The 144,179-nt window shown below is 40.1% G+C and overlaps 1 long non-coding RNA gene and 1 other non-coding gene across 2 annotated transcripts; both read left to right on the forward strand.

Annotated features, from left to right (window-relative positions):
- The first annotated feature begins 2,052 nt into the window (after positions 1-2,052).
- Positions 2,053-97,609, forward strand: LOC138825008 (uncharacterized). Its single transcript, XR_011371274.1, has 3 exons — positions 2,053-2,118; positions 6,875-7,041; positions 96,265-97,609. It is a non-coding gene; the product is annotated as an uncharacterized lncRNA (long non-coding RNA).
- LOC138825011 (U6 spliceosomal RNA) lies at positions 69,508-69,614 on the forward strand. The gene has a single exon (XR_011371277.1). It is a non-coding gene; the product is annotated as a U6 spliceosomal RNA (small nuclear RNA).
- Positions 97,610-144,179: the final 46,570 nt, after the last annotated feature.

The raw sequence follows: 144,179 nt of genomic DNA on the forward strand, positions 1-144,179 counted from the left end.
ATTCCCTAACTAGTGCTTCACCTGCTAAAGTGAATAAATGATTGAGAGCCTCTTGTTTACCTTAAGGAAATCTAAATTCCTGATCTGTGCCAGGCCACAACAGATGCCATCCCACATGCCCCCATTTCATTTTATGTTAGACATCTCCTGCCACACTGTGGGAACCAAATCACTGGTGAGCAGTTGTGCATGTATGTACACACATTCTCACTAAGGCATGGACATAGTGTCAGATTTGACTGGTTGTATACTATATATTATAGTACCAAAGTGAAAGAAGACTTGGAGATTCCTTGACTACGAGCTGTCCTGTTTTGCTATTTAGCTGTGTCCTGTATAGCCCAGGGTTGTGGGATTCGAAGTGGGCATGCGTCCACCTTCCACAACCAGTGCTCCTCCTCCTACAGGGAGAGCATACCCAAAACCCTGTTCTTTCCCTCTTGGACTAACATCTTGCAGGTCCTTCTCTGAAGACCGAGGTGACAGTGCCATTCCAGATGCCCTAGTTTCTATGCAAATAGGACCACTCTCCCTTTGTGGTAACTGAATATTTGTGTGGGGTTGAGTGAGTATATCATTGTGCTTGTGTATACACCAGTTTGTGGAACACAAGGACCTGTGGCAAGATTTTCCCACTTGGGTGCTGATGCCAGCCCAAGGGAAGAAAAGCATAGAGAGTAGGTCTTTCATGTCTCCCTTGCAGAGTATGGCCTGTGCTGCTTGGGATTACCGGGCTGGAGTTTGGCATGGTGCTGCACTTTCTAACCAGGGCTTATCCTGTTACAGGGAAGCCATACAAGGCGGCCAGTTTTTCTTCACTTTGGGACCTCTGGCTTCCTGGTATGAGTCAGCCCATGTGCAGCTATATGTGCCTATGTCCTTCTCAGTAAGTGGTTCCACTCCCGGTTGGAACTGTGGGAATCCAGTTGTGATATGTGTTGTGCATGTGTGTATACACATTCACAGGAGGGCACAAATGTGGTGCCATAGTGGCCTTGTTGTGCAATATATTGGATCCAGAAGAAGGGAAGCCATAGCTTGTCCTTTTTCCTTAGCTGGCTAATTTCAGTGTAGCCTTGGGAGGCCTTCAATTCAAAGTGATTCCATTCCCTCCTCTGTCCTGTGAAAATGAAATAATGGGTCAGGGATTTTGTGCATGTGTATACACATGTTCCCATGAAAGCACTTAACCTATTTTTAAATTAGATAGGTCCTAGGTGTTTTTGGACCCAAGAGAAAAAGGATGGGGTTGGAGACTGTAAAACATCCCTTTCACAGGCCTGTGGAGCTGGGCTTATATGCCTGGGACTTGGGGTGCTGCCTACCTTCCTAAATGTGCTTACTCCTGCTAAAGAGAGGTCGTGCCTGGTAGCTTGCTCTTCACCATGTGGACTACTGTCTTGCTGGTCCCTTCTGATAGGCCTATGCGCCAGTACACACTTTCATAAGAGGGCACATACATGATGCCAGATAGGCCTGATTGTGGGCATATTGGGCCTGGTCCTGTGTCCATACCCCTGTAATTCCTTTGTAGCCTGGGGTTATTAACTTGGATCTGGGTATGTTGCTACCTCCCTAACTAGTCGTTTACCTGGTACAGTGACTTCATAGTGAGGACCTCTTCTTGTTCATGTAAAGGAACTCTTTATTCATGATTTGTCAGCCTCAGAGACAGTGCCATCTGAGATATATCCATTTTCATGTAAAGATTGCTCCTACCCTGCCATTCTATGGGAACCCATTCATGGAATGTGGACACATGATTGTGTCTATGTGGTGCCAGTTGGACTAAGGGTGGGCTCTAGCGGGCAGAAGAGATGGCACATTGGAGCTTGGAGTATGTCCACCACCCTTCCCAACTATAGCCTATATACTGGGATTATGAGCCCTGAGCAGGGGATACTGTTGCTCACCCCATCCAGTGCTTCCCCTTCCACAAACAGGTCATGCCCAGTAGCCTGTTTTTCTTAATCTTGCAAACCTCTAGCTTCATGATTTGTGTTGTCCTAGATGCAGGTACCATTTGCAGATGACCCCAATTCAAAGGAAGCTGTTCCTCTCCTGCCCTTGCCCTGTGGGAACTGAATTGCAAAACAAAAAAGAAAACATTACGAACTAGTAAGTAGTGGGGTACTTGAAGTTATTTCACAAATGAGGGTCCTTATTAAGGCTTCTTACCCCCTTTTTTCTTCCTTGAAAAATTTTCCAGTGTACTAAAAATCATCACAAATACTTATGACAGTGCATATTAATTGTGATGTACTTCATATTATGTATGAAAATTTTCTTCATGAATTTTAGTCAGTGGTGTTTGATAACTTTTACTCCTCTATATGCAGTTTGCATAATGATAAAGTTGGTATCAATATCCACATATATTCTTATATAATCCTTATCCAATCATTTGGTATTGTCCAGTATATTTTTAACTTTTCCCTAGTCTGACAAGTGTGATATCTCTTTATTGTTCCTGATAGAATATTTTTCATAAATCTTGCCACATCACATATGCCTTTTCTTGTGAATTGCATGCTCAGATATTTTATTCAATATCATGTATCCTATCTGTCATCTTCTTGATTGAAATGTTCCTTTGTTGAATACATACTATTTAAATGTCTTCAGCCTTAAGAGAGGATGTTTATATTTTTCTTGATATTACTTACTCAACCAAAGGTGTTGCTGTAATGTAAACTTATTGATATTTTCCGACCTTTGTATTCATTTCCTTGGGGAAAATCTCCATTCTTAAAATGTACTCTTATTTCATTCTTAAAGCTTTTAAGTGTTGCTTTCTACCTTTGCCTCTTTGTTTTTAGGAATTGTTTGCTACGGCTTTAAGTTAAGGTCTATTTTGTATCTTATTCCATATAAATAGATAGCTCATCCAAATAGCTATTTGTTGAATAGTCTAATGTCAAATCTCAGGATTCTACATGGGCTTGTACTCAATTCTCTACCCTGTGTAATTCTTTTTCTTCAGCTGTAATACCAGATTGTCTTGATTACTAGGCTTTAGTATAACAAATCCTCATTTTGAGTTATGGTGTGTCCCCAAAATTGTTCTTTCATATTCTTTGTGTCTTTTGATCTTTACAAATCCTTCCCCTCCTCTGTTAGCGGGGACCAAACACCGAGTCTCTTGCATTTAAGGCAAGCACTCTACCACTCAGCAACTCACCTCATAACTTTGAGGAACAACAGTCACTGGGTCCAGGTGAGGTTTGGGGAAGTTTCCCTCTATCAGTAGAAACTCTTGACTTAGGGTCCTTGGTCACAGAATAAAAATTTGCAGAGTAGTCACCATGGTAAGAAAACTTGGCAATACTTTATTGAGTTAGCAAGCAAACAAACAGATAAGCAGATAAACAGGAAGACAGAGGCACACTCAGAGTGTGAGTGCTCTTAACAGTAGGCGCAAAGAGCTCTTTGACATCAGTGGCATTTATATAATAAAAGCAAGTCCTGTCATAAAGCCATATATATAGGTGTTTATCTTTGCTCTTAATCACTCTGGGGTTATACCATCTGAGTTCTTGGTTATTTGGTGATTCAGTCTTTAGTGTATTTCTTTTTTTGGGGGGGAGGGTCCAGTCATGGGGCCTGAACTCTGGGCCTGGGCACTGTCCCTCAGCTCTTCAGCTCAAGGCTAGTGTTCTACCACTTGAGCCCCAGCGCCACTTCTGGCTTTTTTCTTTTTTCTTATGTGGTGCTGAGGAATCGAACCCAGGGCCTCATGCATGCAAGGCAAGTACTCTAACACTGAGCCACCTTCACAGCCCCTTTAGTGAATTTCTTACAGGAAAGAATGCATATATTTTTGCCATAGAACAGATGCTCATCCTTAAGATGATGAATGCATCCTGAGTTAGAAGCAAAGAAGATAGTGCATGTATTATTCTAGATGTATTATTTCTATCAGAGTTCCTAGATGTCATTTTCCAGGTCTCATTTTTTCTAAGCTATGCAGCCTGAAACTATAAAAAGTCCTGATAAGACTTCTCATAAAATTCCATTCAATTTATAGATTGATTTGATAGAAAACAATACATTCTTTAGATATTGAGTATTCCCATGAATGATTTTTTTTTGGAGGTCCGGTCATGGGGCCTAAACTCTGGGCCTGGGCACTGTCCCTCAGCTCTTCAGCTCAAGGCTAGTGCTCTGCCACTTGAGCCACAGCGCCACTTCTGGCTTTTTTCTTTTTGCTTATGTGATGTTGGGGAATCGAACCCAGGGCCTCAAGCATGCAAGACAAGCACTCTACCACTGAGCCACCTTCTCAGCCCCCCATGCATGATTTTGACATGGCTGTATTTTGCTGTTTTTCAGTTATTTTTTAATGATTAATGTTTGTTACATAGTATTATATATCTTTTGTATGATATGCTTCTTTGTGTGTTTTTGTTTGTGTGGTTTGGTTTGAACAACGTGGGGAATTGAACTGGTGTATGGGAGGAAAGCATTCTACCACCTAAGCCACAATATAGCCATGTTAGTAACTATTGAAGCTACTTAAAATAATCATCCATCTTATAATTTGTTATTTTTACCTTTTTTTCATCCTGGGGAACTGAGTATAGGAGTCTGTGTGTGTGTGTGTGTGTATGCACATGCATGCATATAAGTGTATATGTGCCAATACTGGGGCTTGAATCCTCTTAACTTTTTCCAGCCAAGGTTAGCATTTACCATTTGAGCATGTATACACCTTCAGTGTGGCTTTTCTGGTTAAATCCTACTCAGGAGGATACACATGGCAGTTCAAAGCCAGCCTGGGCAGAAAAGTCCAGTAGTCCTAAGAACTACTTTGAAAAACTACTATGAAAAACCTGGAAGTGGTACTATAGCTCAAAAATAGTGCTCAAGCTTTGAATTGAAGCCCTCAATCCTTAGGGCCAGCACATACAAAAATTAATGAACTTTGAATTGTATAACCATGATGTATTTACACGATGATCTACAGATCTCAGCCTCTCAAGTAGGTAGCATTGTAGGTGTGATCCTGTAGTAATAATAAGTCATTTATTATTGTTACTAATGGATATATTTTAAAGACATAAGTGTATGCTAGTGGCTCAAGTCTATAATCCTAGCCAGTCAAGAGGCTGAAGTTTAAGAATCTCTGTTCAAAGCTGACCCAAGGGAGAAAAATCTATGTGTCTTATCTCCAATTAACAACCAAAAAGTTGGAAACACAGCTGTAGCTTTAGTGGCATAGTAGTAACCTTAAGCAAAAATGCTTAGGGACAGTGCCCAGACCCAGAGTTCAAGTCCCAGAATCAGCCCCCAAAATTAAAATAAATAGAACACAGAATAACTCCAGGTATGGCTAGTGATAGTATGCGTAGTTTGCATGAAATTCTGAATTTGATTGCCACCAGCAAGAAAAATACACAAACCAAGAAAAAATGTTTCCAAAGTCAGAGGGAATTTTTTACTGATCCTTACTAACAGACAATTTTTTTCTTACACAATTTCATTTAGAAAGTTAGCCCAAGGCAGGTGCTAGTGGCTTGGCTCATGCCTGTAATACTAACTACTCAGGAACTTGAGAATTGAGGATAGTGGTTCTTGAGACTCTTCAATAAGCTACTCAAAAATAACTGGAAGTGGCCTTATGGCTCAAGTGATAGAGAGCTAGCCTTGAGCTCAAAGAAGCACAGGTACAGGGGCCAGGCCCAAAGTTCAAGCTTCATGGACAACAAAAATAAAAATAAAAAGCCAAACAATAACTCCAGTAGAAGAGAAATGATTATGCAATGGCTACTTTAGCAAGAATGCATTTCTCAGTTTAAAATGAGGTTTCACTTTGTATAACCTTATAAATATAAGATAATTAAATTTCAAGTAATTATTTAACTTCACTATCCACTAAGCAGCAACAAAAATGATCCTTATCAGAAAAAACAATGTTGGAGGAATATCAGTACCAAATTTCAAACTCTACTACAAAGCCATAGTAATCAAAACAGGTGGTTACTGGCGCAAAAACAGACCTCAGGACCAATGGAATAGAATTGAAAACCCAGAAATGAACCCATCTAATCTTCGATAAGGGAACTCAAAAATAGAATTGAAGAAAGACAACCTCTTCAGTAAATAGTGCTGGCAAAGCTGGTTAACTACTTGTGGAAAACTAAAGCTAAATCCTTATATATCACCCAGCACCAGAATCAACTCCAAATGGACCAAAGACCTCAGAGTCAAAGCAGACACCCTGAAAACATTACAGGACAGAATAGGAGAAACCCTGGGTTTCCTTAGTGTATGCCAAAATTTTCTTAATAGATATCCAGAAACACAATAAATCAAAGAAAGTTTGTTCAAATATGCTTTCATGAAATTGCAGAGTTTCTCCATGGCAAAGGACATAGCTAGCAAAATCAATAGAAAGCCCAGGGATTGGGAGAAGATCTTCACTAGCCATACAATGGACAAGGGTCTCATATCTAAAATAATAGTTTCATTTCATTTAAGTGTTTTTTTTCTCAGTGGTGGGGCTTGAACTCAGAGCCTGGCCACTGGCCCTGGCCCTTTGTGTTCTCGAGGCTGGTGCTTTACCTCTTCAACCACAGCACCACTTCTAAGGAAGAAATGCTTCTGGGGGCTGGGCACTATAGTCTCACCTCTCTAATCCTACTCAGAAGGCTGCTATCTGAAGACTGAATTTGAAAGCACACAATTATCTCCATTTAGCCATCAAAACTGTGGTAATATAGCCTTAGCTCAAGGGATTGAACACCAATCTTGACAGAAAAAAACTAGAGGATAGTACCCAGGCCCTGAGTTCAAGTTCTCATACAAGCACAAAAAAAAAAGAAAACAGCGAGGTCGAGTAATAATGGAGCTTCCTGTTTTCATACCTTTCCAGGACTGCATGGAGGAAATAATCCTGTTATGTGAAAAGAAGTCCCCATTGAAGCAAATGAGTGAATAGTGGAAAATCTTCAGCAGCAACACAAAAGCTTTCAAGGTGGATGACAGGCATAGCAAAGTTAATGAGTGTTAGTAACATGTCTTTGATGTCCTTGTATTAAGGTAAGAAATGACTTGAAATTGCTTCCTACTTCTAAGCTTACTTCACTGAGCGAGGAACCTAAGCATGCCTTTCTTCTACAGTAATCTGGAATCTTTATAAACTTGCAGATTAAAGTTTGATGCTTAAAAAGAATACTTATAATTTGTGCATTAAAAGAGATTGATTATTAGTAAAAAGTTATTATGCATTAGGTTAGTATTGTTTTTTTAGTACTTGGGATTAAAAGCAGAGCCTCTGTTAGAGAAGTTCTGCACCTGTTTCTTTGAGACTGAATCTTCCTGTGTGTGTTACCCAGGATGTCCTTCAACTCCTGGGCTTGAATGATCCTCCCACCAAAAGTGACCAGCCATTGGTAGGATGAGGTATATGATCAGCTATTGCAGGGGACTGAGCTAAGGTTCAATGCTAATACTTGGTGTAGGTCTCAGGAGCGTGAGTAAACCAGATGTTCCATTTTGGAAATAGCGTTCCTGAATTTGAATTCCAATCCCAATAATCTAGACTATTGTCCTAAAGAAGGAGGTGTTAACATTGACTTAGATGGCTTGTAAGGAGAGTATCTTTCATGAAGCTGGAAGTGAGCCTAACAGTGGTCTGCTAAACAGAAATTCTGGACTAAGGAAAATGAGGCTAAGGATGGGAGGAATTTGCCACATTATGTTAACTCTCAACAAGAGAATGGATAAGGGATATCATTCCTTTTCCCTGCAAAGTCTTGAAGGTGATTTGGCCTTCAAGATGGGCTATTTTTAAGCCCATGGATTGGGAGAAGATAAACTAGCCATACAATGGACAAGGGTCTCATATCTAAAATATACTTGGAACTCAAAAAATTAAATCCCCCAACAACAAATCATCAAAGAAACAACTGCACAAGAAATAAGTGGGCTAAAGACTTAAAGAGAAACTTCTCTGAAGAGGAAAGAAGGATGGCCAATAGACACATGAAGAAATGCTCAACATTCCTCTCCATAAAAGAAATGCAAATCAAAGCAACACTTAGATACCACCTCACTCCAGTTAGAATGGCTAAAATCACGAACTCTAATAACAACAGATGCTGGAGGGGATGTGGACAGAAGGGAATCTTACTGCATTGTTGGTGGGAATGTAAACTTGTTCAACCACTTTGGCAAGTAGTATGGAGGTTCCTCAAAAGACTCCACATAGAGCTCCCCTATGACCCAGCAATCCCACTTTTGGGCATTTACCCAAATGTATACAAACAAGACCACACTAAAGTTACCAGCATGACTATGTTTATTGCAATATTATTTACTATAGCTAAGATATGGAACCAAGCCCGATGCCCCTCAGTAGATGAATGGATCAAGAAAATGTGGTATATATACACACACACACACACACACACACAATGGAATTCTATGCCTCCATCAGAAAGAATGGCATTGCCCCCATTTGTTAGGAAATGGAAAGGCTTGGAAAAAATTATATTAAGTGAAGTAATCCAGGCCCAGAGAAAAATAGGTCCCATGGCTTCCCTTATTTGCAATATCTAGTATATGTCTGAGTTAAGCAGTAAACGTCAGATAAGGTGATGTTAGGGAAATGAAACCTAAAATATATATTCAAATGTTTTTTTTTTCTTTCATGCGATTGTTTCTAACATTTATAAGATTATTTCTTTGTTGCTATGTATGTCCCTTCCCCAAAGTATAACCCCTGCTTTCACTGTATTTGATGTCAGTATAATTTGTGGAGGGGAAGGGGAAAAACAAATCGTTTAAATAGGGATACAGGTGGACCCATTGCAACAATGAGATGTACAAGTGTTTTGTCGAAAACGAACTTTACAACTTTGTTGGGGGGGCAGGGGGATTTGGTGGAGGGGGCGGGGAAGATGAGAAGGAATGGGAAGGTTAAACAGAGGAGGAGGTTACAATGCTTGATAAGAAATGTACTTATTATCTTGTCCATGTTATTGTAACCCCTCTGTACAGTATTTTCACAATAAAAAAAAACTAATTAAAAAATGGGCTATTTTGACACAAGCGATAGAATGGATTATATGAATTCTCTGGTCTTTCTAACCAGGATACAGGGGGACTCAAAAGGTAGAGAGCAAACTGCAAAAAACCATGTCTCTGCTAGCAGGCTTCCAAATTCACTGTATCCTTAAAATTTGAAACAAATTAGTTAGAACAGAAATCTTTTTTTTACATGTCTCCAATCTAAATGTTTCTTCCTTGGGTTTAGAACACTTCATAAACAAGCAAGAGCTAAGATAACACTGTATGACTCTCTCTTCCCCCAGAATTGCAGTTCTGCAGTGCTAGAACAAAGACTGTGTGTGAGGAAGGGACTGGACATATGTGTTTCTTGGATGAGAAAACTAGAGCTGATAAATTGCAGAGAACAGAGCAGATGTCATTCCTTTTCTTCCTTTCCTTGGGTAAGACTGATTCAACCATGATGCAAGATGCTGAACCAATGAATGAAGAGGGCATGCTGTGTAGGAGGAGGGGTTGCCCATGCCCAGGTGCAGCTGGGAACTTGGAGCTATTGATTCAACCTAAGGAATGTTTTTTTTTCATAAATATTAAGTCCCATTTCAGACTTCAGCACTGTCTGTGGCTGCTGTTCTGGTCTGTTTGTGTCTTGCTCTTTGGCTTTTTCCTTTGGTTACAATAGAAACTGCAGATGAAATGGAGAGTGTTGAGTGTGAGCTCAGCCATTGGGGATTAGTGATGGACTTTCCAGGCATGGGCATGCCTGTGGGATTGGAGTCTGCCTTTGACAAGCAGGGCACAGAGCGGGTTGTGCTGAGTAGAAAATGGAAAAGTCCTCTGATGAGAAAAATGCTCCAGAGAGACAATTAGCTCTAAAATGTATTGTTAACCTTCATGTCCCCAAAAAATGCTGGGGGATATTGGAGTAAATGGTTATTTTACTATAGAGATGGTGAACCTTCTGAAAAGATAAAATGGTTTAGGTCTGGGTGTAATGTTTTAAGCAATTGACAGCTACTCACAAGTTTGACTATTGATTTATTTCCATACTGATTGTTACTTTTGAGTATCTCTATTTTCCTTAGTAATTTTTTTTTCATATTGCCCACATTGGAATAGGTATTTTTTTTAACTTGTACTATTATTTCTTTGATTTCATGGTACATTATACATAAGGAAAACAGGGCAGAGGTAAATTAATTTCTTAGGCATGACTATGAATTAATTTCAATAATATGCATTGAGTATTTAAATTCTTCAACATACAATGTATGATCTAGGCTCAGTAGTTTATTCTAGAGGGAGTTTACCTTCATGAGCTAAGACAAAAGACAACTTTATGTTTTGCATCTCTATGCATAATTCCTGTAAAAAGAACTGTCTTTGAAGACTGGAAGGGTATGATTCTTATTTTGATTGGTTTCATAGAAAAATATCTCTACAGGTTGAGAGCCTTCACTTTACATCTAGAAGTTTTCTTGTTCTGTTTATTAGACCTGGAATTCAGCTTCAGGAAACCTTACTTCTTTTATGGGGAGGCAGTCAGTGTTATTTGTTATGATAATTTGTGTGTATTTGTATTTATATATGTGTTTAAATGCATGTACATACATATATATGCATATATGCATAAGTACATACATATGTATGTGTATGTATATATTAAAAATTTAGCTCAGAGTCCCTGGGTAAAGCCCTGGGAAGGGCAGAGAATGGAGCCACATAAAGAAACTACTTAGGTGTTGATGTGATGCAGTTTATGCCAACAGGCTGGTTTCTGAATCATTTTTCTTGTTTCTTTCTGGTAATTCAGGATGTACATGTTTCTAAGAGCAATATTAACAAGGCCTGTCTAGCATGGAGTTTGGTGAACTTGGCCATTGGGCACATACTTTCTGACCTGGGAAAGGTGACATTTGGGTTAGTTTCTACAGAGTATAGAATAATACAATTGGCATAATTTTGAAAGTTCTTTGGGGAGTTGTAATTGAGAGCTACATTTTGATTGACATTCATCTGGGACTGATATTCATCAGCCTCCAGATAGAACTTGGGACATAAAACAGATTAAGTCCTGACTGGATGAAACTCTGTAATCTCCAGGTGATTGTTCTCTTTTCCTCTGCCTTCCCTTTTAACATCTGAAGGGATCTTCAGTACTGTATATGGAGATGAGGTTAAAAAGGAGCATGGCTGCAAAAGTTCTCCCATGTGTTCTGTTCTTCACTTCTTATCTTTTAATATAACATAATAATCCCTTCTATGGAAAGAGAATCTAGCAGTCTTGAGTGCCCATCACTTACTCATCCAATGGGTACTTAGGAAGTACCTCCTGTGTTGTATTCTGATGTCTGCTTTTTAAGGGTATAGCTTTAAGAAATACGACATATCCTGACTTACCTTTGAATACTCAGACTGTACACCACCTGAAATAGAGAAATGTTTTTAATCTCTTCTTCAGTAGTACCCATTTCTTAGTACTGTGGACAAGGATTAAGGAATTTGGTAGCATGGAAAGCACAATAGGCACATGTCGTCTGCAGTTAGATGTTTGCTTATTTCTATTTAAGTAATGTTAAGAATTATATGACATATAGAATGTGGAAAAATTTAAAGAATGGTTTAATAATAGAAAATTTAAAACAGATTGACTGTCCTTCCTACAAAATACTTGAGAAAGGAGATATTTTGAATTTCAGATATTGGAACATTTGCATATATGTGATAAGGTAACTTCGTGCTGGGATTAATTCTAAACATAAAATGCATTCATTACTTATATACCTAGACTGAAGATAACTTTATATACTTTTAGTGTGCCTTGATGTTTTTTGTTTTCATTTCGTTTTGTGTTGTACCTGAGGCTTGATCTAAGGAACTGAGCACTTACCTTGAGCTTTTTGCTCAAGGCTAGTGCTCTACTACTTGACACACAGCTCCATGTCTACATTTTTGTGGTTAATTGGGGATCAGAATCTCAGAGACTTTTCTACCTACACTGGCTCTGAACTGTAGACATCCTTATATCTCAGCTAGCATTACAGGCATGAGCCCATAGCAGCGTGCTCCTATTTTGATGGCCACAGTCACAGGAAGCCCAATGTGGAATCTTCTCACTTGAGACAGCATCACAACACAAGATCCTCAGATTAGAGATGCTCAGCCTACATCTTACTTCTTAACCCCATTGGTTTGTCTGTAGCATTCCATTTTGAATACCACAGTTCTGAAGAAGTCCATAAAAGCATTTCTCCTCCTTCTCAGGGAGGTATTCCTGGGGTTTAGATCTTTTTAAACTCAAGTTATTTTGTTGTTTGTTAGCTTAGCTTCCTGATGCAAACTTATGCCCCCAACCCCTACCCTTTGAAATAAGAAAGTGGGTTAGGGTAAAGTAGAGACAGGTGTTTATAATGGCTTTTGTGCTGTCATTCTGAAAGGTAGGGGAGGGAAGGTGTAAGATTTTTGGGAAGGTCACAGAACATCAGCACTGGAACCCACCAATGGGAAGTCCTCATGACCAAGCCTCTTCTCCAATCAGAGCCCTCCAGGAAGGCAACCCTTTCCAGTTGTTTGGAAACTTTCTTGTCTCTGGGCAGTCACAAGGACAAAATGTTGGTGTGAGGAAGATGGAGCTCTACAGCTGTAGGAACCAAGTAGGCAAGTTAGTTGGAGGCATTGATTCTCATGACCCCATCTGAAGTCTTACGTGCCATGAGTGTGCATATGCCTGCATGTATTCCCTCTGGGGGAAATAAGAGGGACTCCCCTTTCTCCATGTCAGGGCAAAGGCCTGATGCCCAGCTGCCAGACTCAGGTGAAGGTTTGCAGGAAGTGCGATTATTCTCCCCTGTTAATTCTATAGGACAATGCCCAGAGACTCTCTTTGTGTGTCTAAGGAAGCTCACCTGTGCCTTGCTTACTCTTTGCAACCTCTGATCACTGGAGCTACTTCACATTTGTTGACAAGGTTTAATTCTTCCTGCTTACTGACTTAAAATTACCTCTAATTGTCTGTGTTCGTATGAAATTCTGTAAAGTTAACTTTCTTCTCTTTGTCTGAAGATCTACTTTTAGGTCTGTATGCTGTAAATCAGCATGTGATATGTCAACAGACTTTGTCCATACCCACATATTGTGGTCCACTTTCTGCCTATTGATCATGCGTTCCCAGGTCTCACTGAGGAATTGGCAGCAATTTGGGTTACATCTGTTTCCAGAACCAGACTTGCATCCCTTACTCCCTTTTTAATAAATCATGCAATGGCTTTGAAGGCAATGTGTTTGCAATAAGAATTGTTTGCAGAATGTTTGCCCTTCAAACTGATCATGGCCACATGCCCTGGCCATTGTCTATTGGCCATTGTCTATTGACCATTGACATTGGTCATTGTCCCAAATGTCCTTAATATGTTAAGTTTCCCACAGTTCCCCCTCAGTACCCAGCTAAGGAAGGTAATCCCATTACCACCATATTCTAACAATGAGATCAAACAAGCCAGGATTCAAAGCCAGGCCCTCACCACCAGCCTGCATGCCTTGCTCTAAGGGCATACACTTCGCTATTAAGAATAAACACTCGGTGTTTTCTTGTGAGCTGGGGTTCATAGCTATAATCTTAGCTGCTCAGAAAGCTGAGATGTGAGGGATCATGGTTCAAATTCAGCCAAAGTAGTGTGATTTGTTTCCCTTTTTTGTAGGTGGTTGTATTTTCCCACCTCCTGAGCAGATGTCAGGGACTGCATGAGACACCCAATTTGTGGCAGAGCAACCAGTCCCAGGACAGCACCAGTGAAACAGATAGTGGGAACACCACACTTTTAGTTGTGACAGGATAGCAGTTGCTCTGTTTTTGCATTTGGCATAATTATCTTGTGTCTAGAGCAAAGGAAGCATCATGATCTTGAAATATCACAAGTTAGTCTAAGCTGGTTCTGTTGAGTTGGTCTGCTTTTCCTGTAGCCATTCCCTTAAGTGTTTGGCAGGGCACCTGAAATGCTAGAATGACTGGGCATCTGTGTGTGGAGTCCTCAGAGACTGTCGTGTATACATGGTCTCTGGTGGCCTCAACACATGGCAGCTCATAACTGCAGCAGCTCAAAGGTGGCAGTGACTAGACCTTCTTCAGACTTAAGCCATAATTCTGTGGCTTGCCCTCAGATGAGACAAGTGAGGCCCATCTAATTCAAGAAGAGGGCCAGTGCCTGTGTGCTTGACTGGAAGCCACCAGTCAGACAGAAGCTGGGGGGTCCTTCAGAAGCTGAGGCTACTTCCAGTCACTGTTGGAGGCAGCGATTGGATGAGAAAGGTACCAAGGGCCTTCAAGAAGGTTCTGAGGAATTCTATTCGTGGATTTCACATCTGTTGAACCAATAACGTATGGGGGACAGAGCATTCCAAGGCAGAGCCCCCTCCTGTGCTACCATATGGCCTGGAAAATGGGATGCTATCCTGTCACATTGGTGCCAGTGAACAGCAGGCTCCTGTCAGATCCAACCTATGGTGCGATTTGCAACTGTTCTTCCCTAAGTGCGTTCTCTGGAGACCTCACTCTTCCGCTTGTGTGGTGGTGTCATTCAGCAAGAGTATCTCAAAGTAAGTGTCTGCACCTGCAGGGAAGTTAGGGTTATCTTGCCTTGGCTCCTGAAAGAAAGGCCTTGATATCCTTCACCATCAGGAGAGGTCCCTTTCCAGACCCCTGAGGAACTTTGGGCTGTGCAGTGGCTTCCATTGATTCATGTCCAATCCTTCCCATGTCGCTCAGACCTCAAATGGTTTCAGAGAAGGTGTCACCATATTAGGGGGTGTAGTGACTATTTGCCTATCAAGCCTGTAGAGAAGGAGATTCCAACTCAGTATGTGCACACAGGATTGTGAATCCAATGGTCACTACACTTGTCACATTGAATTGTCTGTTTGGAGGGACTGTTTTGAGTCTTCCCTGAGCACAGTCTTTCACCAGATACAAAGCATGTATCTGTTGTTGATTTCACGGTTTTGACTGCTATTTCACAATGATTCAGTGTAGCTTCCCTCCACAAAGCCAGGAAGCTGTCACGTTGTTATGTAAGTGAATGACCAAACCAGGCTCATGGTTTCATAGATGAGTTTGCCAGGTATTTGGTGAGAACGATTTCAGGTTCTCAGGTGAGGTGGATTCTATATGTCATGATGCAGATAGGGTTTGGGAAATGGGGTACTTGACATGCAGATTTTATTGAGAGTTGCTTAGAGATGGACTGTGAGAAAGTGAAGGGGCGCAGGGTCAGAGCAGTCACTATTGGGCAAATCATGAACATAGATGTGATGGGAATGTGTGTAGCCAGCCTAATGTGGGGTGGTTGTTAGACATTCAAAATGCATAATACCCCTTAGCTGGCTAAGTATTTTAAAGTTAGAAGCACAGGATTTTATGTTTTGGGAGAAAATTGTAACACATGTATTGAACTTTTTAAAAACCAAATTTAGGCTCTTAATTTTGTTTTTAATAAAAATTTCATCCCAGCTACAGGGAAGGGCTAAAATCAGGAGCATTGACCTTTCAGGATAGCATGGGGAGAAAAATTGAAAAGCTGAGGATGGTGGCATGCATCTGTCATCCAAGTGTGGCATGACATGCAAGTAAGAGGATCCCAGAATGTCTGGTCTTGGCATAAAGCATCACACAAAGGGATGTGGCATGGCTACAGTGGTAGAGCACTTGATTATCAAGAATGAAACACTGAGTCAGATGCCAATAATGCCAAAAGTACACAAATTAAGAGAATGAATCTAAATAAACCCCTCATGCCCACTGAATGGCCTTCATGAAATTCAAGGCCACCATTTCCTTCATCATTAGTGATTTTTGAAACACCACATGGGAATATTGGAAGGGCTGTCTGGGTTTTCCTGCTTCCTCTGCTGAGAAACCTGTCCATATGTTTTTAGATTTTAAGAACTACTATGAATTCTTTTTTTTTTGGTATTCATGTAAGGGGTAGGTTTATTCAAGATGGCACCAGGCCACCTTGGCCTTCCACAAGGCTGGGAAAGGCCTGGGAAAGGCCTGGGAAAGAGTTGGGAAAGAGCTGGGAAAGAGAACTGGGAAAGAGAGAGCTGGGAAAGAGAGAGAGTTGGGAAAGAGAGCATCTGGGCCTGGGTTAGGCCTTATCTGGGGTATGGGTGGAGAAAGGTGTGGCCACATCAAATTCAGATGTGACCTCAGTGGATGCAGATGTGACCTCTTCCAGGCGTTCCAGGCACCTAGGTAATGCAGGTACTCAGTGGAGACTTTGCTCTCCATCCAGGAGCAGACCTTACATTCCAGTCTTTTAATAATCATGAAATGGGGCACGGATTCTCTCTGGCTACTTCCTGCTGAACAGGGGCATTGACATTAGGGATAAAAGTCTGAAATTTGGTCCCCTCCCAGAGAAGGCAGTGAGCAGCTGCTGTCCCTTGGTGGTGTGAGTCCTTAGATGAACTCTGGAGAGGTCTCATGAGGCATTGAAGGGCTGGAAAAAAATACTAGAGAGCAAATAAATGGCAAGAGGAAGGACTGAAAATGTTGGTTGAAATGTCTCTAGCTACTTATGATATCTGGCAACTAGGTAGAGGATAAGTCAAGTGACAAAGACAAGAATATAAATTCCTGTTCAGTTAATAGGTAGACAGGTATAGACATTGGATGGGCAGGCTTCTTACTTCTATTGACCTCCCAACTGTGGTTAATTTTGAAAGGGCAGGCACAAAGTAGCTGTTTGACAACATCTCCTCTTACACCTATCCATGGTCCCTTGTTCCCCAGACTGGCTGAGTCTAGGTGCTCGTTGCTGGGATGGTTGTCCCAGTTGGTATTCAAGGAGGTTTGAACTCAAGGCCTGGGCACTATCCCTGAGCACTTCTACTCAAGGCTAGTGCTCTATCACATTGAGTTAAAGTACCATTTCCAGTGTTTGGCTGGTTAGAGATAAGAGTCTTGAGCCATGCTTCCAACCTGGCTCTTTTCAGGTTAGTTGGGAGATGGAGTCTTAGGGATTTTTCAGCCCAGGCTGCCTTTGAACTGCAATCTTTGCCACAAAGGCCCTTTATTATTTCCAATAAATCAACAAGGAGATCAAATAGAATAGAGAATAGAGCTTACCTGGTCCTTATCAAGAATTGACCAACAAATATTCTGCAATGACTAAACTTGTTAGATGTGATGAAAATTTTAGCACAGATAGGCCCAGTATTTTAAAACCACGTAGTTAGTAGTAGAATACACAACATAAAACAAAAAAGGCAAAACTCAAAACCTGAATTTTTTTTAATTGTGAAAATACTGTACAGAGGGGTTACAATTACGTGGGCAAGATACCGAGTACATTTCCTATCAAGCATTAACAACAGTGTGTAGACATCTTTGGTAACAAAGCACATCAGATGGTTGGGCCTCACTTACCAGGGCCTGAAAAAGAGCAACTTGTTAGCAAGATACCTTAGAATAGATGGATGGAGTAGTAAGCTTGGTGGAAGTTGAAGGGTCAGATCGGGCCAAACCCTTAACCCACCATGTGTGGCTTCCCCACTTCCCCAAGAGCCCTCTAGAGAAAAAAGGCCAAGTCCCAAAACCAAGCATCCTAGGCTTCAGAGGTGAGTGGCCTTTTTCAGCTAAAGGCTGTAGGAGCTCTCTGGCATGGTGCCATGTCTGGACAGAGACTGAGCAACTGAGAATTGTAGAGAGTAGTTTCACTCACCAGAGTAGAGAAGTGGTGTGGACGTGGATGTGAAGGCCAGCAATGGTATCGGTGTGATGTGTCCACAGCAGACAGACCAATTCGCAAAAGGCCATCAGAACTGTGGGTATTCCTCAGAGCAAAAAGGGAAAAACTAGCAAAAAAAGAAAAAAAGAGGAAAAAAACAGAGAGGAATCCCACCTATCCTGACTTTAAGCCCTTTATCCGAGTCACGACACCATTTATGTTAGATTTTTAAAAAGAGGTAGCTGAGTAAGAAGAGCACCACGCACTTGGTATTCAGGTAAGGGGTAGGTTTAGTCATTGTTCTGGCTGGCACCAGGCCATCTTGGCCCTCCACGCGGCTGGGAAAGGCCGGGAAAGACCTGGGAAAGAGCTGGGAAAGAGAACTGAGAAAGATCGCTGGGAAAGAGAGCTGGAAAAGAGAGAGAGCTGGGAAAGAGAGAGCTGGGAAAGACAGAGAGTTGGGAAAGAGAGAGCTGGAAAAGAGAGAGTTGGAAAAGTACTATGAATTCTTGAATCATTTCTAGGAAGAGGGATTATGGGAAAGTTTGCAGGTATCAGGTCTTTGTTATGGTAGGCGTGAGGTTTCTACACAGCAAACATAGAGCCTCCATGATTTAAGGAGCCTTTCATTGGGTCTGGTACTCTTTAATTCTGTTGAAATACTTTCCCTTTTTCCTCTTGAAAAATAAGTTCCAAAATAGAGTTTATTTTAACTTCCATCACTAAAAGTTCTTCCTTTTACTCTATGGGCAGTTCACACATGACCAAAATATAAACCAGCTGGTTTTACTGCATCATATACCTTTGCTATGTATCAAATTTTTCATCCTAATCCTCAAATCATGTAATAATTTGCCTATTTATGACTGAATTGTAGTTCCTTTATTAATAAAAGCTACTGGGAAAGGATTGTGTATTTAGTTGATGAATAGACCTACATTTTATTTCCCTGAGATACTGTAGCAGAGTATTAAAAGGAATGTAATATATATATATATATTTGGGGGGGTCCCATCGAGGGGCCTGAACCTGGGCCTGAGCACTGTCCCTCAGCTCTTCAGCTCAAAGCTTGTGCTCTACCACTTGAGCCACAGCACCACTTCCAGCTTTTTTATTTTTGCTTATGGGATCCTGAGGAATCTAACCCAGGGCCTGCAAGGCAAGCGCTCTACCACTGAGCCATCTTCCCAGCCTGGTATATAATATTTTATTGATAAGTCTATCCCTTAAAATGAATATATTTTGGGGCTGGGAAGGTGGCTCAGTGGTAGAGCACTTGCCTTGCATGCCTGAGGCCATGGGTTTGATTCCTCAGCACCATATAAGCAAAAAGAAAAAAGCCAGAAGTGGCGCTGTGGCTCAAGTGGTAGAGCACCAGCCTTGAGCTGAAGAGCTGAGGGACAGTGCCTAGGCCCAGAGTTCAGGCCCCACGACGGGACCCCCCTCAAAAAAAGTAATATATTTTAGGATGTCATTATTTTAATGTGAATTATGTAAATGTTGATAATATGCTGTTGGTTATACATTTAGTTTTCAAGAGTTTCACTTAATTGCTTTTTTTGCCCACATATAGTACAAGTCTATTTGCAATTGTTTTTTAATGGCACTAATAGTATAGTTTATATAGAGAAAATAGAGTTATTTTAGGACCCTATGATTGGTTATAGTATTAATAACTTGAATAATAATAATAATAATATAATAATAATAATAATAATTTGAAGTATCAATATTTCTCACCAATTACTGACTCTTAATGAGGTTGCGTGTGGAGTTTTGGAGTGCAAATGAGATGGTGGATGTATAGAGTTGTAAGGAAGTGTTTAGGGACCATTAAAAGGCATTGGGTGACCCCAAAGTGTAGGTCCCTGGTCTTCTGTGAGTAACTAGCTCTAGGAAGGTCTCAGGAGAGATCTGCATTGCTCCTGATATGCATACCCCTGGCCCACCTAGATATGTCCTTTCTGGAGGCCTGGCTCTCTTGTGACTTTATCTATGAAGCACCCAGCCCTCATGGGGGATTTGATATTTCAGTAGCTCTTAAAGCCTAGGCAGAATAGAAGACAGAGCTAACCTCTCCCAGTTCCCAGGTCTTGCTTTGAATGGATGGATGGAGAATAGGGGAGACATGAAGCTGTAGGTCAAGCAGGAGTGGCTCAGGTCATGTGCCAGAATCCCAGATGTTCCTTGTAATTGTAGAAGACTCCTATAGCTTCTACAGTGCAGTGCAGGGCAATGAATATTGGCATTGAAGGCAGGGACAACATCAGGTACCAGATGTGTCTCCTTTAAACATGTCCAGGCCTCAGCCTGCATTTCCTCCTCTGAGAAATTGGGATGGTTTTCTTTCCTGATGGTCTTGCTTTGTGTCTATGAGATCCACTTGGAAGTCTTGCTGAGAAGGTGATGCTGTGATTCCCTCATCTGGGCAAGGAAGGCAGGAGGAAGAGAAGAGAGTGTGAGAAACAGAATCCTTCTCTAAGCTTGTCCTAAGGAGGTCTGTCTATGTGGTAGATAGTGCTTCCAATCTGGCTTTGTGTCAGAGCCTCTGCTACCTGCCTCTGGCTTTACTGGATGGCACCCTTGGCTGCAGAGAGTATGGGCTCGGCTTGAATGTTCCTTGTCTCTTGTGTGTTGGTATACTAACCCGGCATCCTGATTGACGGCTGAGAACCCTATCTCACTTGGGGGTAAACTTATCTCCAAGAAGCTCCAGACCAGTCACCCCTCTGGGCATTTGATTTACTAGGGAACTAAAGCCTGAGCATAGCATGCACACAGCTGCTGCATTAGGGTGCCTGACAAACTCATCAGCCCTTTAGTGCTCATTTGTGCATACTTGTTGATGTGGTGCCTGGAGCCTACAAGTCCAGCTTCCTTGTTACCCTGGAGCATTGAGGACTTCAGAGTGAGTACTCAGTGAGTACCTAATGGCGCCCAGTACAGAACTGCTCTGTGTACTCACAGTAGTAGACATAGTGCTCAATTACTGTAGGTGATTCATAAGTGAGTTAAGAGGGCACATGGAAGAAGGATTGGTTAGCTTGAGTTCATACCAAAAATAGATGAGAAATATTTAGGTCTTCACAGGAAGGTGATATTGATTCTGAATATTGGGGGATGAGATATTCTTTGGTGGTCTCTGGGAAGAGTCTGAGGCCCTGGCAAGCTGTGCACTATTCTATTTGGTTCCTTGGTGCCAAATTGCCTGTCTAATACTAAATGGTTCCTGTTAGCTCCAATCAGATCCTATTATACTAGTGCAATTTGAGTTCCAGCATCAAAAGCTCCTTGTTCAGTTAGCCGAGCTCTTTGAGTTAGTTAGTAAATCTGTCTTTTGTGTGAAGCCTGCATGCTTGTTGTGGAAGAAAGTGCTGAAACATCAAATTATTTATGAAGCCTGTTTTCTTTGCTTACTCATAAAGGGATATATAGCAGTTTTGGAGCCACAGTATTGGCCGGAAAGGAGGAACAATGGCTCATTGTCTTCTCTAGTTCTGAAGGATCACTGTTCCCATGGGGCTCTAAAACAGAGCTAGCTGTGGGTGTGATGGGTTTAATCAAAACTGCTACAAAGACTTTACAAATAGGGCACAAACTCTTGAGAGTGTTTGCATAGATATGAGTCTTTTTTGTATTCATATAAGTAAATCAGTAGTACATTCCTCAGAATAAATACAATTTGTGCATTGTAGAAAATGTGTGTAATAGAGATAAAGCATGATGAAAAACTAATTCCAGGGGTTCCGGGAAGATGGCGGAGGAGAAGCTGGAATCTGAACAAGCTCTCGCATAGAAAGCAGTTTTAGAGTTCCAGTGAACAGGAATAAGCCAGAGAATCACACCAAGTGTGCCATCACAGGACAGAGAGTTAGACAAGAGAGGGGAAGCCAAGGAAACACATCAGCTGCCGCTGCGGCGGCAGGGTCGCGGCGGCGACCACCTCAGCGGGGTCATACCTGAGACACAGAGAGTCCGGGACGAAGGAGCCAGACGCAGCGGACGAGCGGATTCTACTCAACACCAACAAGAACCAACAAGGAGCGGACATCTTCATCCTGCTGTTTGCAGACCAGAGACGACCAGGATCCAAGACTCGGCGTGAGTACAAGCCCGACGTCCTCACTCCTTCTCAGGGAGCAGAGGAAGGAAGGCCACCCCTCCCCCCCCAGCACCGGTGATCTCCATCTTGGATACCGACAAAGCTCGGAGGAGCTGCTAGCTCCAGCTCAGGCCTTGGAATAAAACGAGTCATTTAGCAGGTCACAAGAACTTAACGGCGAAGTGACCTGCCAGACTCAGCTCCATCGAGGGAAAAGTCACCCAGCTCAGGCGCCAGCCATTGGAGTGCCTTGCCTCACTGGGTAACCAGAGCCAGAGGCTGCCCCTCCCTCTAGCAGTCTCAACAATCAATTGAAAAACAGAAACCCTGAGAATGGCTCCAGGCTGGGCGCTGTGAGCTTTATCACAAAATAGCCCCAGGAAAAAGCTACTGTTTGTTGAAAGGCCTCAACTCTACCCAGAACCTAGCCTCATCACCACATCCCCCTCTTTTGTGATTATCAAAGCAGATCACCCTCCCAGAAAACTAACCTGGGAGGGGGATCTCAAAATCTTGGGTAAAGCAGAGCATTATTCTGCCTCTTCCAACCAACCGAATTAAGAAACCAATCAAGCCACAGGACCTCAAGCTGACCAGAGACTCCAACAAGAGACTGGTTACAGACAAAAGAGAGATACAGGATTCTTCCCACTCCTCCCCCCCCAAAAAAAAAATCAAAAGACTTTTTTTTCTTTTTTTTTCTTCTTCTTCTTTTCTTTTTTTTGCTTGTTTTTTGTTTTTTGTTATCTTATATATATATATATATATATATATATATATATATAAAAATTCTTTTCCCTTCTAAAACTTTTATTAATCTTTAATTTTTGCCTCTTCTGAAAAAATAATTGTTTTCCAGTAACTTCTTTTTTCTCATCTTATAATTTTTATTTTAGGAATATGTGAATGAGCGTTTTCCTTTCTTTTCTTGTCTTCTTTCTCTTTTTCTTTCTTTCTTAATTATCTTTTTGTTTTTTGTCTAGCTCTACTGAACTTCTGATCTTTTCTTCTCCCTTTCCCTTCCTTAAAGTTTTTCACATCTCCTCTATGTCCCTCCCTTTCTCTGAACATATTCACATTCCTCTCTAAATAGACGGTCTTTTAACCTCTATAATAACATTAATTTTTACGTTTCTATTTTTTTTCTGGTCTCTCTTCATTCCCCTTTCCGTCTCTTCTTTTTCTCTCTCTCTCTACTTGCATCCTACCCAACCCATTTCCTGCATTGTGATTAGGACATAGTTAACTCTCCCTGTGCCTCCCCACACCAATCTATTCCTATTTTTTACCCACATCTCTCCTTAATCCTAATAATTTCTGGTTTTCCAAATTCTTTTCTGTGGTTCGAAGTCCTTTAACATATAGTTGTTTGATGTTGAATAGATGAATCTGTTGAACTAGATTGTATCTGTAGACTATTGACTGTACAAACGCAAACTTTGGTTGATGGTTGCCTTAAGATAGTGTTCTAGCACAAAACTGGTGCAATCTTCATCTCAAATGGGCCGAGTAAGCCGGAAAACACAAGAAAAATGGCAAATTCGGGTATCTCAATTCCCAATCTTGATAATCAGGGATTAGAACAGATAAAGAATAATCCAGAGGAGAGTTCCCAAATAGCTCTACAAACACTAATAGCAAACATGATAAATGAGAAGTTTGACAATGTACAAAGGACTCTGTATGAGCGTGATAGGGAGAGAGAGGAGACATCCCAGAAGTTTATACAGGAATATCACAAGCGTGAGGAAGCTACTCAAAAACTGATACAGGATTTGCGTGAACAACTTGAGAATACTCAAAGAGAAAGGGAGGAATGGCATGAGCAGGCAGAGAACACTCAAAGAGAACTGCAGGAATCCCACAGATGGGAGGAAGCTAATCAAAGAGTAATTCAGGAATTGAGAGACCAGGTAGAGAATACACAAAGATCACTAAAGGCATTCATGGAATCCATTAACAAAGAGCTGAAGGAAGTCAGGGAGACCACAAAGGGAATGCTGAATGGAACCCAACAGAAGGAATGGGAGTCCAAAGAAACCATAACCAATCAACTAAGTGATTTGAGAGCAAACACTGAACACCAAATTAAGGAAGTAAAGAAATTCATACAAGACCTAAAACAGAGCTTCAACAAAGAACTTGAAGCCATCAAAGCTGACCAATTAGAAGGAAAAGAGATAAAAAACAAAGTAGAGAGTCTTGACAGCAGGTTAGACCATGCAGAAGATCGAATCTCAGGGATTGAAGACAGCCTAGATATTACAGAGAAAGAACATACAACCATCCAAGACAAGTCCAAGAAATATGATAGGTCTATCCAACACCTGGAAGACACCATCAGAAGGCCCAATCTAAGGATAATGGGTGTAGAGGAGCACCTAGAAACAGAAGTTAATGGTCTAGGAAATTTGTTTAACAGGATCCTAGCAAAGAACTTCCCAAACATACAAAAAGATAGGACTATTCAGATACAAGAAGCTTTTAGAACCCGAAATAGACCAGACCAGAATAGGACATCCCACCGTCACATTATAATCCACACAGGATCAACCCAGACCAAGGAAAAGATCCTTAAAGCTGTCAAGGAGAAAAGGGTAATCACCTATAAAGGGAAACCAATTAGAATTACCTCAGATTTCTCAGCAGAGACAATCAAAGCAAGAAGAGCCTGGAATGAGGTATGCCATGCCCTAAAAACAAACAACTATCAACCAAGAACACTGTACCCAGCTAAACTCTCCTTCATAACTGAAGGCCAAATAAAAACCTTCCATAGCAAAGAAAAATTGAAACAATACATCTCCACCAAACCAGCCCTACAAAAGATTCTTAAAGATGTCCTACACATAGAAAACCAACAAGACCCCAACAAAGGCCAAGAAACTGCACCAAAAATGAGAATCCAAGAACCTTAGGAAGAACCCAGTTTTCACAGCCCCCAAGAAGGTGGATAACATGGCAGGAACTCCCAAATACCTCTCAGTCCTATCTCTTAATGTTAACGGACTGAACTCTCCAATTAAGCGACATAGACTGTCTAGTTGGATTAAAAAACAAGACCCTTCTATCTGCTGCCTGCAGGAGTCACATCTTGCCCGTAAAAACAAACACATTTTCAATGTTAAAGGCTGGAACAAAATCTACCAAGCAAACGGCCCTCATAAACAGGCGGGAGTTGCAATCCTAATATCAGATAAAATAGACTTCAAATTAAAATTCGTGAGAAGAGATAAAGAAGGTCGCTACATACTAATTAAAGGATCTCTCCTTCAGGAGGATATTACAATTCTAAATATCTATTCGCCAAACAATGGAGCACCCAAATTTATCAAAGAAACACTACTTTCCCTCAAATCCCATATAGATCCAAAGACATTAATTGTTGGGGATTTTAACACACCACTCTCCCCACTAGATAGATCAACTCGGCAAAAACTCAACAGAGAAACCGCAGATCTAAACAGCTGCATAGATCAACTAGACTTAACAGACATTTACCGAACATTTCACCCAGCAGCATCAGAATACACGTTCTTCTCAGCAGCACATGGAACGTTTTCTAAAATAGACCACATTTTAGGCCACAAAGCAAACTTGTCTAAATTCAGAAACATTGAAGTTATACCTTGCATTCTCTCTGACCACAAGGGAATAAAATTAGAACTCAACACCAAAAGCCACCAAAGAAAGTCCGGTATCACATGGAGGCTGAACAGCACACTGCTGAATCATGAGTGGGTCATGGAAGAGATTAGAAAGGAAATTCAAATGTTCATGCTATTCAACAAAAATGAACACACAAATTACCAGCTCCTCTGGGACACAGCAAAGGCAGTACTCAGAGGCAAGTTTATAGCTCTGAGCTCCTACATCAACAAATTGGAGAGATCTGAAACTAACAATTTAATGACACATCTAAACCTCCTTGAAAAAGAGCAGCAAGATAAACCCCAATCCAGTAGACGGAAAGAAATAATCAAAATTAAATCAGAATTAAATGAATTAGAATCCAAAAAAACTATAGAAAGAATCAACAAAACAAAGAGTTGGTTCTTGGAAAAACTTAACAAAATTGACAGACCTTTAGCAAACCTTATCAGAAAAAGGAGAGAACACACCCAAATTAATAAACTCAGAGATGAGAATGGAAACATCACCATGGAAACAACCAAGATTCAGAACATTATAAGGGAATACTTCTCAAAACTTTATGCTAATAAGTTTGAGAACTTGACAGAAATGGACCTTTTCCTAGCAAATATTGACATGCCAAAACTAAATCAAGATGAGTTAAACCAGCTTAACAGGCCCATATCAAGCATTGAAATAGAAACAGCAATAAGAGACCTCCCAGCTAAGAAAGTCCAGGACCAGATGGTTTTACAGCGGAATTTTACAAGGCCTTCAAAGCAGAGCTCACACCAATACTCCTCCAACTCTTCAATGAAATTGAAAGAGAAAGCTCACTACCGAACACATTCTATGAAGCCATCATAACCCTCATCCCAAAACCAGGCAGGGACTCATCCAAGAAAGAGAACTATAGACCCATTTCTTTGATGAACATTGATGCAAAACTTCTCAACAAAATTTTGGCCAATCAACTTCAACAATTCATCCAAAAAATCATACACCATGATCAAACAGGATTCATTTCAGGGATGCAAAGCTGGTTCAATATACGCAAATCAATTAATATTATTCATCACATCAACAGGAGCAAGAATAAGAACCACATGGTTATCTCAATAGATGCAGAAAAAGCATTTGACAAGATCCAACAACCCTTTATGATGAAGGTTCTGGAAAAATTAGGAATCCATGGAACATTCCTCAATACAATAAAGGCTGTATATGACAAACCTACAGCCAGCATTATACTCAATGGTGAAAAACTAGCCATTTCCTCTTAACTAAGGAACAAGACAAGGATGCCCACTGTCTCCACTTCTTTTCAATCTAGTATTAGAATGCCTAGCTACAGCAATAAGACAAGATGCAGACATAAAGGGGATCCAAATAGGGAAAGAAGAAATAAAACTCTCCCTCTTTGCAGATGACATGATCTTGTATTTAAAGAATCCCATAGACTCCACTCCCAAATTACTCAAGCTGATTCAAAACTTTGGCAAAGTAGCAGGTTATAAAATTAACCCCCCAAAATCAATGGCTTTTCTATATGCCAACAATGAGAAAAGTGTGGCTGAAATTAGGAAAGCAACTCCATTTGTAATAGCCCCACAAAAAATAAAATACCTAGGAATTAACTTAACCAAAGAAGTGAAGGACCTCTATGATGAAAACTTTAAAATCTTGAAAAAGGAAATCAACACAGAACTTAAAAAATGGCAAAACCTCTCATGCTCCTGGATTGGCAAGATTAACATCGTGAAAATGGCAATACTTCCCAAGGCTATCCACAAATTCAACGCGATACCTATCAAAATTCCACCCCATTCTTCAAGGAAATAGAAGAGGCAATCCCAAAATTCATATGGAACAATAAAAGACCCCGAATAGCAAAACGCTCCTCAATGGAAAGAACACTGCTGGAGGAATATCAATACCAAATTTCAAACTCTACTATAAAGCCATAGTAATCAAAACAGCTTGGTATTGGCATAAGAACAGACCTCAGGACCAATGGAATAGAATTGAAAACCCAGAAATGAACCTACAGACCTATAGCCATCTAATCTTCGATAAGGGAGCTAAAAAAATAGAATGGAAGAAAGACAGCCTCTTCAGTAAATGGTGCTGGCAAAATTGGTTAACTACATGCAGAAAACTAAGGCTAGATCCTTATATATCACCCTGCACCAGAATCAACTCCAAATGGATCAAAGACCTTGAACTCAAAGCAGACACTCTGAAAACATTACAGGATGGAATAGGAGAAACCCTAGGTCTCCTTGGCTCAGGCCGAAATTTTCTGAAGAGAGACTCGGAAGCACAACAAATCAAAGAAAGGTTGGACAAATGGGATTGCATAAGGTTGCAGAGCTTCTGCAGGGCAAATGACATAGCTAGTAAGATCAATAGAAAGCCCACCGATTGGGAGAAGATCTTTACTAGCCATACAATGGACAAGGGTCTCATATCTAAAATATACTTGGAACTCAAAAAATTAAACCACCCAACAACAAATCCTCAAAGAAACAACTGCCCAATAAATAAGTGGGCGAAAGACTTAAAGAGAAGCTTCTCTGAAGAAGAAAGAAGGATGGCCAATAGACACATGAAGAAATGTTCAACATCCCTAGCCATAAAAGAAATGCAAATCAAAACAACATTCAGATATCACCTCACTCCAGTTAGAACAGCAAAAATCAAGAACTCTAACAACAACAGATGCTGGAGGGGATGTGGACAGAAAGGAACCTTACTTCATTGTTGGTGGGAATGTAAACTTGTTCAACCACTTTGGAAAGCAGTATGGAGGTTCCTCAAAAGTCTTCACATAGATCACCCCTATGATCCAGCAATCGCACTTTTGGGCATTTACCCAAATTTATACAAACAGGACCACACTAAAGCTACCAGCACAACTATGTTTATTGCAGCATTATTTACCATAGCTAAGATATGGAACCAACCCAGATGCCCCTCAGTAGATGAATGGATCAAGAAAATGTGGTATATATACACAATGGAATTCTATGCCTCCATCAGAAAGAATGACATTTCCCCATTTGTTAGGAAATGGAAAGGTTTGGGAAAAATTATATTAAGTGAAGTAAGCCAGGCCCAAAGAAGCATAGGTCCCATGGTTTCCCTTATTTGCAATATCTAGTATAGGTATGAGTCAAGCGGAAAAGGTCAGATAATGTGATGTTAGGAAAATGAACCCTTAAATATGTATTTTAATGTTTTCGTTTCTTTCATGCATGTGTTTCTAACGCATTTATAAGATTATTTCTTTGTTGCTTTGTATGTCCCTCCCCCACAGTGTAACCCCCGCTTTCACTTTATTTGATGTCAGTATAACATGTGGAGGAGATGGGGACAAACAAGTCGTTTAAGGATTCAGGTGGACCTGTTGCAACAATGAGAAGTACAAAATGTCATGTCAAAACCAACTTTACAATGTCGGTGTGTGGGGGGGAGGGGGGTATAATTGGGTGGGGGGAGGGGGGAGGCTGGGAAGTGATGTGAAGGGTAAACAAAGGAGGAGGCTGCAATGCTTGGTAAGAAATGTATGCATTATCCTGCCCATGTAATTGTAGCCCCTCTGTACAGTATGTTCTCAAATAAAAATAAATTAAATTAAAAAAAAAAAAGAAAATGCAAAAAAAAAAACCAAAAAAAAACTAATTCCATATCTCAGCAGAAAAAATGGAACACTACCAACACCTTAATGTACAATGTTTTAAATGTCTCTAAGCATGTGTGTCTATCTTACCTTTAGCATACCTACTAACACTTTTAAAAGAAGGGCATTAAAAGTGTATTTTCTTTTTATTTTCATCACAGCCACTGTCTCTCTCTGGTTCACCAGGTTGCCCATTGACTTGACAACTCTCCCATAGTCTTAGCTGATCTGTTGTCATCACCCTTCCAATAAGAAATATTCTTAGCCTTACTAAGAGCACATAACTTGTGGGGGTGAGGTTATCACAGGAGTTACAGCTCTGTGGCCCTTAGAGTAGGGTTTCTAAGTAGTCCCAGGACAGGAGTTGGAATGGCTCTGTCACTTAGGAAATACCAGGTTTCTCTGAGTCCTTGGTGGAATGCTATTGGATAGGCCCCTTTATGGCTTACCCTAAGTTTTTAGGACAGTCAGGACTGAGTTGTGCTATGTCTCCAGCTCTGTCACTTGTCACTTTGTGGGTCATTGAAGATGCTTTTCACTGCTTGCAGATGGCTCCAGTGATGTTTATAGAAACAGTTTCATCAGAACATGCAGTATTTGGGAAATAGCATGGGAAATGCTTGGCTCTGTGGACCTTCTTGTCAGTGTGGGGAAGTAAAATTACACAAGAAGGGGCCAGAAAAAATTGTGTCTTCTCCTGATTTTAAGAAAACCTAGAGTTTTTTTTTTCTCTTTGCCTCTCATAATGAGTGTCAAAAAGTTCCATCTTGTTGCTGCTACAAAAGAATATTTGCTCAGTGTCCAGGTTCTCACATCCAGCCACTCCAGAAGGGGGAGATGAGTGTGTTCTTGAAGTCTGCCGAGGACTCCATTCTTAGTTGGAGTCCAAGACCCAGGTACCACCTGTTCATCTTGACAAGTTAAAGGCATGAGAGTCTGTGGCTCACCTCACCTCTCCCCTGCAGGACTTGGGCAGGAAATGTGAGGCTCAGCTACTTTGCCAATAACTGGCATATACCAAGGTACTTCCAGTGTCATAAAAAGGAACAGGATTTTCCCTGTGTCCTTTTACTTCTCTGATAGAAAAGAAGTAATGATTAATTTGTTTAATGCTGGTGATATTCAGCTATTGTGATACCAAGCGGTATATCTTTGAAGTTTGAGTCTGAAATGTTCCCTAAAGGCCCATGTGTTATAGACTTTGTGGCCACCCCATGATGAAGCTGGCAGAACATTCAGCTGTGTGCAGTGATCACCTCATAATTTTGTATTATGCCTGTCATCCCATTAATTGGGAAGCATATTAAGATTATAGGGAGGCATGAGTCAAGTGTTAGAGTGGCCTTCCAGCAATCATAGAGCTCTGAGTTCAATCCCTAGGACTTCAAGCAACCATTCAGAAACACACCCCATGCTATGGTAGAGTCAACCTTTTTATTCCACAGCTGAGGTGACCAGCTCCCAGTCTTGTCTACCTTCCTTCCTGCCTCCCTCCCTCTTTCCCCTTCCCTCGCTACCTCTCTTTCTTTCCTTCCTTCCTTCCTCTCTCTCTTTCTCTCTCTCCCTATCTTCTTCCTTCCTTCCTTTCTTTCTTGTTTTTGACCTTATAGAAACTCTTGCCTTGTAATCTGTGTTTACTTCACGTTTGTCTTCTGAGTGTGAAGATAGTTTTTCTCCCAAATGCTACAGCAGGTAATCATTTAATATTTTATGTGTTTCCCATCTGCATATTTGTTTGCTTGTTTATCTTGTTTACGTTTGAACTCAAGACTAGTTTGCTGGGCACATGCTCACACAGCCACTTGAGACACATCTCTACTCTTTTTAGCTTCAGTTATATTTTATATAGGACCTCATGTTTTTTGTCTTAACTAGGCAGAACCAACATCCTCCTGTCCACAGCTTCCTGGAGTTTGAGATGGGATACATGCACAATCATCCCCAGTTTATTGAGATGATGTTTCAATTTTTTGTGCAAGATGGCCTCCAACTTTGATCATCTTGATCTCCACCTTCTGAGTAGCTGGGATTTGGGGAGACAGACATGCACCATCCCATCCTTGGCTTTGAAAACTTCTTCATTTTATGTGTTTATTGTCTGTTTCTGGGGGCATTTTCCCCCACCGTGCCTCTTTCTTAATGAATAGAGATGTTATTCATTTTGTTCTCTGGTTAGGTTCATGTAAGATGTCAGCAAACTTTTTTGTGTGTGGCAGTCTTGGGGTAGAACTCAGGACCTGAGTACTGTCCCTGAACTTTTTTGTTCTAGGCTAGTACTCTACCACTTGAGCCATACCACCACTTCTGGATTATTGGTGGTTAATTGAAGATAAGATTCTCATGGACTTTTTTGTCAATGCTAGCTTTGAACCATGATCCTCACGTTTCAGCCACCTGAGTAACTAGGATTATATGCATGAACCATCAGTGTCCAGGTGTCAGCAGACATTTTTAAGGGGGAATGAACAAATGGGTAGTATTTCATTTTCACCTGTGTGTAGGTGTTTAATATTGGTCTGATTTTTTTTTTGCTTAGCTTTTCCTTGGGTGGAGTTAAAAGTTTCTGCTTTTCAACAAAGGATATTAATGTCTACTGAAGGAATAAGAGCTATATCTTAGAGAGACCATCCATATTCTTTTTGAATAAATGCTTATCTATGACAATCTGGATATGCATATTTCCTGGCAGGTTTTAGAAGCTCAGAATCTTCAGCATTTCAGCTTACCACAGACTCTAAATTATTTCATTCAGGTCTCCTGTTTCTAGGATTTCTGAAATTTTGAATTCTCTCCTTTCTTAGAAATTACAAAATAGGTAATTCTGTTATGCATTTCCTTTGATTTTACTGGGACTTTAGAGTGGTCTTCGATAAATAAATGGGTGAATAAACAAACTTTCTGTGATCTAACAACATACTTCTGGTGATAAGCTGAAAGTATTACATTCATTTTTCCTAATGATCTCATTCTTCTCTGTTCAAATTGTTGTCAGTCACTGATCAATGTTGCATATAAATTGAGGTCTCAAAAGCAAAATAATCCATAGCCTTCAAAATGGATACAGTCCCGTAATTATGAAGAACAACTACCTTCAAAGACCTCTTGTTATTAGAGATGTGCCTTATAAACCCACTGAGGGAATCTTTGGAGTGAATTTTGTAAGTTTCCTAAGGGCAGGATCATGTTCATACAATTCTGAGCACTTTCTGAGTGTTTTGTTATGTTGGCTTTTTGTCTTTCTTCTCTCAATGTCAAGTCTTAACATGTAAGTACTCAGTAGTACAGTTAATCAGGAGTGCAGCAGACTTGGTTTACAAAGAGGTGACTCCCAGTCACTTGTTTGTACAACTTCCTTCTCATTGGACCCTCTATGGGCTCTTATTAAGACCTTCAATATTGGGAAAAGGGAGGAGGACTGAAAGGGGATAGGCTTGACTCAATTGTCAATAGGTGAGGACTGTTTATTGAGGAACACCAAGGGGCACAGACCTTCCTACAGTTTGGAGGTTGTGGGTAGGAGCTGGGCTTTTCATCTGAGCAAGGAGGCAGAGATGAATGAAAGGGCCTAGTCTAGTGAATTGTGCCTTTCAAATGAGCTCACGTGGGATGTTCACAGCTGGGTTCAGGCACATCAAACAAACATACCTGGGAATTTGTCTGGCATCTGTATGGACCTGGGACAATAGGGTGGGAGTCAATCCTTCACTCTACATCTGATACTGTTGCCTTTGGTAGTCCTGTGACAGAACACCTTTTGACACCTGAATTCTTTCCTGTTCTCCTCACATTTTCTGTCTTATTGCTTAAAGACAAGCTATAAAATACTATTTCCTACTCCTGTGATTATTGAGCTTATGAATTGTCAATGAGCCCTTATACACACGGGATGAAGTAAATTTCTTCCCTGTGGCTTCTGGGCCCTGTTTGGCTAAGGTTAGCCTTTACATACACACACACACACACACACACACACACACACACACACAAGCACGCACACACGCACGCGCGTGTGCACACACACACACACACACACACACTCACACACACACACACACGCACACACATGCACACATCTTCAGACTCTCATTGTTTCTAGGCTTTCTCCACGGTATTCATTGTCCCAATCAGAATTACTTAAATACTGAAAATTGGACCCTATTAATAATTATTCTGGGACAATGGCACAAGTTGGTTGGACTCAGAGAACAGGAACACATGATCATTTTAGGTATATCTCACTCTTGTTCCCTTTTCTTTCTTTTCCCATTCTTTTCTATTTAGTTCAGCTCAAGACTCTCTTGTCCTTAGTGGCTTATTGCTAGGAAGCTTCTCTGAATGAAGTCTGAGTTTACTAGGTCAAAATGATGAGGCTCCATGTCAGAAGCCATTTTGTTCTTCAGCTCAGTGTTTAACTACTGGGGTAACATTTTGGAGTGTGGGTTCTATAGCAGACTGTGTCCTGGCTATTAGTAGCAAGAACTAGACCACAGAGGGCTCAATGTCACTAAATTGTCTGTGTTTGTTGTACATATATGTCTTACATTTGCCATTCTTTTTGGCTTTTCAAGTCCCCTATTCTTAGAGAAGATCAACATTTTAAAGCAGTACCTATTTAAGATAAAAGCCATTTTATTAATGTTAATGATTAGCATATCTAGTCACTTAGCTATCTTCTTATATCTTTTACAAAAAACTGTTGAAGCTTCACACCTCTTGTTTAAACTTGTGTAAAGGGATTAAAGGATTAATATTAATACCTTAAGAAGTATTTGATAAGCTATAAAATAGTATCCACGTGTTAGTCCTTATGTTCTGTTTCAAATAGTAAAATTTAATTCTTGACCAATAATGCTATATATCAAGTTGTATAACACTCTCAAAGAAGCTCAGCACTTATATAAGGAATCTACTCTCAAACATGGATTTTTAAATTCTTTGTTTTATATTTCTAGATCTATGTTTTCATTGCTTATACCAGTACCAGTTAAATATGTTTTATGGTCATTCTTTTAAATCATGGTTTGGCATTTTGCTCTCTGGAAAGTGTTTGATGATAAAGATACACTTTAATTTTAACATCAACAAATCTGTGCCTGTTTCGTTTTCTACACAACTGAAATGTCAGGTAAAGGCTTTTCAGTTTTCCTTTGAATCAGAGTTCAGGAAGGGATCATTTAGACTCTTGCCTGGCAAAGATATCAGCAGTGACAGTGGGCAGTGTTCCTAATGATGGCTACCATGGCAGATGTGGGTGGCAGCTCCAGCTGAGGTGTCTGCCCCTGGCACTGTGCAATCGGTTGCTTCTTGACACGAGTTCTGCAGATGTGGAGACTCATTCTTGGTGTTGTGCCTCTGCACCAAGAATATTCTTGGTGTGTTCTCTGGCTTTCCTGGATGTTTAGAGATGTTTGCATACATATTATAAAAAAATTTAGCCTAGCAGAAGTAGAGAAAAATTATATAAGGAATATTTACCTATCAGCAGGCACATTTAAAAATTGTGCAAATTTTATTGTTTTCTTTCTTATCCACTTTACTGTTGCTATTAAAGAATTTAATTAAATTTAATTAAAGAATTCACTCCTAACACTTCAGTATAAGTCTCCAAGAAATAAGGACGTTTTCTTTATAAGTTTACTATTCTTCATCTTTTCTATTAAGTTAATAGCATTTCTTTAATATTGTCATTTAAGCCTGTATTTCCTCGATTTTCTAAAAAAAACAAACAAACAAACCTCTGCCTTTTTGTGTGTGTGATATTGGAGACAGAACTCAGGGCCTTGTGCTCCTAGTGTTCCTCCACTAGAGTAATTCCTCCAAATGTGCTCATTTCTCAGCTGAGGTCTTGCAAACATTTCTGCCTAGGCTGGTCCCAAACATGTGGTTTGCACAGGAAGTAGAAATAGCCATGAGGAAAGACACATGTGGATGTGTTGTTGTGTATATAGCTATTGAAGGTAAAATATTCTTACACAGAGGCATCCCCCTCTAGAGTCTAATCACCCAATGTAGACTTGTACATGGTATTTGTAAGCAAATTTAGATGGGGAGAGAGATAGTGGTATGGAATAAATTTCTAGGAAGAAGTAATTCTGCAAAGGGCATGTTCAGGGAAGTGAACAACCTAAGAAAATTAGAGATTTGTGACAGTTTCTCAGCAATTGCAGGCTGTGAAGGAAATGGCCCAGCAAGGTAAGTGTGCTTACAGAAGCTATAGGCCAAGCTACTTTGAACAATGACTGGTTTGGTTTGTCACCAGAATGTTCCTGCAGGGGTAAGAGTACTGGCTTATTTCAGATTGCTCAGTCTCAGGTCAGCCATGCTAGGCTCTTTGCTATCAGTATACTAGTTTCATTGTGTGCCATAACAAAAACACTTTCTTTGATGCTTATCATGATCAGGACAATTGTGAGGGCCATAAGGTTTCAGACTATGACAATAAATGTATTCATTCATTCAGTCATTCATTTTTGATGTTTCAGTGTTGTTCTGCCATAGGTCTTGCTGTGCCAGCCACAGTTGAGTCATACCTCCAAGCTTCCTACCAACACCTGAATGAAAGTATTACAGGTGTGTATCCATCTGTTTATCTTCTATGTTGTATGGTTTCCAACCTTGAATTGATTATTCAAAGAAACCGCCAAGACTGTAGAATAAAAGAAAATAATTTCTTTGGATGCTTGTATATGAGAGGAACAGTGAGCAGCTATGTAAAAGAGCCTTGTGTCCTGAGATGGGTTGCATAGTGTTTATGACTTTTAAGTTATGCCTGTGTGTCCCTGTTGGTATGTCCTGAGGTTTGAACTGAGGTCCAAGGTGCTGTCCTGAATTTTCTTTTCAAGACTAGTTCTCCATCACTATAATCTTGCATTTGAAAATTAATGTTTGTTTGTCATAGGGCTTGAACTCTAGGTTGACATTGTCCCTCAGTTCTTCAGCTCAAAATTAGCATTCTGTCCCTTGAGCCACAGCACCTGTTTTCTGGTGGTTTAATGGAGATAAGAGTCTCACGGACTTTCCTGCACAGACTGGCTTTGAACCGTGATCCTCAGTTCTCAGCCTTCTGAGTAGCTAGGATTACAGGCATGAGCCACTGGCATCCAGCTGGAAATTACTGGGGTTTTTAAGCATAGCAAATATTATTGACAAGTAAACAACTGTGGCCTCATCAGAAAGAAGCCCCTTTGCTTTCCACCATTGTCCCATTCCTATAATCTTACCTCAGAAGGATGAGAACTGGAGAATCATGGTTTGAAGAAACTCCTAAAAACAAGTCCACAAAACTCCATCTGTAGTTAACTAATCATAGTACAGAATGGAGGCCTGATTCAGTTGGAAGAGTGTCAGCTGTGAGCAAGCAAACAAATCCTAAAGAACATGAGTTCATGTTCTTAGTTTAAGTGGTTGCAAAATATGTAGATGACATCTAGGCAGACAGTCAAATAAATAGAAGATGAGAGATCACACTTTCTTGTTGCAAGTTGATCCCACAAGGTAAAACAGCTCATAATACTGGATAAAATATAACTTTTAAATTATGAATTGGATTTGAAATGATACCCAATGCATACAATTCTTGCAGCTCCAAAAATAGCTCTTTGCACCCCCACAAATACCAGTTTTTGAAATCAGAGCCTTGCCCTTTCTTGCCTTTGCTTCCTCATCTAGCCGAGCTCTCTCTCTCTCTCTCTCTCTCTCTCTCTCTCTCTCTCTCTCTCTCTCTCTCTCTCTCTCTCTCTCTCTCATATAACTCTCATTCCATGAGAATCAATTCGCTTGTCTTCCAAAAAATTCAGCAGTTTTCATTGTTCTGTTTCCATACATGAAAATAAGTTACATCAAGACTTAAAACCTTTAGCTTTGGGATATACCACTTGGGGTAGCTGGTGGCATACTCATCATTAGACATTTCCAGTCCTAAGAATGGTTGTTACATCTATTGGGAAAGCAGAGGAGGAGCACTGGAGGGCTGCTTAAGCATCTTGAAGACCAAAGAGTACCAGATGGTTAGAGGAAGCCTTGGTTCTCCATCAGGTACCGGAAGAGGGGTGCAGAAAAGTTCTGGTAACTGTTGATTTTGCTATTACCTCTCACAGAAACAGTACCAATTTTGATTCATGTGACCACCCACAAATACACCATTGGTGTATTTTCCAGGCATGAAGTATAAAGCCAGCAAAGCATGAAATCCCTTGTAATGACTAATTTAACAAGAGCCCATGACTTTTTGAGAAGAATGAACCTGGGGCCTAAACCCAGGATATAGAGTGAAGGGATCGGAAAGGCACTGGGCAGAGCACAGTGACTGTGGCATCCCAAAATGGTTGATTAGAGTAACAGCAATTATTGTGCACTTCAGTCTAGTCTACATAGGTGGGTTTCAATACTGTAGTTGGATCCACTTACAACGAATGGGACAATGGTTGGAGGCAAAGGGGCTTCTTCCCAATGGGGCCACATTTGTTCATTATATTTGTCAAGAATAGTTTTGCCATTTTTTAAAGCAGTAATTTTCAGCTGGGTGCTAGTGGCTCATGCCTGTAATCCTAGCTACTCAGAAGGCTGAGAACTGAGGATCATGGTTCAAAGCCAGGGTGGGCAGGAAAGATCATAAGATTTTTAAGACTTTTTTATGTATCTAATCAAGCCTATTTCCTATTTCACCCTGACAAAAGCAATGTGAAATGTGTAAAAAATGTCAGGTTCAAACAAAAATCAATCCAGCAAGATACATTTGCAGTTTTAAAAGTTACAAGAAAAGTAGTGCCTTGTGGTAAAGTTTCTTACTCAACAATTTCAAATGTCTCAGTGTCTGTGTATAAAAAGATTATGGCAAGGCACGAGTGGCTCATGTCTTTAATCTTAACTATGAAGGAGGCTATGGTCAGAGGATTTAGATTCAGTCAGCCTGGAAAGGAAAATCTGAGAATCTTTTCTACAGTTAACCAGCAAAAAGCCAGAAGTGGAGATGTGGCTCAAGTGGGTAGAGTGCCAATCTTGAGGGAAAAAGTCAATAGATAACCTTAGGCCTTGTGTTTTTGCATTCGAGTCTCTGTACACACACACACACACACACACACACACACACACACACAGATTATGGAAAGTTTGGCAGTGTGTAAAAATGTGAAAGGAAAATAATTTTCAGAAATTCACATGTATGTTTTCAAGATGACTTACTTTCCTCTTGATGAAAGCAATAGCAATATGATTATGCCCATTTTAAATGTCTCTGGATTTAGTTATCATAGTCCTTTAATAGTTCAGGAGTTTATCACTAGGCTTAATATAAGAACTCCTGTCTTTATAGAATTAAAATAATTTTCTTTACATCGTCAAGTGTGCTGGACATTACAAACAATTCTATATCATTTTAATAGATTTTTTTTGCATTTTGTAAACTGAATATGTCTTTTCTTTTGAATGACTCATGAGAAAGAGGTGGTGCCTCTTTGAATTTGCTTCTTTCAATATTGAACTCGGACATAGCTAAGCATTTCCAATCTCTCTTCTAAAACTCACCTTAAGACTCACCTTTGAAAATTAATTAACTTTAAGATTTCTTGCCATTTAAGTTGCAGACTTTGATTCTGCAAATCTCAGGTGTCAGCTCTTGCAGTGTCATGTAGTTCTTGTGAGACTGTTTATTTTCCTGGTGTGTATAATTTGTCAGATGTACTCAGCTTACAGTCCCATTATAAGTTTCAAATACATAGAAAATAAATCTGACTTTAATATTCTGATAAAACATTTAGCTACTTCATGTACAAGTTCTATATCCATGAATTCAACTCACTTTGGATCACAATTATTTAAGAGAGTGATTTGATCTGTCAGGAAACTGTACATGCATTTCTTTTTCTCAGGGTTTCCTAAACAATAAAAATACTACTTGTGAAGCATTTATATAATATGGAGCATTTTAACTTCTTTAGATATGGGAGGATATGGGTGGGTTCTGAATTGATAATCTGTGTATTTTGGCACTTTTAAAATATAAAAAAAGAAAGGAAGAGTGGGGTGGAAGGAGGGGAGGCCCATCTTGGAGCCAGTTACTAGATATAGGGTCAACCAAAGGAGATCACCTGCTTTCTTGAGGTGGGCTAGGTCTGTAGGGTTTGTCCATTACACAATGGAGGCTTCTCTGCTTCAGAATTCCAGGAATTCCATTGGATGGCCACCAGGAAGCAGGAAGTATGGGTTCCTCAGGCATTCCACTTAGGCTGTCCTGAATAATCCTGTCCAATTCAGGAAGAATCACAAAATGAGTGTGTTGTGTTCAAATAATTTTGGGAAGCGTCGGGTTAAACAGGAGTAAGTGCTTCCTCAATGTCAAACACTTCAAAATGTTAACATGCTGATTTTTGTCATGAAGCTAAAACATAACCTCTTTGCGAGGCAGAGGCTTCAAAGCTATACATGCCCATTGGTGGTTTGCCAGAAGGAACTTGACTGTCCTCTAGCGTTGCTGCTGAGAATTATCCATACAGGAATTACCTTTCATACAGAAATTACCTGTATGAAAGGTAATAGCCAGAGGGCAAGGGGGTGGGGATGGCGGTGTGGGAAAAAAGTCCAGTCTTTATTCTTTTCCTGGGCATGTGGTCAAGCCTGACACTTGCTCCAGTTCCAGAGCAGGTTTGAATGCAAGAATCACTACCTAATTCCTGAGAAGTAGGAGTTGGTGGGAGGAGAAACACAGTGGAAAAGGGCATCATATTTAGTCTACACCTTGATTTATACCTGCATTAAGCACCAGCTGCATCCCTTACAGCTGCACCCTTCTTTCCACTCCTTTGCTTAGATTGGCATTGGTTGACAAGATGGTATAATAGTTGAGGATCCAGCCTCTGGGCTTGAAAACTGGCCCTACTGTTTATTATTCTGTGTGCATAGAGGAGGTTCCTTGGCTTCTCAATGATTTGTAAAATGAAATCAGCTCTCATCAAGCTGCTGCACACATGAAATGCACTAACGGTTTTTCCATTTGAATGAAGCCACTCAGCAAAATTCCTCATATATATATATATATATATTCTTATATATGTTTATAGATATAGTATGTATTACATACATTATGTATGATATACACACATTATAAATAGTACAAAACACGTACGTAATCACAACAAGAACAGCCAAGACACAGCTTCTCCCCCAAAAAATTTATAAGAAGGCAGGGACAGATAAACACCTCTCAGTCCTAACTCACAATTTTAATGGTTTTAACTCTCCAGTTAAGCATCATAGATTGTCCAGTTGGATCAAAAAGCAAGATCCTTCTATCTGCTTTCTTCAAAAGACACAACTTACCCACAAAAATAAACATTCTGAAAGTGAAAGGCTGGAATAAAATATATCAAGCAAATGGCCCCCATAAAGAGATGGGAGTTACTATATTAATGTCAGATAAAATAGACTTTAAATTAAAATCAATGAGAACTGACAAAGAAGGTCACTGCATTCTAATTAAGGGAACTCTCCTTCAGGTAGATATTATGATTTAAAACATCTACTCACCAAATAATGGAGCACCAGAATTTATACAAGAAATGCTACTTTCTCTCAAATCCAAAGACATTAATTGTGGGAGACTTTAATACACTACTATCCCCACTAAATAGATCCACCCAGCAAAAAGTCACCAGAGAAACTTCGGATCTTAAAATTTGCATAGATCAACTAGTCTTAACTAACATCTACCGAATATTTGACCCAGCCCCATCAGATTACACCTTCTTCTCAGTAGCACATGGAACATTCTCCAAATTAGACCATATTCTAGGCCACAAAGAAAATCTGTCCAAATTCAGAAACATTGAAATTATACCCTGCATTCTCTCAGACCAGAAGGGAAAAAAATTATAATTCAATACCAAAAGCCACCAAAGTAAATACTGTAACACATAGAGGCTGAACAACACAATTTTGAACCACCAGTGGGTCATGGAAGATATTAGAAAGGAAAATCAAATGTTCATGATATTCAACAAAAATGTTCACACAAATTACCAGCTCCTCTAGGACACAGAAAAGGCAGTACTCACAGGCAAGTTTATAGCTCTGAGTTTGCACATTATCAAATTGGAAAGATCTGAAACCAACAATTTAATGAGGCAACTAAAGCTTTTTGAAAAAAGAACAACAAGCCAAACCCCAATCCAGTAGATGGAAGCAAATAAAATTAAATCCGAACTAAATAAATTAGAGTCCAAAAAAAAAAAAACTATAGAAAGAATTAACAAAACAAAGAGATGGCTCTTCAAAAAATAAAATTGACAGACCCTTAACAAATCCTACGGAATGGAAAAAAGAGAACACACCCACATAAACAAACTCAAGAGAGTACAATGGAAATATAACTACAGAAACAACCAAGATTCATAATATATAAAAGGATACTTCTCAAACCTTTATACTAATAAGTTTGAGAATCTAAAAGATACGGACTAGTTTCTAGCAAATATTGACATGCCCAAACTTAACCAAGATGATTTAAAACAACAGACCCATATGAAGCATCGAAATAGAGCAGCAATAAGAGACCTCTCACACAAGAAAAGTCCAGGACTGGATGGTTTTACAGCTCAATTCTACAAGGCCTTCAAAGCAAAACTGACACCAATACTTCTCCATCTCTTTAATGAAATGCAGAGCAAAAATTCACTATCACACTCTTTTTATGAAACCAGCATAACCCTCATCCCCAAACCAGGCAGAGACTCATCAAAAAAGAGAACTATAGACCTATTTTTTGATGATTATTGACAGAAAACTTCTCAACAAAATGTTGGCCAATCGACTTCAACAAGTCATGAAAAGAATCATACACCATGATCAAACAGGATTCATTTCAGGGATGCAAAGCTGGTTCAATATATGCAAAACAATATAATTCATCACATTAACAAGAGCAAGGATGAGAACAACATAGTTATCTCAATAGATGCAAAAAAAGAAACATTTGACAAGATCCAACACCCCTTTATGATGAAGGCTTTGGAAAACTAGGAATCCATGGAACATTCATCAATATAATAAAGGCTATATCTGACAAACCTGCAGCCAGCATTATACTTAATGGTGAAAAGTTAAAGCCATTTCCTCTAAATTCAGGAATGAGACAAGGGTGTCCACTCTCCCCACTCCTCTTTAAACTAGTATTAGAATGCCTAGCTACAGCAGTAAGAGAAGAGCACGGCTGAAATTAGGAAAGCACCCCCTTTTGTAATAGTTCCACAAAAAATAAAATACTAGGAGTGAACTTAACAAAAGAGTCACCTTCACAGGAACTCTATGACAAAATCTTTAAAACCTGAGAAAGGAAATTAAAGCAGAACTAAGCAAAGGGAAAAACCTCCCATGCTCCTGGATTGGGAGGATTAACATCGTGAAAATGACAATACTGTCAAAGGCTAAGTATAAATTAAATGAGATACCTATGAATATTCCAACCTCATTCTCCAATGAAATAGAACAGGCAATCCAAAAATTCATATGGAACAATAAAAGACCCCGATGTCAGTATAATTTGTGGAGGGGAAGGGGAAAAACAAGTCATTTAAATAAGGATACAGGTGGACCCGTTGCAACAATGAGAAGTACACATTCTCATGTCGAAAACGAACTTTACAACTTTGGTGGGGGGGGGAGGTTTGGGTGGGGGAGCGGGGGAGGCTGGGAAGGGATAGGAATGGTAAAGAAAGGAGGAGGCTACAACGCTTGATAAGAAATGTACTCACTATCTTGCCCATGTAATGGTAATCCCTCTGTACACTATTTTCACAATAAAAAAATAAAAATATAAAAAAAGAATAAAAGACCCCGAATAGCAAAAAAAAAAAAAAATCCTGAGTAGAAAGAGCAGTGCTGGAGGCAGATCAATACCAAAATTCAAACTCAACTACCATAGAAAACTCTCCTCTACTCAAACTCTACTCTACTCAAATTCTACTCTACCATAGAAATCCAAACAGCTTGTACTGGCACAAGAACCGACCTGAGGACCAATGGAATAGGACTGAAGACCCAGAAATGATCCCACAGACCTATAGCCACCTAATTTTCAGTAATTGAGCTAAAGAACTATATTGGAAAAAAGATAACCTTCTCAGTAAATGGTGCTTGCAAAATTGGTTAAACACTTATAGAAAACTAAAACTAGATCCATATATATCACCCGCACCAGAATCAACTCCAAAATGGATCAAATATCTCAAAATAAAAGCAGACTCCCTGAAAACATTACTGGAAGGAATAGGAGAAACTGTAGGGTTCCTTGGCACAGGCCAGAATTTTCTTAATAAAGATCCAGAAGCACAACAAATCAAAAAAAGTTTGGACAAATGGGATAGTATGAAACTGCAGAGCTTCTGCAAGGCAAAGGACATAGCTAGCAAGATCAACAGAAAGCCCAAGGACTGGGAGAATATTTTCACTAGCTATACAAAGGACAAGGGTCTCATATATGAAATATACATAGAACTCAAAAAACTAAATCCCCCAACAACAAATCCTCAAAGAAACAACTGTCTGATTAACAAATGGGCTACAGACATAAAGAGAGACTTCTCTGAAGAGGAAATACGAATGGCCAATAGACATCAAGAAATACTCAACCTTTCTAGCCATTAAAGAAATGCCAATCAAGACAACGCTAAGATTCCATCCACCCCAGCTAGAATGACTATAATCAAGAAATCTTGTAATAACAGGGAACCCTACTGCATTGATGGTGGGAGAGTAAACTTGTTCAACCACTCTGGAAAGTAGTATGGAGGTTCCTCAAAAGACTCCACATACAGCTCCCTTATGACCCAGTAATCCCACTTTTGGGCATTAACCCAAACGATCAAAGACAAGGTCATACCAAAGCTACCAGCACAGCCATGTTTATTGCAGCATTAATCACCATAGATATGGAACCAACACAGATGCCCTTCAGTAGATGAATTGATCAAGAAAAAAAGAATGATATTGTCCCATTTGTTAGGAAATAGAAAGACTTGGGAAAAATTATATTAAGTGAAGTAAGCCAGGCCCAAAGAAACATAGGTCCCATTGTTTCCCTTATTTGCAATATCTAGTATATGTCTGTGTCAATAAGAAAAGGTCAGACAAGTTGATATTAGGGAAATGAACCCCAAAATAAGTATTCAAAAGTTTTTTTAATGTGATTGTTTCTAACATATTTATAAGATGATTTCTTTGTTGCTTTGTATGTACCTCCCTCACGGTATAACCCCTGCTTTCACTGTATTTGATGTTGGTTTAATTTGTAGAGGGTAAGGGGAAAAATAAATCGTTTAACTAGGGATACAGGTAGACCCATTGCAACAATGAGATGTACAAGTCATTATGTCGAAAAACGAATTTTAAAATTTTGGTCGGGGGTGGGGGCAGGATCTGGTATGGGGTTTGGTGGGGTATGGGAAGGGATGGGAAGGGTAAACAAAGGAGGAGGCAACAATGCTTGATAAGAAATGTGCTCATTATCTTGCCCAAGTAATTGTAACACCTCTGTATGGCATTTTCACAATAAAAATGTGATATATCTCTATCTATATATCTATCTATATATAGATATAGATCTATCTATCTATATCTATCTATGTATGTATCTATCTATCTATATAGATAGATCTATATCTATCTATGTATGTATCTATCTATCTGATAGATAGATACATACATAGATAGATATAGATAGATACATACATACATATATATAGATATAATTATATAAAATGTTATTCTATGTCTCAGCCAGAAAGAATAACATTGCCTCTTTCATTAGGAAATGGAAAGACTTGAAAAAAATTGTATTAACTGAAGTAAGCTAGGCCCAAAGAAATATACATCCCAAGGTTTCCCTTATTTGCAGTGACTAGTACATATCTAGGACAAGCAGAGAAAATCAAAGGCTATATACATAAGACCACATGAGATAATGTTAAGCAAAATGAACCCTAAGACAGGGTCAAGAGGTTTGTTTTCCTTTCTTGCAAGTGTTATTAATGTACTTACAATGCACTATGTGATTCTTTTGTTTCTATTGTACGTCCTTCCCCGATGGTATAAACCCTGTTTCCACTGGATTTTATGCTGGTGTTCTGCACCTTGTATAAACATTTTTGTAATTTGGGGAGGGGAAGGGATATTGCAGAACCGCTTAAAATGGGGATGTAGGCTGACCCATTGTGACAATGAGATGTATAGGACACTATACTGAAAATGAACATTACAAGATCAGGGTGGGGGGGCTGGATGAGTTGGGAAGGCGGGGAGGGAAGTAATAGTAGGGGGAAAATAAAGGAGGAGGTAACAATGCTTACTATGAAAAGTGCTCATTACCCTACTCATGTAACTGTAACCCTTCTGTACCCTACTCATGTAACTGTAACCCTTCTGTGCATTTTTACAATAAAAAATTTAGAAAAATAAATAGTAGAAAATATATTTATATATTATATAACATATATTTTATTATACTAGTTATATATTATAAAATATATATTAAAATGTTTCAGATGTACTATATATTTTACATATATATAATATATACACATTTTATACAGATTTATTTATATACTTTATATACGCTTTATACATATATATGTAGAACTTTTGGAAGCACAGTGCCAACTGTCTGCCAGGAAACCATGCTGTGTAAAGGTCAAGCCCTCCTTTGCCATTTTTATTGGACATTAGCACAGGTTCTTGCAAGTTTGTGTACAAAATTTCCTGGTGCTGGCTTTGGTGGATTCTGTGTCTTTACAGGCTGGCTTCTCCCACAATCTCCTAACCTCACATACCTACTCAAGTTGTCTGGAATTGAAAAGCTGAAAATCACTTGATTTACTTAACTAGGGTAAAATACAAATCTATTGCCTCAGTTCACGTGGTGCATCATGCATGTAACAATGAAATGGATTTGTTGCTGTCCTCCCTGATCCTGATAGGTTACCTGGAGGAGCTGGAGAAAAGATGGATGGGATCAGGCAGGGAGGGGCATGGGAGGAGCAATAGCTGCCCACGTTGTGTTAGACACATCCCTGAAGAGCTCTGCTAGAGCCTCCAAGCAGACAGAAGGAGCAAAAGGAGCAAGCTAAAGGTGAGGTTAAGACGAACATGGGTAGCTGAGGTTGGTTCCAGTGGGACCCCATAGGGCAAGGGATACCTCCTAAACTGTCTAGTGTCCTTCTGTCCTTGGGTTTTGGGGGATCTTCTCCCAGTGTGTGCTCCACCGCGGGCAAGAGGCCTGCCCCAACTTCTCTCTGCTCTTCTGCCCCTATTATAATTGAGTGGCTCAGATCTGTAGGGACCCACGCTACTCTGCCTAAAGCTCCTTCTTGTCTACTCCTAATCCCAGGCATATTCTTTCTGGCCTTCTTTATTATTTGTTATCTCTAAAGAGAACCATGCTCTTTCCTCTAGGGGATAGCCATTCCTCTCTGCCTAATCAGTGGCAGGCCTTTTCCATCTGTCTGCTCACTGAGTGGAAAGGCCTGGTCTATGCAAAATGGAAACCATTTCCCTCCATGTTGCCTGCCTTGGAACCCAGTGAACACTACAGGCCTCTGCTGGACTGAATGAGGCAGGTGGAATGAAGGCGGCACCAGAGACACAAACCTGGCACTCCTGGATTGTGTTCAGTGTAACCAGCCACCACACTGGATGATAATTGGCCATCCATAGGGAATAGACACACAGAGCAAATCATTTCTCAATTAGGCAAATGATCTGGAAGCGGTTTTTCATTGTGTCTAATGTAATGATTTTTCATGTAATAATGTAATGATTGCTTATTCAAGTCAGTTTGGGCCTTAATTACAACATAAATTTCTGATTAATTACTAGCAGGGATACTCATCAGGTTATACAGCATTATCCCCTTCAACATTACCTTTGCTTGTAGATATTTTTGTACTTATGCCACCTGTGATTGGCAAGGTGTGTGCAGGTGAACTGATGGTTAACAGTCCATCGAGGTCCCACCTCTACAGGATGCATCAAGCATTACCCTTCTGCCGACCAAATCTATAGATCACACCTCTCTCTGGTATGAAGTGAGCTTCAGAGAAATAGTGGAGCCTTTTAGCAAGGCTGCTGCCAGCAAGGAAGAGCTAACAAAGCAGGCCTACTGCAGGCTCAGCATTGGCTATAATCTGGGATCCTGGATCTTGGGAGAGCTTTGTCCAATTCTCCAGGGAACTATGTCTTCCTAGTAGTCATTTGCTTGTAGCATAGCTCACCATGTTTTTAATTGAATGTCCAAAGAATGTGGCCATGAGGAAGCTTACTTTCCTCTGGAGTCTGGAACTTGGTATGTTCCATGAAGAAAGGCTAGGGATCAGCGCCAGTGGACTTCCCAGATGTTGGCTTTCTGCTTCCCTTCCCTCCCCTGCCCTGTGCTGCCCTGACCTTTTCTTTCTCTTCCTTCCGCTCCCTTTCTTTACTGTTCCCTTCTTTTTCTTCTTCTCCCTCTCTCCTCCCTTCCCATCTTCTCCTCTACCCCTAAACAGAAAATCAAAATTCACTAAATAATGATACCTCCTGCCCTTTCCCCAGCCCTTGACAGTTACCATTTCACTTTCTAAGAATTTTTCAATGCTAGTTACCATATGTGAGTGAAATCATACAGTAACTCAAGCTTAGTACATTGACAAAGTATCCTCAAGGCTTGTCTGTTTCAGACCTACATGACACAAGTGATGCACACATGACCCATAGGACTATGTATACATTGTGTGTGAGTATGAATTTGTATATGTGTGGCTCATTCATGGTTCATACATGGTTGTGTGTCAGTATTTATATGCGTTTGTGTGTATAAATTATTATTATGCTCACATACATACCATGTGAGTGAATGCATCACCATGATTGTGGTTTGGTTATATATTCCTGTGTTTTCACATACATGTCATTATATATGCATATTTATAGATGTATATGCAAACATGTTTGTTGTTCCAACTGAAGATTGTCAGTTAATCTTTCCTGCTGTCTCCTGCACATTGTTGCCTGCATTAATGTTTCTGCACTAGCCATAGCATTGCTGGAACAGGGAGTAATTAGCTTGCTCACTTTGGGTGAAATAAATATCTCAATGTGCAGAAACTCTTAAGAAATGTAATGTTCAAACTTTGAAAGGTACTTTGCACTAAAAGGTAATAAAGCACAGAAGTGCAAAGGCAAATCACTTGAGAAATAATTTTTGAAGCTTTCTGGAAGAGGGTGAGTGTCTGAATCTCCCTCCAAGTTAACAGTGCACTCTTGGGCTGTCTCACCTAACGATGTTAGTACAAAACACACACACATGCCATCTTGGTCATTTATATCACAGTATCTTGAAATGTTTTTAGTTAGAAAATGCTTCTGTGTCTTTGGCTGAAGAACCAGAATGCTGAAAACCTATTTTATTAATTAACTAAGTTCCATTCTTCACATTTTCTTTGATTCTTTTCCACTCCAGCACCCATCTAGGTGACTACATTATGTTCAGCATCGTGCTTTCTTTATTTGACAGTCTCCTAGACTTTCCTTGCTTTTGGTAACTTTGACAGTTCAGAGGCATATTTGTCATGGGTTTTATAGCACTGCCCTCAATTAGAATTTATCAAATATTCTTGTTACAATTTGATTGAGTTTGTGTGTTGGGTAAAAAAGTCACAGCAATACTTATTTTCAGAATCCATTGTATCATGAACCCAGGGAGTTGGCGTGGTGGGGCATAACTGTAATCCCACTACTCAAGGTGCAGAGCTAGGAGGGACTCTTCTATATGTAGATATGTTTTTCTCCCTCATTACTTACCTATTCCATTACTTATTTCTCTGTATTTTTACCTATGTATTGGATATGCTGTGGGTTATAACCTGACATTGCTGTCTTTTTTATTTATCACTAGAAAATTCTGTCTATTGGTCAGTAGCAAGTCTGCATATTGGGTTCTGTGTCCCACTGACTTCCTGGAGTTTTCTATTATTTTGCTAAGATCGTGTGTGTGTGTGTGTGTGTGTGTGTGTGTGTGTGTGTGTGTGTGTTGTCCCAGCCCTAGACCTAGTCATTTCTACAAGGAGTCTGGCTCTCCCCCATTAAAAAAACAGTTTGTGAAACTGTAATATGGATTTTATATGTTCTCATTGATGCCAGAAGTTATTGATTCTATTTAACTGAGACATAAGTTCTATATCTTTAGGTCTATGCCTTTTTAAAATTATCATTATAATGGTGATGTACAGAAAAGTTACAGATGTATAAGTCAGATAATGGATACATTTTTTGGACAATATCTCCCCTTCCCTTACTTTCTCTGTTTTTCTCTCCCATCTCACCAACAAATTGTATAGTTCATTTTCAACATAGTGTTCAGTGAATTTGTATGACTACTGAATTTGTTTGACTTTTGTATGACATATTTTGCAAGTTGTGGGGTTTGAACTCAGGGCCTGGGCACTGTCCCTGAGTTTCTTTGTGTTCAAGGCTAGCATTCTACCACCTAATCCATAGTGCCACTTCTGGCCTTCTCTGAGTAGTTTATTGGAGAGCCTCATGGACTTGCTTGCCTGGGCTGGCTTCTTACTGTGGCCCTCACATCTCAGCCTCCTGATTAGCTAGGAGTACAGGTATGAGCCTTTGGCACCCAGGATCTATGACTGATTTTTAATGCTGGAATGGTGCTCTCTCTCTCTCTCTCTCTCTCTCTCTCTCTCTCTCTCTCTCTCTCTCTCTCTCTCTCTCTCTCTCTCTCTCTCTCTCTCTCTCTCTCTCTCTCTCTCTCTCTCTCTCTCTCTCTCTCTCTCTCTCTCTCTCTCTCTCTCTCTCTCTCACACACACACACACACACACACAAACACACACATAGATTTCCTATGATGTAGATACTTCAGGGAAACGTATGCTAAAAATCTTTTTTTTTTTTTTATTGTGAACACACTGTACAGAGGAGTTACAATTACATGGGCAAGATAATGAGTACATTTCTTATCAAGCCTTGCAGCCTCCTCCTTTGTTTACCCTTCACATCCCTTCCCAGTCTCCCTCTGCCCCCCACCCAATCCTCCCTCCCACCAAAATTATAAAGTTCGTTTTCAACATGAAAACTTGTACTTCTCATTGTTGCAACGGGTCCACCTGTATCCTTAAATGACTTGTTTTTATAAGGATGTGAGCAAAGAGAATTGAGAAGGTGTAACCATCTTGGCTGGGCTTATGGGAGAAAATACGAGATTCATGAAATGGAAAATCCTGGGAAATTTAGAGCTAGGAAGAGTGAAGCTGGCCAAACAAGGTGGCTTCCTACTGAATTTTGTAGTATTTATTTTTCCCAGTTGTTGGCAAGGGAGGGCCTCATCGTCAGGGGCACTAGAGACTTTGATTCCACTCATTTATGAATGGGACATTATACAGGAATGAGACGTTTTAGTCTTTAAAAAATGAAGTCATGGCCCTCTGTGGCTGCATTATATTTGAAAAGCGGATTATTTGAAAACACAATCTGTGCAATTACAGAATAATAAATTATTAACTGAGAGGACTTTTTTACGGCTCTTGGTGATGTATCCTGCTATTTTTGCAATTATTTTTTTTCTTTTTTTTTATTTTTTTTATTGTAAAGATACTATACAGAGGGTTACAGTTACATGAGTGAGGTAATTAGTACACTTCCTCTTGAACATTGTTACCCCCTCCATTGTTTTCCCCCTACTATCCCCTCCCTCCCTCCCTTCCCCGAGGTTCTTTTTTTTTTTTTTTTTGATTGTGATTAAGTGATTACATAATTTCCGGAAATTCACAGTATTGTGGAATAATGATGCTCATTTAAAGTCACAAGTTCATTCTAACTTTCCTGGAGCAAATTGTCTATCACAGTCTGTAATATATAACGGTGCTCACATGTTATATACCATATATGTGATCAGCAGCATGGGGATATTTGGTAGTGGTTCAACCAGATGAGTGGGAGTTCTTTGTTTCTTAAGTCCTGTTAGTTTTGTCATATCACCTAACATTTTGGATTTAGCATCCACTTATCAGGGAGACCATGTACTGTTTGTCTCTTCATTTTTGGCTTACCTCACTCAACATGATTCCTTCTAGCTCCATCCATTTCCCTGCAAATGCCATTATTTTGTCATTTCTAATGGCTGCATATTATTCCATTGTGTATAGATACCACAATTTTTGGATCCATTCATCTGTGATGGGGCATCTAGGTTGTTTCCATATCCTAGCTATTGCGAACAATGCTGCAATAAACATGGAGGTGCACGTGTCCTTGTATATTGGTTCCTGTTGTTCAGGGTAGATGCCTAGAAGTGGTATGACTGGGTCATAAGGGAGGTCAATCTTTAGCTTTCTAAGGACCCTCCAGACTGCTTTCCAAAGTGGTTGTATAAGTGTACATTCCCACCAGCAGTGCAATAGCGTTCCTCGTTCTCCACATCCCCTCCAGCATTTGTCGTTGGCTGATTTGTGGATGTGGGACATTCTGACTGGGGTAAGGTGGTATCTCAGGGTTGTCTTTATTTGCATTTCCTTCACCACCAGGATGATGAACATTTCCTCATGTGTTTCTTTGCCATTTTTATTTCTTCAATTGAGAAGTCCCTCTTTAGTTCCCTTGCCCATTTAGTAATTGGTTTGTTGGGTTTGGGAGGGATTCGTTTCTTGAGTTCCCTGTATATACAGGATGTTAACCCCTTGTCTGATATATTGCTGGTAAATATTTTTTCCCAATTAGTTGGTTGTCTTTCTAGCTTGGTTGCGACAGCTTTATCTGTGCAGAAGCTTTTTATTTTAAGGTAGTCCCATTTGTCGAGTCTCTCTCCAACTTGTTGTGACCCTGCGACTCTGTTCAGGAAGTTCCTTCCTGTGCCTATTAGTTCAAGTGTCTCTCCTACTCTGTCCTGCAGTACTTTCAGAGATTCAGGTTTAATGTTAACGTCTTTAATACATTTTGCGTTGATGTTGGTGCATGGTGATAGGTTGGGGTCCACTTTTAGATTTCTGCATGTGGCTGCCCAGTTTTCCCAGCACCAGCAGTTGAAGAGGCTGTGTTTCTTCCATTGTATGTCTTTGGCTCCTTTGTCGAATATCAGCTGGCTGTAGGCCTGTGGATTTATTTCTGGATCTTCGATTCTGTTCCATTGGTCTTCGGGTCTGTTTTTGTGCCAGTACCATGCTGTCTTTGTTATTATAGCTCTGTAGTAGAGTTTGAAGTTCGGCATGGATAGCCCTCCCATATTGTCTTTATCCCCTAGAATTGTTTTGGCTATTCTAGGTCTTTTGTTGTTCCATATGAATTTTTGGACTGTTTTCTGTATTTCAGTGATGTACGTCATTGGGATTTTAATATGAATTGCATTGAATTTGTATATTAGTTTTGGAAGTATTACCATCTTTACTATATTAAGTCGGCCTATCCAGGAGCATGGGAGGTCTTTCCATTTCCTAGTGTCTTCTGCAATTTCTTTCTTTAACTTTTTATAGTTCTCATTAAATAGTTCTTTTACATCTTTGGTTAGGTTAATTCCTAAATATTTTATTTTTTGGGAGGTTATTGTGAATGGGGTTGCTCCCTTTATTTCCCTCTCTTCCTGTACATTATCAGTGTATAAGAAGGCAACTGATTTTTGTGGGTTTATTTTGTATCCTGCTATTTTGCCGAAGTGATTTCTGGTTTCTAAGAGTTTGGGGATAGAGTTTTTGAGATCGTGGAGGTATAGTATCATGTTGGCTGCAAAAAGTGATAGTTTAACTTCCTCTTTCCCTATGCGGATCCCTTTAATGTCTTTTTCTTGCCTTATTGCCCTGGCTAAGGGTTCTAGGACTATATTGAAGAGGAGTGGAGACAGTGGACATCCTTGCCTTGTTCCTGATTTTAGGAGAATTGGTTGTAGCTTTTCCCCATTAAGTATAATATTGGCAATTGGTCTGTCATAAATGGCTTTTATTGTTTTTAGAAATGTTCCTTCTATTCCTATTTTCTCCAGAGCTTTTAGCATGAATGAATGTTGAATTTTGTCAAAGGCCTTTTCTGCATCTGTGGCGATAATCATGTGATTCTTGACCTTGGCTCTGTTGATATGTTGGATTACATTTCTTGACTTACGTATGTTAAACCATCCCTGTGTCTCTGGGATGAAGCCTACCTGGTCATAGTGAATTAATTTTTTTATGTGTTTCTGGATTCTGTTAGCTAGAATCTTGTTAAGGATCTTTGCATCTGTGTTCATCAAGGAGATTGGCCTGTAATTCTCCTTTTTGGTTGGGTCTTTGCCTGGTTTGGGGATGAGTGTGATATTGGCTTCGTAGAATGAGTTTGGGATAGCTCCCTCCTTCTCTGTTTCCCTGAAGAGCTTGAGGAGTATGGGTATTAGTTCTTCTTTAAAAGTCTTATAGAATTCTGCTGTGAATCCATCTGGTCCTGGGCTTGTTTTTGTTGGAAGACTTTTGATAGCTTCCTGTATCTCATTATAGGATATTGGCTTATTTAATTGGTTAACTTCTTCTTTGCTCAGTTTGGGCAACTTCTATTTCTCTAAAAATGCATCCATTTCCGCCCGATTTTCTTCCTTTAGAGAGTATAGCTTTTGAAAGTAGTCTGTTAGAATTGTTTGGATATCTTGGGTACGTGTTGTGATGTTTCCTGTGGCATCCCTAATCCTATTTATATGGGTTTCCTCTCTTCTTTTTTAAATTAATCTAGCCAATGGGCCATCAACTTTGTTTATTTTTTGAAAGAACCAGCTTTTTGTTTGGTTTATTTTGGTTATGGTTTTCTGATTTTCTAATTGGTTAATCTCTGCTTTTAATTTGGTTATCTGGCTTCGTCTAGTAGCTTTAGGTCCCATTTTTTCTTGTTTTTCTAGCTGTTTTAATTGCAACATGAGATTATTTACTTGGTCTGTCTCCATTCTCTTGATCTGGGCACTGAGGGCAATAAATTTGCCCCTCAGGACTGCTTTTGCTGTGTCCCACAAGTTTCTTTGTGAGGTGTTTTCATTTTCATTGAGTTGTAGGAAATACTTTATTTCTTCTCTGATCTCTTCTGTTATCCAGGCATTGTTAAGGAGTGTGCTGTTCAATTTCCATGTATTAGAGAAATTTCTGTGGTATGCTTTGTTATTGAGAGCTAGTTTGATTCCACTGTGGTCAGATAGGATACAGGGGATTATGTCGATCCCTTTGTATTTGCTTAAGTTCCTTGCATGAACTATGATATGGTCTATTTTGGAGAAAGTTCCGTGAGCTGCTGAAAAGAATGTTTACTGTGTTGTTTTAGGGTGAAATACTCGGTAGATGTCAGTTAATTCCACTTGGAGTATGGCCTCTCTTAATTCGGTAGCTTCTTTGCCAATCCTCTGGTTGGTAGACCTGTCCTTTGGTGAGAGTGGTGTGTTAAAGTCTCCTAGTATTATCGTATTGGGATCTATTTTATTCTGTAAGTTTGAGAGCATTTTTTTGACATATCTGGGTGCACCAATATTTGGGGCATATAAGTTGATGATGGTTATATCCTCCTCTTGGATTGTTCCCTTTATTAATATGTAGTGTCCGTCCTTGTCTTTCTGTACTGATTTTAATGAAAAGTTTATTTTGTCAGATATCAGGATAGCTACACCTGCTTTCTTACTGGGGGCATTTGATTGGTAGATCCTTTTCCACACTTTCACTCTGAGTTTGTATGTTTGGCTGAGAGGTGGGTCTCCTGAAGGCAACAGATGGATGGGTCTTGTTTTCTGATCCAGTCCTCAGTTCGTTTTCTTTTAATTGGTGAATTCAGCCCATTTATATTAAGAGAAAGTATAGAGAGATGCATTGTTGTCCCTGCCATTCCGTTTTCCTAAGTTTTTCTTCTTTCCTTTCCTCCTGTGCTTGCTCCGTTAGACTTTGAGTAACGCCTGTTTGGGGCAGGCCCCAGTTCCTGGTTGCTTTCTTCAGGTTGTGTCCCCCCTCTTAGAATTCTTTGTAATGCTGGCTTAATGTTTATGTATTCATTTAGTTTTTCTTTGCTATTAAAATTTTCAGTTCTCCATCGAATGTGAATGCTAGCTTTGCCGGGTATATTAGTCTGGGTTGGCAGTTATTGGCTCTCAGGGCTCGTATGGTGCTTTCCCAGGCTTTTCTTGCATTCATTGTGTGGAGAGATCTGCAGTGATTCTAATTTTTTTTCCCGTTGTAGTATAGCTCCTTCTTCATTTTTGCTGCATGCAGGATTGTTTCCTTATTATTCAGATCTATCATTTTTACTATAATGTGTCTAGAAGTGTTTCTCCTGGGGTCTTGCTTGTTGGGTGTTCGATAAGTTTTTGTGATGTAGTTAAGATGGTCGTTTTTGAGGTGGGGAAAATTTTCATTGATTATCTTGTTAAATAGGTGTTGCATTCCCTTGCTCTGGGATTCCTCACCTTTGTCCACTCTGATTATGCGAAGGTTAAATTTTTTAGCATTATCTGCTTGCTCTTGAATTTCCCTTTGGTTTAATTTGAGTGATTTTGCCATATCTGTCACTCTTTGGTCCATTTGGTGTATTCTGTCTTCTGTATCTGACACTCTACCTTCCATTTCATTCACTCTGTTCATTCTATTGTGGTTTGCATGGAGGAAATGGATCCCTTTATGGATTCAATGTTGGTTCTCAGAGTACTGATCTCACCTATCAATGAGGTATGCATTACCTCTAATTTGGCGTTTATCTCACTTCTTACTGAGGTTTGTGCAGCTTCTATTTTTGCATGCATCTCTTGTTTGATACCCTGTATCTCTTTTGTTAGTTCATCCATGTGCTCTTTCAATTTCTGATCAATTTCTCGCTTTATTTCTTGAGTCATTGCCTCCAGCAACCCTTGGATGTAGCTTTTGTCTTCCATTCATGCTTTGCTCCCACTGGGGCTCTCCCCTGCGTGGCTGCTGGCTTTTGAGGTTAGCTTGCTGTCCTGGGTGGTGGTAAACCTTGTGATATTTCTCTGTGATTTTCGCATGGAGGTTCAGGAGACTGCTCTTCAATTTTGTTTTGGTGTGTCTGTCTTTGCTTGGTTGCTGATTCTGTATTGGTAGAGAGAGTCTGTGCCTGATCTGGGTTCTGTTGGGAGCCTATTTCCAGCTGCTATTCTGACTTACTTAGGATTCTCAGCTCTCCGCTGTAGATTGCTGGCAGTTCCCGCCTTTGGAAGGGTTGAGCAGCCTAGACTGCTTGTGTTTGCTCCTACGGGTGCTCTTGTGAAGAACAGATGCTCTAGATGCACTCTCCCAAATACTGGAGTCTGCTATGGGCTCCTGATGCATTTTTGTTTGTTTGTTTTGGGCTGGTTGTGGGCTTGAACTCTAGGTTTGGGTGCTGTCCCTCAGCTCTTCAGCTCAAGGCTGGCACCCTCCCATTTGAGCCACAGCACCACTTCTGACCCTTTTTGCTTTTGTGATGCTGAGGAATCAGATCCAGGGCCTCATACATCCAAGACTATCACTCTATTGCTGAGCCACCTTAACAGTCTGACCTCCTGCTTACTATCAGGTGCTGGCAGCCTGTGTTGCCCAATTCCCAGTCTAGGATATATGGGTGGAGTTTTGGTGGGGTTTGGGCTTCTCTTGTCCTGGGCCTCAAGGTCTTTTGTTGTCACAGGCGTGCTTCCCGGGGAGTGTTGTTTCCTGGTTTTCTCCCCTCTGTTGAGGCATATGCTCAGCTTTTTACTTCAGTTGGGAGGAGTTGGTCGTGTTGTTCAGGCACCGGATCCCGGGGCCTGGTTCCGGCCCCAGCCTGGAGCACGCTCATTAGGCCTGTGCTGATGTGTAGACCACCTAGGTTATGCAGCCTGGAGCGCACTTGTTAGGCCTGTGCTGATGTGTATACCACCTAGGTTATACAGCCTGGGGGACACAGTTCAAATTTCTTCTACTGTTGGTAGTCTTGACCCAGGGGCCCTGTTCCTGGCTTGGGCATTTAAGCTCCCTTCCAGGGCACTCTTGCTCTAGCCTGGCCAGCTGAGTGTGCTCCATGGGCTGGTGGAGCTCTCAAATAGTTCCCAGTTTTAGTGGGTCCTGTGGTCTGGGTGTTGGGGTAGGGAGTCTAGGTCAGGGTCTGGGGATTCGCTCCAGCTCTGGTCTCCCTTGAGGGATACACTTCCCCTGTGGGATACTCACCCTGGAGCTGGTTGTTTCTGTGTGAGTTCTTGTTGCAATCCGAGTTCAGTTGGGGTGGTTGCGGGCTGGGTTGGGTGGTGGTGGCTCTGTGTGATTCTTTTCTGTCTCTGCCTCTGTCGAAGCTGTCGGGTCAAAAGTGTCCATGCTCAGGCAGCTTCTTCGCGGTGCCTCTGGGGCCCGGGCGGCCCCGCCAGGTCGTTGCGATCGCGATCGGGCAGGTGGTCTGCCGACAGGTCCCTTTGTGGCGCTGCTGGTGCCGAGCGGCTTTGGTGGGATGGAGCCTCTCTGCTCCGGTGGAGAGTGAGGGGTGGGGGTGGGATCCTCGTGGAGACTCCCGGAGACTCTCTGTTCCTGGCGATCCGCTGTTCTGCAAACCGGTACCTGGTGATCTGAAAGTGGCCCCCTGTGTGTCTCGGGCTCCGGCAGCCCCCGCCGGGCAGGCTGGCCGGCGGCTTGGCACACTGCCGCGCGGCCAGTAAAGGTTTGGGGAGGGGTCTTTGCTTTTCTCTGTTCTGAAATTCTTCTTTTCCTCTCTTTCTTTTTTTGTTATTCTCCACCTCTGGTTTTTCTCTGAGTGTTCATCTTTTTGTTGTTGTCGGTCTCTTGGGGAGATTAAGCGTTGGAACTTGAACTCTCTTTTTGGTTGGAGAGAGCTGTGGCGTTTCCCTACTGCCCCGTCGCGATCTTCCCCACTTCTGCCGCAATTATTTTGTATGAGCATTCTAAGGTACTGTATGATTGATCTTCTTTTTTTTTTAATTTAATTTTATTTTATTTGAGAACATACTGTACAGAGGGGCTACAATTACATGGGCAGGATAATGCATACATTTTTTACCAAGCATTGCAGCCTCCTCCTTTGTTTAGGTGATTGATCTTCTTTTGAGAGTTTTCCTTCCCTCTTTCCAACTTCCTAACTTCCTAACTTTCTTCTCTTGTACATGTTTTTGTGCCTTGAGCTGAAGAGCTGAAGGACAGTGTTCAGGCCCAGAGTTCAAGCCCCACAAAAAGAAAAGTTTTCTGGAGAAGGATCTAAGCCTGGAGTCACAACTCTGTCAGCATGGACTGACCTCTGTCACTTGCTGACACCAGAGTGACAGGAAGCAAACAAGTATAAATTCCTCACTTTGTGCAAGCTTCAGGATCTTCATGTTCCCCTGTGCTCCCCTGCTTGCTTACATTCTGTATTTGCCCATTTATTTACAAGTCTTGACACAATTTTTCGTAATGGTATCTGGCAAGTCTCACATTTGGTAAGTAGGTGTTCAATCCCCATTTCTCCTGGAAGGTGCATGCCTTTGTTTAAATCTCGAAGTATTTCATTGTTCCAGTGTCTCACCTCAATGAGAAATTCAATGGAATAGTTGTGGGGATTTTTTCTTTTCTGTTTTTTGTAAGGCATGGGGCTTGAGCTCTGGGTCTGGGTACTGTTCCCGAGCTCTTTTTGTTCAAGATTAGCACTCTACCACTTAAGCCAAAGTGCCACTTCTGCTTTTTTTTCTGAGTAGTTTATTGGAGATAAGAGTCTTACCAACTATCCTGCTTGTGTTGATTTTGAACTAAGATCCACAGATCTCAGTCCCTTGAGTAGCTAGGATTATAGATGTGAGCCCTGCAACCTGCTGAAGAAGTTTTTGACTTGCAATTTGTCTGGACATTTTTTGTGCACATTTGGTTTGATGTTATTTGTGGCTTTCTTCTGGCTGGAAATTTTATGCAAATATTTCACTTACTTGTGTGAGAATTGCTTTGACACATTTATTAATCACAGAATAGGGTCTGGGAAAGCAAATTCCCAGCCCTAAGCTGTGGTTTCTTGTTTCTCCATGGTTCTCTAATAATTTACCTGCACATGGACTCTCCAGAGTGACTTTCACTCTTGTGCTGTGAGTCTTCTGTCCACAAGATGCTTCTCACATGAAGTGCACTCTCTCCTAGTCCATGAATGTTAGCACACAGCTCCCTGTGTAAAGGCACATTGAACAACACCCTCACAGGCCTGTGACTACCTGTGTACCATTCAGAACTGCAAGGTCCATATCTTTCTAATCCAATAGACCTATACCAGAATCAACTAAATACCTGAAAAAGATTTAATAAACAGAAACATCAAAATTTGGCAAGAATAAACAAAAACCTCACATTGCATTAGTGTAATTGGCTGGTGTGTCTGTCTCCACTACAAATTTATGAGCTACAGCCAGGATTTATACTGCACATTGGGGTGTAGCATAATCCAATGTTTATCATTTTATAAGGACAGAAATCAAAAGATGAAACATAGAATGTCACGTGCTACTTCAGCAGAGGAAAAGAGAGAAAAGATGAATAGAAGAGAGAATCACAAGGAGAAGAGCCCAGAGTCAGTTTATCATCAGTCCCCAGTCAACTGAGGAATGATGATTTATTGAAACACCTGGCAGAGTTCTGCAAAAGCCGTTCTTTTTTTATTATTTTAATAAGTTTTATTGTGAAAATACTGTACAAAGGGGTTACAGTTACATGAGCAAGGTAATGAGTACATTTCTTATCAATAATTGTTGCCTCCTCCTTTTTTCCCCCTACCATCTTTCCCTCCTACTTCAACAACTACACTCACGACTCCTCGTCCAACTCCCCTCCATCTCACCCCACAACCCCCCTGCTGAAATTGTAAAGTTCATATTTCAACATAGTGTCTTCTACATCTAATTGTTGCAATGGGTCAACCTATATTCCTATTTAAACATTTTGTTTTTTCCCTTCCCATTCTGAAATTATACCAGCATTAAACACAGTGAAAACAGGGGTTCTACAGTGGGGAATGGACATACAAAGCAACAAAAAACATCACAAGGTACCTTATAAAGATATTAGAAAAAAAATAGAAAGAAAGAAAAACATTACTTATGTCCCTATCTTGGGGTTCATTTTGCTTAATGTCATCTTAACTGGTAATATGTATATAGCTTTTGACCTTTTCTACGTGTCCCAGACATATACTAGTTATTGCAAATAACTAGGGAAACCGTAAGGCCTATGTTTCTTTGGGTCTGGCATACTTCACTTATTATATTTTTTTGTCTTTCCATTTCCTAAAAAATGGGGCAATGCCATTCTTTCTGATGGAGGTATAGAATTCCATTATATATGTATATATATATATATATATATATATATATATATATATATATATACATATATGTGTATTGTGTGTGTGTGTATCACATTTTCTTGATCCATTTATCTACTGAGGGGCATCTGGGTTGGTTCCATATCTTAGCCATGGTAAATAATGCTGTAATAAACAGTAGTGCTGGTAGATTTAGTATGGTGTTGTTTGTGTTCATTTGGGAAAATGCCCAAAAGTGGGATTTCTGGGTCATAGGGGAGATCTATGTGCAGTCTTTTGAGGAAACTCCATACAATTTTCCAAAGTGATTGAACAAGTTTATACTCCCACCAACAATACAGTAGGGTTCCCTTTTGGCCACATCTCCTCCAGCATCAGTTGTTATTAGAGTTCTTGATTATAGCCATTCTAACTGGGGTGAGGTGGTATCTCAATGTTATTTTGATTTGCATTTCTTTTATGGCTAGAGCATTTCTCCATGTGTCTATTGGCCATTCTTCTTCAAATAATAACAAAAACACAAATAAACACAAAAACGAAGGATCCACACTTAAAACTGGTCCCAATTTTAAAACAAAAGTAGACAACAACCAAAGGCTGAGTTGGGGACTAACGGGTCCCCAGTACATCCCTACCAGAATTCTGCCCTGTTCTCACTCAGCAAGCTGAATGCAGAGTCTGCTGAATGAGCCTGCCATGCTCACCCAGAACTTCCCTACCTCAGAAAACATAGAACAGAAAACACACTGAAGTAAACAAGACAGACAAGTGGCCACAAAAACAAAATCAATTCTCAGTGAATGGGACAACATCTCACCACCATTCACTAAAAAGAGGACTCTAACCCCACCCCCCTCCACTCACCTCTGGAGGATTTTTCTTTTAGATTCTTGCAAAAGTTGACCTAGGGGCATTCCAAGGTGGAGAAGAATTCCCAGTCATCTTCAGGCAAGGAAAAAATGTCCTTAGCAGTGGTCCCTAAGACTGACAGGTTCTCCCCTATGCTCAGACCCCCTGAGCAAGGCCTGAGGCTGAGATCTAACTGGGGCCACTTGCAGGTGGTCAGTGGCAGTTTCATAATTGACAAATATTTAAGCAATCTCCCGTCCAACTAGGACTGCTAGGACAGGTAGAATTGAGGGGTTGAGGCGTCCCTGGACCTCCTCAGCCATAGGGGACTCTGCTGCGTCCAGCCTCACCCTACTTTTGGCCTCACTCTGGCGCCTTCTCTACCTAGGTCGACCCCGCTTACCTTGAGGCTTTTCTCGGAACTTCTCTCCAACAGCCAAGTGCTCACACACTGTCCTACCAGCCAGGGACTTCAATCCCCCTCAGGTTGGAGTGGCTAAGAGCTCTATCCTGGACAAGCCCTCATTAAATGTAGTAGGAAGACCCCCTACTCAGGGCTGGCAAGCCAACCTAATCTTCTGGAGTGACAGATTCCACTGCAACAAAGATGTTTATAAGGAATCAGCTTTATTGAGGTTCCTACACTGACCAGCCAGGGCCTCAGCACAGGCTCGGAAGCTGATACTACAACCTGGAGCGGCCCCCATTCTTTGGTTTTTAAAGACAAAATCCATGAGGTCAAGCCTTGTCACGTGCAGGTGACCAATGGGATCGTAACACACACAAAGGATTGTACGGCCATACCAGACCACACACAGTTGGCTAATAGGTGGAGTTTACTGTAAGCATGTGCAAAAGGCAGGGTTTATCATAAAGCATGTGGTGTCACCAGCTGGAGCCAGATTACAACCTATCTGTTTTATGGGTCAGTCCTTAACTGAACAATCAAGGTGGGTAAGGTTGTTAAGGGGAGAGGAGCATAGAGGCATTCTTTCCATTGCAAGAAATGGGCTGGTTGGAGCCAAGGTCGAGTTAACCTTGTTTAGAGGGTTTTTTTTCTCTAAAATCCCTAAAACAAAGACAAAGCCAGGAAAGAAGCTGTACCAGCTCGAGTCCCTGTCAGGGCATACTTCAGTATATATGTGAGAATATAAGTAGAAAACAGGTTGGGTTGGCGTAAGGGAAGGAAGAAAAGTGGAAAGTTTGACAATGATCCAGATGTATTGTACATTGAAATGTACATACACTCTATTCAACATACGTACATACATAAATACATTCTATTCAACACTGACATGATGAAGCAAAACCCTTTTGGACTACTAGCTAAAGATTAAAAAAAAAGTTTTGTTTTAATATTAAGAGACCAGAAGCATAAACCTTTAAAGATAAATAAGAGGATAGCATTAATATATTGTTGAGGCTGCGCTCTTTTCAATACAAAATTTAATAAGTGTCAAGTCTGCTGCAAATGTAAATTTTATTTGCCAATTCTTTTTGCAAATTGCTTAAAATATAAAGAACCAAATTCCAATATCCATTCACTTCCAAAAAAATCTTATAGATCTCTAGGTTTCTCAGTTGTTTCTAAATATCTTAATGTAATGCACTATTGGAACTAATTTCATTCCACATTTAAATTTAAATTTAAAATCATTAAAGTCTTTTAAAAGCCTCTCACTCCGGCACAGGTATGGATAAATAACTGATGTTGTCAGAAGCAGAATTATTCAGAAGACTGTAAATGGATGCTTACCTAGTTTCCTCTCTGCTGGATCATAGAATACAACTGTCCTAATTGAAAAAAGTTAGCCTTCCCAGGTTTTCTGAATATAAATACTCCATCAATATTTTGTTATTAGAGGATTATTCATGATTAGCTATATGTTGATTGATAATGACCGAGCATGAGAGAAATTTGAGGGAAAACTATCTACACTTCAGTAAGGTTCTGACTTGTGTTTCACAAAGTGTTATGAAAGCTCTCCATGAGAAATCTAGCAGCTGCATTTCTAAAAAGTCCTTGTGTGCTTACACTTTCTGATACTGTCTCAATTCAAGTACTTCTCCTTGGCGTTCCATACTATTCAGTGATGCTGTATTAGCTCCTTGTTTTGCAGACCGGTCTTGGTGATGAAATTTGTGCTTTTCAAAATTGCTCTCCCAATTCCATCCACAAAATGTGGACAAAAATTATCTGAAAAAATTGTATCTGTTGATAGTGCATATACTTTTATTTTTCATTACAAACATAGAATGTAGTAAAAATTTTCATAGCAATTACTCTGCACTAGTTTGTGGGCAGATTCTAATGTAAATAATATACTGTGTTCACGTAGAGAATTAGAGTATCCAAAGTTTAATATGCCTGTGGTCCTAAAACCAATACCTTACTGATATTAAGTGACAAATACAACTTCCTATAAGTACAGAAGTTTTCATTGTATCTTTTTAATATATATTTTTATTGTAAAAATACTGTATGGAGGGGATACAGTTACATAAGTAAGGTAATGAGTACATTTCATTTTTTTTCTCTATTGTCGTTCATGAGGCTTGAACTCTGGGCCTGAACGCTGTCCTCAGCTCTTCAGCTCAAGGCTAGCACTCTACCACTTGACCTACAGTGCCACTTCCTGTCTTTGGGTGGTTTATTGGAGATAAGAATTTCTCAGGGGCTGGGAAGGTGGCTCAGTGGTAGAGTGCTTGCCTTGCATGCATGAGGCCCTGGGTTCGATTCCTCAGCACCACATAAGCAAAAAGAAAAAAGCCAGAATTTCTTGGAATTCCTTCCCGGTCTGGCTTTAAATCGAGATCCTCAGATCTCAGCATCCTGAGTAGCTAGGATTAGAGGCCTGAGCCACCTGCGCCCAGCATGAGTATATATCTTATTGAGCACCCTCCCCTTTGTTTTGCCCCTACCATCCCTTCTCTTCACACCTCCCCAACTCATCCCTCCACCCCCTCTTTGATAGTGTCTTGTACATCTCATTGTTACAATGGGTCAACCTGTATCTTTTCCTCATATCTTAAATGAAGAAATACTGGCTTGATTTATGCTGATTCTACTTGTGTAGACACATGTAAAATCACTCACCAAGTCCAAGAGCACATCATTTTTTGTCAGTTGGTATAGTTGTTTTCTACACAATTATTGACAGTTTACAAATTATTCTCAAACTTTAATACATTAAAAATACTTTCTTCTTTTCTTATTTTCTTGGCCAGGAAATCAGCCAGACCTCAGTCAGCATTTCTCTCATAGGACTTTTCACATGGGTTGGTTAAATGTTGGTCTGAGGTCCAGTCTTCTGAGGACTCACTCATCTGCTTAGGAATTGATGCTGTCTTTTGGAAAAGAGCTCAAGGAAGGATGCTATTTAGCGCCTTATAACTTTATTTTTTTTATTGTGAGAACACTGTACAGAGGAGTTACAATTACATGGGCAACATAACGAGTACATTTCTTATCAAGCATTGTTGGCTACTCTTTCTTTCCTCTTCCCATCTTTTCCCATCTTCCCCCTACACCCGGTCATCCCCCCACCCACCAAAGTTGTAAAGTTCGTTTTTCGAGAAAACAACATTGAAATTCCACCTCACCCCAGTTAGAATGGTTATAATAAAGAACTCTAATAACAACAGATGCTGGAGGGGATGTGGACAGAAGTGAAGCTTTCTACATTGTTGGTGGGAGTGTAAACTTGTTCAACCACTTTGGAAAGCAGTATGGAGGTTCCTCAAAAGACTCCACATAGAGCTCCCCTATGACCCAGAAATCTGACTTTGAGCATTTACCCACATGATCACAAACAAGACCATACTAAAGCTACCAGCACGACTATGTTTATTGCACCCCTATTTACTACAGCTAAGATATGGAACCAACCCAGACGCCACTCAATAGATTAATGGATCAAGAAAATGTATATATACACAATGGAATTCTATGCCTCCATCAGAAAAGATGACATTGCCCCATTTGTTAGGAAATGGTAAGACTTGGAAAAAATTATATTAAGTGAAGTAAGCCAGGCCCAAAGAAACATAGGTCTCATGGTTTTCCTTATTTGCAATAACTAGTATATGTCTGAGTCAAGCAGAAAAGGTCAGATAACTTGATGTTAGGGGAATGAAGCCCAAGATAAGTATTCAAATTTTTTTTGCCTTTCATGAAATTGTTTTTAACATTTTTATAAGATGATTTCTATGTTGCTTTGTATGTTCCTCCCCCACGGTATAACCCCTGCTTTCACTGTATTGATGTAGGTATAATTTGTGGAGGGGAAGGGAAAAAAATCATTTAACTAGGGATATAGGTGGACCTATTGCAACAATGAGATGTATAACTTTATTCTTTACAAGGATATTTTCCTGCTACTTTGGTTGTTAAGAGTGTCTATAAGAGCAAGCATTCTGTAGGGAGCTGGGAGACACCATATATTCTTTACTTACTGAGATTCCTAAGTGACTTGTACTGCATTTTGCAAGTCGAATCTGTCAAAACCTACCAGTTGTAAGAGATAAGAGGAGTGGTAAAAGAACTCATGGAGACAAATACATTTTCAACATATTTTGTTCCAAGCATTCCATCTAAGGCATAGTCAACAACTAGTGAAACTTGTGTTGGCTGTAAATATGTGTCTTTCTCCATGTGTGCATGTATACATGTGTATATGTATGTGTGAATTTGTGTGTATAGTAACATACATGTGTACATATATAAGGGCATATACATACATATATGCATATATAAATAAATATACATATGCAAATACATGTACATATATATAAATCAGTGTTCAGTGATTTAATCAATAGTTCCCAGCACATTGTCATTCTCACAAAGTGTACATGTTAAACTGCTCTGAGGAGCTGTGCTCTATGATGGGTATCCTTTGTTCTCACTTGCCCCATTACCTTGTTTTTCATCCCCGTGAACAACTTCGGTCTGCTTACAATAGGATAGTTTTGTTTTCATTACATGTAGTTACTTACTGATAATCAAAGACAAAGGTTTTTTGTAAAAGAAAAAGAACTTTTAGGTCTCAAGTCAAAATATCTTACCTATCCCAATGATTCCTATGAGATAAAATTTATAACAGAAGAAAAGTGAAAAGGAATTCCTAGATCTGTTGTTTTGCCATTTAGAATGGCAAAGAATAATATCACGCCAATCTTATAATTGTTAAAAACTGCAAGGGAAACTGTTGGTCCCTATCATGTTCCCACAAAACCAGTGGATCCTGAAGGATAATAGACCAGCTGAAATTCTAAGTAGCAGACATGGAGCCTGAAAGAGAAAGACTATGAATGAAAAAGGGTGAAAGAGAGAAGTACAATAACACTGAAAGTACATAACAGATAAACAAGAGCTGTATGAGAATATTCATACTGCTATCTTTAGACTCTTCATGTACATTTGAAGGTATCTGATGTATGATAACCCATCAATATAACATATAAAATGATTTTGATAAAAAATAAAAATGATGATTCCCTGCCTGGTTTTAGGATGAGGATTATGATGGCTTCATAGAATGTGTTCAGTAGTGAACTTTCTCTTTCAATTTCATTGAAGAGTTGGAGGAGTATTGGTGTGAGCTCTGCTTTGATGGCCTTGTAGAATTCCGCTGCAAAACCATCTGGTCCTGGACTTTTCTTAGATGGAAGGTCTCTTATTGCTGTTTCTATTTCAATGCTTGATATGGGCCTGGAAAGACTTCGAAAAAATTATATTAAGTGAAGTAAGCCAAGCCCAAAGAAACATAGGTCCCATGGTTTCCCTCATTTGCAATAGTTAGTATATGTATGAGTCAAGCAGAAAAGGTCAGAAAAGGTGATGTTAGGAAAATGAACCCTAAGATACGTATTTAAATGTTTTTTTTTCTTTCATTCATTTGTTTCTAACGCATTTATATGATTATTTCCTTGTTGCTTTGTATGTCTCTCTCCCACATTATAACCCCTGCTTTCACTGTATTTGATGTTGTTATAATTTGTGGAAGGGAAGGGGAAAAACAAGTCGTTTAAATAAGGATACAGGTGGACCCGTTGCAACAATGAGAAGTACAAGTTGTCATGTCGAAAACGAACTTTACAACTTTGGTAGGGGGTGGGGGGAGGATTGGGTGGGGGGGAGGCTTGGAATGGATGGGAAGGGGAAATATAGGAGGAGGCTACAATGCTTGATAAGAAATATACTCATTATCTTGCCCATGTAATTGTAATCCCTCTGTACAGTTTTTTCACAATAAAAAAATAAAAATGACTCAGAAGAAATTATAAGTGCAAATATAATCTTCCCAGAAGAACAGTCTCAGAGATATTTCATGACTTTGAAAAGGATAAAGTGGCTCAAGTTAGCATAAATTTAGAAGTATGACAATTCACAAAAATATAAAAAGATATTCATATATTTCATTATATAACCCAAAGCAGAAAGCAAATATTGTTTAGATGATTTTTTAAAGCACAGTCTTTCTGGAGCTGGGAAGGTGGCTCAATGGGAGAGTGCTTGCCTTGCATGCATGGGGCCCTGGGTTTGATTCCTCAGCACTACAGAAGTAGAAAAAGACGAAGGCTCAAATGGTACCGCTAGCCTTGAGCTGAGGGACAGCACCCAGGACCCAGAGTTCAAGCCCCATGACCAACAAAATAAAAATCAACAAAACACTGCTGGGTGCCGGTGGCTCAGGACTGTAACCGTAGCTATGCAGGAGGCTGAGTTCTGAGGATCCCGGTTGAAAGCCAGCCCAGGCAGGAAAGTCCGTGAGAATCTTATCTCTAATAAACCACTAGAAAACCAGAAGTGGTGCTGTGGCTCAAGGGATAGCGTGCCAGCCTTGAGCTGAAGAGTGCAGGGACAGCGCTCTGGCCCAGAGTTCAAGCCTCAAGACTGACAAAAACAAAAAACACAAAAACAGTCTCTCACTTTTGTGGTCTCAACTCTGTAATACCGCCGCTTCAGACGAAGGCTAAGATTTTGGGTGTGGACCTTTATCATCCCTCCTAATTCAGACTGTACTTGATAATTTTTTTAATAAATAATTTGTTCTTAATTTTCTTCTTTGTAAACTCACATGCACCTATAAAAAATGCTTTGGCCATCCCAGTAAGCTTCTCAAAGTACCTCCTGAGGACGACTTATAAAAAGTTGTATTATATTACAAAAAGGAAAACAATGCAACAAATAAAGAAAATGGACAATTAAATATTAATGATTAATCAAATAAAAAAACAAACAATTACCAGTGTTCTACATATTAGATTTTACTACTTTCTCATATTCCTGTACATTTAAAACTGGCTAAGATTATGATGTTTAAAAAGAGGATTTTGTTTTGGTTTTTATTTTGGGTCTGGTCGTGGCCCTGGAGTCTGAGCCTGGGCGCTGCCCCTCAGCTCTTCAGCTCACGGCTAGCACTCTACCACTTGAGCCACATCACCACTTCCAGCTTGTTTTTTGTTTATGGGTGTTGAGGAATCGAACCCAGGGTCTCAAGCATGCAAGGCAAGCGCTTTACCACTGAGCCACCTTCCCAGCCCCTTAAAAAGAGTTTTATAGGCTATGAGTAGTCTTTAAAATTACCCACTAAGATTACTTTTTATGGCTCATCTCATCATTTGTATATGGCTTATATCATCATTTGTTCCTCACTAACATGTAAAGTAAGGAAGCCCTAAAAATTAAACAGAAACTATCTAGTTAACAAAGTCTTAACTCTTCACTCTGCTTCTTTACGCAAAGACTTTGCAACTTCTTATTGGTAATGTTTCTATAAACTCTGAAATGTACATAATTAGTACCATATGTCTGCTACCATAAACCTTAAATACTTTATAGAAAAGTTTATCACCTGCCAAACAGTCCTAATTTTGGCATATATATGCAAATTCCCAAAATTAAATACATTTAAAATTTAAAACTTTTAACAACCTTAACACTTGCTGCAGTGTTCATTATGACAGGTGCCTTGTATAGAACAATTGAATTCCTCCTCCTACACATCTCTTGAACAACAAATATCTGGAATTATTTTGTTTTTGACATGCCAGTCTTGACTTTATTCTTAAATGTGTGCTTATGTAAGAAATGCATGGTACTAACAGTTTGTTGTATTGCTAACAAAAAAAAAAAAAAGAAATACATGCTTCTAAAATTTCACAAGAATTCTTTTGAACTTACTTTTTTTTGAATTGTCTAGTTTAAGAAAATCAATTACACTTTATATATAAAAAATGTTCTGTGCTCAATTAGGCAGCAAATACGCTAAAATTGGAACAATACAGAGAAGATTAGCATGGCCCCTGAGCAAGGTTGACATGCAAATTAGTGAAATGTTCCATATTTTTGCAACAACAGATGCTGGAGAGTATCTGGCCACAGGGAACTCTAGTGCATTCTTGGTGGGTGTGTAAACTTGTTCAACCACTTTGGAAAGCAGTATGGAGGCTCTTCAAAAGACTCCATATGAAGCTTTCCTATGACCCAGCAATCCCACTTATGGGCATTTACCCGAATGATCACAAACAAGACCATACTAAAACTACCAGCACAGCTATGTTTACTGCAGCATTATTTACAATAGCTGATATAGAGCCAACCCTGATGCCCCTCAGTAGATGAATGGATCAAGAAAATGTGGGTGTATATAAACAATGGAATGCTATGCCTCCATCAGAAAGAATAGTATCACCCAATTTGTTAGGAATTGGAAAGTCTTGGAAAAAAATTTATTAAGTGAAGTAAGCCAAGTCCAAAGAAACATAGGTCCCGTGGTTTCCCTTATTTTCAATAACTAATATATGTCTGAGATAAGCAGAATAAGTCAAAAGCTATGTGCATATGAGCAGATAAGATGATATTAAGGGAAATGAACCCTAAGACAGGGACACAAGTATGTTTTTTCTTTCTTGTTATTGTTTCTAACGTACTTATGATGTGCAATGTGATTTTTTTTTCTTTCTGTATATGTTCCTCCCCCACGCTATAACCCCTGTTTTCATTGTATTTGAAGTTGGTACACCTACATCCTGTGTATATGTTTCTCTAATTTGGTGAGGGGAAGGGAAATACAAAATGGTTAAATAGGGATACAGGTTAACTCATTGTAACAATGAGATGCACAAGACACTCTGTTGAAAAATGAACTTTACAATTTAGTCAGGGGGAGGGGGGAGGGGAGCGTATTTGTGGAGGTGGGAGGGAAGGGATGGTGGGAAGAGGGAACAATGCTTGTTAAGAAATGTACTCATTATTTGCTCCCATAAATGTGACACCTCTGTACAGTTTTTTTATAATAAAAATTGTATGAAAATGTTCTTATGTCTTGGTAGTGTAAAAATATCAGGAACAGAATAATGAAGGAATGTTGTAGACTGAGGTGAAGTCCATATAAAAATGTGCAAAACTGATGAGCGGTATATTGTGTTTTACATCATTTAAGTTACATTGAAAAAATAGGGAAGACCTAGAAGAATGAATTCTCTTTTTGATATCCTATCATAGTTCCTTAGCAGGATGAACTCTTTCCTCATTGTTGTAGAGGCATCATCAGATGAGAGGAACTGATTTTTTTTGTTGGCTTCCTTACATTTATTTGTCAGTTTATGAACTACTAGTTTATGTCTGAGACAAGAAGAAAAGGTCAGATAAGTTGATGCTAGATGAAATGAACCCCAAGATAAGTAGTCAAATGTTTTTTTTTTCTTTCTTGCAATTGTATTTAACATATTTATAAGATGATTTCTTTGTTGCTTTGTATGTCTGTCCCCCACGGTATAATCCCTGCTTTCATTGTATTTGATGTTGTTATAATTTGTGGAGTGGAAGGGCAAAAACAAACCGTTTAAATACTGATATAGGTGGACCTATTACAACAATGAGTTGGACAAATCCTTATGTTGAAAAATGAACTTTCCAACTTTGGCAGGGTAGGGAAGGTAGAAGGATGGGAAGGGGAAACAAAGGAGGTAGCAGCAATGCTTGATAAGAAATGTACTAATTGCCTTGCCAATGTAATTTTAACTCCTCTGTACAGTATTTTCACAATAAAATTTTTTAAAAAAGAAACTAAGGGAAATTAGACACACAGGCTTTGGAAAGTGTAAGGTCTGCTCCTAGATGGCAAGCAGACTCCACCCTCCTCGCAGCAAATTTTGTACCCAGTACTTGCGTTATCTAGGCAACTGGCACAAATGGAAGAGGTCACATCTGCATCTGCTGAGGTGACATCTGAATTTGATGTGGCCACAAATTTCTCCGCCCATAACTTAGATAAGGTCTAGCTCAGGCCCAGATGACCTTTCTCTGCTCTTTTATAGCTCTTTCTCATCTCTTTCCTTCTCTTCTCTTTCCCAGGTCTCTTCTCTTTCCTCGCTCTCTCTTTCCCACCTTTCCCAGATGGTCTCTATTCTAGCTCTTTTCTAGCTCTTTTCTAGCTCTTTTCTCTCTCTTTCTCAGCTCTTCAAGCTCTCTTTCCCAGGCCTTTCCCCACCACGTTGAGGACCAAGATGGTCTGGTGTCAGCTGGAATGATGAATAAACCTACTCCTTACCTGAATACCACGTACATGCTGCTGTTCTTCCTTAGCTAACTCTTTTTAAAATCCTAACAGAAAATGACCATTTAGGATGAATGATATTTGATTTTACAATCAGAAAAATGTTTAAAAAATTATATAGATATAAAATACTCCAAAAGATTTATTCTATGAATCTATCCCTTGGAACAAATGATACGAAGTTGATTAATGTATTTTACGATAATACATATATTCACATACCTATTTATGTTCACATAAATTTCACTTAAACAACAATTAAATGACTATATTTCTACCATCTACTTGGAGTATACTTAAATCTCTAAAAATGACTATGCTGCTGCTATAAACAGCAATTCCCCAATTGTCCTCCACAGAGGGCATCCACAGCGTACTTTGTGATAGGGCCAAAGCCTGAGTCAAGAAACTTCCCAATGGTGCCCAGTGGGTAAACTGTTTTGATTTGGTTTAAAGAAAACTAAAAAGAAACATTATTAATACCTTGCTCTTTCGTGATATGGAGACCACCTATGAGAAAGAGTTCCTACCTTGCTCTTCAACACAGTTGTAATGAAAAAGGAAGGGACAAGACTGTGAACTTACGATGCACAGAGTTGAGTGCCATGCACTGGGAGTCAAGGCGGACCATTAGTCGAGAAACAAGGAGTTGCAAGTCTAACCCACAAGACACGGCAACATCAGGCAGGCCATAGGCAGTGACAGTGAATTTGTAGCCCCATTCATTATTACTGCTGTCAGAATGAAAGAGCACCATCCTTAAACGTCACGTTCTAGAGAGAAAAAAAAGTCATGTGGTCAACAAGATGGAAGGAGGCAACAACTCAGCAGTTAAGTATATTCTTTTTGACTCAAAAAAATCTTAAAAGCGGTCTCCATTTCTATAAGTTCAAAATGATTAAGGGAGAAATGTACACAGATGATACCAAAACACAAAACTCACAACTACATTTAGAAAGCAGAATTAGTAGAAAACTGCTGCTCAGCTTTCTAAAACTCAAGTGACTATCTGCTCAACCAGTGATCACTGGCTCAGTTCTTTGTTCTCAACCAAGACCCTTGATAGGAGAGAGAAGTAAACAGTCTGAAGCAGGCTGCAGCCCAGATATTAAACAGATCTGTCAGCCGGGCTCCTAGCTTTCACCATGGTTTAAGTCTTTCTCTTGGATCCACTGGCCCTTCTGAACTCAGAGGTTAACAGCTCTTTAATTTATTCTGGACAACACTGGTATTAGCAAATTTCCTATGAAGAGCCAGATAGTTAAATTTTTAGCTTTTGTAGGCTGCATAATCTCTACTGCAACTGTTCCTTTCTACAAGTAGAGTATCAAAGCAACCCTTAGAAATATGGGTGTGGTTACATTCTAGAAATGTGCCAGTATTAAGGTTTGTACTTAGAGCTTTGAGTATTTTTCAGCTATTTTGCTCATGGCTGTCATTCTACCATTCAAGCCATGTCTCCACTCTGGCTTTTTGCTGGTTGAGATAGGGCTCTCTTAGATTTGTCTACCTAGGCTAGCTTTAAATCTTATTCCTCAAATATCAACCTGCTGAGTAGCTAGGATTTTGAACAATATGACCATGAGCCACCAGAGCCTAGCTAGTCCTTCTCTTTCTACACACCATACCATTATTGCTCTAAAGTTGGAAAAAGGACAAGAATTGCTACAGAAGTACTTATTTACCTTGTTTGGGGAATATGACTTACCTTAGGCCACTTATAAGTACCAACTTTGTGTCAGTGTGTCTTCCCACCTCTAGAGTCTGTAAATTCCAGATAATCATACCTGTGAAGGCATAATCTCTATTATATTCTTTCTCTTGTTTTTGATCCACTATTGCTTGGAAGAAAAAACATGTGAGTCTTAGCGCTTTTTGGTTTCACACCTCTCATCAAATTCCACTTCAAAATAGGTTGCCCTTGGGCTAACAAAGACAGATACTTCATGGCAGTTATTTTCATAGTTATAGGCAGATTTCTTGGACCATATATGTAATACCACAGGCTGTTCCTGCTGCCAGGTCTCAACATCCAGCTAGGCAGACAAATGAGTAAGAGAAAATTCCAGATATTACTACACAACCAACTGTCAAAATAAACTATCAGTGCTGTAGATCACAGGCTTTGACAGCCCTGATGAAATTTTATACAGGCTAATCTGATTTTCCTGTCTACGCAGAGATCAATAGACATCTATCACTTAGCAGAAGTGCATTAGGATTATACTTTAGGGACTCATGCTTTTATCTTTTAGCAGTGACACAACTATTTTTAAAAATAAGTATTAGCATGAATTCCACTGGAGAAAAACACTGAATTAAAAGTTTAAAGAGCTCACATTTTTACTTAGGACCTTGGCATGTCTAAGACCACTCTTTTTTTCCTCTAAAAAATAAAGTTTTCTTTTTAGCTCATGATTCTAATCCTAGTTACCCAGGAGGATGAGATCTGAGGATTGCAGTTTGAAGTCAGCTTTGTCAGGAAAGTCTTATCTGTAATTAAAAGCCAGAAATAGGTCAAGTGGTAGAATGCTAGTCTTGAGAAAAAGGGGCTAAGGGATAGTGCCCTGGCTCAGAATTCAAGCCCCAATACTGGCAAAAAAAAAAAAAAACGATTAAGATTGGATGCTGTGGCTCAAGTGGTAGAGCACTGGCTTTGAGCTGAAAAGCTCAGGAACAGTGCCCAGGCTCAGTTTAAGCCCCACAACCAACAAAAACATCAGGGTTGGAGGCATGGATTAGTTGGTTGGTAGTGCACTACCCAATGAGCCAAAGCAACAGGTACTAAGTTTGAGTTCCAGTCTTACACCAAAAAACAAAATGAGAAAATAAAAAAGATCTGCTAAATGTACATGCCCTTTCTATTACCATCAGGCAGTTATGAAACTCAAAAAGACTGTGAACAAATCTTATATAATAAAAATTAAGTATGGGAGATAATTCTTTTAAATACTAAACCTTCTTATTTGTCTTTCCATGTACATTTTCTCTTTTAGACTTCATTTTTTGTGTGTGTGTGCCTGTCATGGGGCTTGAACTCAGGGTCTTGGTGCTCTCCCTGAGCTTTTTCATTCAAGACTAGCACTCCACCACTTGAGCCACAGCTCAAGCCTACCCCTCCTCATTAGCCCCCCTCCCCCCCAAATGGTTATTTGGAAATAAGAATCTCACAGGCTTTCCTGCCTGCACTGGCTTCAAATTGAGATCCTCAGATCTCAACTCCTGAGTAGTTAGTATTACAGGTATGAGCTACAAGCACCTGGCTAGACAAAAGTTACAGTCTTTATTTACATAGATTTTATGTAACTTAATATAACCTAAAATGATTGGATAAATGATTGGATAAAATGATTGGATATACAGCTTTTTGGCCTCCTTTCTTGTGCTAATGACAAATCAAGATGATATTTACTATCCCTGTTGGCAAAAATACCAATAAAGCTTCTAGAGGCAACTTATTTGTATATATCTGTAGTCCAGTAGGTTTTATATGGTAGAGTCATATCTCTCTGAAGAGAGGAAGCAAAATAGGTTCAGGGCCAACTGAAGTTACCTTGCTCAGTCCTCCTTCAGGGTCATTGTAGAGCTTCTTCAACAGCTCTGTTAAGGTACTGAACTCTCTCAAGAGAGTACATTGTGAAATGTCCAAAGAACAGAAGTCTAGGAGAAAGATGACCTAAAGGAAGATGAAGGAAGTACTCAGTATTCACTGCACATGCTGGTATTTCCACCAGCCCCCTCCTGGTTATTGAAAATAGCCACTTCTCCTTACCAGTTCATGAGCTGCCATGGAAAACACTGAATTACACAGTTTTTCTTTTTTTTTGGGGGGGGGGAGTCTGGTCGTGGGGCCTGAACTCTGGGCCTGGGCTCTGTCCCTCAGCTCTTCAGCTCAAGGCTAGCACTCTACCACTTGAGACACAGCGCCACTTCTGGCTATTTTTTTCTTTTTGCTTATGTGGTGCTGAGTAATCGAACCCATGGCCTCATGCATGCAAGCAAGTGCTCTACCACTGAGCCACCTTCCCAGCCTTACACAGTTTTTCTACTATGTTTTTTCCACTATACTGTGACAAAAGGGATTCCAAAATCACTCTCATGCTTACCAGAAACTGTTACATATCTATCAAAACATAAAGTAGTTAATATTTTATATGGTAAAAACATCATTTACTACATTATTACCAAGGGCAAAGCTAGGGAGGGCTATAGAAGCTGACTACCAAAACAGGGAGAAGGGAACAGCAGATCACAAGAACATTAAGCATCATCCTAATGAACAATGTCAATCTAATTACCTCTGAAAGGGAAAAGCAGTGAAAACTTCAGTAGTTGGTATGAGTGATAGTTAAGTTTAAGGTGATTTTTTGTGTTGCTTTTCAATGAAGTGGAGATATCACTCTAAGTTATATCTGATCCCAGCACACAGAAGGCTGAGGAAGAACTGAGAATTCAAGCGCAGTCTGGGTAGACAGCAAGTTCAAGGCCAGTATGGGCTACACAGTGAAAACTTATCTAAAAAGAAGTGGTGCTGCCTGTAGTCCTAGCTACTTGGGAGGACTCCAGTTTAAGGTCAGCCTAGACAAGAAGTTTCAGAGAACTCATCTTGAGCAACCACATTTCAACCAATAAAAATCTGAACATATGATTATATATTTGTAGTTCCAGATATTTGGGAAGTACAAATAGGAAAATTGCCGTCCAAGCTGGCACAGACATAAATGTAATACTCTATTTGAAAAATAAGTTAAGTAAAAAAAGGGGTGTGGCTGACTTATACATGCTTAGCAAACACAAAGCCCTGAATTCAAATACCAGTACTGTGAAGGAGTGAAAGAGAAAGGGAGAGGGGAAGGGAAAAGGAAAAGGGGAAAAGAAAAGGGAGGGGGGAAGGAAAAGGGAAAAATAAGAAAAAATGACCAAATGAGTCAGCTCTTACCCTTCCCTTTCCTTTAGTTTACAATGTGTCCATGAATCAAGGGTTCTGATCTAAAGCCAAGGCCTAAGTGGCCTGATCCAGAACTCTAAGCATTTTGTCATAATTGCTGAGACCAAATTTGGCAGAAGTGAACAGTCAATTTCTCACCATCTGTTGGATTTCATACAATTTTCGGTCGATTTACAGGAAACAAGTATCAATATTTTCAGTGACTTATAAAAGTCATAGATTTTAAAGGCTCAATACTTTCTTTTCTGGGTGATGATTAACAGAGATGGAAGACTCCCGTGACATGGAATAATATCATTTAAGAGTGCTGTATGATTGCAAAGAGAATGACTAGGCAGTAGAATGACCAAATTCTAAATAAAAACACTAGTGCTAATGGCTCATAACTGTAATCCTAGCTACTCAGCAGGCTAAGATCTGAGGATCAAAGTTTGAAGGCAGCCCAGGCAGGAAAGTCCATGAGACTCTATCTCTAGCTAACAAGCAAAAAGCCAGAAGTGGAACTGTGTCAAGTGTCAGAGTCCTCATCTTGAGCAAAAAAGCTAAGGGAAAGTGCCTAGGCCCTAAGTTCAAGTACTGGCACCTCCTTCCCCCCGCAAAAAAAGAAAAAAGAAAAGAAGGCTAGGCACTGGTGACTAATGCATGTAATCCTAGATACTCAGGAGACTGAGATATGAGGACTGGGGTTCTATGCCAACTTGACTCTCATCTCCAATTAACCAGCAAAAGACCTGGAAGGGGTGCTGTGGCTCAAGTAGAGCACTAGCCTTAGGTAATAAAGCTCAGCAATCAGGCCCTAGGTTCAAGACCCAGAAATGGCACAAAAAAAGACAAAAATAAGCTGAACAAGGTGGTGACACAGGCTTGTAATTTCAGCACTTGAGAGGCTGAGGCAAGAGAGTCACAAGTTCAGGACATTCATCAGCTACATAGTGAGATATGGTCTCAACAAAACAAAACCTTCCAAATAAAAAAAACAAAAGCAGAAATAACTATAGATCTGAACTGAAATAAGCCATATACATCCTTGATGCATGAGTTATAATTATCTGTTTTCATGGATTGTGTATTGATACTCACATTTTTCTATAAGGTCCACAGTAAGATCTTTGGCTCCAGATCTTTGCTCTTCAGTTGCAGATAGCACCAGGAGAACAGGCTACTTTGCACAGATCAGAACAGAAAAAAGAGCACAGAGCCAACTTCCCCTGGTGCCTCACTGAGCATCATCAGCTCACACTACAAAGAAACAGACAAACAGGAAATGTCCAAATAAGGTGTTCCCCGAACTTGGGCAGGAAATATCTCTATAGAAGCAGCGGTCACTGGCAAAGCAAAAACAAAAAAATACTATGTGTATGGGGCAAAGTTATGAAAGAGCTTTCAATCCAGAATTGAACCAAGAAAAATGGTGTTAGGAAAACTTCCCTATTGCTCTGCAGTTTTGTGGAACCTATAAATATTCTTTTTGCTCCACAAGACATCTTCTGCACCCCAAGACGCCCACCCTATTGTTCATCTCTTTCTTGTAATGAATCTTCTGTCTCTGGGCCCTTCTCCTGAGTCTTCAATCAAATCTCTCGCTAGCAGAGTTGAGGGAGAGTTGAAAAGAAGGTGTGAGTTTGATCAAGGTACATTGCATGAGTTTTATTTTGTTTTGTTTTTGTCAGTCATAGGGCCTGCACTCTGGGCCTGGGCGCTGTTCCTCAGCTCTTCAGCTCAAGGCTAGCTCTCTACTTCTTGTGCCACAACGCCACATCTGGCTTTTTCTGCTTATGTGGTGCTGAGGAATCAAATCCAGGGCCTCATGCATGCAACGCAAGCACTCTACCACTGAGCCACCTTCCCAGCCCCCACATTGTATGAGTATATGGACATGTCAAAATAAATCTACCATGTACCATAAATTGATAATAAAATATGGAAAAAATAAAGATAATCCATCATTGAAGGACAATAGGAAAATCACATTTTCGAGCAATTCATTTGAAAATGAAAATATAAATTCAAACATCAAAAATTGTTATGCTATAGTCATGTGACCTCTTTATTAGGTTTAAACAACAATAACAACAACAAAAACAGCATTGCTTGTGATATCACTGATATTGTGTGACTGGGGGCAGTGATCTCACTAAATGTTAGCTCTTCATTTTTGGAAAAGCATGTCTAATTTCAGGCTAAAGACCAGTGTCAAGGTACTTGAAGAACTAGGAGCTACATATTGTTTTTAAATGGTAAATATATATCACTAAAAAGAACAGAAGCATTTATTTGTTCTTTTGGTGGCAGTTCTGGAGCATGAGCTAAAGACCTGAGTGCTGTCCCTCAGCTTTTTTGCTTGAGGCTACTACTGCTCTATTACTTGAACCACATCTCCAATTCTGGCATTTCTGGGGAGTGGGGGGAAAAGATGTGGTTAATTGGAGATAAAAAAATTATTATATTCTGGGCTGTGAAGGTGGCTCAGTGGTAGAGCGCTTGCCTTGCATGCATGAGTCCCTGGGTTCAATTCCTCAGTACCACATAAGCAAAAAGGAAAAAGCCGGGAGTGGCACTGTGGCTCAAGTGGTAGAGCGCTAGTCTTCAGTTGAAGAGCTGAGGGACAGCACCCAGGCCCAGAGTTCAGGCCCCATGACCGGATCCAAAAAAAAAAATTATTATATTCTTTCCTGCCCAGACTGGCTTGGATCTCAGCTATCTGATTAGCTGTAATCTAGCACCTGGTGAAACCTTTAATTTTTTAAAAATTTTTTACTTTTGCCAGTCCTGGGGCTTGAACTCAGGACCTGGGCACTGTCCCACAGCTTCTTTTGCTCATGGCTAGCACTCTACCACTTGAGCCACACCACCATTTCTGGATTTTTCTATATATGTGGTAATGAGGAATCAAATGGCAGGCTTCCTGGATGCTAGGCAAGCACTCTAGCACAAAGCCACATTCCCAGCCCAACCTTTAATTTTTAAAAGCGTAATTTACAAAGGATTGAAATTGGACCACTGTGTGGAATCTCTCTATAAGGAGGATGTTTTTAGAAAACATAATATTTTAAGTTAGGAGAATTGACTAAATGACTACAGAATTTATAATTTCTAAATGAAAGAAGTAGCCAAGTAGCTTGTAATCTTCCTACCATTGAAAATGCTTAGAGATGTCTGTTGAAGATGAACCTGTATACTAATGAGCCCAAACTTTAGAAATGCCCATTCAATTTGTGTCTGATTTTTTGTGTACCTGAAAAAAAAATTGTGCCTATATGTTGGAAGGGAAGATGGGATTTTCTCACTTTTTTATTTTATTTTAAAAACCTACTTGAAAATAATTCATGATCTTTTTGTAACTCTTTGTCATCTTTGTTCTTTGGACTTTCTCTGAAGGGGCATCTAACCTCCATAGGGTCTGTCACATAAGAATTATGAAGTTGGAACTGGGAAGGTGGATCAGTGGTAGAGTGTTTGCCTTGCATGCTTGAGGCCCTCAGTTCGATTCCTCAGCACCACATAAGCAGAAAAATCTGGAAGTAGTGCTGAGACTCAAGTGGTAGAGTGCTAGTCTACAGCTGAAGAGCTGAGGGACAGCACCCAGACCCAGAGTTCAGGCCCTATGAACGACATACAAAAAAAATAAAGAAGAAGAAGAAGAAGAATTATAAGTAGCCAGGCATCAATGGCTCAGGCCTATAATCCTAGATACTGAGGAGGCTGAGATCTGAAGATCGCAATTCAAAGCCAGCCTGGGCAGAAAAGTCGTTAGACTCTTATCTCCAATAAATCACCAGAAAACCAGAAGTGGCATGCCACGCCTACCCCAGTAGAGTCTGCTTAGCATGAGAAACCATCTATCAGACCATGATAGGGGCCTCGAGACCTATCTCTGAGTTTTGGGACTTCACCGAAGTCTACCTCAGAGAATGGGGCTTTACAGAAACCTATCTCCAAGTTTTGTGACTTCACCGAAGTCTACCTCGGAGAATAGGGCTTCTAAGAGGCCTACTCCTGGGAAAAGGCTGGCAAAACCCCTGGAAAATATGTGTTTCTGCCTATCTTTTCCTCATACGAGTGCCTATTAATCTTTTACTGTTTCTACTGCTCATTGTACTTACTCATTGTCAACGTTCCCTTATTCAAAGCTCTTAAGAGTGTTTGACGACTCCAATATCTGATGAGTGTCTTAAAAATATGACTAACTCACCAGAGTTAAGTGCTACCCTGAAACCCCTCTTATGGAAGCTAGTAGACGAGCCATAAGCAAATATAAAAGTATTGGGGGTTTCACAAAGTCACTTCAGCAGAAGGAATTGTAAGAAATTTACAAGAAGCTGTAGGCTCAGCTAGAACAGAAAGAATGTATGGCAATTGCTGAGATAACTACTTAGGAGAAAGAACTTCCTCATTTACTAAGAGACTTGCCAAATCTAAGTCTCCTTGGTGTTTACTATTAAAGAAGAAACAGGAAAGATCTTAATGGGACAGTTAAGGCCTCTATAGAAAAAAGTAGTGGTTAATTGGTGACAATCATCGAAACCCATTGTATTTCTTAAAAATAGAGGTAAAGCCGGAAACAAGTGCCTATCAGGCGACCAGTTGGTGACCACCCAAGGATGAAGCCCTGCAGCAAGGTTGTGTAACCTTTTGCCCTTTCAGGCAACCAGCTGGTGACTGCCCAAGAATGAAGCCCTGCAGCAAGATTATGTAACCTTTTGCCCTTTCTTTTGGAGACTTTTTGCTATAAAAGTTTGTTATCCTCTGCATTAAATCGCACTCATCACTCAGCATCCACTCCTAATGTGTGTGAGATGTCTGTTTGCCATCTCCCCATCCTATTCCAGGTTCCTCCCCTAGGTATCCTCCGTCGTCCCGACAGAACCCGGTCCGCGGCAGTGGCACTGTGGCTCCAGTGGTAGTGCTCCCCTTGAGCTGAAGATCACAGGGAAAGTGCCCAAGCCCAGAGTTCAAGCCCCACGACCAACAAAAAAGAAAAAGAAGAAGAAGAAGAACTATGAAGTGCCAAATGCTGGTGGCTTACACCTATAACCCTACCTACTCAGGAGGCTGAGATCTGAGAATTGTGGTTCAAAGCCAGCCCAGGCAGGAAAGGCTGTGAGACTCTTATCTCCAATAAACCACCAGAAAACCAGAAGTGGCACTGTGGCTCACATGTTAGAGTGCTAGCCTTGAGTTGAAGAGCTGAGGGACAGCACCCAAGCCCAGAGTTCAAGCCCCACAACCAACAAAACAAAACAAAACAAAAAACTATGAAATATGCTAATATTAGCACTGTCTGTAATTAATTAATTCCTCTAAACTAGAATCAACCCATATGCCTCTCCAAGTTAAGCAGATAATTATGGTATGCCATAAAGAGACTATTGTGGTACACCAGTGAATACAAGTGACAACACATGAATGAAACTCCAAAACATTGTTAAACAAATCAAATATTTCACAGAAGATTGTATGCTATCAAGGTGAAAAAAAAAAACAAGCAATAACCAACACATTGTACAGGGATAACTAGAAAGGAAAACAAGGAACCTGTGAACACACACTTAAGAATGATACTACAGAGAGTTGTTTTCACTTATTGTCCCTCCATATCTATTCTTTTGTATGTGAACCACATTTTGAAATAGTCCCTTCATGCTGTGGCTTTGCTTTTCCTTCAGTCCCATTCTACTGTCTCTATTGGATCACTCCCCAGTTACCACTTGGAGAGCAAAGCCCCTCCACTGAAACTCAGGCTCTGCAAACTCTGGCCCTCTTTAAGTTCTTTCCCTTTCTCTGCCAGAATTTCTTCCTGATACTCCTTCCTACTGTCCTGGTTACCTTCCTTGTAGATTTGCTCAAGATGCCCATGACTGATGTGAGGCAGTCCCCAATCATGACTTCCTGTTCGTTACTGGTTACAAATCTTTAGCCACAATTTCTTTCTTTCTTTTTTTTGGGTCTGGTTGTGGGGCTTGAACTCTCGGCCTGGGCGCTATCCCTCAACTCTGCAGCTCAATTTAGCCACAATTTCTATCTTGAGAGTGCAACTAGGTCTTACCACCTTAAGGCCAATAAAACCATGAATACCTCGTGTTCAGAATCTACCCATTATCATCCCCTTTTTAGTAACCTGTTCCTTCCCATTTATCACAGGCCCATTGTAGGTGTACCTCCCTCCATTTGAAATGTCTCTAACTTCCTCTTTGCTTGTTTAAGCCTATTCAAAGTCCTTCCCTGAGCTCAGCAATTCTTTTCCAAAATGCTTTTCCCTAGTTGCATTCCCTCTCCCTAGACCTGTGCTCATCCTTTGACAGCCTGAATTATGTACAAAACTATGTAATCACACATTTGTTTGGGTTCCTCTATCATTGTATCCTCTGTATCTAACGTGGGGCCTCAAACACAACAGGCATTGGGTAGGCATTGTTGAGCTAACAGACATGAGCAAAAAGCTCAGACTTGGTGTAATTTAGACCATTTTTACTTTTTTTTCTCCTAATGTAACTCTATCTCCCTCCCTATAACCATAAATGCTTGCTTTTACAAGAAGATAATTCAGTGACTGCAATAATCTCTGGCCTAGAAAGTTTAATTGTATATGCAATGTCCTCTGTATCACAGATGAGAGAAAGGGAAGAAAGGTCAAGTACTTGATGTCCCAGTGGTAAGGGATTATGGGAAACTCTCTTGGACAGTCAGTGAGATTTCAGAGTTGAATGGCCCAGTTGAAGAGCCAGGTTTCAGTTTTGTTCCAGCATGTTGAGCTCCTGTTTCTATCAACTTGTGAGAACCCTGAAGTTTTCACCCAGTGGCTTTGACTGAGAATGGTAAGAGCTTGAAGAAGTTTTTAGAGATTGAAGAATATGCAGGATTTAGATGTGCTACAAGAGAAAGAGAAATTATAGAAAATGGCAGAAATAAAAATGGAGATCAGAATGATATGGTGAACTGGAAAGACAGCACATATCAATGATCTTGTAGTGAGAATTTTAAGGAGGACACAGAGATGGGCAGAATAGTCTAGACATATGAGAGAAAACTGATGTGATGGCAAAAACAATACTAAAAAAGTTAAGACTGTAGCCAGGTATGGTAGATCATGCTATAATCGCAGCTGTAGTTCAAGGAACACTCAGAAAAAAGTTCACTACATCTTACCTTAAAGGATAGCTTGGGGTGTACCTCTTGCCACTATAGTTACTTTGGAGACCAGCACCAGGAGGATCTCAGGCCAGACCATGCAAAAACTGAGACACTATCCTCAAAATGACAGGAGTAAAAAGGGCTAGGAGGCACAGCTCAGGTGGTAGAGCACTTGCTTAGCAGGAATGAGGCAGTGATTTCAAACTCAGTACCATCAATCCCACCCACCCTCCAAAAAACCCCTACAATAAATGTCTTATCAAATACTCTTAAAGAAGCATGAGGTAAAGAATGGAGAAGAAAACAGGATGTACCTCTCGAGCAGCCACACAAAGGAGGGTATTCATGACAGCTAGGACTTCACCAATGTTCATGCCAGCAAGGTCACTTTTCTCAGGTATAAGTATAAGGCCACCTGGATCTTTATCACTGAAAGGACACAAACTCACACCTGTTTGTAGGAAGAGGCTTTTCCTGGTCAGGTTCAAATAAAGAACACAGAGAGGTGTCAGCATCAGTTCTATGAAATAGAGGGGTCTGGGTCAGGAAGACAAATCGTAGTTACAACTAGGACTATGCCACTGTCTGTCCATATATCCTTCCAAAAGCACAGGCACATAAATTACCTTGATATCAGTGTTCAATATATCTGATATCATGACTGGTAACTCAACAATCCAGGCTAACAATCCCTGTATCTTCAAATGTTCTTCATGCAACACCTCCAGGACCTATCATCATCTTCGTTAACTGATTCTGAAAGCATTTTATACAAATAGCCCTAAATCTGTCGTCCAGACCAGATAGTCCAACTTGTAAGCAGATGCTCAGTTCCCTCCCTCTTTCAAGAGTCTGTGCCTCCATTAAGGAACTCTACAGTCCCATCTGCTTTTCTGATGGGACTGTAAGTCTCCATATACTCTCTTCCTGGAATGTTTCTTTCTACACATTACTACTCTGCATTTTCAGTTGTTGTAATTGAAGACTGAGGACCCCAAACTTTTTTGGTTTTAGTTTTTGTCTTTGATATTTAATTAGAGACTGAAGGTCTGAAGAAGTTTTCACTGGGTTCAATACTACCTTGTCTTATAAGGGCCTTGGATTAAGGTCTTGAGAAGAGTATCAGTCTATCACTATTTTAGTCATTCTCATGCCTAGTAGGAACTCGAGAAACTCTCTAAATTCTGGGTAGAAGAAGCACTACTCCAAAAGCACAGAAGGAAGGACTAATTAAAGAAAAATAACTACAGAGGTTAGAATTATTCAATAATCGAGGAGAATCAAACTTACCTAAAATATGTGCACAGTGAATGGAATGTGAGCTGCAGGGACTGCTTATGATCTTTCTCAGTGATATTCTTCTAGAAAGCCAGGAAAAGGACATTTAGAAAATTTACTTCATGACACTCCACAGACATATGGTACCATGAAATAACATCACATACTTGTCCCAAGTATGAGAAGAGCAGATTCAGCAGACCACTTTGTGGCAGTGAACTAAACCCTTGTCCAGTATCAGGAGAGGGAAGAACCTACTACTTAAACAAAACTGGCAGATTAGTTTAGATTATGCCCAAAAGTAATATCTGCAAGTTTTCCTTCTGGAAGGTTTGACCCAATAGTTGAAGAAGCTGACTTCTAAAAGATATGCACTATCAGATGAAGAGACAAAGGCAGGGATAGAGAATTTTTTTGTGAGATTTCTGTTGCTTAAACAATGTTAAAGATTTCCCTTTATAATGTAGATTTACAGACTATGCTTACAAACATAGGATTCAGGCCTCCAGACAGGGTTATGGAGTTAATTTTGAAGAAACTTACTGTTTTAAAATAAATGTACCAAATAGTTAATGCTGTGCAAGGCATTTGACGGAGGGTTCAAGAAGACCCAACAGGAAGGCTGGGAAGGTGGCTAAGTGGTAGTAGAGTGCTTCCCTTGTATGCATGAGGCCATGGGTTCAATTCCTCATCACCAATACACAGAAAAAGCCAGAAATGGGTGTGGCTCAAGTGGTAGAGCGCTAGCCTTGAGCTGAAGAGCTGAGGGACAGTGCGCAGGCCCAGAGTTCAGGACCCACGACCAACCAAAGACAAAAAAAAAAAAAGAAGACCCAACATGACAGAGACAGTAAGGGAGACAGGGGCGTGGGTCACATGAACATAAGGATGCTGGACAAAGAATGGCTTAGTCAGGTAAAATATTAGTGAAGTTCAATTCATTAGAATAAGAAGGAAAACAAAAACCTTCACCATAGCTTTCTGAAGGGATGATAAAAACAAATGACACAGGGTTGTTCTATTGATAGTCACTAGTGTTATTCAAGAAGCCATATGCCCTCTACTTTTTTGTGTAGGATGAAGTAAAAATTAGTCAATCAGCTACCTGGTGAATGCAAAGAATTGGGACAATATTCCATTTGCTAACAGAGTACTTGTAAATACTTAAAGCACCCTTCTACTCCACTACTTAGTCTGAGTAACATGACAGTATCTAAAAACTGAGCAATAAAAAAAACTGGAGAAACAACACTTGGTAATATTGTTTTACATCTATATTTTGAAGTATTAATGAATAAAATGGTCATATACTTTCTCTAAAATAATACTGGGAAGGAGGGAGAAGAGTAGGTGAGGTATATTATAAATGAAACAAGATAAGCTTATTATCATTGAAGGTAAGTAATGAGTAAACTTGGGGGTGAGACAACTATCTACTTTTTTTTTTTTGGCGCTCATGGGGCCTGAACTCTGGGCCTGGGTGCTGTCCCTCAGCTCTTCAACTCAAGGCTAGCACCCTACCACTTGAGGCACAGTGCCACTTCTGGCTTTTTCTGCTTATGTGGTGCAGAGAAATTGAAACCAGGGCCTCATGCATGCAAGGATACCACTCTACCACTGAGCTACCTTCCCAGCCCTCCTCCTCTTTCTTTTTTGTCTGTCATGGGGCTGGAACTCTGGGCCTGGGCACTGTCCCTCCACTCTTCATCTAAAGGCTAGTGCTCTACCACTTGAGCCACCGTGCCACTTCCAATTTTCTGGTGGTTTATTGGAGATAAATGTCTCATGGCCTTTCCTGCCTGGGCTGGCTTTGAACCACGGTCCTCAGATCTCCACCTCCTCAGTAGCTAGGATTACAGGAGTGAGCCACTAGCGCCTGGCCAACTTTACTTATGCATTTGTTTAAAATTTTCTCATAATTTGTTTGTAAGCAAGTCATAAAGCTGGAGATTAAACTGTGACTTGTGACAAAAAAGCTTATACAATACAGATTGGAAATGAGCACAGGGTCATGTCCTTTGAAAGCTATTTTGACCTTCTTTATCTCTTCTCACGAATTTTAATTTGAAGTCTATTTTATCTGATATTAGGATTGCAACTCCCGCCTGTTTATGAGGGCCGTTTGCTTGGTAGATTTGTTCCAGCCTTTAACATTGAAAATGTGTTTGTTTTTACGGGCAAGATGTGACTCCTGCAGGCAGCAGATAGAAGGGTCTTGTTTTTTAATCCAACTAGGCAGTCTATGTCACTTAATTGGAGAGTTCAGTCCGTTAACCTTAAGAGATAGGACTGAGAGGTATTTGGGAGTTCCTGCCATGTTATCCACCTTCTTGGGGGCTGCGAAAAATGCTACCAGCACAACTATGTTTATTGCAGCATTATTTACCATAGCTAAGATATGGAACCAACCCAGATGCCCCTCAGTAGATGAATGGATCAAGAAAATGTGGTATATATACACAATGGAATTCTATGCCTCCATCAGAAGGAATGACATTTCCCCATTTGTTAGGAAATGGAAAGGTTTGGAAAAAATTATATTAAGTGAAGTAAGCCAGGCCCAAAGAAACATAGGTCCCATGGTTTCCCTTATTTGCAATATCTAGTATAGGTATGAGTCAAGCGGAAAAGGTCAGATAATGTGATGTTAGGAAAATGAACCCTTAAATATGTATTTTAATGTTTTCGTTTCTTTCATGCATGTGTTTCTAACGCATTTATAAGATTATTTCTTTGTTGCTTTGTATGTCCCTCCCCCACAGTGTAACCCCCGCTTTCACTTTATTTGATGTCAGTATAACATGTGGAGGAGATGGGGACAAACAAGTCGTTTAAGGATTCAGGTGGACCTGTTGCAACAATGAGAAGTACAAAATGTCATGTCAAAACCAGCTTTACAATGTCGGTGTGGGGGAGGGAGGGGGGTATGATTGTGTGGGGGGGAGGGGGGTGGCTGGGAAGGGAGGTGAAGGGTAAACAAAGGAGGAGGCTGCAATGCTTGGTAAGAAATGTATGCATTATCCTGCCCATGTAATTGTAACCCCTCTGTACAGTATGTTCTCAAATAAAATAAAATTAAATTAAAAAAAAAAAGAAAGCAAAATGAGAGTAAAAAAAAAAAAAAAGAAGTCCTTCTAAGCCAGGCACTGGTGGCTTACACCTATAATCGTTGGAGGCTGTGATTTGAGGACCGCAATTCAAAGCCAGTCCAAGCAGGAAAGTCCATGAGAGAGCCCCACAACTGACAGAAAAAAAAGCAGATTTATGTATCATATTGAACTAATGGTTTATATAATGACATATATAAAAATGTAAGGCATCAGGCCAAGGAATGAATAAAGGCAGTTTTTGTTATAGAATAGTTTGCATGCACAATATTAAGGAAATAATAACAAGTTGCTGCCATTTACTTAATATCAGTAAGATAACAGGAATAACGTAAAACACAGAGAATCTCCCTGGTTAGGCTGACATTTGTGTATAATCCTAGATATTCTGAATGCATATCTGAGAACTGATGTGTGAAGCAAGGCTGGACAGAAAGTTCATAAGACTCTCATCTCCAATTAACCAGCAATAATCCAGAAACGGAACTTTGGCTCAAGTAGTAGAATGCCAGCTTTGAGTGCAAAATGTCAAAGGAGAGTGCAAGTCCCTTAACGCAAATGCCAGAAATGGCATAAAGAATAAAAAGCAAAACATTAAACACATGGAAACACAAAAAGACAAAAGTTATGCAAATTTAAATGCTACATTGAGAGATGGATCACACCAAATACAAGAAATGACATTTAGACATTTTCACTCAGTTGAAAAATAAACCAGGATAAGGTGGAATATATACAAAATGGAATTTTACTTATCTATTAGAAAGGATGATATTGCATCATTTTAAGAAATGGTAAGACCTGGTGAAAACTAGATTAAGTTAAGCCAAAAGAAAGTAAGAATGTGTGTTTTCTCTCACCTGAGGAAGACAGAATTAATCTATAAATATACAATAGACAATTGGGTAAACTTGGTGCACATAATTGTAAGGAGTGAAATATGATAGATTCATATTAGAAATTAAATTATATAATTTATTAGGAAAACTAACTTATAGTCCAATAAAATAAACACCAGGAATCGAGTAATCATATGTGGAAGTGAAATCAAGAGCAGAAAGGCAAACTAATGAAGACATAAAAGGTGTAGAAATAGGGTCTGGGAAGGTGGTTCAGTGGTGGAGTACTTGCCTTGCATTCATGAAGCCTTGGGTTCGATTCCTTAGCAGCACATTAGCAGAAAAAAAAAAGAAAATGGCGCTGTGGCTCGAGTGGTAGAGCAGGTGCTTTGAGCTGAAGGGCTGAGGGACAGCACCTAGGCCTAGAATTCAGGCCCATAAATAACAAAAATGGTGGAGAAATAGGTATGAAATCAAATTTCCAATTAAAATTAATGATTTTAAATATGCATTTAATTTTACATGTATTTATTGTTTATAACTCTAATCTTTTGGTACCTCTTGCCTTTTGTGCTTTTAGGTTATCTTAAAATCTCTTTATTGTGTGGACAATGCATGGACCATGATACTCCTACCTATGTCTCTTGTGTTGCTGAGATTAATGGCATGAGTCACCATGCTTCACTTATTTGTGCAGATTGGGACTTGTAAACTTTTGTCCAGATTATGTCCAAAGTGTGATACTCTTGATCTCTGATTTCTGATAGTGATCATAGATGTGAGCTGGTACATAAGGCCATTCATAATCCTTTATCCCACTTTGAAGACATGAAGTTTAATTTTCCAAATGACATACAAGATGACAAACAGAAAAATAATCCCTTAGTTCTGGTAAAGATGAGCTACTAATGAGAAACAAAATTACTTTCTAAAATATTTGACTATTGTAATTATATTTTCAATCTTACCCTACATTTAATATTTATGCCAGTGATTAAACTCAAATTGCAGGCATGCAACTGTGGTTTGCCCCTGTAATCCGAGTTACTTAGGGTGCAGAGACCCCAGGATCATTGTTCAAAGCCTGCAAGGGCAGGAAAGACTGTGTGACTCTTATCTCCAAAATTAATCACAGAAAAACACCTGAAGTGTCACTGTGGATCAAGTGTCAAGCCAAAAGATCCTAGAGACATTGACTAGACCCAGAGTTCAACCCCCAAGACTGGCACAAAGAGACTATTATTGCCTTTAACCATTCATTTGGATCACCTATAGAGAGGGCAGGCTATTGAAGGTCACATAGTTAACTGAAGAAGTAGAATTTGAGAGGATCACAATTCAGAATCAGTCTGGGAAGGGAGGTAATAAGATTTCCATATCTCCCTAAAGCCAGGCAGGTTGAAATGCATTCTGTGATCCCAGCTAATTGGCAGACCAAGGTAAGAATGAGCTTAGCCTAGTCTCTGTTTTGCCATCAACAAAACTGATAATGTATGAGCAAAGTCAGTAAATAAAAAAGATTGTTGATGTGTCCTTATTTGTAGAATATCTGTCTAACAAACAACGTATCTAAATTAAAATTAAAAGAGAAAGGAAGAAAGAAAGAAAGAAAGAAAGAAAGAAAGAAAGAAAGAAAGAAAGAAAGAAAGAAAGAAAGAAAAGAAAGAAAAAAGAAGGAAAGAAGTGAAGGAGATAAGGAAGGAAAGAAGGAAGGAAGAAAGAAAGAAAGAAAAAAGAAGGAAGGAAGTAAAGGAGATAAGGAAGGAGGGAAGAAAGAAGGAAGAAGGGAGAAAGAGAGAGAGAGTGGTAAAAAGAAATATAAAAAACATATAGTCAACATGTGATAGACGTTAATAGTGACACTATACCATGTTAGATATAATTGTCATTATTTATTTCTAGGAGCAGCCTAGATAAAACAAGAGCAGATTTCAGCCAAGGATACATACATGTGTTCACCACTAACAAACTGTTATTGATGCCTCCTCCTGGACCAGAGGACATCTAAATAAACAAAAATAAAGCCTAAATAAACCAATAACATACATACTTTGATAAAACACAGGACTGGCTTAAAGTGTTGGACCAACAGGATTGCATATCTAGGAGGTATGGTAAAGTGTGTGGGAGACCAGCATTCTGATGATCTTGCAATGATGAAACTGCCTAACCACACAGCTCCTGGGCATATCACTGCTGAAACAAATATTCAGTCAGAGGTTAACAAAAGTAAGATTTACAATGAAACAGACATTCTGACCAAAGGTATTTTTACCTGATTCATTGTATTTCTTACAGTCTCCAGTTATATAACACACACACAACGTTCCTAATTCCCTTCTGCTTCATTATTGTCTTTCCTTGTTTTGGTTTTGTTTTCAGAAATACACAGGGCATATCTTATATTTTTGTATTTTAGCCTTCAGAAGGTCTATAGTTAAATATCCTTAAGTTCCTTTTGTTAGAAAATGAAAGACACATTGGGTGGTTCTTCACCTGTTATAATTATATAACTATATAATTATATAATAATACTTTTTTATTTCTAACATTTTAGCTGTATAATCCCAATTCATTTTTTCCCAAAGGGAACCTTAGTGGAAGGAAGAATCTGAAAGTTCATTCTGGTATTTAGAGAACTTCTGTTATTAAAACTCCAGTACATAGTATGGAATGGAACTCTGAAATTATTCATTAAACAGATGAGGTGAAAGTCAGATTTTGTACTCTAATACTCTTTCCTCAACCAAAATAACTAATATTCTTAAAGTTAATGGGCACAAATGTGCATAAATTTTCTAGAAATAAAATGATCACTTATGAAACATTAATAATACCTGCAAAGAAAGCTTTACAATATAAGATAATTCCTTCACACAATATGTATCTGTCTGGTACCATAACCCCAAACTAGACTAAGGCATCTAATAGCTATCACAGTTGGATGTTTCCTTTTTGTAAAACTGTTTTATCGTGTTGAGTAATATGAATTGTATACCAACTTAAAATCACATTTGAAATAAAACAGTTACTAGGTAAGACCTTCGTGGTTGAGGTGGTGTGGGATTTCCAGTCAACCCCTCTTGAGTTTTCCAGGAAGGAGCTTGCTTTGCCACAGCCTCTGTGGTAGAGCAGGGCAGGGTTTTGAGAGTGGAGGCCAGTCTGGGTAGGGCTTTGAGACATTTGGGAGGAGGTAGGAAGTATTGGATTTGTAGGGCGGGGTTTCCAGTGGAACAGGACAAGGCTTTAGGAAGGAAGTTCAGAGATAGCCATGTTCAGAGGAAAACGGCAGGATTACCAGGGAAGATATTGTTTTCAGGCCCAGCTAAGAGAAGAATGGGGCTGCAAGCGAGGAGATGTAATGACCTGTGAGCGAGAAAATACACATAAGCACAGTTAAAGATGTCAAAGGTGTTTTACTAATGTGTCTGCAACCCTGCCCTAGGTTACTAGAATTAGGAGCAACTGCAACCTCCAGGGGGCAAGTTGTTTTCCTTTTTCCTCCTCCTTGCAAGCCTTGCCTCTCCACTCTCCATTGGCCACTTTGCAAGCCTCTCTACCTCTCCACAGGCCTCTCCACCTCTTCACAAACCTCTGGGCTCTCTGTAGTCCTCTCCGCATTTCACAGGCCTCTCAGCTCTCTGCAGTCCTCTCAGCTGTCTAGGGCTTCCCCAGGTCTCCCTGCCTGACCGGACTTCCTCCAGCCTTCTCTGACAGCCTGGGATTTCCCAGATATCTCCTTGATCCAGCTTCCTCGGGCCATCCCAGATTCTCCTCAAGCCTGAGGAGAGCTGGGCACAGCTCTGGTCCAGGAGCCATGTCTCTTCTCATGTGTCTCTTGTGGCATCTCCTTCTTTCCATCCCCTGCCCAGAAACCCCTGTTGCTACATCTGGTGGCCTGTCCCCCAAGCCACCCTTTGACCCCTCTCCCCCAAGTGGCCTGGCGTGCATGAAGATGGAATCAGCATGGGGCAGGACTTCCCGGACCCTCAAGCTCTCACAGAGTTTACTTAGAGGAGGGGTTACTGGTGGAGCGCTGTGGGCCTGCATGGGATATGTAAAATGGGATTTCCCGTAGAGCAGGGTGGGAAATTTGAGGGAAGAGGCTGATGGAATGCAGGCTTTCTGGTGGAGGAAGGCTGGGCTGACGGGGAGAAGCTTATTGAGGGGTGTGGCTCTGAGAGGGAAGCAGTGTTATGAAGAAGTGGGCTAGTAAAGGACAGCATTTCTGGTGGAAAACCCCATACTTTCTGGCATGTGGTAAGATGGAAGGATTTCTGGCAGAGCAGGAGGGGGCAGCAATGGACGAATGAGCCTTGTCAGGACAGGGCGTTGAGGATCCAAAGGACTAGTTAGGGTGGGGTTTTCGGTGAGGCCAGCCAAGACTTGGAGAGATGGAGTAAGATTGAGTGGGGACTTCAGTGTTAGGAGGCAGGATATCTAAGGAGTAAGCCTATTGTGGGCAGGGTTTCCAGTAGGGCAAGACAAACCTTCAAAGAAGGGGATAGGGATGGACAGGTGCTTCCAGTCAAGCCTGGTAAGCCTTCCAGAAGGAGGCCAACTGGTGGAATGGTTTCCAGTGGAACAATGTGGCCTTCCAGAATGAGCAAGGATGGTGGGATTTTCTGGTGGAGAAGGGCAGGGCTTGGAGCCATGAGGCTAGTTGGAGGTGGGGCTTTCAGAAGGTGGTAAGGCTACAAGGGTTTAGGATAATTATATGCAGGGTATCCTGTGGAGTGGAGTGTGGATTCCAGAGAGAACCCCAACTAGGGGTTGGATGAGGAGCTCAGCTGAGGGTTGGATTATTGGGGGAGAATGGCAGGACTTACAGAGAATAGATGGAAAGGTAGGGAGGTATCTGGTGAAGTACTCGGGCTTTCCAAGGATGAGGTGGGCTGTGCCAGTAGCTTCTAGTGAAACAAAGCAGGGCTTCAAGGGCAAATATAGGGTGGCGGATGGATTTTGATGTAGCAGGACAGGGCTTCATGGGAGGAGTGTAGTTCAGGGAAGGGCTTTGAAAGGGTTGTCTGGGCTGTAGGAGTAGGCTAGTTATGGGGTGGGGGAAGGGCAAAGGGGAGAAATGTTCCCTGGAGCCTCTAAGGAGCTTGAGGGAGAAGGCTGGTTGAGGGTAGGCTTAAAGGGAAGGGTGGGTTTGGAGGGACTAGGTTAGGTAGGGGCAGGGCATCCAGAGAATAAGGGTGGGGATTCAAGGGAGGAGCCGGATGGAAGTGAAGTTCTGGGTAGAACAAGTTGGGTATTGAGGGAGGAGATATGTTTCTTTGGGGCAGAGAAAAGAGTAGATGGAGTGGAAGAGGGATTTCCAAGTAGCAGACCAGGGATTTGAGGAAGGAGGCTGGTTGCAAACAGAGCTTTGAAAGTTTATAGCAGGGCTACTAAGGTGTAGGTTAATTGAGGGTGGGATTTCAGGTGTAGCAGGACAGGGTTTCAAAAGAGGGGCTGAATGGAAGTGGGTCAAGTTGAGCTTGTGAGAGGGGATAGGATAGAGGCAGGAGTTCAAGGGGGAAGGGAGAGGCTATAAAAAAACAGCAACTACTAATAAAAATAATGCAAGAATACCATTTTCAGCCAGTGTAGAATTAATTCTATTTCTGTATGTATGAGAGATATTGGATAAACTAACCAAGTAATTTCTTCCTACTGAAATTTTTCTTTATTCTAATTGAGTGAGAATAAAACAACAGGCCACGTCAGGCTCATAGGCACACAGTAGACTGACACATGAATCACTGGATTTGATTACCCAGCAACTCCTTTAAGGAACACAAAAATTTAAACTCTCTCCATTAGTCATAATGGACACTCTATTGACTTAAAATTGTGAATAAATAGAAATTTTCCTCTGAACATTTTAGAAATTTTAATCTAAACAAAGTAATAGTAATTCTTTAACTTTATACTTCTATATTGGAACATATACTAACACTAAATAATTAGGAAAATATAATAAAATTATACACAGAATGTTCATTCTTGCAACAGCAATTTTAATCTAAAATAATTTAAAACCAGAAAATTGCTTGCCATATAGTGAGATTGCAGTATGGTTTCCTTTTGTGATCAAAATGGTGATTTAAGCAATATGCCTTTATCATTGGACGCATTGATGGTTAAAAGATATCCAAGAATGTGAAGTACCCTAAAAAAATACCCTGAAGAAACTCACAGGGTACTGTGAGTTGATGTTGAAATAAAATTAATTACTGCATACAGTAGGAATTAATATTAAATAGGCACAGAAATATTTTCTACAATAAACGGCTACATTGAAAAATAAACAATGAAAAGGAAGCAGGCAGTCAGACCATCAAGTTAACATTATCTAATGAATAACATTTATTGAGACTTGTTTGCAATCTGCTTGACCTAAATTCTTCCCTGAAGCCAAATAACAAGAAAAAAACCATGGAAATACAGTATTTTCAAGGCATTATTAGACTTTAGAGAGTGAATTCAATTAATATATTGCTAGAAAATAAAGACAGCAAAGGAAATATTCCCAATATTCCCAATCTATGGCTCTCTGCTGTGAGAGGGATACAGGCCAAGGCGTGAATGGACTGAAGAACAGGAGTGCATTCTAGTAGTTCCCAAGATGCAATGATGAATGTAACATGGGAGAAAATCAACATAACTGTCACATGAATTTATCACTGGAGAGTACAGAGAAGTACAGTGAAAATCCCAGGAGATTTATAAAGTACAATCTTACATATTTGTCAGAACAGTAAATTCAAATGTTTTCAGAAAAGTGTCTGGCATTGTGTCCTAAAACACTTGGAAAGACTACAGGAAACTACCGAGCACTCACATGATGCCAAGAAATGATTAACTTATAATTTACAAGACATTGAATAATCATAAAAGTCTTGTTTCAGTAGTGCAAAATTAAGCCTTAATACACTCTGTTCTGAAACAACACATTATAAAACCAAATCAAGAACAATCAAATTATATATGTGACTCAACTGTTTCCAACAATAGAATTCAAAAATTCAAATTACATACTGTATCTGTAAACTGATAAAAATCATACAGGATGACAAACATAATTAATCTTTCAACACTGCATATTTTATGTGAATAGTCCTGATGATAAATGATTTGTTTTCCTTACAGATTTTGGATGAACACAACAACAACAATACAAAACCAAAAACCACTTGGCAATAGATCTGGATACCAGTGGCTCATCCCTATTCCTAAATGCCCAGGAGGCTGAGATTGGAGGACCATGGCTCACAGGTTGCTGGGGTAGCCAAATCCATGAGACATTGATGTTCCATTGATCAGTCAAAGGCCTAGTGGAACATTGGCTCACATGGTATAGCATCAGGCATGAGTGTAAACACCAAGAGTTCAAGGCTGGAGTCAAATCTCATTACTACACCCCACACACACAGTCACAACCTACACACAAAGGGGAAGATACAGGAACAGGGAGAGAAAGGGAATCTTAAGAGTTTAAAAAGTGAAGCCTATCCTAGAAAAAAAAATCCTTTCCAAAAATATACAACTGTAAGATTACTTGTGAGGGATTCTAGAGCTGAGCAGTGAGATCTGGAAAGAGATAAAAGATTAGAAAGCCATCTTAAACAAGACTCAGAAGGCTGAGATATGTACCCTGGAAAAGTCAAATCATCAAGGCAAGATAGTGCTATAAGTTACTACCTTAAGTGTGTTTAAGATACAGCTGTTAGGACACTAAAATAGTAAGATCTTGGAGATGAGACAAGATATTTTATGGCTAAAATATGTATTCCTCCCTTCTGCTCCCTAACAGTAAGAGAGTTAATTGTCACTATTTATACAAAGTATACCTCATGTTAGTGGTTGTAACCACAAGATAGATTGATGACCTAGTTTGTGCAAATAACTTTAGCCACACCCCTATATTAAGTTGGATAAAAAGTTTGTTAAGCAGGACCACCAAAAACTGGTGGTGAGCCTTTGGGTCCCCTGGTGTCCCTCTTTCCTTTCCCTCTCTGTAATTTCTCAGTTCATTGGCCAGGTATCCCTTCATCTCTGCTGTTCCAGAGTTGTGGACAGAACTGATATTCTGAGCTCCTCAATACAAACGGTGGAAACACACTTTATCAAAGAAGATACACAAACATATATGAGCACCTGGCAAGATACCAATCATCAGCAGTCATCCTGTGAGTCCTTAGTGAAGAAGTGGAGTTCCATTATGGTGGTCATAATGGCTAAGTGTAAAAAGTATGTAATAAAACCTTTGGAAGGTTCTTTTTCTCTTTTTTCTCTGTAGTCCCAGATGGCCTGGAACTTTCCAGCCTTGTCTCAGCCACAGAAGTGATGGGACTTTGAATATGTGCTGCCATGCCTGGCATTTAGGAAGTTCACAACAAAGCAATAACAAAGTACATGAAAGCAATTTTGTAAATGATGTACATTTGCTTCCTCAATTGTAAAATAAAACAATACGAAAGTGCATGAAAAGTCTTTTTTTCTTTTTTTTTTTTTTTGTCGGTTGTGGGGCTTGAACTCTGGGCCTGGGCGCTGTCCCTCAGCTCTTCTGCTCAAGGCGAGCGCTCTACCACATGAGCTACTGTGCCACTTCCAGCATGAAAAGTTTTGTAAGTGATATGTATTTACTTCCTCAATTGTAAAATTAAACAAATATATGTCAAAATATCACATTATTAACATTATTTATATATATGTATATGTATATATATATATATATATATGCAGTTCATCAGGCATCACTATACCTCAACAGATCAAATGCAAAGTCAAATTTCTACTTCTTTCTAGGAGAAGCAGAAAAGGTCAAAATCTATGGATATATGACCATATAAGATGATATTAAGTAACTGCTTAAATAGGGATATAGGTTGACCTTTTGTAACAATGAGATGTATAAGACACTCCATTGAAAATGAACTTTAAAACTGGTGAGGGGGAGGGAGGGAGTAGCTGTGGAGGTGGGAGGGAAGGGATCGTAGGGGAAAAAACAAAAGACGAGGCAACAATGCTCCATAGGAAATGTACTCATTACCCTGGTCATTTAACTGTGACCCCTCTGTACAGTATTTTTACAATAAAAATGTACAAAAATTCTACTTTAAAATCTAACATCTAAGGCAGTGTCTGGAATACAAGGAGATAAAATAAATCTACAGGAGGGATATCTTTAACACTGTGACAATGAGACGTGAAAGCTGGATTTTAAATCAGGGTTTGACAAGATCAAATGTCCACTAAATATGTGATTACAGCTACAGAGCTGACCATGATCGTAAGAATGGAGGTACAACTGAAAGTCAGCTAAGGCTGCTACAGCATTGTATGTAGACATAATGTGACCTCTCCAATAATTGTAAAGCACAAAATAGAAGTTAAGTCAGTAAAATACATGGGAGGGTTTACCCACTGAGAAAAATTGCAGTGGGTGATCATTGCTCTTTGGTTGAGAGTATACAGTCCACCTCATTTTACTTTAAGCTAAAGTATATTTCTGATATGAACACAATTGTAATATATCAGTGTTTCATGAGTGCAGACTAGTGTAGGTGCATGTTACTCTAATATATATAAAGGCTCTACCTTCACACTCCATTCTATGTTGTTAAGTTTGCATGGAGAAATGTTCATAACTAGGAAATTTAGACTCTTGTGAATCTGATTCAGGAAACTGAAATAAGACATTTGGGTCATCCACTCCAATTATTTGGTTTGTGACTATGAAATAAATACCATTATTTAAAATGCACATGAATTTTTGAAAATTCATGCAATACCATATGGCAAACATACAAAAGATACAATTACTCATCTTCTTATATGAGCTGAAGGGAAGTTATTCCTGACATGCACTCGTTTTTTTAAAGAAATACATTTAATAATGTCTACCCTTTTTATATTACTTTTTCAAAATGTAAATATACACACTTGAGAAAAGATTCTGTGCTTTTTATTAAATACTTCATTATATCTATAGCTCTATCTATCTATCTACCTACCTATCTATCTATCTATCTATCTATTTATCTATCTATCTATCTATCTATCTATCTATCTAATCTATTTATCTATCTAAAGAACTAGGCAGGCAAAGCCAACCAAATTTCCCAAATACTTGAGACTGACCAGTTGCAGACCTAGAATTCAAATCCAGTTTTCCATCATGCTTATCTGAGGATGTTCTGTGAATGTCACATTACCTTTTAAGAGATAAGGAACAGAAGAATCTACATTATTTTTCTAATTATAGCTATAATGGCAATGAAATTGCTATAGAAGGAAAATATTTTTTAAATGAAAAAGGTATTGGGTACAAATTTGTTAGTAATCAAATCAAGATTGGTTAATTTTCTAAAGAAATTCCTGAATGACCATCATTCAAGCTTCCACTGTTTATGCTGCCTGGAGTAAATGCTTTAGGAGAACAACTCCATGCCAATGACACCAGTGCATATGAAGAAAACATGCTTTTAACATTCAGCATCTTGAATGCAAAAGAAATAATTATACAAATATAATCTAAAAGAAAAAATTTTTGTGACTGTTACTTCCTCATTATACCAAAGAAAACTTACTCCCTTTTCTAAAACATATATCTATTTTACTGATATTACTATAATTACTATTAATAATGTAGGAATAATATATTATAATATCATTAATGTTATGTAATCTATAAGTAATATATGTATAATATGTTTATAATAATTGATACTACTATAGTAACTATAATTAATACCTGTACAAAACTGAATTTTGTGTTATATATACTACGAATGGCATAAGAAATGAGAACTCTAATATACACCACATGCTTTAGTCACATAATTTATTGTTTTGCATGAATACGGAGGGTTGAAATAGGACCCAGGTGCTGTCCCTGAACCATATTACTCAGGGCTTGTACTCTACCACTTGATCCACACATCAATTTCCTACTTTTTTTTTGGAGGCTAATTGGTAATATGAGTTTCACAATTTTTTTTCTGTCTGGGCTGGCTTCAAACAGCTATCCTCAGATCTCAGCCTCCTGAGCAGCTGGGATTTCAGACATGAGCCTTGTTACATATTTTTTAATTCCATGCATGGCAAGTTGTTAGGTCATTATTTTTGTGTGTTCAAATATATTATGGTGGTTCATTTCTAAACTGATTCAGAATGAACAACCACTTATTGGGAAAGACTATATGTTGGAATTGAAATTGTAAATGCACTTATCTCACTATCAATTTTCAAAGATAATGTTAAATATTTCCAATTCCTGGAACTAAAACATTAAATAAGCATCCCTTCCTTAACTGTCTCATTTTCAACAGTATAAAACCTACTCTATAAACATCTATATTCAAGAAAGCAAGCCTCTCTAACCACATATTCACCTTCAGTTATCCTCCTCATCTCTATATGGCCTTTTACAATGGATGTCCTCTAACATTGACTACACATCCACCAGAGTCAGCCTACCACATCCAACACTTTTTAAAACTTCCTAGATAAAGTTGTTTGCCCCATCCTCATCAGCCTTTCTGCAGCCTCAGTGGAGAGCTTGTTCCCCTGCTTTACCTGTAGACTATATCCTGTTATATTTCCTAGCAAAGAAATAATAGCTAGCAGGCCTGAGCCTTGGTATATTCAGAGGTTCATTGGTATTCAATGTTTCCTTTTCCATTTCCTTTCCTTCCTTGGTAAGTGAGTTGGAATAACAGAACAAATCAATTTGAAAAGCAGTGTGTTTTAGTGTAAATGAAAAGATACTTGTACATCTCATTGTTGCAATGGGTCCACCTGTATCCCTAGTTAAACGATTTGTTTTTGCCCTTCCCTTCCACCAATTATACCAACATCAAATACAGTGAAAGCAGGGGTTATACCGTGGGTACGATATTTTCACAATAAAAAATAAAATTTTAAAAAAAGAAAAGAAAAAATACTGATTTGAAAATACTACAAGTGTTTGTTCTTTACATTTATATTTCAATTCAAATATAATAGGACTGCTGCTAGTGGTTCATGCCTTTAAACCTAGCTATTTAAGAGCCTGAAAGATGAGGATCATAGTTCCAAGCTAGACCAAGTAGAATAGACCATGAGGCTCTTATCTCCAACTAAGAACCAAAAAGCTAAAAGTGGAGCTGTGGCTCAATTGGAATAGTGCCAGCCTTGAACAAAAAAGAAAAAAGAAAGCACATAGCCCTTGAGTTTAAGTCCTATTATGAGCACACATACACCATACATACACACACATATATACATATATATGTATACAGACATATTTAATCTACTATGTATAAATTATATGCATACATATGTATATATAGTTATATAATAAAATATTACAAAGTGTCAAATATATACAAGCAAATGTTTGATCTTTCTCTTCAAAACAGATTCATATAGAGTTATAGAAGTCCTGCTCAGAGCAACGCATAGTCCCTATTAAAGGAGCAAAGCCAGAGAGAGATGTCTTGGCCTGTGAGCCATGGTAAATCACAGCAAACAAACACCAAAAGATTCACTAGTACAAGGAAGGCCATCTGTTTATGGGACCACCAAATAATCAGTACAAACAAAAATATTTGCCTACAATGGATTATAAATGGTAAACATTGGTCCTTTTTTAGCCTAAAAGCTACCACAAATGGAGGACAGGTTTATTATCACAAGATCAAGATGGTTCTTTACCAGGGCTGGGCCATACAGAAAAATCTCGAAATTCCTAAGGCCTGTTTAAAATTTCATTGTGTGTAAGTACAATTGGGTTTTTTTTTTTTGATCTACTCATTTAATGTGGGGAAGCTGGGCTGTTTCCATATTTTGGCCACTGTGAATAGCTCTGCAATGAACATAGGTGTGCAGGTGTCTTTTGGATCTAGAGCAAATCATGTTAAGTAAGGTAAGTCAACACACAGTTGCATGTTCTCTCTGATATGCTGAAGTTAGACCTAAAATGTACTGGAATATGACAAATTATACAGGATTCTAGAGACGCACATACAGGGAGAACAAAAGACGCTACTCTTAGGAGAGAAACTCAAAGGCACAATGCATTAGTGCCTTTCCATATTTATATAAAATAATATACACAATGAAACAAACTCTAAGACTTGGAAAAAAAGGATTTTTTGTTTTTAATTATGGATGATTCTATATTCTTTATCTTATGTATGGTGGATTCAAGTGTACAACTTCGTAAGTGTTGGGGGAGGGTACAAAATTCAAGAGAAAAGGGGTGAAAAGTGCAGCCATAGAACTCACTGGACACGGATGAAAGTGAACTATACAATTCACAGATGGAGATGAGAGGGAGGGCCTGGGAGAGAAAAAGGGAACAGAAGACACTGTATGAAAGGCAATGTTCTGGGGCTGGGAAGGTGGCTCAGTGGTAGAGTGCTTGCATTGTATGCATGAAGACCTGGGTTTGATTCCTCAGCAACACATAAGCAAAAAGAAAGAAACCAGAAGTTGCGCTGTGGCTCAAGTGGTAGAGCGCTAGCCTTGAGCTGAAGAGCTGAAGGACAGTGCCCAGGCCCAGAGTTCAAGCCCCACAACCGGACCCCCAAAAAAAACAAGAAAGAAAAAAAGATAGGCAATGTTCTCATTACCTGATTCAGGTAATTGTAACCCCTCTGTACATCACCTCTAAAAGAATAATAAAGCAAATTAACAATAATAAAAATCTCTACATTCCACTCAGCTGAGTCAATCCAAATTATAAGAATCTTTCAGCAAACTTACTTTCTCATCTTTACCACCTCCTCCATCCTGTAGATTTAAATGGAAAATAAATGGCAAAAAATGAAATAGCTTTATTGGCTCTTTTGGAAAAAAGAATTAAATCAACTATCTAATATCTATTTGGCTGATTATTAAATAGTTGAGTGATGGTCTGCTAAGAGGCAGACCATCATCCTAATGGAGCTGTTATCCTGGGATTTCTTCTAAAGCCAGATGTGCCCTGAATGAGGAATTTATTTATAATAAAATTTCTAAGGAATTCACTTATAACTGAAAAAAAATATTTCAGTGGTCAATCGTGAGCGTCTATTTGCTTTTCATATGACTAGCACTCAGGCTTCCTCTACAGATAGGAATTTATTTTAAAAAGATCTACCCAGAAAAGAAACTGAGTAAAGGGGAGGGGAAATATGGTATACAGGATCTCCTGGAGAATTGAAGGCAATTGAAAAGCAGTGTTGATACATGTGAGTCTTATTTCTAAGACAAGTCACTAGTGATGGTCAGGCTATGAAGTCTGATCACATGACTTGAACCTCATTCCAACACCTTCAAGACAAACCTTAGGACATGATTTCACTGTGCTCTTCCTCCTGAGAGCCTCATCTCCCCGTGCTCTGGCTATGCTGGCCTCCTCATCCCACCACACAGAATCTTGGGGCTGAGAATCTTTCTTCTCTCTACACTTTTTGAACTGATTCTTTTTCCTCAGGTGCCTCTTGTATGACCCAAGACACGTTTTCAGAACGTCTCTACCAGGTTCACTGATTTTGTTCTGAGAGATACTCTTTACATCCAGTAGGCTGGACTTTGAAGCTAGCCTTGGCAAGAAAGGCTGTGAGACTCTTATTTCCATGGAATCATTAAAAAAAAAACTGGGTGTTGAGCTGTAGCTGAAGTGATGGAACATTAGCCTTAAGAAAAACAAAAACCAAAGCAAAACAAATATTCTCAGGGAAGAAATGTGGAAATCTGGGGCTGATGGCTCATGTCTGTAACCCTAGCTACTCAGGAGGCTGAGATCTGAGTATTGGTGTTCAAAGTCAGCCTGCACAGGAAAGTCTAATGAATCACCAAAATAGCTGGAAGTGGAGTTGTGGCTCAAGTTGTAGATCACTAGCCATGAGCAAAAGAGCTCAGGGACAGTGCCCAGGTCTAAAGTTCAAGCCCCAAGACCAAACAAAAAGCTGGAAGCAGTGCTGTTGCTCAAGTGGTAAAGTGCTAAGCAAAAAAGCACAGGGATAACACCTAAACTCTGAGTTCAAACCCCAGAAGTGGCAAGGAAGGAAGGAATGATGGAAGGAGGAATGGAAGGAAGGGAGGGAGGGAGGGAGGAAGGAAGGAAGCAAGGAAGGAAGCAAGGAAGCAAGGAAGGAAGGAAGGAAGGAAGGAAGGAAGGAAAGAAGGACCTTACACAATATCACTGGGGAAATTCTATAATCCATGTGTGGTGACTAATGCTAGGTTAACTTGACCAGGCCCTGGAGAATGCAAATACTTGTTCAAGCATTCTGTCATCCAGGTTTCTTGATGAGATTAACACTCTGTAGACTCTCCAAAGCAGACTTTGCTCCCTAGGCAGGATAAGCCTCGTCCAATCAGGTAAAAGCACAGACTGAACAGAAGCAGCAAGCCTCCCCCAGACACATGCTCCTCCCCCGGACCACCTGCTTCTGCTGGGGCATGGACCTCAGCAACCTATAAGCCAGGATAGGAACAAGGCTCTTCTGTGCCTCAGGTCTGGCATATACCCCGACCAGTGCACTGACTACAGACTTGAGGGGGTGAGGATAGAGAGGGACACTTGCATATTCTTTCTTTCTTTCTCTGTCTCTCTCTCTGTCTCTCTCTCTGTCTCTGTCTCTCTCTCTGTCTTTCTCTCTCTCTCTCTCACATACACACAGACACACACAGACACACACACATACACACACACATACACACACTGGTTGTACACTGGTGGGGAAGGGCCTGGGAACCTCTAGGGAGAACTTACTCTTAAAGGAGGTGTGATCAGATGACCTGCTTGGCCTGTGATCAAAAGCCTCATCTTGGGATGGGAAGTATCAAGCATCAGTAGACTGAAAGCAAATGGTGAAGTTAGGGCTCTCCAGAGATGGCATCTTGTTTCCCTGTAAACCAAAGTGATGATTCCATTTGTGTCCTCTCAGCTCAGATGATCTTCTTTTTAATTTCCCCCTGAACACAAGACAGAATTAATTTGCATGTTCAATTCACCCATAGACATGGTGTAATTTGATCTTGGCGAAGCCAGCCTGTGCTGAATGATCTCAGTAAGTGAGGAATTCTCAGCTTCCATATGGATCCAAGGAGCTACCATGCTCAGGAGTGCAGAGAATGTGCTCACCTGGGACAAGGCAGAGCATAGACCATTCAAACACATGGCGGCCATCCTCTCTCAGGCAAAGACAGATGAATCCGTCTACCCACCCTGAGTGATCATAGTAGACATGAGCCTCCATGCCTCTCATCTCCTGCCCTTTCTACAGCCTTCCAATCCCCAATCACTAACTTTGTTCAGAAACCCATGTACTATTATATACAATGTTGTTAGGCAACTCACTTTTTTTTCTAATCACTGCATAACTGGGATATTTTCTCATGTGATTAAGTACTTCATTATTTGGTGGATTTGAATCACTCAGACTGAAATATCATAACACAATGAGAGTTTCCTTTTATTGGAAAGGGAAAGAATTCCTCCATGTCTGTTATCCTATTTAAAACAAAAACAAAAACAAAAACACCACGATGGATGTTCTTGAGCTATACTCTTTCTCAAAGGATTTCCTGAGTTAAATAATTAGAGGCAATATCACTTCTGGATCAAAGGAAGTGTCTATTTGGAAGAATTTTGGAACACATGTGTACAGTTCTTAGAGATATCCTCATAGGCACATATCTTGGGGAGAGCATGTTTCTCTGATTGTGGGTGAGATGGATTCAGAAATACTTTGGGTTCCATAAGGCCATGGACAAAAGCTAAGCTTACAGCTCAGCAGTACTTATTAGCAATCTCATAGTCCTTAGTGGCAGCATGCCCTTGAAATATATGTGGTGTCTCCCTGGTCAAAGTTGTAGACTCTATCACTTTTTTTTTAGTCCCCCTGAATACTGTTAAAGACATTAACAAGGAACCGCTGGGCTGCTTGTGAAAGAGCCCTGAAGAAACCAAGGCTCTAGACACTTGAAAGCACTGGCCACTAGGGGGCAGTGGAGAGCCACAGACAGCTGTCAGGATGCCTGTAACAAGGTTGTTATATTTGAAACTTTCTTTCTTTCTTTCTTTCTTTCTTTCTTTCTTTCTTTCTTTCTTTCTTTCTTTCTTTCTTTCTGTCTTTCTTTCTTTCTTTCTTTCTTTCTTTCTTTCTTGCTTGCTTGCTTGCTTGCTTGCTTGCTTGCTTGCTTGCTTGCTTGCTTTCTTTCTTTCTTTCTTTCTTTCTTCCTTCCTTCCTTCCTTCTTTTCCTTCCTTTCTCCCTTCCTTTCTCTCTTCCTTTCTGTCTTTCTTTCTTTAATAAAATGTTATTGCAAGTCAATGCAAATGTTGGGTTGCGTGCAGCCTGTGGGGCATCAGCTTCAGTTTTAATTGGATGACTCAGGTCCGTCCATCTGAGGAGCACCCAACTCAGCACCCCCATCATCCTTCCTCCACTCCGTCCCCCGCCCCGGTTTGCCACAGTCATGGTCCTTTGCCTATATATAGCAAGCCCACGAGTTTCAGTTCTGCCTTATCCAGCCCTGCCTGCCCTGCACCTGTGCAGACTCGTTCCCTTCAGACCAGATGTGCACCAAACTGGTTGCACATTTCTGGTACTTTCTGATCAGGAACCAAAGAACTTCGCCTTGAGTCCCAGGTCCTGTCATATCCTACTAGGAAATCTTGGTCACATCTACCATCTTCACCAGGTCTCAGTTTTGCATCAGGAAAATGGGTGTATTGGAATACATCTGCCACAGTCTCTATTATCATCTTCCTACTCTTCTTTGATTCTACAAAAAAACAAAAAACAAAAAACAAAAAACAGAAAACAAAAAAACAAGAGAGAGCCCATTTCTGGGTTCTGGTGCCTTATTCCTGTCATCCTAAGTACTCAGGAGGCTGAGATTCGAAGATCACAGTTCAAAGCCAGCCCGGGCAGGAAAGTCTGTGACACTCTGATCTCCAATTAACCACCAGAAAACCGGAAGAAGAGCTGTGACTCAAGTGCTAGAGAGCTGGCCTTGAGCCAAATAAATCTCAGGGCAGCATTCAGGCCCTGAGTTCAAGCTCCTGCCCACCCCACCCCACCCACACAGAAATCATGTACTATGTGTTTGTGTGTGTGTTTGTGTGATGGTACAAAGACTTGAATTGAGGGCCTTGTGCTCTTGCTTAGCTGTTTTTTTTTTGATCAAGGTTGACACTCTACCACTTGAACCACACCTCCACTCATGATTCATGGTTCAATAAAAGGGCTTTAGTAGCAGCTCATAAAATGACATTACCAAGCACCAGAGGAAAGGGTGGTCTTGCTTTGTTCTCTCTAGCTTCTAGAAAACATTTAAACTCACGGAAAGGAGCAGACATTACTGGCAGCTGTCTGAAATGTCCAGCTTTTCCTTTGGATTTTTCTGTTCATCCTTTCACAAAGATCAGCTTTTTATTTTTTATTTTATCTGTGCCAGTCTTAGGGCTTGAACTCAAGGCCTAGGCAACCGTCTCTGAGTTTTTTTACTCAAGGCTAGCATTCTGCTACTTGAGCCACACAGCTCCATTTCTGACTTTATTTTAGTGGTTTATTGGAGATAAGAATCTCACAGACTTTCCTTCCCCGGGCTGGCTTTGAACTTCAATCCTTAAATCTCAGCCTCCTGAGTAGCTAGGATGAGAGGTGATCTTTCTTTACCTGGGTTGCTGTGCTGGTTGCATGTTTTGTGTAATGTCTTACCAAGTTGCTTCATTCATAATAAGGAATCCAAGGCTGAGAACACTTAATTGGGATTGTGAAGTATGTGCATAAATTAAATGACAGCCTCGAGTCAGACTCCAGTTTTCAAGTGTCACTCTTTCATGACATTAAAATACTCCTCAGGTACCACAGAAGCCTTCATTCCAAAATGAATACTCTGTGTAACTCATTAATGGATACAGAATAAAAAGAGAAATGAATCCTGTTACCTACCAAAAAGCTAGCTCAGCTCCTTAGTGATAGGGGAAAATAAATATTGCAAACACAGGTTTGAAATGAAATTTTTTAAATTTTATTTTATTTTATTTGTGAACATACTGTACAGAGGAGTTACAATTACATGGGCAGGATAATGTGTACATTTCTTACCAAGCATTGCAGCCTCCTCCTTTGTTTACCGTTCACATCCCTTCCCAGACTCCCCCCTCCCCCCCAATCCCAATCCTTCTCCTTCCCCCCCATTCCCCCCCCAAAGCGACGTTGTAAAGCTCATTTTGGACATGACAACTTGTACTTCTCATTGTTGCAACAGGTCCACCTGTATCCTTAAACAACTGGTTTTTCCCCATCTCCTCCACAAGTTATACTGACATCAAATATAGTGAAAGCAGGGGTTATAATGTGGGGGAGGGACATACAGAGCAACAAAGAGATAATCTTATAAATGTGTTAGAAACACATGCATGAAAGAAAAAAACTTTAAAATACACATCTAAGGGTTCATTTTCCTGACATCACATTATCTGACCTTTTCCGCTTGACTCATACATATACTAGATATTACAAATAAGGGAAACCATGGGACCTATGTTTCTTTGGGCCTGGCTTACTTCACTTAATATAATTTTTTCCAAGTTTTTCCATTTCCTAACAAATGGAGCAATGTCATTCTTTCTGATGGAGGCATAGAATTCCATTGTGTATATATACCACATTTTCTTGATACATTCATCTACTGAGGGGCATCTGGGTTGGTTCCATATCTTAGCTATGGTAAATAATGCTGCAATAAACATAGTTGTGCTGGTAGCTTTAGTGTGGTCCTGTTTGTAAACATTTGGGTAAATGTCCAAAAGTGGGATTGCTGGGTCATAGGGGAGTTCTATGTGAAGTCTTTTGAGGAACATCCATACTGCTTTCCAAAGTGGTTGAACAAGTTTACATTCCCACCAACAATGAAGTAAGGTTCCTTTCTGTCCACATCCCCTCCAGCATCTGTTGTTGTTAGAGTTCTTGATTTTTTGCTGTTCTAACTGGAGTGAGGTGATATCTGAATGTTGTTTTGATTTGCATTTCTTTTATGGCTAGGGATGTTGAACATTTTCTTCATGTGTTTTTGGCCATCCTTCTTTCTTCTTCAGAGAAGCTTCTCTTTAAGTCTTTCGCCCACTTATTTATTGGGCAGTTGTTTCTTTGAGGATTTGTTGTTGGGTGGTTTAATTTTTTGAGTTCCAAGTATATTTTAGATATGAGACCCTTGTCCGTTGTATGGCTAGTAAAGATCTTCTCCCAATCCATGGGCTTTCTATTGATCTTGCTAGCTATGTCATTTGCCCTGCAGAAGCTCTGCAACTTCATGCAATCCCATTTGTCCAACCTTTCTTTGATTCGTTGTGTTTCCGGGTCTCTATTCAGAAAATTTCGGCCTGAGCCAAGAAGACCTAGTGTTTCTCCTATTCCATCCTGTAATGTTTTCAGAGTGTCTGCTTTGAGTTCAAGGTCTTTGATCCATTTGGAGTTGATTCTGGTGCAGGGTGATATATAAGGATCTAGCCTTAGTTTTCTACATGTAGTTAACCAATTTTGCCAGCACCATTTACTGAAGAGGTTGTCTTTCTTCCATTCTATTGGTTTAGCTCCCTTATCGAAGATTAGATGGCTATAGGTCTGTAGGTTCATTTCTGGGTTTTCAATTCTATTCCATTGGTCCTGAGGTCTGTTCTTATGCCAATACCAAGCTGTTTTGATTACTATGGCTTTATAGTAGAGTTTGAAGTTTGGTATTGATATTCCTCCAGCAGTGTTCTTTCCATTGAGGAGCGTTTTTGCTATTCGGGGTCTTTTATTGTTCCATATGAATTTTTGGATTGCCTCTTCTATTTCCTTGAAGAATGAGGTTGGAATTTTGATTGGTATTGCATTGAATTTGTAGATAACCTTGGGAAGTATTGCCATTTTCACGATGTTAATCTTTCCAATCCAGGAGCATGGGAGGTTTTGCCATTTTTTAAGTTCTGTGTTGATTTCCTTTTTTAAGATTTTCAAGTTTTCATCATAGAGGTCCTTCACTTCTTTAGTTAATTCCTAGGTATTTTATTTTTTGTGGGGCTATTACAAATGAAGTTGCTTTCCTAATTTCAGCCACACTTTTCTCATTGTTGGCATACAGAAAAGCCATTGATTTTGGGGGGTTAATTTTATAACCTGCTACTTTGCCAAAGTTTTGAATCAGCTTGAGTAATTTGGGAGTGGAGTCTATGGGATTCTTTAAATACAAGATCATGTCATCTGCAAAGAGGGAGAGTTTTATGAAATGAAATATTTTAGAAAGAGCAACATCAGGATTATTTTTACTCCTCTTCTTTTTGTTTTTTTATTTGTTGTTTATTGTGGATTCCATTGCATCATGAAAATAAATGGACAATGTCAGCATTTTCTCCTCCCAGCTGGATCCCAGGTTGGCAACGTTTTACTCCCATATAGGAAAAAAAAAACCCTACAATCTCATAAAATTTAAGGTTATTAAGTTGCAACTGAATAATCCATGAGAAAATTATGAAACATTTATGGTGGAATATTGAGAACTTCCAGAGTAAAGAAGCCATTTGGGGGTTTCCCCCTTGCCAAACTTGGGTAGCTCCACCTCGCTCTCCTGGCTTTTTGCTGTTACCTCAGATGATCCGAGGTGGCTAACGGCCCTTCTGATTTGTCTAAAAGATACCTCAGAACCTGGCAAAGCTAGGCACCGGGATGGCTCACACTGATAATCCTAGCTGCAGATTCCTAATGAAGACCCTGAGATCTGAGGACTGTAGTTTGAAGCCAGCCTGTTCAGGAAAGTCCATGAGACTCTTATCCCCAATGAGCCACCAGGAAACAGGAAGTGGAACTGTGGCTCAATTGGTGGAGTGCAATGCGCAGGCCCTGAGTTCAAGATCCAGTACAGGCACACATACAACATTTGCCTCTGATTAGGAAGCTGAGTTCCAAGAAGAGGCAGGTTTTACCCAATCCAAGTTAAAGGTAGATTTCAACCCTAAATCTTATGCTACTGTACTGGAACCTTACTTATTTTGTTCTTATTTATTTATTATTTATATATTTATTTATAATAATTATTATTATATATTTAATATATTTTTGTCAGGGGCTTGAACTCAGGGCCTGGGTGCTGTCCCTGAGCTCTTTTGCTCAAGGCTAGTGGTCTACTATTTTGAACCACAGCACCACTTCTGGTTTTCTGGTGGTTCATTGGAGATGAGTCTTGCAGACTTTCTTGCCCAGGGTTGGCTTTGAACATGCATCCTCAGATCTAAGCCTCTTGAGTAAGTAGGATGACAGGTATGAGCCACTAGTGCCTAGCTCTGAATCTTATTTACAGAGGAATAAATTAAGACACATAGTCACTCCTGTCAGAACTTCTCAGAGCAAGGACCAAAGCCAGCATTTGTCCCCAGTGCTTTTTTCCTAATGTGAAGAAGACAGGTTCGGAGTTTCTTAGAGGGGTTGGAATGCCAGCCTCAATCCCCGACAGTAAGGAGGAGATTCTTCATCTGTGCCTGGATGGTTATTCTAAAGCACAGGCATTTGGCAGTGAAGTGCTATATCCTGTCATGGTTACTGTATGGGTATAATGTGCTCCCTGATCAAAACACACACATTTGAATTCCAGTGTCATCTGACTCATTAAACCAGGGCACCAAGGTTGATACTCTTCAACTCAAGATAGACATGACAAGGAAGTCCAAACTCATCTGAAGCAGCATTGGTTGGTATCTGCAGGAATGATATCAGACTAAAGAAATCTCTCAAGAGAAAATTCTACACTGCAAACCCCAGGCAGAGGAAATCTCGAACATGATATCACAAAAGCCCTCAATTGTCACTTGATCATATTCTGTAATACTCCATTTACCAAGATCCAGCACCTAAAATTAACATTCTTTCAGAACCACTTAGAATCACCAACCATCTATCACTATGATTGATCTCTTCTGTCCATCCTCACATCAGGCCCTAAAACAGGGAGAGACCAATCATAGGGGCACAGCACCCCCTGCTGCCAGGTTTGCCACAGGACACTGTTAAATGAACAAAGAACAAGTGCTAATATTGGGTACCATCTTGGATTGGCTTGCATGGGCAATCTGTCTTTTACTGTGTTCTTTTTTATAATCTAAGCTCTGAGACTCTTATCTCCAATTAATCACAGTGAAAGCTGGAAGTGAGCTCTGGCTTAAATGGTGGAGTGCTAACCTTGAGCACAAAAACTCAGGGACAGCACTCAGGCCCAAAGATCAAGCCCTGGGATGGGGGAAAAAAAGAAAAGAAAAGAAAAGAAGGAAGGAAGGAAAGAAAGAAGGAAGGAAGCAAGGAATGAAGGAAGCAAGGAAAGAAGGAAAGAAGGAAGGAGAGAAAGAAAATTTCTTATCACAGGGACAGAAACAGGAATAGCAGAATTAATTGAAACCCACATTGTACTATGCACATCACTGGAGAAAACCCACAGACTTTAGATTTCCAGAGTGGTAAACTACTATTCTTCTAGGAATTCTGCTCCATTTAAGGATGTGGTATACCGATTTGTTGTTGGCCTTCCATTCTCCCCAGCATCCTTCTTTCTCCCATGCCTCCCTGCTCTGTCAGTAGATCATCTAGGCCCCACCCAACAGTCAAGAAGAAATTAGAGCACCTCTTTTCCCATGCTTCTGATTTTCAATTACACCAGTATAATGTACTTAAAAGTCAGTCTTGTATTTGGAAAGAGAAATCTAGCCAGGTGGTAATTTCATTGCTCTGTCAATTTTTAAAGAAGATTCTATGTAAGTGCAGCGATTGGCTCTCTGCCACACTGCCAGCCAACAGCAAGCTAGTGTCTATATGGACAAGGAGATGCCAGCAGAGCCCCTGGGTGCATACCACAGCTGGCAGGAAAAGTCCCTGCCTCCCTTCTAGTACCTTCTGGGACTTTGCAGGAGTTTCCTTTGGGATAAAACCTAGAATTAAACACAAAAATATTGAATTATTATCATTATTATTATTATCGTTATAATTATTATTATTATTGCTTTACAGTTTCCAGATGCTTTGCATCAAGCTCATAGCAAATAATGAGTCCAGCCCTACTTTCTACTCACTAACCATTCACACCTCAGAAGCCTCCTTTGTTACTAGCTGACTTTTGAGAGAAGTGAATTTGAGAGAAATTAGACAGTGTGAACAACATCTCTCTCCTATTTGATATCCCAGGCACAATCCCATGTTTGTCTGTTCACAGAGGTGACACGTTTGGTCCACTGAAAATGGATTGCTCCTCCACTGTCCTGCTTATGCTAATCATAGTCCTGCACATGTTTGTGAGAGAAAATGAAGGTATAAGCTGGGTGCTGGTGACTCAGGAGGCTTAAATCTGAGGAGCATGGTTCATCAAAGTCAGCCTGGGAGGGAAAGTCTGTGAGAATCTTACCTCCAATTAATCAGCAAAAAGATAGAAGTGGAGATGTGGCTCAAGTGGTAGAGCACTAGTCTTGAGCAAAAAAGCTTAGGAACAGTGCCTATGCTCTGAGTTCAAACAAACAAAAAACAAACAAAAACAAACAAAACAGAAAACAAACAAAAAACCCGGCTATGGAAAATAAATGTCAAGTATCTCCATCATTGACTAAAGCTGGAAATGGATAAGATTATCCAAAAATTTTCACTGCAAGCAAATCTTGGAACACAAGATTTAATGTGTAAATCATTTAGGGAAAAGATGAACCAGGGGAAATGATGGCATGATATTCATATTTGCATTGTTCAATTAGTTCTTTCATCAAGTATTTGCTGGATGTTCATTTGGGGCCTGGTTGTAGACTACAGTATTGAAAAGCAAGTCCATTCTTAGCAAACTGCCTTGGTCTGGTTTAGAGCTCTCCATATCTCAAAGAAAAGGGAGCTTCAAGATTGCTTGCTTCAGGTCACACAGACTCGATGATGTCAGAATGTTCTAGAAAGTTCCAGAAAGTTCCCTCCAGTTGACAGAGGCCTCAGTGAGCCTGGGTCGGAGTGAGGGAGAGTCTGTAAGTCTTCAGTTCAGGTTAGACTTTAGGCTACAGCTTGAATCAGGGATCACTGGCTGCAATCAGAGGCCCACCTTGATAGAACAGGAGAATTCTCTGGCTGACAAGAAAATCACATTATCCATTGAGGATCGTCTATGTTTTTATAGACCCAGGCACCAATGATTCACATCTATAATCCTTGTTAATCAAGAGGCTGAGATCTGAAGATACGAGTTCAAAGTTAGAAAAGTCCATGAAACATTTATCTATAGTTCACTGCCAAAATAAAAACCCATCCCACAACAAAACAAAACAAAACCCCCCTGAAGTGGAGCTCAAGAAGTAGAGTGTTAGCCTTGAGCAAAAGGGACAGCTCCCAGGCCCTGAGTTCAAGCACTGGGATCAACACACACAACAACAACAACAACCACAACAACAAGAGGCAAAGGAACAGAGATTGCCCTTAGTTCAACAAGGAGAAAAAAATATTTGCAGTAGACTGACCTGCAAGGAACACAAAGAACTATTAGTTCTTACCAAAGCTACTTACCTCCTTCCTAAAATTCTACAGCCAGCCAGCACCACTGGCTCCTGCCTGTAGCTACTCAGGAGACTGAAGTCTGAAAGTCAGCCTGGACAGAAAATTCCCTGTAAGACTCTTATCTCCAATTAACCACTCAAAAACCAGAAGTGGCACTATGGCTCAAGTGGTAGAGCATTGGCCTTGAGCTCAAAGAGGCTCAGTGATAGCACCCGGGACCAACACAGAGACACAGACAAACAGAAACACACACACACACACACACACACACACACACACACACACACACACAATTTCTGCAACCACATTATACCCAAGTATAAAACCAAACCTCCCCAACCTGGCCAAATGCTGGAATCCACCAGACAGCCCTCAAATAACATAGCTACCTTCGGCCTAGCCCAAGGGCTTCTGATGACACAGCCTGGGATAGGGTCTTGGCAGTGGGAAGCTTTTAAAATCTCCCCAGTAGGTAACTTGACTGTGTAGCTAAAACTGAGAACATAGGGGCTGTAAGGTTTTCAGAGCAGTTTTCACAATCAATACCACATCCATCCATTTGCTATTCAAGGCAGGAGGTCTCTAACTTTACTATATATGAGAATCACCTGAGAGGACAGTGGTAAGTAGCTTTGGTAAGTGAGGGAGTGTCTGTAAGTCTTCAGTTCAGGTTAGACTTTAGGCTACAGCTTGAATCAGGGATCACTGGCTGCAATCAGAGGCCCAGCCCCTGATGGGCCAGGTCAGTGATGAGAAGGAACGGCTGTCCACAGTGTTTTAAATAACATATTTCTGCTGGGTATGTTGGCTCCTGCCTGTTATCCTAACCACTCAGAGAGGCTGAGATCTGAAGACCATGGTTCAACACCAGCCCAGACAGGAAATGTCTAATTGCATGCCTAATTACCCATGAGCACATGGCACAATGGCTTATTTAATTCTGCCTTGGCTCAGAGTAGAGACAGGTCCCCATTCCAGTTGGAAAGGTTTCAGTCCTTTCGGGGAGGGGCAGGAGAAGAAGGAAAGGGAGTTATTGAAATGCAGAAATCTTTTCTTCATTACTTTGCATCTGGCCATCTTTCCTTGTCTCAAAAACTACTCCCTGCAAATGAGGGGAATTTTTCACCTTTGGGTTTAGCTACCCATGATATGCTGGCCATGGCGCTGAGATCGGGGAAGAGCCACTTCCACTGCCTTGCTAGGCAGTGGACAGTCGTTCCTTCTCATCACTGACCTGGCCCATCAGGGGGTGGGTTGGCTTAGGAAGCTGTCAGGATGTGTACTGTCTCCTTCCTAGGTTCCTTCTCACTTTGTTGGAGTAGAATCCAGGCTTCACCCGCGCTGGAGAGGCAGTGAGTGTGAGCACAAGGCCAGGCCACCCCCTCCACACAGTGAGCACACAACCAAACCATAGTGCTGGTTAGTTCTTTTTTTCCCCCTTCCCATCCCTTCCCATCCTCCCCCCAATCCTCCCCTCCCCCCCCCACCAAAGTTGTAAAGTTTGTTTTCGACATAATGACTTGTACATCTGATTGTTGCAATGGGTCCGCCTGTATCCCTATTTAAATTATACTGACATCAAATAGAGTGAAAGCAGGGGTTATACTGTGGGGAAGGGACATACAAAGCTACAAAGAAATAATCTTATAAATGTGTTAGAAACAATCGAATGAAAGAAAAAAAAACATGTGAATACATATCTTAAGATTCATTTCCCTAACATCAACTTATCTGACCTTTTCTGCTTGACTCAGACATATACTAGATATTGCAAATAAAGGAAACTATGGGACATATGCTTCCTTGGGCCCGGCTTACTTCACTTAATATAATTTTTTCCAAGCCTTTCCATTTCCTAACAAATGGGGCAATGTCATTCTTTCTGATAGAGGCATAGAATTCCATTGTGTATATATACCACATTTTCTTGTCCATTCATCTACTGAGGGGCATCTGGGTTGGCTCCATATCTTAGCTATAGTAAATAATGCTGCAATAAACATAGTCGTGCTGGTAGCTTTAGCTTGGTCTTGTTTGTGAACATTTGGGTAAATGCCCAAAAGTGGGATTGCTGGGTCATAGGGAAGCTCTATGTGGTGCCTTTTGAGGAACCTCCATACTGCTTTCCAAAGTGGTTGAACAAGTTTACACTCCCACCAATGCAGTAAGGTTCCCTTCTGTCTACATCCCCTCCAGCATCTGTTTTTATTAGAGTTCTTGATTTTAGCCATTCTAACTGGAGTGAGGTTGTATCTCAATGTTGTTTTGATTTGCATTTCTTTTATGGCTAGGGAGGTTGAACATTTCTTCATGTGTCTATTGGCCATCCTTCTTTCCTCTTCAGAGAAGTTTCTCTGTAAGTCTTTAGCCCATTTATATATTGTGCAGTCGTTCTTTAAGGATTTGTTGTTGGGAGATTTAATTTTTTGAGTTCCAGGTATATTTTAGATATGAAACCTTGTCTGTTGTATGGCTAGTGAAGATCTTCTCCAAATCTGTGTGCTTTCTATTGATCTTACTAGCTATGTCCTTTGCCATGCAGAAGCTCTGGCATTTCATGCAATCCCATTTGTCCAACATTTCTTTAATTTGTTGTATTTCTGGGTGTCTACTAAGAAAATTTTGGCCTGTGCTAAGGAGACCTAGGGTTTCTCCTATTCCAACCTGTAATGTTTTAGGAGTGTCTGCTTTGACTTTGAGGTCTTTGATCCATTTGGAGTTGATTGTAGAGCAGGGTGATATATAAGGAGCTAGTTTTAGTTTTCCATAAGTGAGTAACCAATTTTGCCAGCACCATTTACTGAAGAGGCTGTCTTTATTCTATTTATTTAGTTCCCTTATGGAAGATTAGAAGACTATAGGTCTGTAGGTGCATTTCTGGGTTTTCAATTCTATTCCATTTGGCCTGCCGTCTGTTATTGTGCCAGTACCAAGCTGTTTTGATTACTATGGCTTTGTAGTAGAGAATGAAATTTGGTATTGATATTCCTCCACCATTGTTCTTTCTGTTAAGGATCATTTTGACTATTCAGGGTCTTTCATTGTTCCATATGAATTGTTGGATTGCCTCTTCTATTTCTTTGAAGAATGAGGTTGGAATATTGATAGGTATCATATTGAATTTGAAAATAGCCTTGGAAGTATTGCCATTTTCACGATGATGATGTTGATCCTTCCAATCCAGGAGCATGGGAGGTTTTTCACATTTTAAATTCTCTTTTGATTTCCTTTTTCAGGTTTTTAAAGTTTTCATCATAGAAGTCCTTCACTTCTTTGGTTAAGTTAATTCCTAGGTATTTTTTGTGGGGTTATTACAAATGGAGTTGCTTTCCTGATTTCACCCATGCTTTTCTCATTGTTGGCATGCAGAAAAGCCATTGATTTTTGAGGGTTAATTTTATACCCTGCTACTTTGCCAAAGTTTTGAATCAGCTTGAGTAATTTGATAGTGGAGTCCATGGCATTCTTTAAATACAAGATCATGTCATCTGCAAAGTGGATGAGTTTTACTTCATCTTTTCCTATTTAGATCCCTCTTATGTCTTCATCTTGTCTTATTGCTGTAGGTAGGCATTTTAATACTAAATTGACGAGAAGTGGAGAAAGTAGACATCCTTGTATCATTCCTGCGTTAAGAGTAAATGGCTTTAGTTTTTCACAATTAAGTATAATGCTGGCTGTAGGTTTGTCATATACAGCCTTTATTGTATGAGGAATGTTGCCTGGATTCTTAGTTTTTCCAAAACCCTCATCATAAAGGGGTGTTGGATCTTGTCAACTGCTTTTCTGCATCTATTGAGATAACCATGGGCTACTGATGCTCAGCTAAGAACATTTTTATAAAAGAAAGAGTATAAAAAGTTTCAGGAATAGTGCTCTCAGAGGCCCATATAGTGGTTCGATAAGCCCATACATATAGTCAAGCTGAAGGCATTATGCATGTCCAAGGTGTAAAGCTGACCTGAGTTCTCATGTTTCCTTTTTTTTTTTTTTTTTGTTCAGTCATGGGGCTTGAACTCTGGGGTTGGGCACTGTCACTGTGTTCTTCAGCTTAAGGCGAACACTGTACCACTTGAGCCACAGCACCACTTCCGGTTTTCTAGTGCTTTATTGTAGATAAGAATCTTATGGACTTTCCTCCCCGAGCTGGCTTTGAACCATGATCTTCAGATCTCAGCCTCCTGAGTAGCTAGGATTACAGGCATGAGCCATCGGAGCCTGGCTGAATTTTCATCTTTCTATGGCACAATTGAGTTCACTTAATTATAAGTGAAATAGATGTTGCTTTGGGACTCTGTAATTGAGTGATCTCTTAACTTTATTCAGCAAGTCATTCAGAAGTTTTTCATATTTATAGTACTTCTCAATTTCCAACGCATTTTTTAACATACATTATTCCAATGGAGTGTTATCAGAGCTACCAGGTCTCTTCAGAATATAGATGAAGACACTGAAGCTCAAATCATTAGTACCTGAGTGCAGAGCCAAGGGTTGGGAGAACGTGGAATGTCTAAGAAGTTTAAAGTCTATATAACAGTTTTTCTCAGAAAAAAGTGCTTCAATAATGCTTCACTAATGACTAATTCCACCTGTGATCTTAAGTAATCAAGAGGCTGAGATCAAAGAACTGTAGCTGGAAGGCAACGAGAGCCGGAAAGTCTATGAGACTCTTATTCCCTTTAACCAGTAAAAAGCAGGAAGTGAGCTGTGGCTCAAATGGTAAAGTGCTGGCCTTAAACCAAAAGCTAATGGACAGCACCCAGGCCCTTAGCTCAAGCCCTAGTACTGGCACGTGAACACAAAATCTATCTCCCTAAGAATAAAAGTCATAAGTCATCACCCACCACATTGACCTATATTAGATTGAGGTAAATAGCAGTTTCCTTGGAAAAGTCACTGGCAGCTTAGGTATCAATCAAAACAGCCATCAGAAAGTAAGCATTATTTTTCAAAGTATGCCAAGTCATTGCTTTTTATTTCTACAATAATGGCCAAATGTCAATGTAATTATTTGAGAATATGTAAGAGTGATTGTGCAAGTGCAGAAATGGAACATGCAAGCCTTTATTAGTTGTGGATGACATAGGATAGCAAGAACTAAGTTGCATTCTAATTTCTATGACATGACAGATATTAATAATCAACCATGATGCACTTCCTCATTGAATTCAGATGAGGCATTCCTGTTCTCAGTTCTGACTCAGTTACCAAGTAATTGTTCAGTTGTTTATTTACCATCTTGTTTTCAGAAATCTGCACAGAGGACCCATCTCAAAACCATACTTGAATCCACATTTTATTTTGGAAGTCATATGTAAAACTATTTTTAAAATTTCTTATGCCAGAAACCTGTAAACAAAATAGGCCACATAACTATAATCTGTGCAAAATTATGTCAACATTTCCAACATGAAATTTGCAGACCTGCAGACTCAATATATAAAAGTGGCACTCCCTTCATAATTGCTAAACTTTCCTCTTGAAAGGTGTGTCTGTTAAGTGCTTGTAGCAATTGTGGAAATTAATTTTATTCCATGGACCCTATGGAGTCAGGCATTTCCTTACAAAGAAAATTTCACCGTGGCGTTATTCATTGTGAGTCTTTCAGAAACCAGCAGTTTCTTTCACAAAGTGGAATGCACTGCTTTAAATTGGAAGCTTAATCCTCCATAATTAGACCTTGGGCACTCAGTGTAAAAAAGCAGCCCATGACCAAAAATTGTTTTAGATTTAAGGATGTGTTACTCTCTTAAGAGAGCTTTCTCAGAACACATTTACTTCTTGCCCAAGCTCCATTTTTTTTAACCTCCAGCTCCTAACTTCCTTTTTTTATTTTTTTTGATGCTAGAACTAAGGCTTGAACTCAGAGCCTGGACACCACTTCTCAGCTTTTATCTTGAGCGTGGAGGTCTACCATTTAAGCTACAACTCAACTTAACAGCTTGCTGGTGGTTAATTGGAGATAGAAGTCTCATAGACTTCCCTTTCCAGGCTGGCTTTGAACCATGATCCTCAGATCTCAGTCTTCTGAGCAGCTACGATTACAGCATGAGTCACCAGTGCCTGGCTGCAACTGATGACTTCTGAGCATATATATGTGTAGATAGATAGATAGATAGATAGATAGATAGATAGATAGATAGATAGATAGATGATATAGTTGTTTTTGTTGTTGTTGTTTTAAATTGCCTCGAAATTATTCCATCACCAAGTCTCTATTCTTTGTAGTTAGAGTCACTAATTCAGTGAAAGTGACACTTAGATTTTAAGTTAGGAATCTGTTGGATAGGAGTCTTCTCCTGACACTTTTCAAAGTAGGTTTATCTGTAACTTGGTCTGAATTGGTGGCAAGCAACAGAAACTCAAGTCTAAATTGCTTTAGCAAAAAAAGGAGTTTTTCATAGGCATGGGTTTTAAAGGCAGAGCAGGTAGGTGGAGACAGTGAGAAGGAAGTGGAAGCCATAATAAAGGCTTAGTAAGGGTCATTGTTTGGGAAGGCCGAAGTCAGGCCTCCTCCTCCTTGCCCACAACAAGAAGCCCTGTGCTGAAAACTGCACTGGTCATCTCTTCATCAACCTTTTCCCATAGAGAGAGGCCAATAAAGCAACATAAAAACTGCCATCTATATACACCCACCTGCCAGCTCTATTATATGATTCATCATTTATTTGATTCATCATTTATCAGTGTCTACCATGGAGCAAAATCTTCAGCTAGACATTTTTGTTGTGTTGTTGTTGTTGTTGGTCATGAGGCTTGAAATCAGCTTGGGTGCTTTCCCTGAACTCTTTGGCTCAATGATAGCACTCTCTCACTTTGAGCCACAGTGCCACTTTTGGTTGTCTGGTGGTTAATTGGTGGTAAGAGTCTCACAGACTTCCCTACCCAGGCTGGCTTTAAATCACATCCACAGATCTCACCCTCCTGAGTAGCTTGGATTGCAAGTGTTTTCTAGCACCCATGACTAGAAAACATTGATACTTACAAAATTCTAAAACTGGATGCTGGTGGCTCACACCTGTAATCCAACTACTCAGAAGGCTACAATTGATCTGAGAATTGCAGTTCAAAGCCAGTCTGTGTAGGAAAGTTTGTGAGAGCCTTATCTCCAATTTACAAGCAAAATCTCTTCAGAAGCCATGGTCCAGGTGGTAAAATGGTAAGAGTCAGCTTTGAGCAAAAAAGCCAAGGGAGAGAATGAGGCTCTGAGTTCAAGCCCCAATACTGGCACAAAATTCAAAAACAAAAGAGACAAGTGCCAGTGTCTCATGCCTATAATCCTAAATACTCAGGAGTCTGAGATCTGAGGATTACAGTTTGAAGCCAATCCAGGCAAAAAATTCCACAAGACTCTCATCTGCAATAAACTATTCAGAAAAAGCTGGAAGTAGTGCTGTGGCACAAGTGGTAGAGCCCTAGCCTTGGGAACAGAGTCTCAGAGACACTGCCCAGGACTGGCAATGAAAAGGAAAAAGAAAAAGAAAGTTGAGCAAAATGAGTAATAAGGGGCTGGGAAGGTAGCTCAGTGGTAGATTGCTTGCCTTGCATGCATGAGGCCCTGGGTTGGATTCCTCAGCACCAAATAAGCAGAAAAAGCTGGAAGTGGCACTGTGGCTCCAGTGAGCTGAGGGACAGTGCCCAGGCCCAGAGTTCAGGCTCCATGACCACCTCCCTAAAAGAGTAATAATAAGGGCTGGGAAGGTGGCTCAGTGATAGAGAGCTTGCCTTGCATGCCTGAGGCCCTGGGTTCGATTCCCCAGCACCACATAAGCAAAAACAAAAAAAAAGCTGGAAGTGGCGCTGTGGCTCAAATGGTAGAGCACTAGCCATGAGCTGAAGAGCTGAGGAACACCACCCAGGCCCAGAGTTCAGGCACCATGACCATCCCCCCCAAAAAAAGAGTAATAATAATAATTAATAGATGTGTATATATACCGCAATAATCAATTATAAATGATGAAAATAGAAAAATATTCACTTGGTATGTATATTATTCTCTCTTCATATGTGTGTCTATTTATATACGCATATATAAACTCACCTATATGTAAGTTTACATGCTTGTATATATGCAGTTATTTTTTCATATATGTACATAACTATAGGCAATTGTTCTTGTGTAAATATATGCATATGTGTAAACATAAACACATATGAAAATATATACATAGGTGTTTATATACACACATCTTACTAGAAAATATAGCTAACTGATAAAATTCCCAGAATGTTTATTTACTGAAAGCTTTTGAAAGAAAAGAGCTGACATATCACCTTAAAAATAGCTTGACTTGGGCTGGGAAGTTGGCTCAGTGGTAGGGTGCTTGCCTTTCATGTATGAGCCTCTGAGTTCGATTGCTCAGCACCACATAAGCAGAAAAAAGCCAAAAGTGGCACTGTGACTCAAGTGGTAGGGGACTGGCCTCGAGCTGAAGAACTGAGGGACACCACCCAGGCCCAGAGTTCAGCCCCCACAACTGACAATAAAATAAAATAATTTGACTTTGTAAATCTGACACCTCTTGCTGTGGAGTTGTGTAAGAGGGTAGGCATGCAGACTGCACACATGCTATGTTTGGTGGTGACACCAGGACTTTTGCAGTTTGGGTTGCTCAGTTTGGGGCTGGAGGCAGAGAGCTTTGTTTTTCGGTTGTCACTTTTGTTGGCTTCATCAATTTAGAAGTGGTCAAGAACTTGAGTTCCTAATGTGTAATTTTTGAATACGTGTGTGTGTGTGTGTGTGTGTGTGTGTGTGTGTGTGTGTGTGTGTGTGTGTGTGTGTGTGTGTGTGTGTGTGTGTATTTGTCTATAGAATCCCAGCATGTTATTTTGGGTTCAGATCCAGGAATGTCATGTTTAAAATGAAAGTGAAAGTGTAAAATCTTTTGCTTCCTTGTGAAATGGCATTGTGTGTGACAGAGGTGCTGATTATTACTCTGTAATGACTAATGCTGATGGAAGGACTGCTTACCCTTTCCAACCTTGCCCACTCCAGCACCAGGCCAGCACATTTATTCTCTGTGAATGATGTGTTTTTCTGGTCTCTACAAGAGACTGCATTGTTATCCCCAGAGTGTTTTGTGAGATCACTGTAATGCCAACAGTTCTTTCAAGCTTTCCACAAGCAACAGATCATTGCATAGCCCTGAAATAGTCTCAGAGAGTGGTAGGGGCCTTATCTGCTTCTTTTGTTGGTGTTCTTGTTGTTTTGTCATTGGGGGAGTTGGTGTGGAGCTTGAACTCTGGGCCTGGGCGTTGTTCCTCAGCTCTTCAGCTCAAGGCAAGCACTCTACCACTTGAGCCAAAGCCCCACTTCTGATTTTCTGGTGGTTAATTGTAGAGTCTCATGGACTTTATTGCACAGGCTGGCTTTGAACCGTGATCCTCAGATCTCAGCCTCCTGAGTTCCTAGTATTACAGGGGTGAGACACCAGTGCCCAGCTCATCTTTCTCTTTCTCACAGAGAACCTGAAGCCACCTCTGCTACCTTGGGTCAGTGGATGATGTGTGCACAGAGCTGACCACATAATGGTATTCTTAACAGTTTTTTTTTTCCTGTCCTTTACTTTCTTTTTCTTTCATGCTGATATTGGAGCTTGAACTCATGCTTAGGTGCTGTCCCTTAGCCTTCACTCCTTAAGGTTGCAGCTCTACCACTTGAGCTACAGCAGAGTTTTAGCTTTTTATGGTCAATTGGAGATAAGAGTTTCATGGGCTTTCTTGCCCAGTCTGTCTTCAAACTGTCAACCTCAAATCTTAGCTTCCTGAGGGACAAGGATTTAAGGCATGAGCAACTGGTGCCCAGCTGCATTTACTTCTCTTCCTCAACTTTCTCCTTGTACTCTGCCTTAGAGATGGATCCTCCTTAGAGGATCTGCTCTGCCTTTTTGGAGGGTGATTGAAGATAATTATTTCATGGACTTTTTTTCCTGTCTCAGATACCTCCAAATCATGATCCTCAGATATCTCCTGAGTAGCTAGGATTTCAGACATGAGCCACTGGTACCTGGCTTTCTATTTTAATTTTATTTTATTGCTAGTGCTGGGGGCTTGAAAACTAGGACATGTGCTGTCCATTAGGTTTTTTACTCAAGGCTGATAGTATAGCATTTGAGAAACATGTTCACTTCCAGCATTTGGTTGGCTAATTGGAGATGATACTCTTCTCTCTGGAGCTTTTCTCCCTAGGTTGATTTTGAAATGGGGCCCTCAGATCTCTGCTTCCAGAGTAGCTAGGATTAGGTACATGAGACACTGGTGCCAGATATCAGTAGTGCTTCTTGAGAGAGGCACATCATAGATATGAAAAAGAGGGGCATGAGTCATGTGACTACTGGATTGGGGAGAGTGTCTATCAGGGAAGAAGGGTTTATGAAAATAGGACAAAGCCTGTGAATGTGAGGGGAAAGGGATGGAAGGGATGCGAGGGCAGAGATGAGTATGCTATGATGGATCCTGGAGGCATAGGGTATCCTGAGGGCATTACTCCTAATAAACTAAAACACCATTGAGCCTTGAGCAGAGTGGTGACAAGACCGCTCTTATAAAGCATCATCCTGACATTCAGCCATTGATAATCAGTTGCAGAAGAACATAGGTGGAGGTAGTGAACCCACTTAAGTTACTCATTTGCCATGTGAAGAATCGATACTGACTTTTAGTATGAGACACACACACACACACACACACACACACACACACACACAGAAGTTGGGGCTGAGGAATGGGGCACTTCCAACTCTACAGCATGCTGCCTCTTCCACCTCAAGAGATGCTCACTTCCAGGTGTGGACACTTGCACATGTGCTTGTGAAGACACTGGTAGAGTTATGCAGAGAGCCCGAGAGAACAGATAGCACAGAACAGAAACAGAATAATTTAGGACACCCCAGAGCTCATAGCAGAGGCACCTACACCAGACTGAGAAAGGAGGGAAGATTAGCTAGAATGAGCTGCCAGGATCCAGACCTAAATGATAAAAAGACATTAGTAACTGGGAACAAGTAGCCTTAGGAGGAAGTAGTGCAAGAAGTCAGAGCAACACCATGTGGGAAGTTCTGAAGCGAAATAAAGGAGAGTTTAGAAACCAGTCCAGAGTGTGAGCAAGGAAATGGAATATCATCATAACCATGAGGGGAAGAACAAGTAGCCTAAGGAGAAAATAGTACAAGAAGTCAGGAACCAAACCATATGCCCCTCAATGGATGAATGGATCAAGAAAGTATGATATATATTATATACATTATATATTACATATATAATATATAATATGTATATAATGGAATTCTATGCCTCCATCAGAAAGAATGACATCACCCCATTTGTTAGGAAATGGAAAGCCTTGGTAAAAATTATATTAAGTGAAGTAAACTAGGCCAAAAGAAACATAGGTCTCATGGTTTCCCTTATTTACAATAACTAGTAAATGTCTGGGACAAGTAGAAAAGGTCAAAAGCTATGTACATATGACCAGATAAGATGAAGTTAAGTGAAATGAACCCCAAGATATGGACACAAGTGGTTTTTTTCTTTCTTGCTATTGTTTCTAACATAGTTTAAGGTACCATGTGATTTTTTTGTTGCTTTGTATGTTCCTCCCCCATGGTATAACCCCTGTTTTCACTGTATTCGATGTTGATATAATTTGGGGAGGGGAAAGGAAAAAACGAAATGTTTAAATAATAATACAGGTGGACCCATTGCAACAATGAGATGTACAAGACGTTATTGCAAAAAACAAACTTTACAACTTTGGCACGGGGGTTGGGGGGTGTATGGGAAGGTATTGGAAGGGGAAACAAAGGAGGAGGCAACAATGCTTGATAAGAAATGCATTCATTACCTTGCTCTTGTAACTGTAACACCTCTGTACAGTATTTTCACACAAAAAAAAGCTTATTAAAAAACAAAACAAAACAAAGAAGTCAGGTCAACACCATGTGGGAAGTTCTGAAGTGAAATAAAGGAATTTGGAAACCATTCCACAGTGTGGGCAAGGAAATGGAATTTGGCTATAACCAGGAGGGAAGAAAACCTGAAATATATTCTTATTCGTAGGAGTGGCAGGTCCTTGTGTGGACAGTGTTGGCTTAGTGATCCTTTGTTTGGTCTCTGATTACTAGATATTTCTTGCCACCTGTAGAGTAAGTGGAGTAAGCCAAGCTGTTTCACCACAGCTTCTGCAGGGGCTTGGGGCCTATACTTGTCCCACAGTGGGATTCGGCTGTTTCAGCATTTACATGTAACCTAGAGTCACATGTGCAGGCACCACCTTATGTAAGTAGCCTGGAGAAGTGGGTGAGCATGCATGGCCTTGAGAGGCAATCTTTGCCTCTTTTGCAATGCACTCTCTAAGCACTTAGCTTCTTAGAGCATCAAGTACTATTTCTCATGACTCTGTGGGTTTACTGGACTTAACTTTGTTCTGATTCCTGCGGTGTGGGTTGAGATCACTCTAATGGCCCAATTGCACAGCCCCATTCACATTCTTTTAGAACACTGAAGCAAGCAGTTTAACCCCAGCAATGAGAAACTTAGTTACAATTGGCCACTAGCCAAGAATGTGCAGTTTAGCCCGGGCTGTGTCGAGGCCACTTTACTTTCAACACAAAGGCACATGCAGCAGAAGTTTGGCTGTATTTGGAGATTTGTTTCACATCATCAAAAGAAGGCTGGAATCCACAAACTGAATATAATTACAGGTCTGACAGCTAGGAGGCAATTAACCCTTCTCTCATTCCCCCTTCCTCTCCGCCAGCTGCAAAGTGTCATTTTTTTCTTTCCTTCCTTCTTGTCCTAATTAGACACATGCAGTAGGGTGAAAAGTGGCCCATGAGAAATTAGAACAATTACACCAAAACCCCTTTGATCTCAGGGAGATGGAGGGGAGTTTTTGCTCTTGGACAGGGAGGAGCTGGGTGTGGTGTTGGTGTCACAGCCAGACTGTGGCAGCCATCTGCCTAGCTCCATGATTGGGGTATGTTGCTTAGTGTGTCTGTGTCTCCACCTTTTCCAGTTCCCAGGGCTCTGTTGCTCTTATCTCAGAGGAAAATTCTATGTGGCACTACTTAGAATGGCAAAGAAAGCATCATTCTTTGTCTAAAAAATGGTTTCTTTCAAAGGTAGTGATGAACTGGCTTGGAGACCTAGGACCCAGAAATCAAGAGGATACAGACTTCTTTAAAAAAAAAATAGTATGTTTACAGCCAGGTGCCAGTGACTCATGTCTGTTATCCCCACTACTCAGGAGGCTGAGAACTGAGGATTGCAATACGAAGCCAGCAGGACAGGAAAGTCTGTGAGAATCTCATCTCCACTAAACTATGAAAAAAGCCAGAAGTAAAACTGTGGTTGAAATGATAGCCTTGAGCAAAATAAGCTCATGTACTATGCCGAGTCCCTGAGTTCAAGTCCTGGCACTGGCACCAAAAAAAATTTAGCTAAGCAGACTGTCAACTCACACCTGTAACCCTACCTATCAGGAGTTTGAGACCTAGAGAATTGAGGTTCAGGATCAACCTGGAAAGAAAAGTCCTCCATACTCAATTTCCCATTAACCAGCAAAACACTAGGCTGTAGGACTGGCTCAAGTGGTAGAATGTTAGCTATGAGCAAGAAAGGATCAGTTGAAAGGATCACGGTTCAGGGTTAAACCTGGCAGACAAAGCTAGGCATGAACCTCTGAGTTCATGTGTGGAGAGCTGCGGGAGCCGACCAAAGATGGCGGGGCCGCATGGCACGGCCATGACCTAAAATGGCGCTGGCTTCCGCCTTCCGCCTTCCCGATGGCGAGTGCTCTTTGTGAAAAACAACTCCTTATATGGCTATGGCTTGGCTACTGGCTTGCTTCTGTGTTTGTGACCCTATTGGTATTTGCCACGTGGCACTTCGGGATTGGCCATCCAGGAGGCTTATAACCGGAGTGCGGGTGCGGGGCGAGGGAGAAGCAGGAGAAGCTAGCAAACAAGGTTCCTGAATAAACTGCTTTGAGAAGAATCCCGGGTCGTGTCTTCCTTGCTGGTCGAGGTGGATGCGGCATTTATGCCCCAGTAGGCATAAAAGAAATAAATGTTCATGCTTGTTATTACTGTTACTCAGCAGGCAGAGAGCACTATCACAAGTTTGATGCCTTTCTATATAGAAATAGCAAGGTTCTTGAAAACAGAAGGGTCTGTGGGACGTAGCTCAAAGTAGAAATGTAGGAGAGTCCTTGAATCCCATCTGTAGTACTGAAAAATGATCATGATGATAAGAAAAGTTTAAATGAGATGGTAAGTATGAATGCACAGCTTCTCATGGAAATTGTCCCTTTCTCTCCACATGAGCTCCTCAAGTGCAAATACAGGCTCAGCAAACAGGCTCCAGTCCCTGGTCTCCAGCCTCAGGTCTTCAGTCCCTGGACAATTTCTTGAAAGCTGTTACAAAGGACTCCAATACCCCAGGTGGAAGGCAGTGGCAGAATGTCACTTCCTTCCTGGCTTTCTTCAGTGTCACACTGAGTCTTTTCCTTGTTTATTCTACATGTTAGATTTGCTAGCTATTTGTTTTAATCATTAGAAAAACAACCACCAACAAACAACCTGCAAGGAGAGATTAAGCAACCAGGGAAATTTAGAGACAAAGTAACTTTTCCAAGTCATGGGCTAGCTCTCAAGATGGGGCTAGAAGGCAAACTTCCTCAATCCCAGCAGGAGTTTTAGATTGGTAATTAAGCTCCTCCAGAATTCCTTTCTCCTACTTAAAGATAATTATGGTCCCAAATCTCATTACATTAACTGCATAACTATTCCATCTGTAAGTTCCTTGTAGAATCACTACTACGACTACTACTAATAATAATTATGCATTTTAAATGTATCTTTTGTTTTTTTCCACAGTGCTTTTTTTGTTGTTGCTGGTCCTAGAATTTGAACTCAGGACCTGGGCTGTGCTCAAAGCTATTCTCTGGGCTCTACCACTTGAGCCACAGCACCATTTCTAGCTTTTTGTGTTTATGTGATGCTAAGGAATTGAACCCAGGCCTTCATGAATGGGAGACAAGTACTCTACCACTAAGCCACATTCCCAGTCCCTCCACAGTGCCTTTTGATCCATCCATCAGGGTTGTATTTCTTTCTTAAACTAACACCTTCAGTTTGTATTGTTGCTGTGGTTTTATTTATGTTATTTGTTTCTGACATTGTCACTTGCTGTCTAGAAAACTATAGAGGTTAATCATATGTGAGATATTTTCTGCCATGCCACTGTGGTTGAGGCTATGCACAAATACCAGCTTTATAGCAAGCTGTATGAGAATTTAAAAAATGGTACATGAAAAATAAATACCTAGCACTTCTGTGATTTAATATGCATCTTGTTCTTCAGACTGCTTTATAAACTGTTTGACTGTGTCATTTTCCTTATGAAATTCGATGTTCCTTTTTATTTTATTTTAAAAGTGACTATTTATTTAAAAGAGACAATTGGATGATTAATTAGATGAGAGTGTCAAACAGGAAACCTGTGACTGAACAGTCTTAGTTTACCTGCTTTGTGTCTACAAAGCGTGGCTGGAGAAATTGGAAGTGTAGTGTGAGTTGTAGAGTTTTGGCTTCTCTTGGGATATCTGCAGAGCTGGCCAGCATGTAAGCATTGCCCTAAGAAGTATTGCACTGTGATTGGTGGTGGTCCTAGCATGTGTGTAGTCCACTAAAAAATAATGGGCTGTGATTGGTGGTTGTCCTCTCAGGGCTGGCCTCTATCACTTCCATGGTATACTTGTTCATTCATATGTCTTCTCTGCCTGGCTCATTAATTATATCCATGACCTTCACCTTTCTTTACTCTCTGCTCCTGGGATTTGATGCCTCTTCCTTCCATCTTTATAACATCTCCCACATTTAAGGAACAGAACAGGTGTGATGACACCAGCCACTTATAGCCAATCCTAGCTATTTCAGTAGGTTAAGATCTGAGGATCATGGTTCAAAGCTAGTCCAGGCAGGCAAATCCCAAGTAACTCTTGAATTCACCAGCAAATAGCTAGATGTGGAAGGGAGGTATTGCTCAAGTGGTAGAGTGCCAGTCGTGAGGAGAAAAGTCAAGTGAGAGTTTGAGGCTCTGAGTTCAAGTCATAGTACTGGCATACCAAACAACAGTATTGTTGAGGGAGAGGGAAAAGGGAGCAGAGTGCCAGAACCCTCACTCAGTCACTCATAGTATCTTGGGGGCACTTTACTTGCATTACATGTCTTGACTCCAAATAGGACCAGTTTCAGAACAGTATCCCAAATATCTTGCATATGATTCATGGTAAACTAAGCTCATGAGTTTTAGGGTTTTGTTGCCTGAGGCTAAATGCACACAAAGTAGTAGTAGTTGTACTTGTAATTATGTTATTAATCAGTAGGCATGAATCAATAATCAGAAGTCACAGTGAAGGATGAACAGTAATGTTTGAATGAACAACTAATGTTTCTTGGATACGGTCATGCCTTATCACTCAGGTTGCAGGGGTCTTCACATGCCCTTCCCAGTGACTTAGCATGACAATTACATCTTAGCTTGTTCCTTGATGTGCTAATGGAGAGGGAAATGTGACAATGTGGAATGTGCCATCTTCCAAAAGAACACAAAAGAACAACCCGAAAGCAAAAACACAGATCCATGTGTTCTGTAGCAGTGTGAAGATCACATTTTACCTTCTCTAGATAAAAATGAGAAGCAGAGGGACAAGGAGCAGTGGTTTATGGAGCAATACCCCATTGCCACCTCTAAATGAACTCCACCTTCTCTTGCCAACCTGAAACAAGCCTGCCAAGCCACCACAAATCCACAGAGTTCTTTTCTTTTCTTTTCTTTTCTTTTTCTTTTTCTTTTTTTGCTAGTACTGCGGTTTGAACTCATGTCCTCATAAATGCTTATCCAGTTTGTTCACTTGACTGGTGCTCTACCAGTTGAGACCTATCCCCTGTTTTGCTTTTTGCTGGTTGCTTTGGAGATTAAGTCTCTCGGACTTATCTTTCCAGGTTGGCTTTGAGCCATTGTTCCTTGTATCTCCGCCTCATGAGTAGCCATGATTCCAAGGTTGAGCTGTCAGCACCTGGATCACAACTAGTTTTACAATGTTCATTAGGAGGAGGACCAAAGACACAGAAAGATTAAATCACTTGTAGAGATCATAGACATAAAGGGTCATCCTGACACAGGAGCCCCCTTCTGTCACCTCTACAAATGGAGGCCTTGATTCCATGGCCTTTGCAACACTTCCAACACAGATAGCATCTTATTTAGAGTGGCGTTACTTTCCACATCTATGGGGATAATTCAGTATGAACCTGGCACTCTTGCTTGCCTCTGGTAAACTGTGGCCCTAATTACTAACATAGATGTTCTCAGTCCTCCCAAAATAAATACCATGAAAGCAAAGATTATGTCTGTCTTTGCTATAGACAATACCCTATGACCAGAAAAAAAATCTGCACACTTAGTAGGCAATTTGAAAATATTTGTCAACTAAATATATGTTTTTAATATAACTAAGTGAATGTTTTAACACAGGAGAGATTGTACATGTCTTAAAGGCAGCATATGTGTTTTGAGACCTACCTCTTTGCCAAATCAACTTAGGACTCAAAGTCCCTGCAATCGCTGGGTGAGCAGGGAGAAAAGAGCTTCATGAAGCAGCACCATAGGTCACACCAAAAGCCCTGTGTCAGGCCCTGTCTCAGGTCCTCCGGGGAGTTTGTTGTTGCCTACATGTGACCACCAGGTGGCAGTGCATGGTCCTTCAAGCCCGGAGCTGATTTTATTCTGTACAATGCATTCTGGCAGCGTTTGCTTGTTCTTCTTCTTCGGAGATGTCTTTATGGTGCTTATGAGTATGGAATGAGATTGCTTTCTAAGTACTGCATAGAACACTAATTGCATTCTTGTTCTTGCTGAATATTTAAACAGTGAGGCTGAGAATTGGGTTCAGTTTAGTAGAGCTGACACTGACATCATGCACCATGGTAGGAAGACCTGTTTTACAGTTTCCTCTTTAAGAGTCCAGTTGGGTAAAACCCATCTATGCATGGAAGGCTCCTGACTGGCCTAGGAACAGCACCAGACTTCATGCATTAGGAATTTCTTCTTTTTCAGGCTTAAGGAATTACTTTTCAAATAGAAAATGGGAGACTAGAGTCTCAGGAGCACAGCTAAACCTTACTTCTGGGTTGAGGCCTCTCTTCCCTCTCTTCCCCAAATAGACTTGTGTGTCTATTTGGCTGTGTTCTTCCTTGCTGTGGCACAACTGATTTCATGACCTTTGGAGTCAGGGTGGGTGAAGATTCTCCCCTTTGGCTCTTCAAATGTTGTTCATTTGCTTTGGAATTATACATAGTCAAATTGAAATTATTTCTCGTATTTCCAAACCAAACAACAGAAGGGATAATTTCACTGTGTGACCAAGGTAGTTGAAGGGTTGAATTTGAGATGGTGCTAAGTATGAACCTTGGGAAGAGATCATGAGATGCAAAGGACCAAGGCCCTACCCAGTATTCCCACTTCCTGCCTTTCCTGCTGTCTGTCTGTAGATGACTTTGTGTGTTTATGAGTTTTTCCCTGACAAATATTTTTGTTTTTGTATCTTAGCCACTCTCTGACCTCTGAATATCCCAGTCATATGAGTGTAGCTCATGGGGGCAGCCATAAGTGTGAATTCAAAGACACTTTTCTTAATTGCTTTTCTTAATTGCTTGCTCTGCAAATGGCATCTTTTGTAGTACAGCTCCAACAAGAAGTAATGGAACTCAGAGGGAGTCTAAGATCCAGATTGTTACTGAGAGGTTATTTCTCTAGATTCAGAAAATGCATCTCTTGTCTGGGACTCAGACAATGTTCATTTTACAAGCTTTTCATATGATTTTGATTTAGGTGACCCATGAGCCACTGTTTTGGCAAACAGTGTCATTCCCCAAAGATTGCATGTAACAAGAGGAAATCAAAGGAATTAGGGGCTCTAGCATTTATTTAGTACCAGTTTTCTGTTTTCTTTTCTTTTCCTTTTTATTTTTGTCAGTAGTGGGCCTTGAAATCTGGGCCTTGGTGCTGTCCCCAAACTCTTCAGCTCAAAGGTAGGGCTCTAACACTTGAACCACAGCGCCACTTCCCATTTTCTGGTGTTTTTGTTGTGTTTTGTTTTTTTTTTTTTTTTTTGAGATAAGAGTCTCATGGACTTTCCTGCCCAGGCTGACTTTGAACAGTTATCTCAGATCTGAGCCTCCTGAGTAGCTAGGATTACAGGGGTGAGCCACTGGCACCCCACTTACTTAGTACCTGTTTTAACTCTGTCACTGAGTTGAGCATGAAATATTCTTGTTACTTTAGCTTGAGCAGATTCCATCCACTGTCCTTTGGCTTAATTTATTTTTTAGGAAAACATTTTTAAATGTTTTATCTTTATTGAAAAGAGATGACTATATAAGTAAGGTAATGGGTACATTTGTTTTTAAACACTGTTACCCCATCCCTATTTTCTCCCTCTTACCCATCCCTACTCCCCTTCCCCACAAGTTGTAAAATTCATTTCTAACTTAGTGTCAAATGAGTATGGATGTTGCATTACTTAATCCTTTGTCCTGCTATTTATATAATTCCTTTTCTTTTCCAAAGACTGAATAACTTATATACATACACAAGGTACAGAAAATTAAAAGAGGAAAAAAAGAATAACTACATACAAGATATAAAAAGAACCTCTTGTTTCTGATTCATGGGGTTCATGTTGTTATGCTTCATTATGTATGGTCCTATGCACTTAGCAGTTTCGGTATCGAGAGATTGTTAAAGAGTATCATAGACATATTGTGGTTCTTAAAATGAGGGAAACCATGGATCATTTTAATATATATTTATTGTAAAGATACATGGGTCAATTTTTAATAGAACCAGATCTCATTGACTATGAAATAATTCTCCTATAACCTATTAGTCTCAAAGGTTAAAACAGCTATAATAACTGCCAGTCAGGTACCCAACTGGAGCTGGTATGTAGAGAATATTATCCATCTCTAGAGAATGTAGACACCTTTCTGGGCCTCAATGCAAGCTCCATTTGTTGCTTCGTTTTCTGGGTTCTTTATTTCAAGTAAAGCTCAACACATTATTTATTTTTAATGTAGATGTGCACTGGTTTCCCTAAAATATTGGTGGCAAGAGTAGACTTAGGTAAATATAGTGTAGCCAGAATCAGGTTATGGTTGATGAATTGATAATCCCAATCTAATCCTTGGTGGGTAGGGTTCGTTTGAGAAGAAAGCGTGACACATATGTAGTCAGGAGAATTTATTTTAGTCTCAGTTCTATATGACACGAGTTCTGAGACCTCACTTCTCTAAGTATCAATACTCTATCTGTGGAGAAAAATGATGCTAATAGTGCTTTTTCACAGGACTGCCTCAAGGCTAAAATGAAATACATGTCAGTATCTCTTTTCTCTCTTTTCATTTCTTTCTTTCTTGACAGATAGTATAGCACCCTGTTGACCTCTGTTGGCCTGAAGCACATGATCCTCCTGTATCATCAGCTTTCCAAGTTCTGGGGTTACAGGCATGTACTAATATGCCTAGTTTACAGATCAGTATTTTCTTTTCTTGAATTCTTCACAAGCAACTCTCATAATGTTTGACATATCCAGGTAACAACTTAAGTAAATATCACCTGTTATTTGCTTGTTTTATTCACTTTTAAAACTATCTGAACAGTCTGAACAATCTACCTTGCTGCTCTCAGTCAAGGAAATACTTGTAGAAATCTAATTTCAAGGTAATAATGCATTTCCTTACTGTGTGATAAATAGAATAATATCTCAGTGTAGTTTGGCTATAGGTTTTTAACCATCCAGTCATAAAATTAATGGACTTGTATAAAGTAATCTAACCTACAGCTTTGAGCTGAAGAGCTGAGGGGCAGCTCTGTCCAGGGCCAGAGTTCAAGCCCCATGACTGACAAAAAGATCAACAACAACAACAACAACAAACAAACAAACAAGCCGGGTGCCGGTGGCTCATGCCTGTAATCCTATCTATTCAGGAGGCTGAGATCTGAGGATCGCGGCTCAAAGCCAGCCCAGGCAGGAAAGTTCATGAGACTCTTATGTCCGATAAACCGCTAGAAAACCGGACGTGCTGCTGTGGCTCAGACGGTAGAGCGCTCGCCTTGAGCTGAAGAGCACAAGGACAGCGCCCAAGCCCAGAGTTTAAGCCCCACGACGAAAAAATAAATCAGCATAGGTCTTATAAAACTCAATACCATAACATGTATTTAATGTCATAGCTTTGATTCACATTGATTTGTACATAAACATTTCAGTTCCTTAGCATGCCATTTTAGTGTTAATTCAATAAACAGCCATATTTTAAAATAGAATTTTGCATTACATGGTTGGTAGGTCTTCAATGTTCTGAGGATGAAGTTGGATGTTTGGAGAAATAAACTACACATTCGATTCATAAAGGTTGTTTGGTGGGTCTTTTTTATTTTATTTTTGTGGGGCTTAAACTGAGAGCCTCACATTCTCATTTGCTTTTTTGGTCAAGACAGCTCTCTTCTATTTGACCATTTTCTAATTTTGTTTTTCTTGTGGGCTACTTGGGGATAAAGAGTCTCATGGATTTGTCTGCCCAGGCTGGTTTCTAAGCATGATCCTCAAAACTCAGCCTTCTGAGCAGCTAGGATTACAAGCATGAACCACCAGTGTTGAACACTCTGTGGGTCTTTATTCAACCATGACACATTGAGTACCAATGTAGAATCACTGTAGAAAACAAATTGAGTCCTTAAGAAGCATCAGTCTGCAGGAGGACAAAGGTCATTGAAAATAATATGTTTACTTCCAGGTGCTGGTGGCCCTTGCCTGGCTGCAGAGGAGGCTGAGATCTGAGGATCCCAGTGTAAAGCCAGCACAGGTGGAAAAATCCTTGAGACTCTCATCTCTAATGAACCATCAAAAAGCCAGAAATGTTGGCGTGTGTGGTTCAAGGCTTAGAGCACTAGTCTTGAGTGAAAATGCTAAAGGACACTCCACCTAGGCCCTGAATTTAAGCCCTAGTATACATACACACACACACACACACACACACACACACACAGAGTATTATTAGGTCATGAGAAATGTTATTAAAGAAAAACAACAAGGTTTTCATCTGGGAGCAACTCTCTCAACTATGTGGTTGTTTTATTGAAACCAGAGTTTGGAGAAAGAGACATGATTTTATCTAGGAGAAAATTCAGTGCCAGTGTATGCGGCCCTGAGATGGGTGCTGGGGGTGTGGGTGACTCAGTTAAGAAGACAGGAATAGCTAGAAGAGAATAACCAAGAGAACTGGCGGTAAGGAAGGGTATCATAACACAGAGACATTTCATTTTCCTTCTGAAATGAGTAGAAAGCCATTGTGGAGTTCCAGGCAAGAAATACTTCTTAGTGTGATAGTGTTTGAATGAGAGTAGGAATGGGACTATTTAGGGACTGTAGTTTGCAGGTGTGGGAATAAGGATGCACTGCATTCATGTGGATTGCATTAAGGTAGACACAGTGGTACATTCTGCATGCAGTTTAACAGCCTAACAGGTGGTATTTTGTGATGGCGTGGATAAAGCATAAAAGCAAATAAAGAATTCCAAAGTGTGTGAGAATGGAAAGAGTGCTGGGAAGATGACAGTACTGATTGTGAGTTTTATCTTTGCTGGATTCATCAGGCTTTTTCTACCCATATGTTTGCTTCCAGAGCAACCTTCTCCCATAGGTGGCAAAGCTCAATTAGAATTCATGCCTCCAGTGTGGATATAGATGCTGTGGCCAGTGCCCAAGGGGCCATGTTTGTTCTAGTGGCAAAAAGCAGCAATTGAAGAGGTGAAAAGAAATACAGGCTAATGCTTGCTTTTTTTTTTTTTTTTTACATTTCTTGTCTTCCACTTGTTCCTCAGGAATACTGATACACAAGCTGTGCCCTCAGAAAAAACCATTTCCCAAAATGTTCCACCATATGGAGTGAAATTGTTCAACCCCAATTGAGTTATTTGTCTTTTGTCTGCTCCTTTTGTCCCTTATTCCCATAAACCTAATCATTTTTGATTTCCTGGATGCTGGTTGACTCTCCCCTTTCTTTTCTTCTAAACACCGTGCCCTTCATTATAAGAAGTAGGCTCCTGTGTTCCCAGTGCCCCCAAACTCATTGCTTGTCCTCCTTCCACAGCTGAACAATCCCAAGTGTCATTGAGATGAGTTCATGGAGCTTTCTGAAGCTAGGATGCTGAGATTTGGAGCTGGAATGTCACAGAGGTACATGGAACCATTTCTCAATGCTGCACTCTACTGATGCACAGATCTGCTTTTGCAGGTTGCATTAACAAAGATCATTTTGCTACCTTTGCTAAGAATAAGACAAAATGAGCATCATGCAATTGTCTTTTACTCTGGAAATGCAGGAAGAGATTATGGGTTCTTTTTGTTGGTTTGTTTTGTTTTTTGGGTCCGGTCATGGGGCCTGAACTCTGGGCCTGGGCGCTGTCCCACAGCTCTTCAGCTCAAGGCTAGCACTCTACCACTGGAGCATCAGTCCCACTTCTGGCTTTTTCTGCTTATATGGTGCTGAGGAATCGAACCCATGGCCTCATGCATGCAAGGAAAGCACTCTACCACTGAGCCACCTTCTCAGACCTGAAGAAGAGATTCTTACTCTGGTCAATTCCTGTTTCAGTGTGTGTGTAAGGTGGGGAACTCCTTGTGAGCTGCCATCTAATGTCACCAAAATTGAGATTTAAGTTACATTAAAAAAATTAGTAAAGTCAATGCATGTTTCCCCTTCTATTGTGGATGGTAGATTTAGCTTGTAAACTCATCAGTAAATATGGTTGGTGGTATGTATGTATATACAAATGTGTTCACTGAAATATGATGGATTGAAGGGAGAACTCAAATATGTAATTCCTTAGAAAGGCATAGCCAGATTTTAGCAAAATGAAATACTAGGAAGCAGGTACTGGAAAAAATGGGTGGAGTCAAGAGGAAAATTGTGAACAAATAGCAAAATGGGGGGAAATGCAGTCAAGAATCCAATGCATCTGCTGCAAAATTAAGAGTGAGGGAAGGGCTGGGTAGGGAAGGGATGGGTTGAAAGGGGTGACATGGATCAAGATATATTGTATTCACGAACTGCTTTGTTACATGAGAACTCCTTTGTACAACTGAAGAATAATAACATTCAAAATTGTGTTTTCAAGAAGATGCTGATCAAGGGTCTCTAGATGGAATTTTTCCCTGAAAGTTACATTAAGTGCTTCCATCTAAGGAATATAATCTTGAACAATTCTTTATTTTGATCAATTTGAAAGGAATGAGGTCAAGTAATTTCTGCATTACCTTCATTAATCCAGCAACATTTTTGAAGTACTTAACTATGCTTGTAGATTATGCCAATGTCCTAAGAAGGGGGTGTGAATACAAATGTGAACTGTCCACTTCTTTTTCTCCTAAGAGAGAGGGCATGAACATTTCAGCATAGGGCTGGATATTAACTCAGAAGCCTTTGTAACCTATGTGGTTGGTCTCTGTCACATTCCCTCTGGCTTGCTGTCATGATGGAAAAGCTCACAGTAGGTACATTAATGAGCCGACAACCGTCTAGGGAACTTGGTTTACTAAATTAGGTGGAAGGATGCATTTGGTTTACTGGCTACAGTGCACCAGTTGCTTAAAAACTGGATTGGAGTAGAGGAAACAAAATAGAAACCATAATGACATGTCTGAGAACACCAAAGAGCGGCTACTTGGGGATGATTCTTTCACATGATCTGGTAGCAACAGTGCTTGGGAAGTCTTCCTGGAGAAGGTGATATCCTAGAAGATTCTCACAAATAGTGATATTGGGGGAAGAACTGTCAGACAAATGATTGGGGTATGAGTGGTAAGCATTTCAAAATCCCACCAGCAGAGTTGAGAGGTATGGGGAGAGAATTATACACTTTCTTGAATTTCTACAGGTTAAAGTAAATGACAAAGCCAGGAGATGGTGGCTTCCACCTGTAATGCTAGCTACTTAGCCATATTTAATTTAAAAGAAGACAGGCCATATGTTAAGAGAGCAAAATGAGGACTAAATAGTGAGCTTGAATAAAAGGGTAAGAGTTTGCAAATGTACCAGGAAGGATGGGGATGACAAAAATGTATAAAGATCATATTAAGAAATTATGAGCTTCTTGGACTGGGAATGTGGCTTAGTGGTAAAGTGCTTATCAGCATGCATGAAACCCTGGGTTTGATTCCTCAGTACCACATAAATAGCAAAAGTTAGCAGTGGCACTGTGGCTTAAGTGGTCAAGCACTAGCCTTGAGGAGAAAAAAAAGCTCAGGAATCGTGCCCAAACCCTGAGTTCAAGTTTCAGGACTGGCAGGAAAAAAAGAAAACAACAAAAACAGAGAAATTACCAGCTTCCTCTCCTTGAATTGTAGAGACTCCAGTTTTCACAGTTAAATGAATTTTCACAGAGGTGCTTGGCTGCTTGGTTAGAAGAGCAGACAGAAGACTGTCGAGTTGAACCAAGTTCATGAGCGAACACCTGGGGAGAGAAAGCAAGAAAGGATTAGTCTTATGATTCTGGGATACATCCTCATTTTTATCTCCTACCATGGGACTTTTAAGCCCTCATTAACGACAGCTTGGAGAGAAGTTTCCTTTTTCCTTTTTGGTTCCAAGGCAAATCAAATCCCTACTATCACCCAATATTTTCTTTTCTTTCTATTTGGACTTGATTCACTTGATGATGGAGTGCACCAGAAACTCACCATGACACTTGAACAAGTAGAAGTGAGTGGGAATGTGCATGGTACCTGCAGGATTAAAAAACACAAAACCTGTGCAACATTCAGCAGTGTTCCTGGCCAAACAAATAGCATGATCATCCCTCTGCTGATGTCCAAAGTATGAGAAGGTTGAGCTAGGAATGTAGCAAACTGTCCTCCAGTGTTTGGAGTGTCTAAAAACACTCTATTTTTGGATATACAAAATTGAAGAAATGACATCAGTGGGCCTAGTTTCTGGACAAGAAACCAGGAGTGTGTGTTCTTGCTCAGTTCTTTGGATCAGCCCTGGTGTTTTACAAACTGAGCCATTCATCTGGTACAGTATTTTGGTGATTAGTGATAGAGTGTCATAAACTTTGCTGCCCAGGATGTTTTGAATTGTGATCCTCCATGTTTCAGCATCCGGAATATCTAGGATTATGGGTATGAGACACACATTTCATATTCTTAACCCTAAAAGGCCAGTATGTGGGATGAATGAATAAATGGGTTATTTCTTTTCTGTTTACTGTTTCACTATATAGTAGATCTTGTTCCATGTTTCCTGGACTTTTCCAAAGTAGCTTATGCATTTCATTAGGAGGAACTTAAATGCATGCATAGCCAGAAACTATCCCCCAATCCCCACCCACCCACCCCCAGTACTAGAGCCTGAAATCAGGGCCTAGGAGCTGTGTTTGAGTTTTTTTGATGTTGTTGCTTGTTTTTATTTTGCTTAAAGCTAGCATTGTACCACTTGAATAACAGCTCCACTTCTGTCCTTTTGGTGATTAATCGGCAATAAGTGTCTTAATGATCTTTTCTGCCTGTGTTCACTTCAAACTGTGATCTTGAGTATTTAGGGTTATATGAGTGAATTACTGGTACCCAGAACAAACTTTTTTTAAAGACCATTCTTATTAGCATGTAATTAGTTGTCTAAGGAAAGGTCTCGTGATAGTTCCACACTTGCATACAATCCATTTCAGTTAAACATTCTCTTCCATCACTTTCTTTTATTCCCTCCTTGAAACAAATGTAGGCAGGCACTGGTGGTTCATACCTGTAATCCTAGATACTCAGAAGACTGAGACTGGAGGATCTTGATTCAAAGCCAGCTGGGACAGAAAATTATGTGAGATACTTATCTCCAATTAATTATCAAGAAGCCAGAAGTGGAGCTGTGGATCAAGGAATAGAACAATAGCTTTGAGCAGAATTGCTAAGGAACAGGGCCTGCTGGATCCTGAGTTCAAGCACCCCTCCCCGCCCCTCTCTCCAAACCAATATCAACAGGTTTCATTTTTCTATTTTAATACACTCATAATTATTTGTATCGTATTTGCCCTCATTCAGCTTCCCTCCTGGCCTTCCCTCATATTTTGCTTTCCTGTCATTCCTTTTGTTTTCATTTTTTAGTGTAATTTAACAGTGAGCTTTCTATATGCTTTTTCACCAGTACATATATTATAATTTAGTCAGATTCACCTCTTATATTATGCTTTGTTTCCATACCCCTCTACCAGCACATTCAGTAGGTTTCAGTGTGTCTCCTTACACCATCTTTTTACATAGTCACAATGTATTTAATCTTATTTGTACTCCATCATTCTCCCTCCCTTTCATCCCCATATAGTTCCACATTGAAATCATGTTCTCTAGTCATGTCTATAAAAATATGCTTGTAACTAGATATGCATATCTTTCTAAGTCTAGATGGGTGAAAAAATGTGACACTTGGCTTTTGGATCTTGGCTAACAAATCAGACACATTCTCCATCCCCACCTCCCATCCTCTTTTAGAACTGTAAATTTATTTTGGCTTTCAGGGAAAGCAATGTACATAAATCAGTATTTGCTTGCTTGCATTCTTTCATCGATTAGTGGACATGAGTGTGTTTGGATCTGGGTTCAAATTCTAGATTCCACTCTTAAATACCTGACTTGTAATTTTCAGCTGAAATCCTGTGTAGGTGTTTGAATAATAATAAAACACCATTCTTAGGATGATTATTAAGAGTAAAATGAAATGGTGTAGATAGCTTTAGGTCATCTTTACCCAATAGGAAACCAAGATTTGGAGATTCCAAACATGCTGTGTAATTATTATCTGCAACATCAGGTAACTTTTTTTGCATTCCAAAAGCATTACAGATGTGTTCTTACAGATTTTCGATATGGGAAAAGCAACATGTAAGAACTGATTCATAGGCACTTTTTTTTTGGTCATGGGGCTTGAACTCTGGGCCTGATCTCTGTCCCTCAGTTCTTCAGCTCAAGGACAGCACTCTACCATGTGAGCCAAAGTGATGCTGCCAGTTTCCTGAGTGATTTGTTGGAGATAAGAGTCCCACAGACTTTCCTCCCAGGGCTGGCTTTGAACAGTGATCTTCACATCTCAGCCTCCAGAATAGCTAGGATTAAAGGCTTGAGCCATCAGTGCCCAGCACATAGGCACTTTTATAAACACTCAAGTACTTGAACTATTCAATCAGGTCAATTGACTGGAATGGAAAAGGTTGATATATTGCCTGCTCTGCGGGAGTTGTTATTTGGGTTTGTCATTTATCTCTTTGATTTAGAAAGCCTGTGCTTAGTCATCTCCAGACACACTTATCAGAGACACACTTATCAGAGATGGGTAATCAAGCCAGGGCCATCCCCAGATGTTAGTCAGCGATACTGTGAAACTCATTTTCTCAGAGCTCACTTACATCCATCACTCTTCTTTGGGGACAGGTCTCTGCAGAGTTACAGTACCTGTGACTCTGTGGCCTTGTCGGGTATCAAAGTGCTCTGTCATGAAAAGCCTAGCCAAGGACCTCCTTTTCTTTTTTTTAAAAATTTTATTTTATTTTATTTGTGAACATACTGTACAGAGGGGTTACAATTGCATGGGCAGGATAATGCGTACACTTCTTAACAAGCATTGCAGCCTACTCCTTTGTTTACCCTTCACATCACTTCCCAGCCTCCCCCCTCCCCCCCAGTCCCAATCCTTCTCCTTCCCCCCTCTCCCCCCCCCCCGCACCGACGTTGTAAAGCTCATTTTGGACATGACAACTTGTACTTCTCATTGTTGCAACAGGTCCACCTGTATGCTTAAGCAACTGGTTTTTCCCCATCTCCTCCACAAGTTATACTGACATCAAATATAGTGAAAGCAGAGGTTATACTGTGGGGGAGGGACATACAGAGCAACAAAGAGATAATCTTATAAATGCATTAGAAACACATGCATGAAAGAAAAAAACATTAAAATACACATCTAAGGGTTCATTTTCCTGACATCACATTATCTGACCTTTTCTGCTTGACTCATACATATACTAGATATTGCAAATAAGGGAAACCATGGGACCTATGTTTCTTTGGGCCTGGCTTACTTCACTTAATATAATTTTTTCCAAGTTTTTCCATTTCCTAACAAATGGGGCAATGTCATTCTTTCTGATGGAGGCATAGAATTCCATTGTGTATATATACCACATTTTCTTGATACATTCATCTACTGAGGGGCATCTGGGTTGGTTCCATATCTTAGCTATGGTAAATAATGCTGCAATAAACATAGTTGTGCTGGTAGCTTTAGTGTAGTCTTGTTTGTAAACATTTGGGTAAATGCCCAAAAGTGGGATTGCTGGGTCATAGGGGAGTTCTATGTGAAGTCTTTTGAGGAACCTCCATACTGCTTTCCAAAGTGGTTGAACAAGTTTACATTCCCACCAACAATGAAGTA

Source organism: Dipodomys merriami, unplaced genomic scaffold (assembly GCF_024711535.1).
Source record: "Dipodomys merriami isolate MVZ:Mamm:240054 unplaced genomic scaffold, mDipMer1.0.p SCAF_1311, whole genome shotgun sequence".
Lineage (NCBI taxonomy): Eukaryota > Metazoa > Chordata > Mammalia > Rodentia > Heteromyidae > Dipodomys > Dipodomys merriami.